The sequence below is a fragment of the Citrus sinensis genome, chromosome 1, assembly GCF_022201045.2.
Source record: "Citrus sinensis cultivar Valencia sweet orange chromosome 1, DVS_A1.0, whole genome shotgun sequence".
Taxonomy (NCBI): Eukaryota; Viridiplantae; Streptophyta; class Magnoliopsida; order Sapindales; family Rutaceae; genus Citrus; species Citrus sinensis.
The window spans coordinates 1,600,928-1,737,238 of NC_068556.1; the positions used below are offsets into that span (position 1 = coordinate 1,600,928).

At 35.4% G+C, this 136,311-nt stretch overlaps 22 protein-coding genes and 2 non-coding genes across 41 annotated transcripts in view; 13 read left to right on the forward strand and 11 right to left on the reverse strand.

The window, feature by feature from the left end:
* The first annotated feature begins 567 nt into the window (after positions 1-567).
* On the forward strand, positions 568-3,889 carry LOC102622683 (probable glycosyltransferase At5g25310). The gene is made up of 4 exons (XM_006483649.4): positions 568-1,047; positions 1,157-1,332; positions 2,274-2,625; positions 3,217-3,889. The coding sequence occupies exons 1-4, from the start codon at positions 802-804 to the stop codon at positions 3,880-3,882; spliced, it is 1,440 nt and encodes a 479-aa protein (XP_006483712.1). The 5' UTR covers positions 568-801; the 3' UTR covers positions 3,883-3,889.
* A 347-nt stretch (positions 3,890-4,236) lies between these two features.
* On the reverse strand, positions 4,237-7,657 carry LOC102630166 (hypothetical protein). Its single transcript, XM_006483332.4, has 7 exons — positions 7,546-7,657; positions 6,707-6,778; positions 6,357-6,523; positions 6,132-6,199; positions 5,239-5,934; positions 4,927-5,031; positions 4,237-4,635 (listed from the first exon to the last, which is right to left on the reverse strand). Exons 2-7 carry the CDS (start codon positions 6,775-6,777, stop codon positions 4,288-4,290), a joined length of 1,455 nt encoding a protein of 484 aa, XP_006483395.1. The 5' UTR covers position 6,778; positions 7,546-7,657; the 3' UTR covers positions 4,237-4,287.
* Positions 7,658-8,807: 1,150 nt separating this feature from the next.
* LOC102629875 (uncharacterized) lies at positions 8,808-16,849 on the reverse strand. Its single transcript, XM_006483331.4, has 10 exons — positions 15,268-16,849; positions 14,171-14,644; positions 13,777-14,078; positions 12,251-12,973; positions 11,891-12,169; positions 11,495-11,656; positions 10,467-11,396; positions 10,154-10,369; positions 9,591-9,851; positions 8,808-9,414 (listed from the first exon to the last, which is right to left on the reverse strand). The coding sequence occupies exons 1-10, from the start codon at positions 16,670-16,672 to the stop codon at positions 9,070-9,072; spliced, it is 5,097 nt and encodes a 1,698-aa protein (XP_006483394.1). The 5' UTR covers positions 16,673-16,849; the 3' UTR covers positions 8,808-9,069.
* A 6,821-nt stretch (positions 16,850-23,670) lies between these two features.
* On the forward strand, positions 23,671-27,020 carry LOC102629194 (protein FAR1-RELATED SEQUENCE 6-like). 2 transcript variants are annotated; one of them, XM_006483329.4, is made up of 4 exons: positions 23,671-23,847; positions 24,060-24,173; positions 24,720-24,749; positions 24,879-27,020. In XM_006483329.4, the coding sequence occupies exons 3-4, from the start codon at positions 24,723-24,725 to the stop codon at positions 26,874-26,876; spliced, it is 2,025 nt and encodes a 674-aa protein (XP_006483392.1). In that variant the 5' UTR covers positions 23,671-23,847; positions 24,060-24,173; positions 24,720-24,722; the 3' UTR covers positions 26,877-27,020. The 2 variants fall into 2 exon arrangements, with proteins under 2 accessions (XP_006483392.1, XP_006483393.1); XM_006483330.4 differs by lacking the exon at positions 24,720-24,749 and having other exon boundaries at positions 23,672-23,847.
* A 773-nt stretch (positions 27,021-27,793) lies between these two features.
* LOC102628925 (vesicle-associated membrane protein 711) lies at positions 27,794-30,096 on the reverse strand. Its single transcript, XM_006483327.4, has 4 exons — positions 29,562-30,096; positions 28,813-29,003; positions 28,335-28,498; positions 27,794-28,116 (listed from the first exon to the last, which is right to left on the reverse strand). The coding sequence occupies exons 1-4, from the start codon at positions 29,776-29,778 to the stop codon at positions 28,026-28,028; spliced, it is 663 nt and encodes a 220-aa protein (XP_006483390.1). The 5' UTR covers positions 29,779-30,096; the 3' UTR covers positions 27,794-28,025.
* A 2,001-nt stretch (positions 30,097-32,097) lies between these two features.
* Positions 32,098-32,832, forward strand: LOC102628646 (14 kDa proline-rich protein DC2.15). Its single transcript, XM_006483326.4, has one exon. The coding sequence runs from the start codon at positions 32,220-32,222 to the stop codon at positions 32,607-32,609; it is 390 nt and encodes a 129-aa protein (XP_006483389.1). The 5' UTR covers positions 32,098-32,219; the 3' UTR covers positions 32,610-32,832.
* Positions 32,833-33,281: 449 nt separating this feature from the next.
* On the forward strand, positions 33,282-33,434 carry MIR396A (microRNA MIR396a). Its single transcript, NR_129313.1, has one exon. It is a non-coding gene; the product is annotated as a microRNA MIR396a (primary transcript).
* A 4,013-nt stretch (positions 33,435-37,447) lies between these two features.
* Positions 37,448-44,547, forward strand: LOC102628153 (PX domain-containing protein EREL1). 3 transcript variants are annotated; one of them, XM_006483324.4, is made up of 10 exons: positions 37,455-38,079; positions 38,653-38,763; positions 39,220-39,318; positions 39,483-39,569; positions 40,093-40,201; positions 40,395-41,203; positions 41,873-42,037; positions 42,580-42,819; positions 43,175-43,393; positions 44,072-44,547. In XM_006483324.4, the coding sequence occupies exons 1-10, from the start codon at positions 37,987-37,989 to the stop codon at positions 44,312-44,314; spliced, it is 2,175 nt and encodes a 724-aa protein (XP_006483387.1). In that variant the 5' UTR covers positions 37,455-37,986; the 3' UTR covers positions 44,315-44,547. The 3 variants fall into 3 exon arrangements, 2 of the variants coding, with proteins under 2 accessions (XP_006483387.1, XP_052293141.1); XR_008053151.1 differs by lacking the exon at positions 44,072-44,547 and having other exon boundaries at positions 37,448-38,079; positions 42,572-42,819; positions 43,175-43,321; XM_052437181.1 differs by lacking the exon at positions 37,455-38,079 and having other exon boundaries at positions 39,228-39,318.
* A 251-nt stretch (positions 44,548-44,798) lies between these two features.
* Positions 44,799-47,129, reverse strand: LOC102627676 (adenine phosphoribosyltransferase 5). 2 transcript variants are annotated; one of them, XM_006483322.4, is made up of 7 exons: positions 46,861-47,129; positions 46,663-46,773; positions 45,722-45,814; positions 45,472-45,621; positions 45,295-45,353; positions 45,119-45,191; positions 44,799-45,020 (listed from the first exon to the last, which is right to left on the reverse strand). In XM_006483322.4, exons 1-6 carry the CDS (start codon positions 46,949-46,951, stop codon positions 45,123-45,125), a joined length of 573 nt encoding a protein of 190 aa, XP_006483385.1. In that variant the 5' UTR covers positions 46,952-47,129; the 3' UTR covers positions 44,799-45,020; positions 45,119-45,122. The 2 variants fall into 2 exon arrangements, with proteins under 2 accessions (XP_006483385.1, XP_006483386.1); XM_006483323.4 differs by having other exon boundaries at positions 45,301-45,353; positions 46,861-47,128.
* A 6,775-nt stretch (positions 47,130-53,904) lies between these two features.
* On the forward strand, positions 53,905-57,139 carry LOC102627377 (uncharacterized). Its single transcript, XM_006483321.4, has 2 exons — positions 53,905-54,399; positions 54,721-57,139. The coding sequence occupies exons 1-2, from the start codon at positions 54,343-54,345 to the stop codon at positions 56,977-56,979; spliced, it is 2,316 nt and encodes a 771-aa protein (XP_006483384.1). The 5' UTR covers positions 53,905-54,342; the 3' UTR covers positions 56,980-57,139.
* A 3,122-nt stretch (positions 57,140-60,261) lies between these two features.
* Positions 60,262-64,009, reverse strand: LOC102626713 (uncharacterized). Of its 3 annotated transcripts, XM_006483319.4 has the most exons (6): positions 63,964-64,009; positions 63,759-63,858; positions 62,383-62,744; positions 62,202-62,293; positions 61,631-62,104; positions 60,262-61,471 (listed from the first exon to the last, which is right to left on the reverse strand). In XM_006483319.4, the coding sequence occupies exons 3-6, from the start codon at positions 62,740-62,742 to the stop codon at positions 60,514-60,516; spliced, it is 1,884 nt and encodes a 627-aa protein (XP_006483382.1). In that variant the 5' UTR covers positions 62,743-62,744; positions 63,759-63,858; positions 63,964-64,009; the 3' UTR covers positions 60,262-60,513. The 3 variants fall into 3 exon arrangements, with proteins under 3 accessions (XP_006483382.1, XP_006483383.1, XP_006483381.1); XM_006483320.4 differs by lacking the exon at positions 63,964-64,009 and having other exon boundaries at positions 60,262-61,450; positions 63,759-63,947; XM_006483318.4 differs by lacking the exon at positions 63,964-64,009 and having other exon boundaries at positions 63,759-63,946.
* Positions 64,010-65,913: 1,904 nt separating this feature from the next.
* LOC102626417 (ATP synthase subunit b', chloroplastic) lies at positions 65,914-66,821 on the reverse strand. Its single transcript, XM_006483317.4, has one exon. The coding sequence runs from the start codon at positions 66,675-66,677 to the stop codon at positions 66,036-66,038; it is 642 nt and encodes a 213-aa protein (XP_006483380.1). The 5' UTR covers positions 66,678-66,821; the 3' UTR covers positions 65,914-66,035.
* Positions 66,822-67,068: 247 nt separating this feature from the next.
* LOC102626118 (U11/U12 small nuclear ribonucleoprotein 25 kDa protein) lies at positions 67,069-69,840 on the reverse strand. Of its 2 annotated transcripts, none has more exons than XM_025101555.2 (5): positions 69,327-69,840; positions 69,135-69,234; positions 68,880-68,979; positions 68,226-68,311; positions 67,069-67,932 (listed from the first exon to the last, which is right to left on the reverse strand). In XM_025101555.2, the coding sequence occupies exons 1-5, from the start codon at positions 69,499-69,501 to the stop codon at positions 67,911-67,913; spliced, it is 483 nt and encodes a 160-aa protein (XP_024957323.1). In that variant the 5' UTR covers positions 69,502-69,840; the 3' UTR covers positions 67,069-67,910. The 2 variants fall into 2 exon arrangements, with proteins under 2 accessions (XP_024957323.1, XP_006483379.1); XM_006483316.4 differs by having other exon boundaries at positions 67,069-67,879; positions 69,327-69,835.
* A 772-nt stretch (positions 69,841-70,612) lies between these two features.
* Positions 70,613-74,595, reverse strand: LOC102625745 (UDP-N-acetylglucosamine transporter UGNT1). Of its 2 annotated transcripts, XR_003066538.2 has the most exons (11): positions 74,306-74,595; positions 73,530-73,606; positions 72,715-72,876; positions 72,470-72,603; positions 72,140-72,270; positions 71,986-72,030; positions 71,771-71,868; positions 71,491-71,598; positions 71,147-71,203; positions 70,884-71,034; positions 70,613-70,677 (listed from the first exon to the last, which is right to left on the reverse strand). XR_003066538.2 is itself a non-coding variant. In XM_006483315.4 (10 exons), the coding sequence occupies exons 1-10, from the start codon at positions 74,469-74,471 to the stop codon at positions 70,960-70,962; spliced, it is 1,053 nt and encodes a 350-aa protein (XP_006483378.1). In that variant the 5' UTR covers positions 74,472-74,594; the 3' UTR covers positions 70,613-70,959. The 2 variants fall into 2 exon arrangements, 1 of the variants encoding a protein (XP_006483378.1); XM_006483315.4 differs by having other exon boundaries at positions 70,613-71,034; positions 74,306-74,594.
* Positions 74,596-79,609: 5,014 nt separating this feature from the next.
* Positions 79,610-80,897, forward strand: LOC102625468 (auxin-responsive protein IAA29). Its single transcript, XM_006483314.4, has 4 exons — positions 79,610-79,937; positions 80,021-80,250; positions 80,353-80,443; positions 80,577-80,897. The coding sequence occupies exons 1-4, from the start codon at positions 79,696-79,698 to the stop codon at positions 80,641-80,643; spliced, it is 630 nt and encodes a 209-aa protein (XP_006483377.1). The 5' UTR covers positions 79,610-79,695; the 3' UTR covers positions 80,644-80,897.
* Positions 80,898-83,538: 2,641 nt separating this feature from the next.
* LOC102624793 (topless-related protein 1) lies at positions 83,539-90,802 on the forward strand. 4 transcript variants are annotated; one of them, XM_006483311.4, is made up of 17 exons: positions 83,541-83,985; positions 84,085-84,264; positions 85,548-85,661; positions 85,744-85,930; positions 86,066-86,130; positions 86,211-86,390; positions 87,026-87,172; positions 87,255-87,423; positions 87,513-87,548; positions 87,663-87,809; positions 88,481-88,588; positions 88,663-88,833; positions 88,933-89,055; positions 89,218-89,313; positions 89,754-89,945; positions 90,022-90,191; positions 90,267-90,802. In XM_006483311.4, exons 1-17 carry the CDS (start codon positions 83,882-83,884, stop codon positions 90,448-90,450), a joined length of 2,373 nt encoding a protein of 790 aa, XP_006483374.1. In that variant the 5' UTR covers positions 83,541-83,881; the 3' UTR covers positions 90,451-90,802. The 4 variants fall into 4 exon arrangements, with proteins under 4 accessions (XP_024956352.1, XP_006483374.1, XP_006483375.1 ...); XM_006483313.4 differs by having other exon boundaries at positions 83,543-83,990; XM_025100584.2 differs by lacking the exon at positions 86,211-86,390 and having other exon boundaries at positions 83,539-83,985.
* Positions 90,803-92,020: 1,218 nt separating this feature from the next.
* On the forward strand, positions 92,021-96,782 carry LOC102624516 (probable LRR receptor-like serine/threonine-protein kinase At1g56140). The gene is made up of 19 exons (XM_006483310.4): positions 92,021-92,329; positions 92,415-92,574; positions 92,665-92,736; positions 92,826-92,897; positions 93,035-93,106; positions 93,212-93,283; positions 93,387-93,458; positions 93,566-93,637; positions 93,734-93,805; positions 93,902-93,973; positions 94,077-94,148; positions 94,250-94,321; positions 94,586-94,654; positions 94,747-94,812; positions 94,922-94,966; positions 95,378-95,442; positions 95,548-95,924; positions 96,008-96,203; positions 96,325-96,782. The coding sequence occupies exons 1-19, from the start codon at positions 92,239-92,241 to the stop codon at positions 96,507-96,509; spliced, it is 1,974 nt and encodes a 657-aa protein (XP_006483373.1). The 5' UTR covers positions 92,021-92,238; the 3' UTR covers positions 96,510-96,782.
* Positions 96,783-97,574: 792 nt separating this feature from the next.
* Positions 97,575-97,647, reverse strand: TRNAR-CCG (transfer RNA arginine (anticodon CCG)). Its single transcript has one exon. It is a non-coding gene; the product is annotated as a tRNA-Arg (tRNA).
* A 1,253-nt stretch (positions 97,648-98,900) lies between these two features.
* On the forward strand, positions 98,901-101,623 carry LOC102624234 (probable clathrin assembly protein At4g32285). The gene has a single exon (XM_006483309.4). It carries the CDS (start codon positions 99,363-99,365, stop codon positions 101,298-101,300), a length of 1,938 nt encoding a protein of 645 aa, XP_006483372.1. The 5' UTR covers positions 98,901-99,362; the 3' UTR covers positions 101,301-101,623.
* A 3,462-nt stretch (positions 101,624-105,085) lies between these two features.
* LOC102622386 (glycosyltransferase BC10) lies at positions 105,086-107,305 on the reverse strand. The gene has a single exon (XM_006483648.3). It carries the CDS (start codon positions 106,856-106,858, stop codon positions 105,719-105,721), a length of 1,140 nt encoding a protein of 379 aa, XP_006483711.1. The 5' UTR covers positions 106,859-107,305; the 3' UTR covers positions 105,086-105,718.
* An 8,614-nt stretch (positions 107,306-115,919) lies between these two features.
* Positions 115,920-118,625, forward strand: LOC102623950 (uncharacterized). Its single transcript, XM_006483308.4, has 4 exons — positions 115,920-116,776; positions 116,883-116,997; positions 117,222-117,336; positions 117,586-118,625. The coding sequence occupies exons 1-4, from the start codon at positions 116,676-116,678 to the stop codon at positions 118,386-118,388; spliced, it is 1,134 nt and encodes a 377-aa protein (XP_006483371.1). The 5' UTR covers positions 115,920-116,675; the 3' UTR covers positions 118,389-118,625.
* Positions 118,626-119,406: 781 nt separating this feature from the next.
* On the reverse strand, positions 119,407-122,473 carry LOC102623657 (uncharacterized). Its single transcript, XM_006483307.4, has 4 exons — positions 122,041-122,473; positions 121,803-121,961; positions 121,203-121,706; positions 119,407-120,729 (listed from the first exon to the last, which is right to left on the reverse strand). The coding sequence occupies exons 1-4, from the start codon at positions 122,368-122,370 to the stop codon at positions 119,548-119,550; spliced, it is 2,175 nt and encodes a 724-aa protein (XP_006483370.1). The 5' UTR covers positions 122,371-122,473; the 3' UTR covers positions 119,407-119,547.
* Positions 122,474-130,422: 7,949 nt separating this feature from the next.
* Positions 130,423-134,071, forward strand: LOC102623355 (G-type lectin S-receptor-like serine/threonine-protein kinase SD2-5). Of its 7 annotated transcripts, none has more exons than XM_025101349.2 (2): positions 130,423-131,905; positions 131,990-134,071. In XM_025101349.2, the coding sequence occupies exons 1-2, from the start codon at positions 131,398-131,400 to the stop codon at positions 133,849-133,851; spliced, it is 2,370 nt and encodes a 789-aa protein (XP_024957117.1). In that variant the 5' UTR covers positions 130,423-131,397; the 3' UTR covers positions 133,852-134,071. The 7 variants fall into 7 exon arrangements, with proteins under 7 accessions (XP_024957117.1, XP_024957116.1, XP_024957119.1 ...); XM_025101348.2 differs by having other exon boundaries at positions 130,423-130,735; positions 131,396-134,071; XM_025101351.2 differs by having other exon boundaries at positions 130,424-130,735; positions 131,641-134,071.
* A 699-nt stretch (positions 134,072-134,770) lies between these two features.
* The window catches only part of LOC102623082 (putative L-ascorbate peroxidase 6), a 3,304-nt gene continuing 1,763 nt past the window's right edge, over positions 134,771-136,311 (forward strand). The window contains exons 1-4 of the mRNA XM_006483305.4: positions 134,771-134,985; positions 135,072-135,186; positions 135,892-136,019; positions 136,096-136,166. Of these exons, the coding sequence (XP_006483368.1) occupies positions 134,808-134,985; positions 135,072-135,186; positions 135,892-136,019; positions 136,096-136,166 (492 nt within the window). The 5' untranslated portion in view covers positions 134,771-134,807. The remainder of the gene's footprint in view (positions 134,986-135,071; positions 135,187-135,891; positions 136,020-136,095; positions 136,167-136,311) is intronic.

Here is a 136,311-nt window from a genome sequence, read left to right on the forward strand (position 1 = left end):
AAGTAGGGAATGGTTTTAACCAGTCAATTAAAATATAACGTGTAGAACTTAGTTTACTAGGTAAATCCCCTCTAACTGAATGAGGGTGGTTTTGTAATTTTGGAACACATGGGTGGTTTGATTTGAATTCTAAACAATTTATTTTTAAGAGACGGGACTTTACCATCTCAATTAAATGATCCCCAAAATATTTTTGAAATGATAAATGAATAATTATATAAAACTCCGGTGTATGTTACGTTAATTTTAATTTTTTTGAATAATAGTACTCTGCTAATATTGCAGAGACTTAAATCTTCTAACGAAATAATTATTGACTGCTTAAATTTTATTATTTAAGTCAAATTAATTGTCATATTCTACAACACGTAAATTGATATATCTTAGATGATATTAGGATATCATTTATCAATGATATATCTTAGCTCATCTAAAGCACATTTTCCACAATTTGAGGCGCATTGATTAATATTTACAATCGAGGAGTGACCCGCAAGCAAGTATGTTGCTGGTACTACTCTTTAACCAACAAAAAAAAAAAACCGGTTTATTTCAACAAACAATAAAACAAAAACCAAATAGAATCACCGAAGTTACAAAATCACCCTTAGTCAATCGGTTTTATAGGGGGTTAAATAGGTCATTACACATTCCTCCTCTCACTTGGCTTGAAATTGAAATAAATAGAAACTCCGCCTCTCCCTCAAGTCCCATCCTCAGTCCCCGCCTTTTCAATCTCTCTCCAAAATCAAACAATTTTCCCGAGAAACCAAAATCTCGCCAACCAAACACCTGCATTAAATGGAAAATTTCCGCGGATACCTCCTGCCAGCTGTGTCCTTGCTCTTTGCTACGTCCGTCCTCTTCATATTGATCCTTTCGTCATCCGACTACTTCAGCTCCTTCAGCATGATCAGCTTCAACTCAACCGCTTCAAATTTTGAATTTAAATCATCTGTACCAACCGCTGATTTGCTCAGAACCGTTTCAGTTTCCGATCATGAAATCCAAGCCGTTCGTTTCACTGGATCTAACAACGTTTTAAAGGTGAAATGACGACGACGATCATTCACTCATTCTCAATTTAAGTGTTTTTTTTTCCTTAAAAGAAATGACAATAATAATTAATCTCATCTATTGTTAATTAATTATTCAGCGAGAATCATCAGCACGAGTGTTGAGTAAATACGAACAGCTGAAACAAGGACTGGCTAGAGCGCGTGCTTCAATTCGCAAGGCAGCTTCAACTCGAAACGTAACATCAATCATCAAAAACGGTGTCGATTTCGTTCCTAGTGCGGCCATTTACCGTAACCCCGGCGCATTTTATCAGTAAGTAGTTTACTTTGATTATGTTTTAATTAATTAATTAATTAAAGCTTATAATGAAGGTTTTGGAACTGCTTTGCTTCTAAGCTACCGCCGGCCAAGGCAAAGAGAGCATAAGTGTATCGCAGCGTTAGTTTTTCTTGTAACTGACGCATGCATGCATGGTGATGGTGTGAGTATATACATATAGTGCGCACTACGCACTCACTCATTGCTCTGGATCAGTTTTACAATTGATTACTTGTTTTGTGCATCATAGCTACTGCAAAAACGCGGCGCTGCTACTACACATCTTTATTTTCACACACACATATGTATGTATGCATTCATGCATGCATGTATATTACACAATATCATGATACATGATATATTATTAATTTATTAAGAAGACGGTGAGATGATGTAACAGGTTCAATTAAAATTTGTGAAAATTTATCATCCATCATAAATGGCACATCATATATCACAAATAGTATTAATTCATTATGGATATTAATGATATCACAATTACGTACGGACTCTTGTTGTCGTTACAATCATATAATGTTTTAGGATCCTTAGACTCTAATTCTGATGCAATCAGTGAGTGGTTGATTGTTCACAAAGAAAAGCCATTTCTAAGGTACTTTATGGATGTACTTTAGCAAAAGAGTGTTTTTACACTTGTAAGTAATCTTTTTTATAAACTCATTCATGATAAATGGCTTGGCATCATGATACGAGTAATTAAAATATATATATATATATATTTCTTTGTTTTTCACTCTTTCAAGCATTGTATGCCCCGTTCAAATAATTTCGGATGAATTTGCAAAAATAATTTGTAATCAGTGTTGCTGTTGGTAATTGAGTGCCTGTATATACGTATATATATATATGCAAATTCTTCTTCTACATATATTATATAATATAATAAAGTCATAATATATATTTTTAAAATGTAGGAGTTATGTGGAGATGGAGAAGAGATTCAAGGTGTATGTGTACAGAGAAGGAGAGCTACCCATAACACACTACGGGCCATGCAAGGACATCTACACAATAGAAGGAAGGTTCATGTCGGAGATAGAGCATGGAGCCAAGAGGTTCAGGACGAGTGATCCACATCGAGCCCATGTCTACTATTTGCCATTCAGTGTGGCGTGGATGGTCAAATACCTATACAAACCTCTTACTTATGACCTCACTCCACTGAAGCAGTTTGTAGCTGATTATGTTAAAGTAGTCTCTTCCAAATACCCCTTCTGGAATAGAACTTGTGGGGCTGATCACTTCATGCTTGCCTGTCATGATTGGGTACGTTTCTTTACCTCTTCCCAATTCATATATCTCAAGTACTCTCTTTTTTCGGTTTCGGTTTGTCTTACGCTAGAAGACTTTGCGTACATGATTTTGTCTGCCTTTTTCTGAGCTATTATAGCGCTCAAATGTTTAGCTTTCTCTGAAGGTTTTTTCGCCGAGTGGAAGTCACTTTTCTGGAGAATATATCTTTAGATTGAAATCTGAAGTAAATCATTTAGATCTAGCTATTTGATTATTAGATAGATATCAAATGGAATTTCGATGATGGATTGAATAACGAAGACATATATGTGTGTGTGTCTTTGTTCTTTCTGCTTATAGTAAAATTAATTAATTTATGTCTCTTTATGTTCCGCTATGATTTCAATATTGAAACTTTAATTAAAATCAGACATAAATCTGATTTTTAATAAATATAACATTATGTAATTTGTGATGAGATATCAAATTAGACTATGGTTTTTCGTTATTTTTTTAAGTCAAAGATATAACTAAAAGAAAAGTGAATAAATACTTTTTTAAAATTTATGAAATTTGTTACACAATTTTTTTAACATCTGAAAATGAACTTCAATTTTCTTGCAGGGTCCCCATGTATCAAAGGGCAACTCCCACCTTTACAACAACTCAATCCGAGTCCTCTGCAATGCCAACACCTCCGAAGGCTTCAACCCCCAAAAAGATGTGACCCTCCCAGAAATCCACCTCTACGGTGGCTATGTGTCCCCAAAACTCCTCTCTCCGCCGCCATTCAACGCGCCACGGCCTTATCTCGCCTTCTTCGCCGGCGGACTCCACGGCACCATCCGTAGCATCCTCCTCCAGCACTGGAAAGGCCACGACAAAGATCTCATAGTTTTCGAATACCTCCCAAAAGACCAAGACTATTACTCATTCATGCTCAAGTCCAAGTTCTGTCTTTGCCCTAGCGGATACGAAGTGGCTAGCCCTAGAATTGTTGAGTCTATTTATGCCCAGTGTGTCCCCGTTATCTTGTCACAGAATTATGTACTGCCGTTCAGTGATGTGCTGAGATGGGAAGCGTTTTCGATTCAAGTTGATGTGTCCGAAATTCCAAGGCTAAAGGAGGTGTTGATGGCTGTTCCTGAGGAGAAGTACAAAAGGCTTAAGGAGAATTTAAAAGCTGTGAGGAGACATTTTGAGTTGAATCACCCGGCTAAGAGATTTGATGTGTTTCATATGATACTGCATTCCATATGGCTTCGGAGGCTAAATATGAGACTTGGGTAGCTTTATAGATTACATATTTAGAGACCTAAAAGACTTTTCTAATCTCAGTACAATTTTGATTGACTCTACATGTGCTTATAGGAGAAAATTGACACCTCACTGCCACATTTTAAAATAATGACTTAATTTACAACCAAAGCAATATCCAACAACACACAATTTCTCCATTATTTGGGCCAGCTTTTCAATTCATGAGGCTTGAATTGATTCTCCAAGCAATTGGGCATGCAGTCTTGTACTAATCGCTTCTGCTCATTTACAAATTATATACAATCCTGGCTAGTAAAATAAACGCACCTATCTGGCTAAATAAGCACGACCTGTCATTATTTTTGTACAATTGATGCTATTTACATGGATCAATAATCGGAAATCATAACATCAAATTACAAGCAATCGATGATATCAATTGATGGGAACAAAGTTGTGAGAGAGACGTTCAAGTTGGGAACGAAGCAAGTCTCCTAAAGAGAAACGAGTAGGGGACCTATCAGGAGGGCTTGGCGAAGTGCTTCTGCTATCATTTTTTACTGCAAGATCAATTGGACCCAATATCTCTTTCTTCATCGACTCTACAAAATCCATGTCCACTTCATTCCCCGAAATGTCCCTCAAATAAAATGCGTTCACCGACTTCTCTCCCTTCGTTGCCACGTGTGCTCGGACGACGGCGAGGCCGTTCTCTCTCAGAACTCGAGTTATATCGGAGAGCAACCCGACCCTATTGGCTGCACATAACTCTAGCCTCACCCCCTGCGCAAAAATTATTGTGAAATGTAAAGAATTATAATCCTCTCCTCCTGATACGAGTGTTTTTTTTTAATTTAATTTTTTTTGTGCTTTTAAAATCTTCTATCCTATGTCCATCACTAATCATGCATAGATTTAACTGTTATTATATTCTTATTTATTAATCACCGTCGCCCATCAGTATTTAATTTATTCAAAAAAATATATGTCCACATCATAAGAGAATCCTGGTGTGTAATTAATGGTGAAATTGGAGATAATCAAAATTGATTATACTTAATCGATAATGATTACCTCGCAAACCCGGCGTTCAATGGCAGCTTCTAAGCATTTTATTACTCGTTCTTTTTCACCTTCTGTGTTCAACGCATAGCCGTCTATGTGTCGTATAAAATACTCCTGTGTTATTCATAAACAATGTAAATTGAAAATTCTAATTCGATTTAAATTATATGTAATGAACGTGCTTATATAATACTTCATGATATAACAAAAAAAAAATGGAGGCTATATTATTTCAGTTGAGGAATTAATTATTTACAAAAAAAAAAAAAAAAAAATTATATGGATGTATATCGGCTGGTTATTAATTTAAGTAATACGTACCTGAAATGCATAATCTCCATGACAACCAATGGAAGCATGAAATACAACGTATTGCATGTCAGTGAGCGTGCACACCGTATCAAACATAAGCCTCGGCCTATCCTTACAATCAACGCTTACTATCGAATACCCCTTTTCCTCACAGCTTTCTATATACACAGCCGTCCTTCTCATCCCCTCTTCATCACCGAATCCTACGGCCGACGACGGTGTGGACCGACTCATATTGGGCCCACACTGCCCGTCAAAGTCCCTGACAGAAAGCATGAGCTGGTGCAACCTCCTCTCAACGTTGGTCTTAATGCAATCTCCACAAGGGAATCCATTAGCCTTTACTTGTAGTGGATTAATGTGAGTCTCGCTGGGGCTCCGCTCTGCTGTGGCGCGGAGCACGGTGGTGATGTATTCCTCGATGGTCGCGAGGCGGCCGGGGTCGTCTATTGGAGTGTCCGTGGATTGATCGGACACGTAGGCCACGCAAGCCAAGCGATCATTGTGGCTCCATGCGTGTGCTTCTACAATGTTGCAATGTAGGTCAGCTAGGGCAGCTGATATCTCGGAAAATAGTCCCGGCCGGTCGGTTCCAGTCATTTCGATTGCCGTGTGCTCGCTTGGGTATTCGGATCCAAACACGGCTTTGTTGGTGTAGGTCTTTGCCACAGCCGAGCTGGGTATCTCTCCAGTTGTACCGATGGCCTGCATACAAACGTTGGCACTTCACTAAAATTTGAATTTATGAACCTTGACATTAAGATTTATTAAAAATAGTATCAATTCGGAACTTCAATGCATTAATTGTGCCCTTCTCTGTAAACAAGATTTTGTATTTTAGCAACCCAAATATCAACAACACAGAAAAATTTGTGTAGTTTAACTTGAAATTATTTAAGTACCTGTTGTATGTAGTTGATGACTTTTTGGTCTGTAAGTTTGTTTCCGTGCTCATCTTTAACATGAAAAACTGCAGGAATAAGCAAAAAGCGCAATCAATTGGGTTTATAAGACTTGTGAGGTCGGTATTTGGATTGATCAGGCTTTACAAAGCCTAACACAAGACATTAGGCTTTTCAATGAAGTCATGAACACATATATTAACATTAGCAACACGGATTAATTACCATCCATAAACCAGCCAGCGTCAGAGGAAATGTAGCTTTTTGAGATGGTGAGATTCATGTCCGTCAAAACTTGAACCATTTCCAAGAGGAGGCCTTGTTTGCTAACGCTGTCCACCTTTACTACCGTACAATCTTCCATGCTTTCGTTGTCAATGCAAACTCTGCACCTGCAAAACCAAAAACGACGAGTCTCGTTTAATCAGACGATTAATTATCGGTCTAATGACCAAGCGAAAGAATCTTGATCACTCCTGTGCATTATTGAATCTCCTCTCTTAAATTCTTACAATGTCTGCACCAAAAGCTGCCAAGATTTTTTTTTTATGAAGCGCAATTATTGAATCACTTACGTGGGGCCATATATCCTCTCGGGGAGGGTGTCAAATTCAGGATCAAAATAAGGCCAACAGACTTTGTTCATGCTGCAAATTATTCAAATGAAGAGTTTAGTTGTTGATTAATAAAAATCAAAACAAAGCAAGAAATTAATTTTGAAAATAAAATTTTTGTGAAGCAAATTTATCCATCCATCAAATGCTTACGAGGGTCGAGAAAGTCAAAACTCAAAATAGATGCTTTCAAATTTCAAACACGTCAAAAACACGCAGCAAAAGTACTAGAAAACGGGACCTAAAATCGAGGGAGATGTGGCCAATTTTTGACAGCTAAAATGTCTCTCAAATTTTCGAAAGCCAAAAAGAAAACAAACAGCAAAAACGAAAATGAAGAAAACAAAACTTCCCCTGTGATTTGTAGGGAGAAATGATGGTAAGAAAACCCTATCAAGGCTCATTGCACGGCTGCAGTTCAGGAAAAAATACCTGTGATTGTGAAGCAATGCAATGTAGTCTGTTTATGATTAAATATATATCGTATGAATGGGCGTGCATCGTCGAAACAACCTAATAGTGGCGGCGAAACTGTGTTAAGGTCTGGGGCCCTTGACCCCACTAAGCCAAAATAGAAAAATCAAGAAAAACAATGGAGTTCAATTATTGATTACAATTGTTGATTAAGTGTACGTTTTGCCCAATTTTAGAGTTTTAGTTTTCACTTAGCCTCTCAAATTTTTAGTTTCTTTATTAGTGTTGGGGGCTGGGCGTACGATTTTTAAGTATTCTGAAATTGCCACTCAATGTGCGGAAATATGAAATGGAAAAAGAAGATTAAAAAGCATGATGAGGCTTACGCAAATTTGTAAAAAGAAATGAGCTAGGGTTACACAGGTGTGTAGTGGGACAAGCCCAGCACATAACCGAACGAGCGATCTGTAGTGCCAAAATTTGAGCAGAAGAGAGAGCGTGATCAAAGAAGAAGAAGAAGAAGAAGATGATGATGATGATCAAAAGGGATGAGTCGTAATTTTTTTTTTTTTTTATTTCCTCTCAATATAAGTGGAGGAGAGAAAAAGAGAGCAAAATTAGTAATTAGTAATAACTATTTTAAGATTTGTGATAAGGAGTGTGATTAGCTTATAAATAGACGTTACAAAACGTGTGGTGGAGTTTAATTATTTACAAGAAAGTCATCGAAGTAACGGACGCATGCATGCGTACATACTACATACATATCGAATGTCAAAATAATACTTACGGGCACAACTTGTATTTGATTTTTTCCATTTCTTTCCTTTTTCTTTTCCTTTTTTATTTTTCAGTCACTTCTTCCTAGTTTTTGGCTTCCTTTGTATAGTGAATGGAAATTAAGCTCATGCACGTATGAATGTTCAGAAGAGTCTTTTCTTTTGCAATTGCAACTTAATATGTTGCGTTATCATCATGATTCATGCAAATATGAGTTATCTTTAATTTTTAATATTAAAATGAAAGAGAAAGTTGAACATATTTGACTTTTTATATGAATCTATTTTGACAGGAAAGAACCACACCATTCACTCTCAGCCGCTCAAGTGAGAAGTGTCTTGCTATCTGCACAGACACAATCAGGAATGTCAATAAGCTTGATCTCTTCAATCTCTAGCTGTGTATATACAAGAAACGTGTGAGCTTTTCGATCCGAATCATCCGATGATAATTAGATGGCGACAAAATAATCCACCATATCATGCCGCCACATTTACATTTAAATTGGGGTGCTGCTAAGTTACAGATTCTGCAACTCACAGTTCACCCAAAACAAATTTTCCACCACCCCTGAATTGTTTGAATAACAACACTTAGAGGTGTAAAGAAACTAGTTTTTGGGTGGTTGTTTGTTACAGATTCTGTAACATAGAAAGGTCCTTTAAATTGACATGAACCCTTTAAGACTAAAAGTTTAGGCGATGAAAATTTTAGTCAATCAAATGATTAAGCTCGTGGCAAGACATCCTGCTCCCAACTACATCAAAGATTTACCTACTGTGATAATGTGCCCAGAAAGAACAAGAAAAGTTTGAAAGAAATAACGAGCGAAAATGACCGCCTATAATCAGAAAGAGGATAAAAAGGATAACAAAACTTTTGAAAGACCTATAATTAACTTTATGAACGAAATAAGCAATTACGGCATTTTGTGACTGTTAGTTCCATTGGACACATTTCCACATTTTCAATTAATAGAATGTTACCATCCCAGACATCTATTATTATGCATTTCCCAGCATCGTGCGCCAGCAGTCCTACCAGTCAAAAATGCCGTGTAATTCATAAAGCACATCCCTTTATATCGAGATGCAACTCTGCTCAATTACGAGGACCAATACTTTGCCAATTTAAGTATGATTGAACCAGGGTCCAACACCACCATTTACATGTCCATTACCATGGATCCCTACGCCGTTTGGGACGAGTGAATGGGGTAATCCCACAGCCAATGGGGGAGGTGCAGTTGGGTATAGCCCGTGATTATGGGGAAGAGTGTGAGGGCTCACAAGAGGACTAGCAGCAGGACTACCTTTACACTGTTGGAGAGTGTGGATTTGCCTAAGACCTTCCTCGTGAATACGTGCCAATGTCTCCAACTCCTTCATCGATAGAGCTTCCAATCCAGCACCATATAGCGGGGCATGACGAGACATTTCTTCTTGAAGTTGAGCCTCAAGTGTGTGAATATATTGCTGCAAATGACAAAAAGGGGGAAGAAAACACAAAATATCGCTAAAAAATCAGTGTGAACAATGAAGAAAGATAAAGTACAGAAGATGATGGGATTATTTCCTAGTTTCTTATTGCAGAAATGTAAAATGATGACGATAGACATGAAAAAAGGCATAAGCTATGTAGCGGCACAAACCTGGCAGGCCTGCAATTTTGATTCCATGCCATCAATATATGCTTCACATCGAGCAACCTGCTCTTCCTTCTCCCGTTTTTCTCCTTCAGTTTGCCCAACAGTTTGCGTCAATCTTCGAACTTCATCTTGAAGTGACTGACAAATTTCTTCCCGAGTCACATTCTCTGTCGCATACCGTTTCAGTTCTTCATCAAATCGTTTCCTGGCAGCTTCGGCACTCTTTAATCTTTCAGCAAGAGCATTTTTCTCCTTCACTACTCTCTGTTGAATTCAAGACAGGAAAATTTTTAGTCTGGAAAAAGCAACAAATCAGCTATCCCTATTTTCAAGACATAACAGACCAAAGCTAGTTTATCAATAGATGAATACCACCTATCCTTTTCATTTCTTCAGAGAAAATAGAAAAGTGAAAATACAATCATCATTGTCAAATAGATGGAAAATAGAACAACAATTGTTTTTACTGGTAAAGAGAAGAATCAACTAATTTTAACAAGTAACACTCCGTGCTTTTTAGAAAGCAGGGGGCCAGCTGAAGAAATCAAAATGAAGTAATGCACTACCTTCAATTCATCACGTTTCCGGGATTTCAACTGGGAGAGTTGTGTCTCTGCATCATGAAGACGATCCTGAAGAACTTTTTTCTCAGTCGTGAGTTTTGCAATTTCATCATCCCGCTCTGAACGAAGCCACTCAAGCTGACTTTCAACTTCTCGCATTTGTTCAGAAAGCTCCTTCTTTTCCCGAGCAAAGCGATCCATCTCAGCCCTCATTTCAGACTGTCAAATTATAGATGATGTCAATTCAAGTAATCCCAGATAATTAAGATATAATAGTGACTCTCCAGATGTTATCATCCATCAATTATACGAGTACCTTGAGACGATTGCCAGCAGCCTCAGATTCCGCCAATTTTTGTGAGAAAACAGCTTTTTCTCTAACCATATTTGAAATTTCAGCCTTCCTCTCATCACGGATACGAATAATTTCATCTTCACTAGCACATAATTGGTGCCAAAGAGCTGCCCGATCAACATTTGCAAGCTCAGCAACCTCCCGCAGCATGCTCAGAACAGGTCTAATGATTTCTTGCTCCTCACATACCAGAATGACCAAAATTTCCAAGTCTAAATCTACTCCACGGCTACTTTCTGTAGTGCTGGTAGCACGGTCGACCAATCTCTTCAGCATCCTACCTCGATAGGACTCGTCAGGATACCATTTCAATAATATTGTGTACAGTATCTTCACAAATTCCCTCACGCGAATGTCTCTAGATAGGGCCAATGTCTCGGCAAGACCAAGGACACAAGTAAAGTCATCACGTTGAACTATTAGCTGCTCCCCCTCTACCACAACATCTGTGTGCTGAAAATTTTCTGCAACAAATCCAGGATTAAAGTTCAGCCTTTGAGCAAGGCGCCTTTCCAAGACCAAGGCTATAGATTGAGCTACAATGGTTCCTCGAGCTACAGCTCTCTCGAAGGTTTGAGCAGCTTCAACAGCAATACAAGGTATAGATAACATCTCAATCAGGATGTAAATATCAGAAAAATGACGAGTGGCACGAAAAGCCTGCTCATCCATCACATGCAACGAATCCGAAGTAGGCCCATTCTCACCAAACAAGAAGAGCCCACTAGGCATCGTTGAACAATTGTCACCAAAATCATCATCGCAATCAATATCTCTAAGTATAGTTTCAGCAACATCTCCCCAACTGTTTACAGTTTTACTTAAGAAATCAAGGACACAAGGAGACACTTCTGCACCCAAATTTTTAAGCCTAACACGAACTGATCTGACCTGCAGATGAGGAAAAACATGGTTAAATGTGTTCAAGGGAAACAAAAAAGGAAAACGAGAGAAACTATCATGATAATTATGATTTGAAAGACGCGTACTGCTTCAGGAAGATGTTGACACTGAGATGCAGCTTTAAATATGAAATCTATGGTTACTGCCAATGGTTCATCATTTGAGTCCGTCAAAAGCTCCAAGGATTTTAATAAAATACGTTCCCACACTTCACTGCCAAAGTCCAGTTGACTAAGAGCAACAAAAACCTGCAAGATAAAAGTATCATAGTTAAGCAATGGAATTGAAAAAAACAGAATTCCCTGACAAATTCCCACTCCCCCCTCCCCCCCAAAAAAAATAAAAAGAAAAAAGAATCTCAAACTAGAGTCCATTCAAAGCAGACATAAATGTTCCAGCTATTCTGTGTCTATAGCACCTAAAAATGCCCAATCAATCCTACCAAAATGAAAAGAATGAAGATCCCTTCAAAACTATCTTACAGGCATCCGTAAAGCAGGTTCAGCATCTGACTTTTGAAGTCGTTCAATAAGCGCATCCGCAGCCAGTGGGTGCTCTGAATGTTCCACCAATTTGGGTACCAAAGCAACGAGGTCCGGTTGCAGATGCTTAGGAGCTTTATCCAGTACAAGAGAAATCTTTTGTGCAGACTGCGGGCGTCGTCTTGGTTCAGGACAGCCTTGTGGAACAGCTCCGTCTAGAGCTCTCAGTGAGTTAACAATCAATCCCAAAAGCTCCGCAGATTGCTCCGGCCACTTAGTCTGAAAATTATTTTGATCAAGAAGTTAAAACACATGGAGAAAGCCAGAGAAGATTATCATTTCTGCAACCCAAACCCATACCTTAGAGCGAAAGGAAGCACTTTCCAAAGAACCTCCAGCTGATGTTTCTGGTGGAAAAATAGGCTGCCCTGGAAGAGCTTTTTCAGCTATATCAATTCCACTCAAATCAGAACTCTGTACAGCAGATGTAGTGCTATTATCATCTGCACCAGAATCCAATCTCTCAAACAGAGGAAATTGAGCAGACTCTGATGCTCCATTTTCCCTGTCAGCTTCTAATGGTCTGGCACCTCCATTGGCATCAAGAGGAGGTTTTGAATTTGCATCAGAAGAATCACCATAATAATTTCCATCGGAAGGTTGGCAGCATTCAACCATTATATCCAAAAGTAGATCAATGATTGCCTGCTGCAAAACTTTAACTCCCATTAACAAATTCATGACACTGGGGGAGGATTCATCAGTCTTTGCAACCTTCTTTCCGTCACTACCGGAGAGCTTTGTTGGTAGAAGCAAGCGCTTTGCTTTAGCTGGGTCGTCAAGATAAACACGAAGTCCTGTTAGAAAACCAGCAATTGCACCAGCATCCATCAGAAGCTTTTCTCTTAGAGTGACCTGTGGCTGTGAAGGATTATCTCCATATGTGAGGTGAAATCCAGCTCTCGAAAGAAGATTTCTGACGATGTCTTCTTCATCTCCACTTATTCCTTCACTGTCATCAGAATCAATGAGTTCATCAGGATCTGTTGTCAAAGCATCCTGATCATCCTCAGAAGCCAAAACCTGATAGAAGGAAAACCACAGATGATCATTGTCATATGTAACCTTGACATAAAAAGAAAAGACAAGATCAAAAACCACATCCAATGGGCATATAGATCTGTTGAGGAGCATAAGCCATGATGATAAGGATTATATAGGAAGAATATGTTTCCAGTTTCACACCCATGTACATCTGCAATAGAAACTCAAAAGAATCTAAGCCCTATGATAAAGGCTTCACTCTAGCAAAATTGAACACGTACTAGCCAATTCCAGTGATACAAACAAGGTCATTGAATTTCATAAGTGGGTTACTTTGCCCTGGCCACGAAGCCGTATGTATTCGTTTAAATATTGAAACCACGGGCAGACAGAACAACAAATAGGCAGCAGACTGGTTAAACAACTAAGTAAACCCAATATGGAAAAACAAGCAATATGCTAAAGTTTGATGGTAGTGAAACCACTAATCCAAGCTACAGGGTAGACCCAGAAATGCTCCAGAAAAACTCTACTATTGCCGTCTTCCACAACAAAGAATTAAGCTTATTGGCATACAATTGAAATTATTGACGACATGATCATAATTTGGACCCTTTCAATTCCTTTTGGCACACATCCAAGTCCATTGCAGATGGACGGAATATGGAAAAGTTAAAAGTTGTGTGCTGAAAATTGTTACGCCCATCTCTAGTCCATATTGCACCAGCTTCTAGAATGAGTAGTTATTTCAAGTATCCAATGAAGAACCTACTGATAGCTTCTAATACACCAAGTGGACATAATAACTGCAGATAACAATTAGACTGATGAGAAATACTAACCTCTAGGTCTGAAAACTCAAACCAAGGGCAGCAATCCAATATCTCACAAACAAAAACAACAGTATCACGCATGAGAAATCCTGCATCTGCTTCCAACATATCAGACACCTTCATGAATTGTAAGACAGAATTATTCCATGTCTTTGTACATATAGAAGACTCCTTCCACACAGTCTTGGTCGGGTTCTTTTGATTCACCACAGCCATTCTGTATCTGACCCAAAAATTTTTATCCAGATCACTACCGACTGATTGATCACTCTCTAAATATATACAGATTGTGTCAAAGGATTCATACACACCTGCATAATTAAGCAGTCATTTGTCAGACAAATAAAAGAAAACAACTAAAACTGCATTTTGATTGAACAGAAGTCATGAGGCAAGCACTCACCAATACGAAGCTCACATCCACCAGCCTGAAAGAATTTGCTAAAAATTTTTCGTGTTTCCATTATTTCTTTGAAGGACAAGAAGTTCTCCACCTTCCAAGTAAACGAACTTCTTTTCCCAATCTTGTCCATTTGGGAACCTGCATTGGTTGACTCAGTGTCCTGATCCGTAAAATCCTGCATAATTGACGTCTCTTTCAAGATGAGAACCTCTGCCGAGAACACGACCGTGTCTTGGACAAGAAACCCAGAATCTTGATCAAATAGGCTGGTAAGAGTCACAAATTCTCGCCAACCCCAATCCTTTGCAGCTTTAGAATAGCGATTTTGAGATTCCTTTGTGACAGATTTCTCCTCCATTTTTTGGTTCACAACTGACAACCGATGACTCACAAAACAGCTCCAATCACTAGAAGTATTTCGTGAATCCATAACTTCAAGAAACACCGAAAGGTGACATGGTGGCTGAGACTGCCCTGATACCATCAATTATGAGGGAAACTTACATCAGTTCGGTCTTGCAAGCTCAAATTAGGAAAATTCATACAATATCAAGTTGAACAATCCAAGTGTCAATGAAAACCCAGATTTCATTGTAGCTATATCACTCCCTCTGGAGAACCTAAGCAACAAATTTAATTAATTTAAAAGCCATGAAGATTCAGTACTGGTAAGACCCAAATGGTCAGATACTATTTTAGCACACTAATAAAGGCATCACTTACACTTTGATAGGAACGACGTAAGCAAGATTCATCCAAGCTCAAATAATTTCAAAGCGCATAAATCAGAGTACTAATGATGAGCCAAATGCATGTTACACTGCTCCAACACCATGAATCATAAGAAAAAAATTCACCCAACCACTATCCTAAGCAGCTATGAACCTGGCTCAGAAAAGTTAAAGAGAAAGGGTCATCCTTTGTCAATAAAAATAAAGCAGGAACATCCGCTCCTCATTTATCCACTCCACATATTAAAATATGCCACGAAACATAGAATAAATCCATCATTCTAGCCAATTGCAACTCTTAAACAACACAGCAAGAGTAATATTAACAATAACAACCAATAAACTATGAATATAGTCCTTTCATACCTCTGGGATATACAATAAGACGACAATCCCGATTCCCAATCTGAAACCTCCTGCTCTTGATGCAAAGCCCCGTAATCTTCCTCTTTTTCAACAGATCCTTCAACCTCGTGAAATTCTCAATCCTCCAAGTAAACTTCCCCATATGCCCATCAGACTTCCTAGCCCCATTCCCACTCCTCCATCCAATTAACCCACCATTCTTGGAGAAGCTACTGATCTCCTTGATCACATGAAATGACGTGCTAAACACAGCAGTGTCGTCCACCAAAAACCCTGAATCGTGCCCAACAAAATCCGCCATCTTCATATAATCATTCCACCCCAAACTCGTATTGTCCCCACTCTTATTATCCGCTGCAAACCTTCCATATGAGTCCCTATGCATATGATTAGACCCTGGGCTTTGATTCAAAACCGACATTCTAAACAAACACCAACAACTTCTATCCGACACCACCGTCTTCTCCATATCCTTACTCTCCAAACACATTGACAAATACTCCTGCCCATTAACTGAGCTTTGGTAAACACTAATCCTCAAATTACACTCTCCAGCCGGAAAAACCGGGCTCATTATCTTCTGTGTCTTAATCATTTCCTTAAACAAACTAAAATTATGCACTTTCCACGTAAATTTCCCACTCAATACATCAGATACCGGTCCCGCAACCACCGAAGACGACACCATTGACGGTGATTGTAACTCATTATTATCACGCATAAAACTAACAGATTCATTTAGAATTAAAATATCGGCAGTTATTAAAACGGCATCGTTATTGAACAAATAACCTAATTTGGAATCAAAAACAGTAGAGGAAGGTGTGAAATCGCACCAGCCGTGTGATTTCTTTTTGCTAGAGAACCGGTGCCAAGAATCACGATGTATCGTTTTCGACTCGTCCGATAAATTGACGATAGCTAAACGATAACTCGCGAAACAGTCCCATTTAGAAGAAGACGTGCCGCGAGGGTCCATGATTTGCAAATAAATGGAGATGTATCCTGGCAAAGCTTGTGAGTCTCCTTTGGGATATACTAATAACCGGCAATCGTAACCGCCTACCTCGAAGTACTTGCTCCATAGTGCCCTAGCTCTGATTCGCGGAAAATTATGGACCGTCCACCGGCATACGGCGGAGTGCTCTCCGCGCCGATCGACGGCTACACTTTCTTGGGCCCCGCCGCTGCCGTCTCTAGTGCCCAAAGATAAGTCCTCGACTCCGCCAGTAGCGGCAGCCGGAAATGATGATGATTGAGGTTTTTCGGATGAGGTGACGGGCTGTGATTGGTCGGATAAAGATGCTGGTGAGGTTGATGATGCTCCTGTTGTTGTTGTTGTTGTTGTTGTTGTTGATGATGTTGCCGCTGAAGATGATGAGACTGCATCGGACGAACTCTTCATTTCTGTATTTTTTTCAATTTCTTTTGTATTAGGGTTTAGTTTCGTGTTTGCTCTCTGGTTTATTTCTGGTTTCTTTTTTATGAAAAAAATAAAATAAAATTAAAGAGAGAGAAACAAGAAGAGAGCTCTCTAGAGAGAGAAAACAAGAAAGGGTGATGTTATATGGGTGAGAGGGTTAGAGAAGGCTTGGACAATGAGGTGCGCATGTTAGTTAAGTTGCGCAGCTCATCTCAATAATAACATCAGAGTCCCTCCTTTCTATAATATCTACAGATAAAGACATCTTAATTCGTCTTTACATATATTCTTACCACTTATAATTAAGCGTGTGTTTGATATGATTTATCTAATAGTGATAAGCACTTGTTTAGTCTTATAAGTTCCTATCAAAATTTTTATTGTTGTTTCATTATTGTTTTAGTAGAGTTTTTGAGGATTAAATAAATTATTTTGTCTCTATTAACAAAAATTTAAATATTATTATTTTGAATTTTTAAGAGTAGGGGTTAAAAAATCTTTTTTAAAATATTAAAATATCTACAATATTGTTTACTTATTTAAAAATATTTTTTTAATTTTTTAATAATGTAACTTTAAAAAAATAATAATTTTATTTTTTAATAACATAACTTTTAAAAAATACCTTCTAAAGTAATTTTATTATTTTTAATAAAAAAATTCATCGACAATCAAACAACTGAAATTTTTTGGGTAAAATCTCTACTAGCATAATTTCTATTTAAATAAGTTATACTTGAAAAATTACATCAAATGGAGCCTAAGTAATGTTAGGAATCTTAACTATAACACAATTATTTAAGTCTCAACTGAAGATAGAGATCTCAATCATCATTTGAGTTTCAATTAATGTAGGAGTTTATATGTAATTTCCTCAATAAATTTTTAATATTTTATCTTAGAATGATGAAATTATAATTCATAAAAAAATTAATAAATATTAATAACTAGTATGACTGGCAATTATAGATAAATTGTTACATCAGTTGAGACATAAAACGATGAATGGGAATGGTTATGGTGGAGCATCTTCACCATAAAGTATTGATGTTGACCTTCAGATCATAACAGTAAGTGTAGATTTAATATCTATATGTATAATCGTACGGTTATTAATAGTGTTCTACCGTGAAATGACTCCAATATAACTAAGCCCATGATGAATTTATAATTAGAATTCTTAGCATTATTGTCTGTATAATTTTTTTTTTAAAAAAAAGTCATATTTTACCCTTTAATTCTTAGTAACCATTAGCAAAATATATCCATAACGATTGTAGGGATGACATTGCTCTGAATTAACATCTTTATGCTAAATAAGTGTATAAAAATATTATATCATCATATTTATGGATATGATTTATTCTTAATTATGTGAAAATCTTAAATATTAACTTGACACTTTAGTAGATCACTATCACATTATTTTTGAAATATCTATAGTACTGCAACTCAATTAATTGTAGTCTAAATATAACTAAGTATATTTTGTTTTTAAAAAATTACTTTCCATCCGATAAAAAAAAAAATGATTTGGTTGTTTAAATAGAAATCGTATTAGCATGCCGAGAACTTGTACGATTGAATATAGTAAATAGTTGTGTCATCTTAAATAAATTCTAACGAATTTTCTATTATTTCTAATGTCAAATTGACGGGACCTGTATCCGGATGCCCACTTAAGCACTTAACACTTGGGGATCGTCTTGAAAAACCTAAATGCTATATCATTATTTGTAATTTCATTAAATATTACAGATCCAGATGTTATTAGCCTTTCCCTGAGACCTGAGTTGCCTCTCTCTCAGCGTTGGGGGGGCTGAAGGTTCTCTCACACAGTTTACGCCGTTGGTTTGTTGAAATACCTTGCACGTGCGTTTGGGCCCGCAATGCATGGGGCCTGGTTACATTTGCACGTGTCGGAGTCTCTGTGACCCGATTACTCCTCGGGAGGTGGCCCTTTTAAGTTGGTGTGTGTCGTACTGTATTTTATTTGTGTCGTTCAAATATAAATCAATTCGATACAGCATAATTGTAATATGTTTATCCAATTTTTTTTTTAATTTAACTAAAAGATGAATGAATAAATTATGAAAAGAATAAAAATATTGTTTTTAATAAAAAATAAGTCAATATAATATAATTAATTAAATAGTTGTCATAAGCAGTTTATCAAACTTTAAATCCAGACATGATTATTAAACAAATAATTCGAGTCCCATTTATTTATAATTGTATTAAATTTGATCAACCCAAACTTATGCATTTGTGTTTGATGTTCATGTCAAATTAATAAATCATGAAAAAAATTACCTCCTTTTTCTTCATTATTTTCCTCTCCTCGACTTTTATAATATCACACCAGTATTTTCCACTAGATATCTATTGGGACTCCTGATATAATATTTGTCTTATCATATGACAATAATAAATCGGTTTGTTTGGAAGTTTAAAGTGCGGGAACGTCAGAAAAACGTTTAAACCGTCAAGTTTTAAGTTTTTAAAATCCTGCGGTTTTCAAATTTTTTCGGACTTTTCTATTATATATATAAAGTGAGAATGTCATTAAAATATAAAAAAATACAAATTTCAATACAATAATAATTGTATTTTTTTGTCTGTTTATATATTGAAATGTGTATTCTTTTATCTGTTAATGACATCATTATTTTAATAAAGTAGGAATGTCTTCACACACAGGGGGGGAGAGAGAGAGAATGAGAGCTATTAAGCCAGACTTCAAAAAATTAATGAACATCAAACGTTTCTTATAATACTTCAATCAACTAATGAGGCAAGCACAAAGAATATAATTATCATTTATAAAAAAATTAATTTTCTTTTTTATCTACATTACAATCTAATCATATTTCTAATTAAAAATCTGTGGAAATCTCTTATATCATCTATATGATGATAAAGTCTAGATCTACATCTCTTAGCACAAAACCTAAAATGATAATTACTTATGAATAAATATAATTGGAAAGATTTGTTGTCCTTTGATGGTTTATCTTCACAAAGTTTCTATATGAAGTGGTGAAATCAATTAGTTGCTAGTTTTATCCCATCATTCATTTATTTGTTTCTTCTTCCGAATGTGACATATTATTACTTTTATCCATTTAAGCCAAATGTCAAGATTTGGGACCAACGTATTAGTCCATTATTTTTGTTTGAAGAAAATTTGTAGCAAGAGTATTATTGAATGGTTAAAGATCCAGATTTAACATTATACACACTTTTCTTTCCGTAACTCATATTGTGAGAGAAAGTAAGATAAAATTACAAATTATTGTATAAATTTGAGCTTATCATTCATTTCATTCTCCTAACATATCTTCACGTAATGAGCTCAAAATTAATAATAAGAGAAAAAATTATCGATAACATGATAATTATCAATCATGTCATGTCATTTTATATTAATAAATTTATATAGATATTTTAGTACACAAAATTATAGTAGAACACAAATTTCCATTAAAAGTTAAAACACTTGTCCACAACACATTTTGGTTCTCCTTTCTAATTTTTATAATAATTCATAACTATAAGCTATTTTGTTATGGGTGAGGACATTTTTACTCCACAATTCATGTATATCCATCCAATTTGGAAAAGAATATTTTAAAAAACTCACATTATTTTTTAAAAATTTGAGGTAAATAAAAAGTTTCAAACAATTAATCAATTATACACTTTTGTTTCCATAACTCTTTTGACCATTATTGACTATTGATGTAGTTTTAACATAATGTAATTTGATTATTTTACGTTTATAACATAAAATAATTTACTTTATAATATAAAATAACTTAATTATTTAGATAGTGTGCTTTTGTGCTATAAGTTTAAAAAATGAATGAAGATTTAATTGGTCAATGGTTCAATTTTCTTTTTTATTTTGAAATTGTTAAAATTTATATGAATCTTTTACAATTTTTTTTTAAGTGAGATGGGTTTATAAACTTCGTTGGGGGGGGGGGGGGGAATATCATTTTGTAATTTGATTCTGTATGGGGATATTATCATTTAGGTCCCTATTTTTTATATTTATTCAAATAATGATACTTTTTTTTAAAATCCATCAAGTTATTTTTACCATGTCTAGATTTTTTTAAAATTTTTAATATTACAATTTCTTCAAACCAATCCTCAAATTTTAATCCAGCTGCACACATAAAAAAAAAACAAATCTAATCCAACTTGATCCCGTACGTTCCATATGATAATAGAAAATATTTTTCATGTAAATTAAATTCAAATTAATTAAGAATGTAAGATGACCCAACACAATCATAATATTATTATTATAGTTGGTTTTGGTTCAAATAAATTATTAGTGCTGCAGTCAAACCATTGTTAAACTTTCACACCCTTATGGACCTATTAACTACAGGTAAACAAATTATGTCCTTATTTCAATAAATATAAAACTTTAGAAGCTAAAACAGAAAATCTTTCTTTTTAATTTTTTAAAGGTTATTATCATTTAACCACTTCAAGAATTATAAAATATCAAATGTTTAGAAGAAGTCTTATTTCTATCATTTTACTACTATAAATTTTCAAAAATTTTCATTTACTATTTTTCTATTAGGACAGTTAGTTTATGGGTTAATTGGCTAGTATAATATTAAATTCACTCTTTCTGGTCAAATATATAAATAAAAATGTTAAATAATAGACAGAAAACTATTGTTATGCCCTTCAAATATTAATTAATAATCTTAACTATAAATTTATGAATAAACTTGAATTTATTATAACTATAAAAATAGTGAATTACCAAAAATACTTCGGGATATTTTTGTTAAAAAATGCACAATTTATTCTCAAAAATATGAAAGTACTGATTTGATGGATAAGCTTTAGATTTTTTTTAATAGAATGTGCACTTTTTTAACAAAAATATCTTGGGGTACCTTTGTAATTTGTTAGTTTTTATAGTTATAATAAATTTAGAATTATTCATAAATTTATGGTTAAACCTAGTATTTAACAATTTAAGGACATAACATATTTTTTGTCTATTATTTGATACTTTTATTTATGTATTTTACTATAAATGATAAAATTAGTATTTTATCAGTCAACTAACTGGTTAATTAACGATTTTAACAGAAAATAATAAATAAAAGATTTTACAAAGTTATAATAGTACAATAATAAAAACAATAATATTTCTTGAAATTATTTAATATTTTATAATTATTGAAGTAATGAAATAATTTAAAAATAATAATTGCATCATAATAGGCAAATGAACCAATAGAAAACACAAGATTCTCATGTTACTCACACAGACCATATGTGTCAACACGTCAAGTCGAAAACTTTAAAAAAACATCAACAAATTATCTCCTTACTTCAAAAAAACATAAAACTTTAGCAGTTAAAACATAAAATATCTTTTTTTTTTAAGGATTATCGTCATTTAACTACTTCAAAAATTATAAAATATTAAATGTGTACATGAAGTATTGTTTCTTATTATGTTTATACTACAAATTTACAAAAGATTTTACTTCTTTTTTGCTAGGATTGTTAGTTGATTGGTAAAATACTAATTTTACTCTTTATGATAAAATAGACAAACAGAGGTGTAAAATAATAAACATAAAATTATTAGTACGCCCTTCAATTGTTAATTAATTGTTTTAGCCATAAAATTGTGAATAACCCTGAATTTGTTACAATTATAAAAATAGTGAATTGACAAAAGTACCTCTGGATATTTTTGTTAAAAAACACACAATCTATTATAAAGTGTTGATTTTGTAGATAAGCTTTAGGGTTTTTTTTTTTAATAGAATTTTGGTTTTTTAAATAAAAATATCTAGGGGTATTCTTGTAATGTGTTGTTTTTATAGTTATAATAAAGGTGGCGCTTTGAACCCACCAAATTCTTCTCCACACTTGTTTTAAAAAATAAATAAATTATTAAAATTTTTTAAAAATCTTAAAATTATCTTTCACTAATCTTCTACTTTATCATCTTAAGATTGTATATTTCCTCTCTACTCTCGTTTTCTGCAAACTTAATGCTCAAATTCACTCTCTTTTGAATTCAATTTTTTTTTTTTGCCTTTCTTAACAAATCTAAATTATATTTCCTGCTTTCTATATGTTATAATTTTTTTTCTTCATATTAGCTTTTTTGTTTGATAAAAAATAATTTCTTGATATTCATTAACTTTCATGACTAAAAATTTTTTTGATGTTCTTTTTTAAATAGTGAGTTTTATTTCTTTGTTTGTTATATCAATTATTTGTAGTTAAAAGAAAATATATGAATGAAAATTGATGGAATTTGTTAAGTTGAGAAGAAAAAGGAGAAGAAATGGTTAATTAAATAATTTTAAAAAATTATTTGAATAATAAAATTCTTAATTAAAAAAAAGGTGTGAAGAGAAAATTAGTGGGTCCAAAAAATCTCAATATATAATAAATTCAGGTCGCTTATAATTCTATCCTTTAAATGATTATTTAACAATTTAAGGGTGTAATATAATTTTTTTACTATTATTTAATACCTCTATTTATATATTTTATTATAAAAATAAATAAATATTTTATTAGTCAATCAACTGGTCAGTTAATAGTTTTAACTAAAAAATAATAAATAAAATTTTTATAAAGTTATAATAATAAACTAATAAACAATAATTCTTATAATCATTTAATATTTTATATAATTATTGAAGTAGTAAAACAATCATTTTTTTAAGTTTTTGTTATGTTACATGATTATATAGCAGTCGTTGGATTTCATCCAACGGTTGTGAAAATATAAGATAAAAAAAATCATATTATTTTCACAACTATTAGATGAAAATCAAATGACTGCTGTATAATTATGTATATTACATGATTATATAATATAACAACCTCATTTTTTTAATAATTGCATGTAATAACACACCAATAGAAAGCACAGGACTCTCATGTTACTCACACAAACCACACGTGTCAATACGTCAAGTCGAAAACTCTGAAAAAACATTCGTAAATCGTAATCCCCGGTGTGACTCGCACTTTCCTCCTCCAAAGACGACTCGGAGAACTGACTCAGTCTCAGACTGAGACTCAGACTCACTTCCTCTCAATTTTTATCTCACCTCCGATTCCTACCCTCGGCTCAGTAAATCGCTGTAAGATCCTTGAAAAATTTTAACTTTCATTACTGTCAAATTTCAAAATTTGCTAATTTAATTTCATCTTAGGGTTTCCATTATTAAAAGCCTCTAAATTAAATTCAATTATTAGCAATAACTTTGGAAATGAGTTTTGAATTTTGTTTCTTATTTTACGGTGATGAACTACATGAATGCATTAATGATTTTGGCTTTGCTTTCTGGAGTAGGTTTTTAGCGTTAGTGTGGTTGAAATGACTTGCCAAGTGTTTAACCTGATGAGGAAGCTAGCTATGTGAATTTGTTCAATATGATCAACGGTGGTGATCGAGTTTGATGTGAAGGTACCGTTGTTAATTACATTTATGACGCTTGATTAGTCGCTGAATTGTTAGTTTTATTGAGTGCAATGCTGGAAACATGAAAAGACATTTTATAAGCTTAATTGTATCATGACATTTGTTGCCGTGGGTAATGTTGTCTTATATTTGAAACTGAAGTCGTAAGCCGGTGAATTGAGATAATGATTGGGGAATAGCGAATCCTAGTTGAACAATAACCATCAAAGAGTGCTACAACTTTCTCATGCAATAATTGCATATGGCACCAAAATATGAAGCAAAAAGCACGTGGAATATGATCAACGATAATGTACGGTCACTGGACGTGCTTGCAGAATTTACTGATTTGGATGTGTTTAGTTTTGTTAGATTAAGTTGCCAACTTTCAGATTTTTGTTAAGTGTCATCAAGTTGTTAGCAAAATTGTTGCTCACACACTCAGTGCTATACACGTGCTACAATTTCATGTCAGAGCTTTAGAGCATGTGCAGTCTGATTTGAAAAAAAAATTATATTTTTAGTCAATGAACTTGTTTTTGGTTTTTGCAGCTGATGTATTCTGTTATCTACAATGAAAATGTAAGAATTTGTCTTTGTCTTGTCAACCTTAATTCGTCTTAATTTTTGGCATAATAGTAAGTGTTTACAGAGAAATTATCTACTTATATCTTGCAATTTGATTTTTTTTTTTTCCATTCTGTGTTTCAGATGGAAGAAGTTTGTCTCAATAGTGAGCCAGTGTTTGATGAAGGCGATGAATATGAGGGTGATGGAGACTGTCAAGAGGAACGTGGTCATGGAGCTGGTGAAACTCATTTAAAGAGGGATCCCCCTCAACCTACTGTGGGTTTGGAATTTGATTCTTTTGATGAAGCTTACGATTTTTATAATGCGTATGGAAAGGAACGAGGTTTTGGCATCAGAGTAAGCAATTCCTGGTTTAGATCAAAAAGAAAAGAGCGGTACAGAGCAAAACTTAGCTGCAGCAGTGCAGGTTTCAAGAAAAAGAGTGAAGCAAACAATCCAAGACCCGAGACCAGAACTGGTTGTCCTGCCATGATAGTCATTAGACTCATGGACTCTAAAAGGTGGAGAATAGTTGAAGTTGAGCTTGAACACAACCATGCTGTGAGTCCGCAAATCAAACGGTTTTATAAGTCCCATAAAAAAATGATTCTTGCAGCAAGAAGAGCACAACCGCCACCAGAGCCTGTCACTGAAGTGCATACCATTAGGTTGTATCAGACTGCTGTGTGTAATGGATTCACAAATGTTGATGAAAGAGAGGTTTTGATTCCTGTTGATCACTCTAAACATTTGGAACTTAAAGAAGGAGATACGCAAGCAGTATATAACTATTTTTGTCGAATGAAGTTGACAAATCCCAACTTCTTTTACTTGATGGACATTGATGATGATAGCTGCTTGAGAAATGTGTTTTGGGCTGATGCCAGGTCTAGGGCTGCATGCGGCCTTTTTAATGACACTGTTGCAATTGACACAACATGCCTTACTAACAAATATGACATCCCACTGATTTCATTCATTGGTGTGAACCACCATGGACAACAGGTATTGTTAGGCTGTGCCTTCCTTGGACTTGATTCAGTAGAGTATTATGTTTGGATCCTCAGGGCGTGGCTTAATTGCATTTTAGGCCGGCCTCCTGAAGTTATTATCACTGACCAGAGTAAACCCTTGCAAAGTGCTGTCTGCGAGGTTTTCCCAAAAGCTCGTCATTGCTATGGCTTGTGGTATATAATGCAAAGAGTGCCAGAGAAGTTGGGAGGATTGAAGGGATATGAAGCAATCAAAAGGCAATTGAACAAAGCTGTCTACAATTCTTTGAAGATAGTTGAGTTTGAAACTGCCTGGGCTGATATGATAAATCGGCATGGACTTGGGGACAATAGATGGCTTCAAACACTTCATGAAGATAGGCGACGATGGGTTCCAGTTTACTTGAAAGACACATTTTTTGCAGGGATGATCCCTGTCCAAGAAAATGAGAGCTTCAATGCATTTTTTGATGGCTACGTACATAAACATACGTCTTTTAAGGAATTTGTTGACAAATACGATCTAGCTCTACACAGGAAGCATACAAAAGAAGCCGTGGCTGATCTGGAGTCCAGAAATTCATGTTTTGAATTGAAAACAAGATGTAGTTTCGAGGTGCAGCTCTCAAAAGTATATACGAAAGAAATTTTTAGGAGGTTTCAATCTGAAGTTGAGGGAATGTACTCTTGTTTTAATACAAGACGGGTCACTGCTAATGGGCCGATAACAACGTACATTGTAAAAGAACGAGTTGAAGTAGAGGGGAACGAGAAGGAGGTAAAGAACTACGAGGTTCTGTACGAGACAAGTCAGGTTGATATCCGATGCATTTGCAGTTTGTTCAATTACAAAGGTTATTTGTGCAGGCATGCTTTAAATGTACTTAATTATAATGGCATTGAAGAAATCCCATCGCACTACATTCTCGCACGCTGGAGTAAGGATTTTAAGCCCAGGGGTCTTTTTGATCATGACTTCAATGATGTTGACATGTATAACCCTCTTTCCCGGTACCATCATCTATATAAGCTCGCCATTCCTGTTTTGGAAGAAGGGGCCCAATCTCAAGATCATTATGAGGTTGCAGTGCATGAATTGGAGGAATTGTTGAATAGATTAAATCTTGTAGAGGAGAACATAGTTTAAGAAAGATTTAAAGATGTTCCAATGTTTTAACAGGCAAGTTAAAGTCACATGCTTTCTTCCTTTGTAGATTTGATGTACATATCCTCTCTTTTATAGACGCTGGATAAAGAGAATATACATAGAAGAAGCCTCTGAATAAGTCTATGACCTGTGTTCCAACTTCTCAGGAAAATAGCTAAAGTGATATGGCTTGTTAGGTTAATATAGATCAGATTGTGAAGTTTACAAATTCATTGTGAAGTTTGCAAATTCAATCATTATGGTGCCTTACTGGAACAAGAATTTCTGGGATTATGGTGCGACATTAAACTGCTTATAATAGGTAATGAGATGCTGAAGAATAAAAAGATAATTTGTTCAATCTTTGTATCCAGTGAATAAATCTCCTCGTATTCAAATTCGATAAAATTGGGACCTGTGGGAATTTTTGTGGGCACTTATTAAGCATGCAGATTTAGCAGCAACTATGCCGTTGGAAATTGCAAGCGTCTGCAAATTGCTGATGTAAACACTAAACATAACCGATTGGGAAATATGCACGACTGATAAAGCAATCACCTTAATATAAATTTTGCACATCAAATTTTGAAGGCTTTTCCATTTCATCATTAAGTTTCTCTCATTAAGCTTTGTTATTCATCATGATAAATTTTTTCTAAGTCCACGTTCGGCATGTGATTATCATCTTGATCTCAAGGTTCCATACTACTTTCCCTAGTTGATCATCGTAATCTCTTCCCATACTTGATTATCTCAAATTAAATTACAGCCAAATTATCGAAAGCGAATGGGGATCAATTCTGATTCTTTATTCAGCCTTTTGAATAGCTTTCCATCATCATAAGACGTGATGATATATAATAAGAAGACCACAATTAGCCTTGGGGAAATATTAATGGAGACATCGGGGTTTAAGATTTTACACCAAAAAATTAGTCTTTCATGAATTTAAACTCACCAAGTCATACAATATGAACTAGTTTGTATCTCCATGCGAGACATTAACACAAGCATGCACACAAAGATTGCTTCTCAATTCTCATTGCAGCAGCGGAGAAAGCTGAGACTGCAAAATCCCACATACCCATATAGAAGGGGGAAACAAACTAAGAAAAAGAACACAATTTAGATCCCACTCCACTTTAGCCCTCACTGCAGGCAGGTAGGTAGAGTAAGTCCATGGCAAACAAAAGCCAGGACAACATAAACAATCACGAGGATGAGGATAATCAGCGCAACCCTGCAAAAGGAAAGTAAGTTAGTAGGCACCAGTCTCAATGATCTTCTTATCTCTCTTTCAGTCTCAATTAAGTGATCTAATTTTATATGGACATGGATATGTATCATATGTTCCACAGGACAGCTCAAGGAAACATCCCCATGCATGCCTAGTATGCTTAAATGCTTCCAAATGCAAATAGTCATAAATATAAACAAGTATCAGCTAAGAGAACATACGTGAGCTTGACGTTTCTCCACCATACTGTGCTTCTGAAACGCCTAGCCTGCTTTCTGAAGCGGAACGTGTTTCCTTGCATATTAGCAGTTTTATCAACCAACAGTTCCAAGCGGTCACCTCTTTCTAAAACTTTGTCAATGTTCTCTATCATGACATTTCTTACCTATCAAAGGACATTATTGACATGTATGAATCATGAGCACAAGCAAAAATAAAAGATTCGAGCGGAACAACAACAGTTCTAAATTTGTTAAACAACTTTGAAGGCAAAATAAATTTTACGCTCTACAAGCTGTTTATATGTGCATGGGTAATTTATCTTCCATATATGAGAAGGGCATAGGTAAATTAAAATTCAACATCAAGCAAAGAATTTCTGTCAATTGATCACAAAGTTTCAATTAACCACAAAGGCGGCTAGCAGCCATGGAATGTCAGAACGGGCTTTACAAGTAAAGATAAAGCAGTAAAACCTACCTGGCTCATTTCACCTTTAATTCTATTTATCCTATCAGCATTTGGGTCATCTGAATAATACTCCATTTGCTGGCTCAAGACCCTTGAAAATTCATCATTCATGCCATAAGCTTGGGCTGAAAGAACTGCACGGCCGTAAGTCTTCACAAATCTCTGATGAATGTCTTCCAGAAATGCAAAAGGAATTCGCCCTGGACATAACACACAAAAACAGACGAAATGCTAAAATGAAGCAGCAGTAGGATAAAGAATTCTTTTAATGCCATAAATTCCGAGAACATTCGTAGACAACTTGACTAAGGGAATATTTTGCAACTCTGAAAGCACATCAGCTAAACGCACACTTTTTCACTGGGCAGCTAATGTTGCAAACCAAACATAACCTTAACGCCATTCAAAAATATCTACAACACTTCTTCCTCCAACTTATCTACAGAGAGAAGTTAAAAAAATGCCGTTCACTTTTTAAATTACAATATTAAATTCACAGGACTTAGAAAAGATTTTTATGTCCACGCATTCACACAGCTAAGATCTTCAAAGCTGATTGCATTTAATTAGTGTAATAACAGACGGACAGCTGACTCTCATATTAAAAACTAAACCTTCAAAACGAAAATCAAATCACCAAAATTAAGCAAAGCAATCAACGAACAATCTCAAAAAAGGAAAAAAAAATGAAGAAGTGTCAATCAAATTAAAAAAAAAAAAAGAAAAACAAAAAAGGAGATCGAAGAATAGGGGCATACTTCCGGCGGTATCATCCGCCATGCAGAGAACGGTGAGGCCATCGGTGCGCTTGACGTGGAAGATATAACGATCTTGAGAATACGACACGTGGCTGTCATTATTCCCCGGAATCTTATCCAGTATTTGTCTGGCGATGGCGCTGGCGTTGGTGGCCGTGGCGCTGCACTCCGCCAGCACCACCGATCCTCGAGCCACTAAAGAGAAAAGTATCGCCATCTCTCTTTCTCTCTATGCGATTAATTGCTTAATCGCCGATCAATTAGCTACAACACTTCCTCGAGTTGATTAACAATTAATTGACCTAGATCCGCGTTAATTCTCTTTCCTTTTAGTTGTTTCGGCGATCAGAGGCTTGGCTGATATTGTAAATAAATGAAAAATGACTCCGTTTTTTTGGCGGAAAGGCCGGTTATAAATTATTCAGACCAGTAAAGAGGGGCTGTTTCCTGTTTATTTGTGTCTGTGCGTGTTTCGAAGCGGATTTGAACTGTGTAAGAGAGACGCACCGCACGTAGCTACGTGTCTACGTTTTTGTTTTTTGGTTTGTTTGTTTTTTCTTCTCGAGTTTTATTAATTATTATTGGTTTTCTTCTCCTTGTTTCGATAATTATTATTACTGTTTATTTTTGTTAGGAGGCAAATAATATTATCTCAACTCAGGACGTGCCATGTGTTTGATCATTTCAAACTTCAAACATAATAATAATGGTAACGAGTGATTTCCGTTAAAAAAGGTAATTGGTACGACTAGTGTCAGCCCATGTCTCTCGACGCAAATTTTGAAAACTGAATCTCTCTCTCTCTCTCTCTCTCAGAGTTGAAATATTTTAGAGTTGTTTTATAGTGGGCCAAGCCCAACTTCAATGACCCTGGCCCAATTATTTCATATGCGACGCTAGAGCTCTCTGATTTGTGAGTTGTGTGACACCAGAGCGAGTTGCTCAATTCTCTATTCCATCTTTCTATCCATTACTTTTTAAAAGTAACATGTCGTTTTAGTTGTCATAACTTCTCTGGTACCATTTCCAGTTTATATTACTGATAAAGTTGTTTTTCTTTTTTCTTTTTAAATGTTTATACTTCTAATCAATTATCTGGACACAAGGCAACTTCACCAAATATGTATATACATTTACATGCACGTATGTATGTATGTATGTATGTATTTATGTATCTTAAGTGCATACACTCACATTTTTTTAATCTAGATACGTTTTTAGACCGTACAATTTTAAAAAAAGTTAAATAACATATGTATTTTATAAAATATTAGTTAATGTAGACAATAAAAAATCTCATGTCCACATTTTCTCACATGGCAATTTTTATGTTAATTTATCAATCTCATCATGGGTGAGTGCATCTTGAAACATATCCTGATCCGAAATTATAGAACTAGCACTCTTTGGTCACCGAATGTATTTTCCTTCATCAACATTAACAAGCCCCCACCGTTTGGGACCATTAAAGAATACATCCGAAGCATGGACTTGCAGCTTGGTTTCTCTTTCATCAAATTGACCAATCAATGTTGAAAATGGTGATGTTATTGGCAGTAAGAGCACCATGATATTTAAAACTAAACAGAGTATATCTGGAATGAGATATTTTTTTACCACAGCGCCTTCACTCTGCTGAGAATCCTCTAGCTTTTAAAAAAAAAATTGTGATCAAAAGCCATGGCATGTGATTTTGAAAATCGCTTTCAATTGTTCATACAATTAACCTGTGAATGAAAAATGGACATGATACAAGACAAAGGAGTCCCCATACAAGGTTTCACATAGCTGTCCCAATTCTAAAAGTTGGAAGAATCCATTTGTAAACTCTGGTAAGTTATACTAAAATGAATAAAAATTTTGCTGACCAAATAATATTTCTGGTATCATCGTCTTCGTACTAATTTAGACATTTTTGTGTAACGTTTAGATAAAAATGATTAACTTGACAAACTCACCCAAAAGCTCGTTTCAAAATCCAAAATGGTAATTAAGGGGTAAATAAAATCTCCTGTTGGACTTTTCAAAGCCAAAATGATCCGTAATCAGAATTAATTAATACAAGCGAGTACATGGGAGTTTGAACACACGACATTATCTCTGGGAACAAGATTCTCTCCTGATCTGAGCACTACTGAGCTTTTAAGGATCTTTTGTCACATGTCTTTTAGTAGTAATGTATATATAAGATTTAACTTATTTTATTTTTTTATTTATTAACAATCAATTAGTGATTGAGTTATTTACTTAGGACATGATCAGGTAAGGAAAGAATTACTGAATTAGCATTTAAAACATTAGCATTTAAAACAAGATTCAATAGAATTAATAAATATTAATCACTTTACAGGAATGAATTACTGAATTACTGTACCCATAAATGTTCTGTGGATGTAAATCCACCTGGATCGCACTTCAGCTTGCATGCGCACATGCATGAACGCTTATTTGTAGAAATTTCTTAACAGCAAAGAAAAGAGAGCAGCCGACAAAGCTCTAATAAGAAGCAAACAAAAAATCCAAGCAAGTACATTATCGCAATTCTTCACTCTCTTCCACTCAATCAAACTCCCAACATCCACCTCAGAATTCTCCTCTAAATAGGGGCACCCTTCACAGGAGCAAGCCACACAACACAACACGTACGACACGTAGGCAATGGCTTCCAACAACAAGCTTGCTGCTGCCATTTTTGTGCTCTCTGTTCTTTTATCCACAACAATGTCCAGTGCTTGTGGCTCGTGCAACCCTTCACCACACAGGCCGCCGGCCGCTACGCCTCCGCCGGCTACGGCATATTGCCCCACGAACACGTTGAAGCTTGGAGCTTGTGCAGGAGTTCTTGGAACTAATGTTGCTGTAGGAAGCCCACCTTACAGCCAGTGCTGTGCTATACTTGGCGGCTTGGGTGAAGTCGAAGCTGCGCTGTGTCTTTGCCTTGCTATAAAAGCCAATGTTCTTGCGATTGAATTGAACTGGCCAACTAATATTGGGCTCATCCTTAGTCTTTGCAACAGGCCAATTCCCGCAGGCTTCAAATGTGCATAAGAAGCTGAAATGCATATTTCTAGTAAATTAATGCTCCAATTAACTAGGAAGAGATTTTTTTTTTTTTTTTTTTTTGTTGGGTCTATTTCTAGTACCGTGTACGTTCATTGTTTTAATTTGCTAATAACTAGGCAAGACTGTTTGCCTATGCTAGTTGTGATGTGTGTACGCATTAATGTTGTGACTTAATTAATAATTAAAATCATTCTTCTTTATTTCGCAATCAGATGGATTTGATATGACTCCATATGTTACTCTGAATACGTTAATTGCATGCCCGTATATATCACTTAATTACACTCCCATGCGTGAGTACAATCATTTCATAAAATTACAAGATGGTTGTACAGATACAAGACTCTATCGATCAAAAGAGAATATTTACAATGTAAGGTAAAAACTAAAAAGTTATTAGCTAATGGGACAATTCTCCACTTATCCTGACAATTACGTGGTGGAGGACGTACAATTCTTTTTATTGGACATCACAATTTACTAGTGGGTTTGTGGACTTTTCGCATAAATAATGCAACTTCATTTCATCATCAACATATCTAATTTCTTTCCCTTTTGTTGTGTTTGTCTATAGTGTCTATCCAAAACGTAGACAAAGATCAAAAGAATGCAATTAGGGTTTTTGGGATAATGAACTCTGCACGTATGGGTTTGAATCGAAGGTCCTCTTTGTGATCTTCCACAGCTTTCTTGAACTGTCTTGAATTTTCCGATCGATACCGGTGCATGATTAATTCCCAACACAATTCAAGAAAGCTGTGGAAAACTACTAAGAGGATTTGGTCATCAATCTCTCTTTTGATAGAGATCGACGAGAAGCTAGCTTATAATTCACAGATAATTTCTTCTTCCTCTCATTTGCTGCTTATTCTTTTTAATTTAATTTATAATTTAAGCGAGGCTTCAAGATTTTTATGGCTTCTTTTCAAGAGGGATTTGTCATTTGTTACATATTGATATTTTGTATCGTTTTAGATTGAAACAATTTTCTGATTCATTAATCTCGTATCTTTGATCCGTTAATTTGGTTTTGCTTGTAGCAGAGATCGATCATATGCGTCGATCCAGGAATGCTAACACAATCCTGTTGTTTTTATCTTTTATCTTCTTACAGCCAGCAAATCAAACAAATATTTTTTTTTTTGTTTGGCTCGTGCAAAGAAAAATTATTAGCAGAGAGCCTAAGTTAATTCGGAAAGGAAAGAAATTTAGCTGATTCTTAAAATGATGCTTGTATAATTAACACTATACTAATGTTTCAAAAATGTGGAAATTGCATTTGCTTTTTATTCAATTGTGTCTATTTTTAGTTTGGAAATATCAGATTAGTATCATCTCTTGATTTGAGCTATTTGGAGTTTTCAAAGATTTTCTACCACTTATCTTTTAGTATTAGTACTTAATCAGAATTTAGCAACTTTTATTTTTTTATTTATTAACCACCATTCAAATGAATGAATTTTATTTATGAGCAGATAAGAATAAGATAGGGAAGATCCTGATCCGGGAACATAATGCTCATAAGTTTATCATCACCTTAACCAATCAAGTTATTCGCATGGAAAGTATTAATCTCATTTCTTTTTAATTTAAAACGCATCTAAACATAATAACCAACAGTGTGAGTAGTAGCAAACATCAAAATCTCATCTCAAATTATGTGGATTATTGTAGGTGTCATTCACAAGATAAATTATAAAATTCGTAAGATTTAATAGTGAATTTTTGTTATACTATCTCATGAATAACGCATCACTTATCACATCATTTAAGATGAGATTTGGGACTGATACACAATTTGATATGTCTGTCGTTACTCTAAAATTAAGCATTAAATACATTTCTCATATAATTAATTTGGGGTGAGACACGGTTCAAGTCTTCAACTCTTGAACGTGGATTAAAGGAAAAAAAAATTCTTAGAAAAATTAAAAATAGACCCTGCTCAAATATCAATTTGCATCGTATATAACAGTGCTGGTATGGTTAAATTTCTAATTGCAAATAACAATAGATTTGTAAGGTATCAAAAAGAAAACACCAATCTGGGATGGGAGAGACAAGTGAGCGGTAAAATAAGGATCGAAGTTCTTTCGGCACAAATTTGGGAGACAACAAGGTTTTGTCTCGTTAAAACTATAAGATGGCTCCTCTTTAGAGACCAAATAAAGCAAACTATAGATTACATGTTTTGGCCAACTTTACTAGTGGAGGAAGAGAGATTGAATTACAGTGGCCATGGTGAAGATAAGCGAAATTGCTGTTCTCGCCTCCCTCTAGTTTTTAGTTTTCGGAGCAATATTTCTTGTCATATAATAAAAGATAATTTCTTGAACTGCCGTTATATTTATTTTTTGAAAAATAAAAGCAAGCTGGAGAAAAGGAAAATTATGTCTTGGTTGATGTTGGCTAGTGGGACGACAAGATAAGTAGGTGGACATATGACAATAACACACACACTTTTTTCAGGTGTAGGTATCCTTATTTTTTTTTTAAATGCGGACACACTGTTATAATACACTATAAAATCATATGGTTTAATAGCATTAAAATATAACCCTATATTCCGTAGTTTAAATTGTATCTGCATGAAAAAAATGAAGGTGTCCACACTAGAGAAAGACATCCTCTCTTTAATAATATATAGAAAAATATAAATTTCAATACATTAACAGACCAAAAAAGAATAAAAATAAAATAAAGTAAGGATGTCCTTATTAAAGGAGAAAGACTCCTCTCTCTCTCTCTCTCTCTCTGTATATATAACCTTACTTCATGATATTGTTGCCTCAATTATCAACAGTAGAGGCTCACGTTAATTTATCAGCTAGCCAAATTAGCCAACTCGGAATAACATATGCAGTTTGATTTTGGCTTTTGAGTCAATCATGCATCCTTTACTGGAATTACCAAACTAGCTACTTGTGCTTTCGTGTGTTTATATATATATATGTATAGTTGAAATTTGAACAATGTTCTACTTTGAAATGGAAATGCAACCTAATTGTTTAACTCACTGGATACAAAGTAGGGATGGCAAAAATCCCCACGGGGACGGGTACCCTCGGGGATTTTCCCCATTCGGGGAGGGTATGGGGATAATTTTATACCCAATTTTTTATTCGGGGAGGGGACGGGGAAAATTTTTTACCCAATTTTTTATTCGGGGAGGGGACGGGGATGAGGTGGAATCCCCATCCCCTACCCATTTCCCCATTTTAATTTTTAATTTTATTTTTATTTTTAAAATTACTAATAAATAAATAACAAAATTATAAATATTGTTAAAAATAATAAATATCAAAATATTTATATTATTAAATGCTAATAGGTATCCTACATTAGCTCGAATTGCTAGAGATATTTTGGCAATTCCAATTACAACAGTTGCTTCTGAATCAGCTTTTAGCACCGGTGGTAGAGTTGTGAGCCCACACCGTAATAAACTTCATCCAAGCACATTGGAGGCCTTAATGTGCTGTCAAAGTTGGTTACGAGCTTACAATAACAATATGAGTTTATTTTACATTGTGATTATATTATACAGTTATTAATATTTGCACTTATAAGTTACTTTACTTATATTATTTTCATTGTTTTATAATTATTTTAATAATTTATATTTTGAATGTGACTTTGTAATGGATCAATATTAATGTAAGATATATTTTGAACTTTATTTTTATCTGAATTTTTTATTTTAATATGATTAATTTAAAATCGAAAATAAAAATAATGTATTAGACTATTAGTTATTCGGGGACCGGGGACCCTCGGGGATCCCCTGTTATTATTCGGGGAGGGGATGGGGATTCTCTCAAGTAATTCTGACGGGGACGGGGAGGGGACGGGGACATATGCAAAATATCGGGGATGGGTATGGGGAGATTAGTCCCCTCCCCTCCCCTCCCCATTGCCATCCCTAATACAAAGCTCTTTCCAGTCTCAATGCAATTACGCTTCAGAAATATTTTGGTTCCTCCACTACTCGTGTATAAATTAAAGACCTTTTAGTGTAGCACTTGCATATGATTCTAATTCGGTTATCTATTGGATTTTTGTTGTGATTTCTATAAATTACAAGAACAACAGATTTAAAAATGGTAGTAATCTAACAAATATATTTTAAAAGAACACGAAATTATGTATCCCAACAAATTTTATTGGGATATCAACATAAATTCACCATTTGAATGAGAAGTGATAAAGTTTAAGAGTGACGCTTACCGTGTCATTCATTCAATAGTTCTTTGAAATTATCTTATTATGATAGTTGTTGTTTAGTAACATGTCATTTTGGATGCATAGTTTTTATCTTAATTTTGTAAAGATGTCATTACTCAAAGTTTAATGACTTATCACACCAGTTTATGAAAGAATGCATGTCATATTATTTAGGATCTATTTTTTTATATGAACTATCGTGAATTTTTAAAGATTTAGTATCATCTTTTCTTAGTATTAATATATGATTAGGATTATGATTCAATTATTTTTTATTTTTTAATTTATTAACCATTAATTACTTAACTAAATTTTACTCTCGGGAGAACTCATGATCTCAAAATTTTGGTGTATCGCGAATCCTATTGATTGAATTGATTAGGGTCACTTAATCCTTTGTGAGATTCAATTGGTTGCTCGTAAAGGATACTCTAAATGCACCCTACGTCATTCCGATTATACTTTTTAAACAAAAGTGGTGCAAGAACTTAGAAAGAGGATATATTTAAGAACTGACTACATGTAGCCCATTACCGAAGGCCCATTTGGAAGCCTTTTGCAAAAGACAAAGCAGAAAGGGTCCAAATTACTCTCCCTTCTCCTGCCGGGAACTTCAAGGCAAAATTGCAAATTCCTGAAGCAGACAGTTTGGTAAAAAGCTTATTTTTATTTATTTATTTAGATTTTAATTCCGGCCAGGCAATAGGCAAAATAAGCTAAATTAAAATTGGAAAAAAGGTGGGAATTAATTGATTTTTGGCCCGACTCTATTTCTCTGAACAAAGAGTGGAACGAAGAAAACGCGAAAGAGGAGATCAAAGGGACAAAAGCGACGCAAAGCGGGTGGTGACGTCATCGTCTCACAGGGGGCTCCATCTCGCCACACGTTTAGTTAAAATTCCCTTGTTCAAGAATCAGGAGCCGCGGTGTCCTTTAAGCAATTAGCAGCACCGACTTCTCTGACTTGTCTCGGAAATGAAACTAAATGAATTGAAAATTCAGACCTCTGTAGTGTTAGCTCGTCCGATCCGATTACAAGATCCCTAATCAATAGTTTTAGGGATTAAATTGAGCTGGTTAGCCAAAACAAAAAATAAAAAAATTGAAGTGACAGTGACAGTCTAGAACAGAGACGGCGATGAATCAGAGACGGAGTCCACCGAAGCACAGACACGACGGCACTTCGCCGCTTCCTTTGGGGATGGATTGGAGCCCTGCGCCTCGTAAATGGGTGAGTTTTCTCTAATTTTTTCGTTTACTTCTCAATTTTTTTTAATTAATTTCAGTTTGTTCTTTTGACTTTTGACCTGGCATTTTTTTTTCCATTTTGGTGATAGTGAGAATTTAATGAAATGTGACATTTTTTTTTTTTTACGATTAACGATTGATCAATAATTTGGAGCTTTTGGCGATTGTTTATGCGTGTTTAATTAACGCTGCGTTGGTTATTTTCGTAATCATGATCGATCAAGTGCAAATCTCGGATTGAGTTTAATTGGCAAAATGTGTAAATTCTTCTCCAAATCAGTTTTGATTTGGAAAGAGACGAGATTTAGGATTATAGAACGTTTATTATTGAAGCTAAGGGGTTTTCTTTTCATAAATGCAACATGAAATGTAATGCCGTAATAAGCGGAAATAGTTTGACATTCACTTTGCTAGCATGCTTTATATGCTTTTTATGGTATCTCACACAATAGCAGTATTCTCGATCGATATAATATCGTCACAATGATTTATTTATTTATAAACGGGAAGGATAAAAATGTCCTGGGATCCTTAATAAATTTGTTTCTTTATGCAGAATGGACGGGACACTGTTTGGCCTCATGATCCTCGCACAGGATGGAGTTACTGTGTCACAATACCTTCCTGGGTTGTCTTACCAAAATCTAGAGATTCAGATCCTGTAGTGGTAATCAAATTTAATGACTTCTGTTTTTGTCCATACTGATTACTGAGTGTTAGATATTGTTTTTTATTTATCTTTTGTGGTTGAATGATGTATTCTGATTTTGATTTCGTATGGTCAAATTTATTTTTCTTATCGGCTTGTGCAAGATCTAAAACTTTCTATAGCATAAATAGGGAATCTAATAAATTACCATTTAATATCTACACCCAAGCTTCGCATGGTAGAAACTTTATTTAAAATTTAGTATAATGCTGTTAAAATCACACTCGCCTAGATCTGTTTCTCTACATATTTTCCCGTGATTTGTTTTTCTGCTTATCTTCTGTAAATATATTTGGTGGAGATAACATATGTTATGCATCATCATTTTTTTTTTTTTTAACTGTTAGGCAGATGCTCTTAACTTTTTTATGACACCTTCCCAGCATTGCACATTTTAACATTCTTAAGGGGCAGTTTTACAGGGTTCAGGTTGGTTTACAATCACCAGAAGGGATCACAACTACACGAGGAGTGTTGAGAAGATTTAATAATTTTCTGAAGTTATTTACTGATGTAAGTCTTTCTAATTTTTTCACTTTTGGAAATCGGGGACTTCTGTTTTTATCAGAATGTAACTACTTGTGTGTTTAATTATTTTATTGAAATTTATCTTGTTTACACATTAAAATGCACTCATTTTAAGGTCATCACTCTTATTGTTATTCTCTTTCTTGCAGCTTAAAAAGGCATTTCCCAAAAAAAATATTCCCCCAGCTCCACCCAAGGGATTGTTGCGTATGAAAAGCAGGGCACTGTTGGAAGAGGTAGGAAATTTGTTGCATACTCTTTTTCGGTTTACATACTTTGGTGCCAGGACTCTATACAACCATTTTTTCTATTGAAAAGTAGGTGTCAGATTCTTGAGAACACGGTAGGCGTGCCATCCATTCCTAGTACTTGCATATACAATTACGGAGGTGACTTCCATGTAACCTGTAAAAAATATATAGGGACGAGGGTACCTTGCATTATTTGTGGCTAAGAAACTTGTAGATTCATAGTCATTTAACACATTCATCAGGGAAACGAATAACGGTTTTTATGTTTGTGTAAGAATATGACACTTGTGTTCATGTCTGCTAACCATAGCTGTTGTATAGTCCACTGAGGTATCTATTCTCCTTTTCCTTTTCTTTGTTTATTTTTGGTGTATGTGTTGTCTTCATCGAGATACATAAAACAGTTTTTTTTTTCTTTTTCTTCTCATTCACTCAGAAATACATTGTCAGAGACTTACCTTCTTCTATATTATGGCAAATATTCTCAAAAGGCTTCATTCTGTTGCAGAGAAGGTGCTCCTTGGAGGAGTGGATGACAAAGCTACTCTCTGACATTGACTTATCTAGAAGCGTCTCTGTGGCATCCTTTCTTGAATTGGAAGCTGCTGCGAGGTCGTGTATGTGCCATTTTAATGCATTAAGTGTTTGAGAAATTTGTTTTGTGCCATGAATGTTTTTCCTAATGTTTGAAAGCGGATTTGTAATTGATTTATTGTAATCTTTGTGCATATATACTATTTTTTTCTCCTGGATGATGAAATTGTCTGTATCATTATTTTGGAGTTTTGACATTTATATATTTCTTATCAGCATTTCAAGATGTAAACCAGAACGCATCAGAAGCAAATCCTTCTAGCAATAGCACTATTTCTTCACTTCAAATGCCTTCCGACTCAGGCTTCACTCTTATTGGCAGTTCCTCAGTCACTTCTGATTATGGTAGTGATACAGCTTATGAGACATCTGAACTTGGAACCCCAAAATTAGGAAGGGATAACGGTTCTGAAATTGGCGTGGAGGATCTGACGCTGGATGAAGATTTGACAAGCCCTATAGAAAATCTCGTAAAGTATGGAATGTCCAACATTGATGAAGGATTGTTCATGGGACAGACTATATTGGAGCAACTTGAAGGTTTTCCTAGGCATAAAGCACATGCCCAACAACATCCCAACAATGCTACAGGGAAGAATGTGAACAATGGAAATGTTTCTAAAGCTTTATTCCTTTCTGGCAATGGGATGGACCTTTTCTCTGAGCCAGAGCCTGGTAAGGTAATTGGTCATGCACGAAAGCTATCAGCTGATAGTGTTAGAAGCGATGCAAGTTCCATAAGAGGTAGCGAAATTTCAAACTTTGGCATTCCAAATTCATCTGCTGATGGCTCTCCTGGCCTTCATAGATGTGCTGAGGTTTCAAGTAGCAGGGAAATTCTTGGCAACTCAGACTTGCAGTTTTCAGGAGATGCAGAACTAGTTATTCCATTGGATCAGCGCCATAAATTGAGTAGGGTTCTTTTAACAATGGAGCGGAGATTAGTGACTGCAAAAACAGACATGGAGGATCTTATAACAAGATTAAATCAAGAAATGACAGTGAAAGATTATCTAATGACAAAGGTATAAAACAATATGCTTTCTAGTTATCAATGCTGGGTTTTGTTGATTGACTGTGATTGTTTGAGTAGATGTACATTTTGCTTCTATCCTGATTATATAGATATTGTACGTTTTGCTTCTATCCTGATTATATACCTATTGTTAATGTATTTGAGCAAAACTATCAGTTCTGTAGCCTTATATATTCCTTATCTGCATTTTTGCGCTCCAAATGATGAAATCGGCCTTTCAGAAGAAATTTCCAAACTCAATTGCTCTCCCTCATACTAATTTACCACACAAAGATTCAGATAACCCTTTTCTTTTTCCACTGGATACTTGCATAACTGCTTTTGTGGCTTGGTTTGAGATAGGGAGTTATAGCTGATTCTAGCCTTAGAGGTGACTGGGTATACTTTTGTAAATCACAAACAGTCCTAGTTTTGGTTTTCTCAGTGGATAGCTGGTCCACTATCTGTTTTAAATTTTCTGCATTAATACATTTTTGAGTTTCTTGTCAAAAATAAATAAATAAATTATGCATTGTATGTTAATTGAACTTTTCTTCATGTAAAGGTAAAATTGCTTTTGCTCTTACAAAGGTCCAGGATTTGACATATTTTTATTGATACAACAGCCTACTGATGATATAACTGATTGGTGTGGATATAACTGATTGTATCTCTTCAGGTTAAGGATTTGGAAGTGGAACTTGAAACTACTAAACAAAAAAGTAAAGAAACCTTACAGCAAGCTATTTTGAGCGAGAGGGAAAGGCTAACACAAATGCAATGGGACATGGAGGAACTTCGGCAGAAATCCTTGGAAATGGAATGGAAGTTGAAGTCAAAACAGGTAATTTATTTACCAATTATTTGTCTAGTTTTTCGCCTCTAGCCTTTTTCTTCTGAAAATTGTACTTATGGAGGATGTTTTCTAACAAAGAATGAGAGACAGGGAGATGAGAGAGACATTACTTGAATCTTCAGGCACCCCTTAAATTCCATTCATTTATGAAAGAAATATCCAAAGGAGAACACAAAATTTTTAGTTTTGTGCATATGAGACGCATTTTATTTCTCAACATTGTCAAACAGAAACATGAGAATTTCATACAGTTACTCTTGTGCTACTCTGATATCATCCGTTTTAATGTTTTTCAAGGTTACATATTCCTTTATCTTGGATGTCAATTTTTATTCCATAAACTGTTGTGTTACCTGCAAATAAAATTAGTTGCATGACAGTTTCATTTGTTTGTTGGCAGAAACACATGTAACTAACTCAGTAATGCTCTTGATTCTCCCATTAATTATTTTTTTTAAAAGTAAAAACTGAATGGATGTCTTTATCATAAAGAATTGAAATTTAAATAATGATGTACGAAAGTGCTGCAGGATGGAAACCCACATGCAGAGTCAATGGAAGAATCCACTGTCAAGGATAAAAATGTGTTGCAGGAGTTGGATGCTACTAAAGAGCAACTTGAGAATTTGTCAAAGCGATATGAAGAGCTAGAGGCAAAGTCTAAAGCAGATATCAAAGTTCTTGTTAAAGAGGTTAAATTTCTCAGAAGCTCACAAATAGGACTGAAACAGGAGCTTAGTCAAATGCTGAATGAGAAATCCAAGACCGAGGTAATTTGCTACTCTGCTAGCTCATTTGTTTTATGTCAGGTTTCTGTCTTTAAGAAGTATTATGCTTGCCATGAGAACCTATATCCTTAAGCATTTTACTTCTGTTAAAATAAATTACCGGCTTGAGGCGTTTTTAAGTTTTTGTTTTAAGTTAAGGTATTTGTTAGCTGCCATGTTTTTGGGGACCTTTTTTATCCTAAAATTACATAGAACTCTTGATTGTTGTCTGAATGTAGTACCCTATTGCAATTCTCCAAATGTTATTTTATGGTTTCATTTTAATTTTGTATCAAATTAGTAGATAGAGAATAAGAGAAATTACATTAAGATTCTGAAATGTGGTAAATTTGTTCAGGAACTTCTTCAACAAGAAAGACAAACTCATAACCACATGAAAACAGTTAGAGAAAAGCTGCTACATGAATGCAGGATTCTTCTGAACCGGTTTCAAGCATGCAATGCTAATTTGTACGCTGAAGAAGAGGATAATGTTATATTGGAATCTTCCTCAGCAGCTGATGCTCTAGCTTTGCTGACTTCATCAGATGACCAAATTTCTCTTCTTATAACCGAGGTACTTAGTACAATTTTCCATCGGTACACTGTTTGCAACCTTTTAAACTTGTTTGGTTTTCTCAATATCAACACTTGGTTGAGTCCCTTTTTCTCCCTCTGTTTGGAGGCTTGTACAGCCTCATAGGAGATAAGGCAATTAAGAGTCAGAAATGGCAGCTGTCTCAGCATGTCTAGGCTTATGGATCTTATGAATACTAGGTTTCATACTCTCCAACATCTTTGTTTGAACATACCTCCCAAAAGTGTAAACTGGGGTGAAGCCTATGTTCATGGTTGATCGTGGGATAAGATAAAAATGGAAAGAACAAGAAAAATTAGGTTTGTTCACATTTGGTGCAAATTAGAGAGATGGAATCACAAGGCTATAAAGGATATGATTAAAGTAATGCTTAATCACTTAGTAGACACAGCATGCTCATAACTTATTTAAGTTGTCATTGCATTAATTCTGTCCAAGTTTGAGAGTTCCAGGCTTTTGCAAGCCTCAATGAATATTGCAGCTGCTCGTGTTTTCCATTGCATTAATACTGTCCAAGTTTGAGAACTCCAGGCTTTTGCAAGCCTCAATGAATATTGCAACTACTCATGTTTTCCATTCTGACCGTTGCACTATCGGCCTTATTAGCCGTCCATTACTTGTTTCACATTAAATTTATTTTTCCAAAAAATTGATCAGGCACAACTATTAGCTGAAGATAGTAAAGCTGCTGCTTCCGCTGATGTTGAAAAAGCTCATGATAATGACGTCTGTACAAGAACGGATAATGAGTTAAGGGAAGTAATAGCAGATATCTTAGTTGATAATGCAAAATTGAGAAAACAGGTGAATTCTGTTTTACGCCGAGCTCTCCTTTTTAGGAACAATGAGTCACCTCCTCCTTCAAGTGATAATTTGCTGGATGATTCATCAGAAAGATGAAATGGAATTAATATTTGTATCCTTTTTTATCTCGGAACATGATGATGCTGTCCCGTCTAGTACATAACATCCTTCATCTACTGTCCTTACACTTGGAATTTTGTGGTTCCATGAAAGTTCTCAGAGAAAAAGGGTTTGCTTTCTTCTACTCTAATGTTGTATTCTTATGTTCATAGACTTGAATAAATAATCAGTCAAAAGATGAGAAAAAGAAAATCATGAAAATGCGTACACATCTGGCCCTTTTATTTTATTTTTTTTAAAATTTTGTTGGGGTTACATATAGGTTAGTTTGTACTGCTTTTTTCCATGGCAAACTTGTTTTAAAGAATACTGACACTTTTGTTCCTGGTAATCTTACTTAGTGTAATGAGACAATAGTGTCATTCTCTTAAATTATAATGCACGAATTTGATAATGGATACCAATGGGGTTGAGGTTATACGCCATACAACAGATGGTCCTTGGCAGGATATTGCAAATATTGTTAAATGCAATTTTTTTTTTATCCTTTTCATTGGGGTTTTGATTAAATCCGTTAAACGGGTACTTGACAGAGCCTAAAATAAGTAAAGACACAGATTTCACAAGAAATATAATTACAGAAAATTAGGCTTGCGCTTGATAAATAAAGGGACCCATTGCTTGGTAGTGATTCATCAAACGCTCAAGCATATCATCATTTGCTCCCAAGTCACATGAAAATCTGCAGGAGGAGTTTTATAGATGCTAAGTTTGATTAACTACAACACAATAGCATAAGCGTAATTTTATCAATCAAACTATATATTTGTACAGTAATACCTTATCAATAGTTGACTGATAGACGCGGCTCCACAAGAATGTAAAGAGGCTTTCCATCAAGTCTGCGTTGTCCCTGTGATGTGAAATTGTGAACTCTTATCAAGTAGCAGCAGCAGTTTTAAACCTAAAGCCATTTTGCATAGATGTAACAGAGAGGACGCAACTACTAGCCTTACCCTCACCTCAGGCAATCCGACAACACAAGCGCATTCAACAACTTCTGCCCCCATGCGCTCTGAATAAAAACAGAAATTTCAAGGTTAAAAAAAAAAAAAAAATCAAGTTGTTTCAACGGAGCAAAGAAGGGAACATTATTGATGATGAATAAGAGAAATGGATTCACTCAGACCTACCCAAAAGTCTCACAGCTGCGGAGAGAGTGCCACCGGTAGCCACCAAATCATCAATCACCAAAGCCCGTTCCCCTGGCTCAATGGCACCAACATGCATCTCCAAACGATCAGTTCCGTACTCCAGCACATAGGCTTCCGAAATTACTTCACCTACATATTGATTCAATACAAGTTCTTTTCTTAGTTTATAATCATGAAGCGTGCAGAGGGATGGGAAAGCTCTTTGGTGTTGCGGATATGAAAAATGTACCTGGCAACTTGTTGGGTTTTCGTAAAGGCACAAACTTTGCACCAATTGCCAATGCAATTGATGGACCAAAAACGAATCCTCTAGCTTCAATTCCTACATTCACGTTTGCTAAGATAAGATACAACGATGATATTCAAACAACATAAATGATCTAGTGAACAACACAACTGGACATAAGGTGCAATTTTTTTTAGAAGGACCAGTTGACCAGATTGTGTTTTGTTACAATGGTACGCTGGTACTTACATCGCCCAGTACATTGTGACTCGTTCGAACAATACCCATTAATTTTATTTCAAATACAAGTATATATGAAGCCATGAAAGTAACACTCACATGCATGATGCATGTCATATTTTCTTCTTTTTTTTTTTTTCATTTTTAGATTGTCAAGAGGAAGGCCTGGCCACGTTTTGATATGATCATACATGAACAACAATAACGCTGACACATGCATGCTTTGTATGTTATTGAAGACAAAAAAAAGGGAAAATTTGTCATTCTTTCTAAAACGAGCAAGAAACAGAAATTTTTAGGAATTAAAAAAAGGTAAATTTTTTAAAACGTCAATATATAGTTTTCAAGTAAAAGTGAAAAAAAATCCCAAAAAAACAAAAGTGATTGACAAGATCAAAGCACAGAATGAGAAAAGGTAAATAAGACCAAAAACTGTCCTTTTATACATATATAGATATTTATCCTGCTAGTAATTCCTCTGATTTCTTCATTCTTCTTTATCTACTACAACAGATGAAACAAGACAAAAGAAATGCTTCTCAAACTTTGAGTTAAAAAATAAAAAATAAAGAGAGAGAGAGAGAGAGAGAGGGAGACAGAGAGAGATGAAACAAATAAAAATGGGGGGGGGGGGGGAAATAAAAATTTTAAAAAGAAAATGAGTGAGAAACAAAACAATAAAAAATAACAATACTAAAGAGTACCAGCAACAACAGAAATGCCCATGTCTCTGTAGCGATCGACAAATATGTCCACGGTGTCTTTAAACGCCTTGTGATCCAACAGCAACGTCGTTATATCTTGAAACATTATCCCTGCAGCCCACCAAATTTGAAAAAAGAAAAATGACCATGAAGAAAACACAAAACAGAAAAACAAAAAAAAAAAAAAGAAAAGGAAACCTGGTATTGGGAAGTCAGGCACCACACGGATTGCTTTAGAAATGCCCTGTAGCCTCGGGTCTCCTCTGAGTCCATTCTCTGCTGCAAACATATTTCGTTTCTCCAAGACACTTTGATTGATCTACCTATCTATTTCTCTATTTCTTTAACTGGGTTTGTGTCTCTTTTAACATTTGCTTTCTAAGTTCTGTTCTTTCCCTCCTAAATCACACCAAAGGATCATAATATATCCGTCTCTCTGTTTCTTTCTGAATGCAATGGGAGAAGGTGAGCGTATTAAATACCCAATATTTTGTCTATTTATGTTGGCCCCCAGCCAAAGCAATGCTTGTGAGAGTGACAATGTTTTCCCTCACTTGTTCTTCGGGCGCGTGCGTTCAACCTATTCTTACAACTCAGTCCTTATCCTCACCAAGCCCTTTTAAGAGGGGCTATTGTTTAATTACTTAGTATTTTTCATCTAGGAACAAGGTTGTATCTTTCCAATCCAAATCCTTATCACCATGATCATGACATTTTAGTCATCGTTTAATTATCATTATTATGACTAGGATACAAAATTTCAACATACCTTAACAATAGGGTTGTGTTAAATGTATTGATGTTGATTTTACAATAGAATATTATTCACATGACAACGATATTTAGTTTGTTAAAATGATGTTAGGGTGTGTTCATAAACATAATAAGAACAATACTCAAGTCTCAATTATGGTGTGGACGGAGTAATCAACCGGAGAACTTTACCACTAAACTTAAATAATTAACCAATTGATTGACATGACATATCATATATATATATATATATATATTGCAATATTAACACATATATAATAGATAAAAATGTCAACTAACCTCTAACAAGTGACCATTAATTATACGTGACACATCAGTTAAAATGTTATAACTATATAAGTGTAACAAATGTAAACGTAAATAGATTATCTTCGTTATGTTTTACAAAACTAGTTCAACCACTGTGTGATTTTTTTTTTTTTTAAGTACTTGATATTGAAAAAGAAAAGTCAAAAATTGCACATGAAATTCATAAATCCATGCTATGACCCCATGAATGGCTATTTCATTTAGGATACATACAGTTATTGGATAATTTATATAATGTAACATCAATTTTTATATATATATATATATATATATCACTATTTGGTTCGTTAGTAATAATGTACGAATAATATTTGACTGGTTTTTGTATTCTTATATACAAATTATCAGTCATCCACGTGCATTTAACAGAAGAAAAACCTTGGAAGAATACTTTTTTCCATTCTCTTCCCAAATCATCAGTGGCTGTAGCAGAAATAGGATTATCGTAACCATCATTAATACATATGTACGATCCCAGTCCACAGAAGGAAATGACAAACTATGGTTACTAAAACTGGGTCAACCCCAAGTACACGCGCCAAAGGAGTGAGAGTACGACAATCACGCAGCTTCGCTCTGTGAAGTGTATCTAGCCTGTGAAACCTACGTTTCCACAATCTATAAAGGAAGATTCTATGTTGCAGAACCCCATCGTCGTATTAAAAGCAGCAGTTTCATTTTGTTTTCCCCTCATTAAACAAAACTTGAACACACAAAACGGTAATCAATGCAGATCGAACGGCTCTGATCCAACAGCTGGTTCCCATTTCCCGTAATCCTGTGGCTTTACCCACTGTTACTTTACTCTTTTGTCGAACCCGAGGCGAGCCCCGGAGGGTAACTTCGTCCGTTCACATTAAATTGACGGCTGCTGATTGGCAGAGAATCATGTTAGCAGAAGATTTTAAGATTTTGTTGGTGGTCCCAAGGATTTAGTGTGGTCCAATCCAACATCACTACAAGCAGGCGACCTTCCGGTTTTTTTTTTTTTTTTTTTAATTTAAAAAAAAAAACCAAACCGAATCTGATCAAACTTAAAAGCTTATCTTGATCGTGTGGCACGATCGACGGCCGGCTTTAAAAAACCGGAGGCTTTGGTGTGGGTCTCCAGAAAACGACATCCATCAACTGCGCTATTACGCTGCCACGTGCATTGATTGGTGATCTGTTCATTTGTCTTTTACTGCATAAACCATATATTATTTCTTTATTGTTGTGGACCCCGACGTGGATACGCTTACGTCATCATATAAAGCCAATCGATGCTTTCCTTCTTCTCAACCACTGGCGTTGGGACCATTCTCCTCCTCCTGCTCTTTGTTTAGAAACCTTATTCGTGTCTGTCTATTTATAAATCTAAGATCTTAATACAATATCTTACGCAAAATCACCACCAATAATCATAAATTCTCATATGGCTAACAAATATCTGACTTTTAGTATACATAAATTAAAAAATCTATATATATATATTTTTTTTAAATTGGCTTATCTTCTAGTTTCGTTCATATCGATGTCATAACACTGAGATTATGATGTAATTATTAACTTCGCCCCAAAAAAAAAAAAAAAAACCTTTGAGGTTGAGGGCTTTGCGTTAAAATGAAAATCGACGGGGAAAATGTGTGTTAGACGCGCGGTCTTAGCACGTGGAGCCGCACTTTTCATACGGGGCCCCACAAAAATAAAGATGGACGTACGCGATCACTGTTCATGCGCACGCGTGTGTCCTCCGATAAACATTATAACATGATCATTAAGACTTAGATAGACCACCTCTCACATCTGAGAGATTACAATATATCCCATGTCCCATCCTTTTTAAGTTTCGTACGGGGCGCTCGACGGCCCAGATCAGTACCCGTACACCAGCGTTGAATCTCGACCGCCCGCTCTAATGTAATCACAAGATCATGCGTGATCTTCACTTTTATTGGGCAATCAAAGTCAAAGGCATGTTTTCAAGAGTTGTGATCATATGTGCTCCAGCGCATCACGCAATGCAAGGGGACCCCACCGCAAGAAGAGCGTGATTTGTTGTTATTTATTGTTAGATGGGCCAATACCAAATGACTCCCCTACATTTTTGTTTTCTCAATTTATTACCCATTCATGTCGTCTGGTTATATCAAATTGAGGACAAATGTTAAATTACAACCGGCTGTAATTTAGGGGGCTCCCAAATTAAAATAGGTTCTTATTTAGTAACCAATTCATTATGGCATCTCAAATGAGCGTCTTATGTAGCATTGAAAATTAAATATCACAATATAAGGAGTATATAATCTAAACGATAAAGGAATGATTGCTACGACAAGTGTTCAAATTAAATTTAATTTTTTATAGTGACGTTGAAATATACAAAGGTAAACTGTTATGAAATTTGACATTAGAAAAAATTTTTTATTAAGTTGTATGATAGATATAATGTACGAGCCAAGACACAGATGACTTTAGGATTAGCTATATACATACATAATTTGCTTATATGAAATGATAGCTCATAAATTTAATAAAGTTGCTGTTAGTAATTCAAGTTGTAACTTGGTTGGAAGAAATTCAACTAGATGTTAGAACTTCACTAGTTGATTAATGAACCTACAAATTTACATTTCCTTAAAAAAGAAAGAAACATTGTTTAACAAGAGGAGAGGTAAAAAAAATAGAATAGGGAAAGAAAGAAATTAAGTTGTTTTGTAGGCTAAAGGATCTATTTGATACAAAATGGAAAAAAAGTATGTTCTTTCGTGAAATTCAATTATAAAATTTAAATGGAATCGGATGTTAGTATCTCATTACATTAAATTTCATTAGGTATGACCTCATACGATCCAAGTTATGACGAGCTAGGCTTATTTCAGTCGTACCTAATCTCAACAGCTCAACTAAATCTTTATCTAAAAACTTCACTAATCATACTAACCATTGCAAAGCTACTTCGCCTGTTATTTTCACTAATTATATCAATTTTATCCATTGAATATTATAATCGATTCATTAATGATTTAAGTGGGCTTAGCCTATAAGATTGTGTATACTTTTTAAATTGTTTTTTTGTGGTTTCATATGTACATAGAAGACCAAGTGATCTGTTGTTTAGTCTGCCTTTTGATGCTTAAAAAATCATGTGGGGCAATGTGAATACACTTTTTTTGGGAGATTAATTGTGTGAATGTTGGATGATTGCATCAATATATTTTATGAAAAGTGAAATAAGAGAACATCAGATTCACATGATTTGACATCAATGCCCGTTGTTTAGTGAACTTCGTTCATCTATTTATCTAATTTTGAATTCCGAACTAGTTTATTTAGATGAGATGCAGCTGTATATATTCAATCCAATAGAAATCTATTGTATGAAAAGATTTATTTTATTTATAAGTCTACGCGACTCTCCTTTATTAGTTAATAAAAGATGCGAGTTAAATAACTCAATGATCCTCTCTTTTAGACGAAATCACTCTGCCTAAAGAGTAACATTGAAGAACCCCACTCTTTTGTCCAATACACCAGAATTTTACTGTCATTATGTTTTTTAGTTACAAGGAATTTATTATGTACCATTATTGTTGAGTTTAAGAAATATTTAACTGAAAAACTAACCTGTTAGGTAAATAAACCTATCCTACTAGCTTAAGAAATTTTCTGCCTTTCTTTCGTTTAAAGACACCCTTTTGAACAAAGATTTTGTGGAATATTTTATTGTGTTCGGATTTGGCCGTTTGGCGATCCAACTTGGACTTTCCTGTGTGCTGTCGGATAAATTAGATGCCGAGTTTTTGGAAGAGCATGAGCTAAAAGCGCACGCCCATTGCACTTTAAAGAAATAGCGTATACAATGTTTTTGTTTCCATTTTCAGTAGCTTTATTAGGCCATTTATATAAAGCTGGTAGCTAAGAGAAAGAGATAAGAGGTCATTTTCTTTCTTTTTTTTTCAGGAGCTATGGTCTAATTATGTCATTGAGCAATAAAGTAAATAATGCTACACATTGATGGCTAATCAAAATGAGTCTTGATGGATTGATTGAACATTTTGATTTGGGATTTTGTAAAAGGAGAGGCTCCATTGTGATGGGCTTTCTTAATTTGTTTATTATAATAGACTGGGCCTCTATGATAGATCCAAATCAACTTGCCTACTTGATTTTTTAATTTTTTCCCCCCATAATTAGGCTTGCCGCTAGCAAACTATGCATGTGAGTTGCGACTTCTTGTGAGACGGAGAGAAGTTTGATAGTCACTTCACCATCCTAAAAAGTAAAAAGAGGAAAAAAAAAAAAGGTGAGTTACATTATTTTGCAGTTGTAGAAAGTCGCCTAATGAGGAAAAAAAAGTGATAAAATCATCATTCAAAAGATATGAATGGATGAGATATGCCATGCCCACAGTTCTTTTTCTTTATCAATCTTCATGCGGACGTAACTGTCAGTCTGTCACCCACTAGATAAGTCTAATCATATGTTGTTCTATTAATTCGCAATCAACTCTTTAAATTTTTCGAGGTTATAATGGGAATTTTATTTTACGTTCTAATTTTTGTTTAATTATGTTCTAATTTTTATAAATATATATACGGGTTGACAGATTGGGTTGGGTTGGGTTGATAAAATAAACGGGTTGAGTTGGGTTAAAAATTTTTAACCCAACCCAACCTGTCAACCCGTATATATATTTATAAATTATTCTATAAATTTTGATATTTAATATAAAAAATAAAAAATATAAATATAAAAACTTTGAAATGTTGGATTTTTTCTAAGGATCTTAATATTTGTATTTTTTTAGTTTATTTATTTTTGTTCACTATTTAATTAGACTATAACAATAGATTTTTTCAAAAGCTCAATTCAATCAACCCAACCCAACCGGTCAACCCGCATATATATATAAATTATTATATACATTTTGATATTTCATATAAAAATTAAAAAATATAAATATAAAAACTGTGAAATGTTGGATTTGTTCTAAAGATTTTAACATTTGCATTTTTTAGTTTTTTAATTAATTTATTTATTTTTGTTTACTATTTAATTAAAATATAAAAATGAATTTTTTCAAAAGTCCAACCCAATCAACTCAATCAACCTAACCCAACCCGACCCAACTCGCAAACCTACAGATTGGGTTGAGATATGCAATGGGTTGGGTCAGGTTGAAAATTTTCAACCCGGGTTGGGTCGGGTTGATATTCAACCCGACCCGTGCCCACCCCTAAGTCAAAGACAGTGAAACCTTACTTTGTGGAGTCGTGGTGTAAGTTATAGAGCATGATGTATGCACCGTGTTTAGTATTTGCTATTTTTTTTTATTTGTAATCCCAAGATTAGTTATATTTAAAATCTAATGTCATTCAATAAAAAAGGTCATGAGTATTATTAATTTGGCAACTTGTAAGTTGTATTATATTTTTGAGTAACTAATATTTATTTTGAAGGCCCGAGTGTCTTGAAATTAACCCCATTTATAATTTATTTTCATATTTTATTTGATTTCTTATTACAAATATTTATGTTTGATCACGCTTAGAATGACAACGGGTTAAAACATATCGAATTCTTAAAATTAAATTACAAAAGTGAATTTTTTTGAATATTATCTAATTGATCTTTTGAGTTATGTAAATAATCTCGACCTCAACCTAAATGAAACCAGTCATGCGGAAAATTCTTCTATCTATACTTAGAAGAGCCTATCATGTCATCCTATATTCATTCCCATCTCATTTGCTCAATTTAAGCATTTATACTTTTTTTTAATATTATTTTTCTTAAAACAAACAGTTAAAAAAATTAGATATATAAAGACCCGATCTAATGCGTCTTGCTGGCATAAGACGATACACGTGGTGAATTTTGATGGGCAGAACCATGCATGCCCGCAACATAATTCCACTAATAATGCCTCAACTCACCTATTATTATTACACAACATAACATCCACGATGGGGCGCACTTGATTGAGATTTCAATTATACCCGTGTCTGAATTATCAACATTGGCATCGCCACGGACCCGCCAATTTGGGGGCATTTTCTTATCCAAACATTATCCGCGGCGCAACAACTACACGTGTCAGGCCACTAGTTACTAGTACTCATCGACGACGTTTCAATCAAAATAGCCTTTAAAACAAAACGATCGTATCACCGGGTCAGGCAATCTGTATCTACGGACTACATTCCCGTGTCCGTGACTCCACTGTATGAACGAACACCTAGCCAGTAAATCCTCAAATTCAGTTCTAGGACAGGCGGCGCAATCCCATTCGTCAGTAAATCTCCCTGCAGTGTTATCAAAAGTAGCAGATCATCTATAATCCTGATACCCACTGCTTAGTCCTTGGAGATTTTAAGTCTATCCGTAGTGTAAACATCAAATCGCCAAAGAAATGACAGGTGCGAGGCGCACGTTAGCCTTCCTTTTCTCCCTCCATTACGATGATTCCCTTCTGGTTGCTCGTTCTCTGCGAAAGACACCAAAGCTGCCATCGTGGAATCAGAAGGATAGAAAGTTGAAACGTGATTAGTAAGTTAACTAACAAGGGATTGATTAATGACTATTGAGAGCTGGAATGCGATCAAGGTATAAAGCATGGCATTTTCGGCCCGTTTTTCCTCCAATCATCTTCATCTCAACCCTAACCCTAAGGTTTGCAATTTCAATTATCTTCCTATTTAATTTTATTTATTTTCTGATAAAAAAATTTGGGGTTTGGTCTCAATTGATGCAATTGATATAAAGAAATGATTTTTTTTGGAATTGGGAACCTTTTTTTTTTGGTTTTATTTTGGTACTCAAATTAATTTACATGTGTATTACAGTTTACGAGCATGATGTTGGTTCTTGAAATATTTGATGAATGATTGATGATTGGATTTGGTGGCATAAAATTAGTTTTTTTTTTTTTTAAAAAAAAAAAAATCAGTCTTGTTATTGAGATAACGTTTGGAGCAATTGTGCTTGGTGAAGGTCCATTGGAAGCACAAACTACCGGGGCGTTACGTGACAAGTGGAAAAAGACGAGTACGGTCTTTGGGGCTTGTTAGAGCAGTGTTGCCCGATGGGAAGAAATCGAGTGTTAATGGCTATGGGTTGGGAGAACCTGCGAGGATTCTTCTTGAGAGATTGTTTGCACAGACGCAGAAATTGGAAGAACGAATGAGCAGAGATTCTGGCGTGGGTAAAGATGTTCAGTTTGGGTTAAATCTCGAGATTTTGGAATCTGATCTTCAGGCTGTGCTGGCTGCCTTGAAGAAGAAGGAAGAGGATTTAGAAGATGCGGAAAGGAGGGTTTGTTTGGAGCATAGTGAATTGAACCGTGCGAAGGAGGAGTTGCTGCGGCGAGAGAGAGAAATTGATGTTGCTTGTTCTAGGCATGAAAAGCTAGAGGAGGAGCTAGGTCAGTCTAATCTCAAGTTAGTTTCTCAAGCCAGGCACATAGAAGATTTGAAACTTCGGCTCAAGGAGAGAGATCAGGAGATTGCTGCTATGCAGTCTGCACTGTCTTTGAAAGAACTAGAACTTGAGAAAATGAGAAGTGAATTGTTGAAGAAGAGTGAGGAAGCTGCCAAAATTGATTCTGAACTCAAATCTAAAGCTCAGATGCTCAATGAAGCTAATGAAGTTGTTAAGAAACAGGAAACTGAGATTCAAAGTCTCCGGAAAGTCATTCAAGAGAAAGAAGAAGAGCTAGAAGCTTCTGTGGCTTTGAGGAAAGTTGAAGAAGAGAAGCTTAAGGTTGTAGAGGCCAATTTGGAAAAGAGGACTATGGAGTGGTTATTGTCTCAGGATGCACTGAAGAAATTGGCAGAGGAAGCGTCTAGACGCATGGAGGAAACTAATGATACTTTGGAAGATTTTAGAAGAGTGAAGAAGCTTCTTTCTGATGTAAGGTCCGAGCTGGTTTCTTCTCAGAAGTCTCTGGCTTCGTCCAGAAAGCAAATGGAAGAACAAGAGCACTTGTTAGGGAAGCAACTTGTGGAACTAGAAGAGCAGAAGAAAAGTCTGACATCTTACATGACTAGTCTGAAAGATGCTCAAGTGGAAGTTGAGAGTGAGAGAGTGAAGCTAAGAGTTACAGAAGCTCGAAACAAGGAGCTTGAACGGGACTTGTCCATGGAGAAGGAGCTGGTGGAAGAGTTACAGAATGAGCTGAACAAAGAAAAATATTCTCTGCAGCAAGCAATCGATGAAGTGTCTTCACTCCAAGAGGAGCTGGGGAGGAAGAATACCGAATTTGGAGAAACAGAGAATCTTCTTAGGGTCAAAGAGTCTGATTTGGTGGAGGCTAAGCTAGAAATCCAAAATTTGAAATCCAAGCAAGCTTCTCTTCAGCTTATCTTGGAAGAAAAAGATTTTGAACTTTCAAATGCAAGGCAGATGTTAGAGGAACTAAACAACGAGGTTAGAGAGTTAAAGATGATCATGAGCAGCAGAGAAGAACAGCTTGTTCAAGCTATGGATACGCTGCAGGAGAAAGATGAACATGTCTTAATATTACAAAACGAGTTGGATGGCACAAAACTAAAAGTCTCTGAAGCTGAAACTGTAGTTGAACAAATTGTTGATCTCACGCACAAACTGGTTATCTCCAATAAGAATGATGAGTCTAGTACATCAATGCCAACTGATGACATGGGCCTTGAATTAATGCAGCAGGGATTGGATAAAGGAAATGATAATTTTAGGTTGCAAACAAAACAGCTTGAAATAGAGCTCAAGTTTGCCAGGGAAAATTTAAGAATGAAAGAAATGGAGGTTCTAGCTGCGAAGAGAGCCCTCACAGTCAAAGATGAGGAGCTCAAAACTGTTCTTGGTAGATTAGATGCCAAGGAGAAAGAACTAAAAAAATTGGAGGAAACGGTTGAAGATGCTAATGATTTGAGGAAGCTCTATGCTTTAGCACAAGAGAGATTTGGGGAGAAAAGTGTTGGAGACTTGGCCATTGAACGGCTACAACTTGAGGCTGCTCAACTAGAAGTTGAAGCTGCTACTAGTGCTCTCCAGAAACTCACTGAAATGAGTGGAGAACTTCTGAATAAAGCTAGCCTGAGTATTGAGACTGATACCGATAACACTATCTTCCCAGAAAGCAGATTTGATCCTAGGATAAGCGTGATTGAAAACAATGAATGCTTGACAGAAGTGGGATCGGAAGTTGCACGGCTTTCAGTTCTGACGGAACAACTGGTTAAAGAGGCTGGGATTGTTGATGGTCAGATTAGTTAGTCAATAGATTTTGTATATACTTATATCTGACTGAGTTGTTTACTAAATCAGCCGATTGTTGTAGTTCAAACTATATTGGCATACGATACCAAATGTTCTTTGTTGCATGTGTTTTACTATAGGGAAATTAACACTATAATGCCTTTGTTTTGGCACATGATCATGCAACCACCGCAAAATTTTAATATATTCTCTGCATCGTCTTTTTTTTTTTTTGTTATAATTTGTATCAATCAATTATTTGGCACTAATGTCGTTAAAGAATTTAAACAAAATGATAATTTTATCTTTAAATGTATTAAAAAATAAAAAATTTATAATTACAAAAATATACTTAAATATAATAAAACGAATAAAATTATTCCAACATATTTCATATTCTAATAAAGCAAACAAAGCATTCTATAACATAGATCAAATAAACAGCATTTGTAATGCAAAAAATCATTCAAAAGTAATAACTTTTTTATGCATTTTACCTGGAACCGAATAACCCCAAAATATTCCACGACTTCCTCACATCAAACTAATACTCCATTAGTACTTCATTTCGAATTGTTTGCATAAAATGCTTCTTGACAATAGGAAAAATGATAGATTATTCGGTACAAAACAGTAGGTTGAAGGTGCGTTAGGGAGAACTGCAAAGGCGGGTGCATGAAGGATTTGTTTAGTGGCTACTGTTGATACGGAATTTAATGACTAGTACCACCTCGATGGGGCTTAGAGTCTCCAAATGGGAAAAGTTGGATCCCTCGAAGACAAGGATGAAGGTTGTCAGGTGAGAAGTCAGGAACACTTAAAGATGGGAAATAAGGGGATCTCGATCTAAGTCTTGAACAAGTCAATAAATGCTAAGCCAAGAAAGCTGAAATATCGGGACAATGCTTATCACCAAAAAAGAATCACCGGAGCACCATGAAAATGGGTAAGAAAGTTAGCAACCAGGCCACTATATGACCCAAGAATAGGGAAATGACACCCACTCCATGGATCATGCCCCATTTTATTTCTATGAAAGTATTTTTCAAGAAGAAAGGAAAAAAAAAAACAAGATATGGACACTTGAGTGAATTAAAAACTCTTTGAATTCAACTCCAAAAAGCATTCTACTGACTTAATGACACGACTGTCTCAACCTATATGGCTATATGTTGGTCTGAGACGAATCACGTAATCATTCTAATATCTAGAAACTCATGACATAAACTGAAATTCATGAATAATAGAACTGCCCTTAGTCCTCTAACATAATCATGTAATAACATATATGCCTCGTTCGAAAATATATTCAAAAGTTTCACAGTTCATGTCTCATTATACATACTTATACTACAAATATATACATAAAAACATAAGGAACATAAACGAGCTCGAACTGTAAGTCATTTAGCAATGCATCTTGTGGCCCAACCTCAATTGATTAGAAACTGATCTGCATGAAATCTTGCGTAAACCTAAGAGAAATGAGATAAATAGAAAAATTGTGAGCTTGCAGCTCAGTGAATAAATATAAGTATACATATAAAAATATAATAAAGTAATGCACTAGTGCTTATAAATAATCATGCAACATAACTCCGCACTAAATATAATATATCAGCAAACATGGAAAATCATACATACATACGTGATAAAATTGCACCAAATAGTACTTAGGAGAAATAACTCTCAATATTCACTGAGATCATAATCGCATGAGCAAAGTGGAGGAAAACCTCTTAATACCCAGCAGAATTTAACTACATCACGCGGGTAGAGTAACTAACTCTCAAATACGCATGCGCAAAGCTTAGAGAGAAGGGTACACATATGATAACTAGCAATCACAACTCATGACTCAATCAAACATATAATTATAACATGATATTAAATCACACTATTAAACATAACTGCTTCACATAATACATAATAGTAATAATAATATTCATTCATGGATCCTATTTTACTTGGATTTGTTTGGGCTCTTGCGGATTTTTGAATTCTCAAATTTCTCATAAAATACATGGTTCAAAATTTAATTATTAGAACTGATAAAAAAAACTTATACATGCAATAGAAATTAAATAATAACTGCTTAAATTTCATAAATCTATTAGCTAATAACTAACTTAATATAGATATAACTTCCCAAATTTATTTTCTGTAATATTTCCCTGAATTAAACTTCTTTTTCACTCTCAGCTTTTTTATTTTCTTTTTCTCTTTTTCCTCACTCTCGGCTTCCCTCTTTTCTTTTATTTTATTTTCTTCTTTTATTTCTCTTCTCTTTTCTCCTCCACTTTCCTACTTCTCTTCCATTTTCCTTTGTTTGCTCTTAGTCCTCCTATTGATCAATGAAGCAGCTATCAAAATTTTGCATTTTATATAGCCATCGAATAATCACTGAATCCAAGCAAGCAGCCCTCAATTTTTAAATATATATATACACCGCTTGAAGGAAGAAAGTGAAGCATGCAGCTGGCTGCTTCCAATTACATGGCAGGTGTGCTACACTTAAGCATCAGAGTGGGAAGGCCGGAAATGGTGATTTCCGACCCCATTTAACCTTTTTCTTTACTTGTTGCACTTGATTTGACCCCAGACAGGTAAAAATCAGGCATTAACAGCTACTGTGATATGTAGACCACTTCAATGATACATGCTTACTTTATTCTCCATTAAAATCACTGTTTTAATTTGTCAAACCTTTTTGGTCAATAGACTATGCCTTCTAAAATGACAAACTTACCCTTTGATGTTCGTAAATTTTTAACGATATTAGTGTGAAATTGGTTAACTAATATAAATAAATTAATAAAAAATCACGAGAAATAACATGTTAAAATTTTATGATAATTAGATGAATTTATGAGAAAACAGAGGTGATATAGAGATAATTTTTCTTTACTACACGTTTGCTTTAACTTGATGAGGAAATTTATTATTAAGAAATTCATTACTTAATAATGGATATTGCTGTTTGCAGTAAGCTAAAGATCATTTTTGTTTTGAAATCAATCATCATGGTGCAATGGTGCTATCTCTTGAAATTACGGTAACGCTCTCTGCTGTTCTGTCTCTGTGCTTTAGTATAAATGCAGGCAGATTCATTTTGATAAATTTCTGCAACGATGGCACAAAAGGAACAAAGAGACTTGGCCGTTGGTCAATTCTTCCATAATTTGAATCTGCACTGACTCAACGTTTCCGCATCAAGCACTGCTCAAATGCAGCGACATGCTACCAAGGTTGTTTTGTCTTCATAATGACCTCATCTGTCCATATAACATATTCATGAGCTAAGATCCAAACTTCGCCTTGGAAATTCATTGCAGAGAGCATATATGTACAGCTTTAAGAGATTCCTCAACACACCCCCATCTGTTTGTTTGAAATGTGTAAACAAACCATTTTGCAGTAGTACCAATTCGTACTGCAACTTTAACAGATACAATTACTAAAGCCCTATGCAAGCACAAATTTGCCAAGAGTTAATATGTACATATTTCAGCAAACTTGATCTAGCTTTGTGCAGATGAACATAGTCTAAATCTACCGACCAGCAGCGGCACTAGTGCCTTTGGAAAGCATATTTGCCATAGATGGAGGAAGCCATGCAGGGTTGCCAGCAACCTGGCCATCAACATGTTGACCATCCTTTTGAATTACACTGCTCTGTAGCTTCTTCGCCTTTGCTCCCCTCAATTTCCTTCCGACAGAAAAACCCATTTGCATGGCCGTGAAAAGACCCAATGCAATGAAAAGTGGTCTGACAGCCCAATGAAGATCCTCAAGATGTTGATATTTTTTCACCATGCCTGGACAAGTATTAAAAGTAACCACTTCCACTTCAGCTGGGTCAGCCAAGAAACTGCTGCATTGCTCTCCAAAAGTCAGTCTTCCTGGAAACCTGACAATGAGGCATCCATTTGGCACGACCATGCAAATCCTCCCAGTAGCCCAAACCCCTTCCCTTTTACGAGGCCATTCAAATTGAGGGCTAACAACATTAGCTTTCAGCCTCACGAACTGGCCAACACAGTAAGATTCAGCCATCTGTAGCTCTGAAAAATGTCCCTTCCAGAGGGTCTCCAAACCTAAGAATCCAACAGCCACACTTCCATCACGCTGAATGGAATGAAGAATACCCACAGGTGAATGCCTTCTGTCTTCCTCCTTTAAGCGTACCCAATCCCCAGCTGCTAAGCCAAATGTGACACGCTCCAGTGCTGAAACATGTACTCTCAAGGGGTCATGGATACCATGAACCCTCACCAAAACAAAACTTTCTCCTTCTGTATTGTGTTCTACACCCACCACCCTTCCTTCTGGGACATCCATATTTTCAGGTTTGAAAGAGTTAGGTGGCTTTCTGGAACGTACCACGTCATCAACTTTCAAGTCCTCCTTTGAAAGGAACCATTCCGTATAACCACTGCTAGATTTGTCAGGCAGGATTCTGCTCCCATGACCTGTCCAGCCTCCATCACTGTGAACAGAATTCTGTGAGCTGCAAGAGTGTTTTGGAATAAATGACAAAAGAAAGATGAGTAAAGAACATAAAACCTTCTAGTCCACAAACTGAAATAAATAACAAGCAGTTAAAGGTATAACTATTTTAAGAATAAATATGTTGTGTTATCTATGAAAAAATGTTCTTATCATCTACCTCTTAAAGACACGAAGTATGTCAGTCATTAAAGGGCGACTCCTTAAGTCATATTCAAAGCAACCAAGAAGAACGTTCTCAACCGCAGGAGGAAGGCCACTTGGAATAGGTGGTATTTCTTGTCTTCTAACAACTGCATCATAAATTTCATCAACCGACCTACCACACCGAGGCTGAACACCAGTCAACATCTCAATAATGCTGCATGCAAATCCCCACGAATCAGTTTCAAAAGAAATTGGACCTCTGACTTCTGGTTGCCACTGTTCTGGGGCCATGTAATTAGGTGTTCCAAGCCTACGAGGCAAATCTGAGCTTGGCAATGGAATTCCAAGCAATAAATGAGGAATGCCAACATCTCCCAGAACTGCTCGGTCTGCTTCATTGAGAATAAAGTTAAAAGGCTTAAGGTTTAGAACTAGAATTCCTTTTGAGTGCAGCTGCAAAATTCCCTGAGCCAAATCGATTGCATACCTGTAAACATTAAAACACACTCAAAACCAAATTCTATTTGCTGTGTTATATACTTAGAAACAAAAGAACATCTCGTCCAAATTCAGAATCAGAGAACCTGAAAACGTTTGACAGAGAGAGCTTCCCTCCTTTAAGTTGGGCCATTCTATCACCAACTGATCCCTCATAGAATTTCATAATGATGGATATCTGCAAGACAGAACAAAAAGTGTACCTCAGCAATGTAAAGGTCAGATGAGCAAACCTTGTACTAAATCAAATAAATAAAAATCACTAACTTTTCCATTGATAACTGAAATCCCCTGCAGCCAGCAAATACCTTCTACTCCTTGACACTTCAAAAATAAATCATTCAACCTTTCCAACAGAACCCTCATGCGATCCTCTTTAACGGGATGCAATATCTTGACAGCCACTTCATGATACTCATCACAATCCTCAGTTGACAGATAATGGGTAGCTAACCAAACTTCACCAAAGGGGCCCCTCCCTATTCTGTGTCTGAGTTTCAGTGCTGACGGTTTAATCCATGCATTAGTATCATTTGATGTGGCAACAGCAGTCCTAAGGTGATCCGAATCATCAAAAACCTCATACTCAAAATCAGCAGGTTGCCCAGCAGCAACTTTTCCAGCCATTCCTTCCAGAGAAAAGTGAAAAAAAAAAAAACCAATAACAAAATAGATAAGTCTAGCAGTAGAGGTCATTTCTAACAAACCCAACATCATAAATTACTAAAAGCAAACAAACACCATTGAGCGGCAAAGACCATAGCTCTTCTTGATTAAAAAACTGTAATACTAATCTTAGACAAAGCTTGTAAACTATACCATCAAAGAATCCAAAAAGACCATAGCTCTTCTTGATTAAAAAACTGTAATACTAACCTTAGACAAAGCTTGTAAACTATACCATCAAAGAATCCAAAAAGAGAATAGTGTTTTGACACAGAGCTCTTGCCATGTACTGTTCTTTTAATTATGAGTGATGATACAACCACAAACTCTTGTATAAACTTATCTTGTACAAGAGTTTGTGGCTATATCATTACTCTTTAATTATTAGATAAAAGTAAACCACTGATCACAGACAAGCGAAATTTGATCCTCAAATGCATAAGAGGTTTTACTAGTTAGAACCAACTAGCACCCGAGTTTCCAATACGTTTCTATTCTTCAGTTTTAGAGGAAAACTAGGCTCGGTTTCTCATTCTCTCTAAGTCTAAAACTCAATTTTCAAGAATCCAATATATCCACAATCAAACTATTTGATCTCTTCGTATTTGCACGACGACAAGAATTAAACATGAAGCACCAACGCATATCACATAATCAAAGATTCAAAATCATAAATCTTAGTAACCAAATAACATAGAATAGTTTGAAAAAAAAAAAAAAACAGTAGCAAAGCCCCGTAAATAGTTCAATTCTTGAAGATAACATATAGGAAAAGAAAAAAAAAAGAATCTGAATATTCCAATTCTCTTCGCGATCGCATTATAACAATAAATTAATTAAAACAAGCTCAAGTGGGGCCGGCCTACAGTTTATTCCTGAACAAATTCAACATCATCAATCATCGTCGAATTTCGTTTCTATTTTTCACAAATAACAAATAAATAACCAAGAACGTGAGAGAGAAAGAAAACACGTACTAAAATTGAGAGTGAATCAATAGACACGAAGAGAGTATATACAGAAATCAGAATCCAGAGTGAACTATAAGAACTAAAAAGCTTTGAAGTTCATGAGCGCCTGCGAAAACAGAAAATGATCGGAATCAGAAACAGAGTATTTTTATTTTATAATTGGTTTGAGGAAAATGAAATGACACGAGACAGCGAGACGCTTTCCACTTACAAATTACATGGAAATTTCAAACGAAGAATGAGTGTGACTGGGAGAGAGTGATTATTAGTTTTTTTCTGTACGGCGGTGTTTGAAAGTCCTAAATGGGCTGCACAGGATTTAATATCTAGGCCATGGGCTTTTCTGTAGGCCCGTTTAGAATTTTGTATGTTGCCACTTATCATTCATGGTCGCTAAATAACATGTAAAGGTTAAGAAAAGGAATAAATAAATACAGTCAATTTTTATTAAGTTGGGAGCTACTGGCTGGTTGGAGCGGAAAACTCCTTTTTTTTTTTAAATAGTTTGAGGGTGTGTTTGGGAGTGATGTGCTATAACTTTTAAACTGCAGCTGCTGTGAACTAAAAGTTACAGTTTTAGAATAGAAGTTGAGAAAAAAAATTGACTAAGCTACCAAAGCCCAGCTACAAGTGTTACCAAACACTTTAGTAGCCACACTCCCAAACGAGCTATGAGTCCACTATGTGTAATATATATACATAATTTCTATTTGATGAATTCTTGTCATGCATGCATTTACTCTTATACAATTATATGAACAAAACATGAATGTATTTGATGGATTACTGTGGCACATTTTTTACTTTTACTCAATTAATGAGTAAAACACGAGTGTCTCAATATCTGAGTCCCAATTTGAGTTTCAAGTGGCATAACATTTATTCATTGAATGATGGTTAAATAATTTTACAAGTTACAAAATTTATCACCCAATAAATGAGTGACACATAATATTAGGACTCAAATATCGAAATCCCTATTATTATTATTATTATTATTATTGATTCATAAAAGAATGAAAGCAATAATATTTGGTCCATAATTATGACCTAATACCTTTGAGAAATGTTATCATGTGGCTTCAAAGTTCAGAAAACAATCGCCGAGTTTCGGCTTCCTAATACAACATTATTTTGGGCTGACAGCAGCCAATCATGGGCTAAATTATCACATTGCGTGATCTACTGGCGGGTGGCGACTGCTAGCAAAAATTGAATTGCTTGAAAGCACATCAAGTTATTGATTTGTGTCTTGCGTCGTTACTTCGGTGAAAGTTGCACCAAATCTCTATCCACATGAATCCATAATATGTTCTTGTATGTTAGCCCATGAATTTAATTGATTGGTTTTGAAAAAAAAACTAGATGAAAACCGATTAACTTCTTTTATAAAAATGATCATTCAAAGCTACCAAATCAAAAACTTCATCTCATTGCAATCAGTATCATCATTAAACTTTGATTTGAAGGATGAAGAAGGATTACTTGAATGGCCAGACCTGCTTTCACAAGGACTAGATAGAATTCGAGCCCTCACAACTTCACAAGGGCAATTCTCACATGCAAGTTGCACTGAATATAGATTAATAGATAACTTAGGAAACAAAATTACAAAACATTTGATTAGAACCACCAGCACTCACACTGTTAGTCCACTTGCTTCTTTCTGTCTTATTTTCCAAAACAACAATTACATCATTTTTTGTTCAGGAAACCAATCAACATTGCACATAATAAGGACTGGAGTAGTTTAAGGTCATAATTGATTTCAAGCTCAGATTCAACTGATACGCATTTACATATTCAGTTAACACTCCTCTCTCCTGCAGATTCAATGAAGAAACAGCCCCCATTCCTCAGGACCCATAGATACAACTTCAGCCACAAAATCTTCACGCATACATGTTGTGATTCTACTTAATTTTGAAAAGTCTAAAGCAAGCAGCTAATATTAAGCAGGCACCAATCCACTAATACTAGATAGTTAGTGCTTCCATTCTATACCAATTGCGAATTAGGGCAAGATAATCCCAGCACCAAAAATACATAGTAAGTATTCTCATCCAGAATGATTGTAACTGTTGTGATTCTACTTAATTGTAAAAGCACACAACAAAATCAAAATGCAAAGGAGCTAATGTTTTGCATTTGCAAAGACCCATATTCAATTTCACAATTTTAAATTAGGTCACAAAAATATATATAAGTGAAGGAGGTATTACAATTACATTCTGTCATTTCATAAACACAAAATCAACAACACAATTTTTTTTTTAAAAAAAGTTATTGAACAGGAAGGACCTTCCTGACAATCTCTTCACTGAGAGCAGCAATCTGAGAGTCAAGAGACTTAATGGTATCCTCCTTTTGCCTCTCCAAATTAGCCAAAGCTTCCTGAAGCTCAGCCTCAATTTTCTTCCTCCCCACAGCAAGCTTCTGCTCAACTTCCAACTGAGTCTCCTTCTTCATCTTAGTCAAGGCCGCCGATATCTCCGCTCTGGCAGCCCTCATGACGGCAGCAGCTTGCTCTTCTAGCTGCTTCACTTCCTCGGAAGTGTCCTTGACGCTGTTGAGCTTTTCCTTGATAGCATTGTCCCTCTCGTCCATGAAGTTCCCGAGGGGAGAGTAGTAAATCTTGTCCAACGCGAACATCAGAACCAAGAACTCAACCATGATAATGGGCAAGGTTAGGTTGAAATCGAAGAGTGCTGCCTTTTCGATTTCAGCTGCCAGAGACGGAGGGGAAAATGCTAGCGACGTGACGGCCACAGCGGAGAGTGATTTGAGAGCGGAGGAGGAGAGTTTAAGCAACTTTTGTGGGATTTTGATTTGGGGGATTTGGATTCTGGGTTTTGGTGATTGAGAAGTAATGGGCAGTGGAGAGAGTGGCTTGGCATTGGAGGATGCCACGATCATGCTAGCCATGGCAGATTGAAATTTTACTAGTTTTGCGTTTGCGTTTGCTGAAAATGCTTTTGTTTTTGAGTGAAATGGTGAAGGAGAGAAATTTTTTGTGAAGAAGAGGATTTATCTTCTCATCTCATTCTTTGCCACACAAAATGATGAGGCTGAGATGGACGGATCATAGAAGGAGAGGAACAGTCTGAGCGCAAGTGTTAGTGTTTCGCACGTGTGAAGCGTGTGATATTTCTCATATTGGGCCAGTTCCGGAATCCTGAGAGCCCAAATAATTTTCAAACAGAGAGTAATCAAGTGAAATCTCAACTCCACTTCCTTAATTAATTTACTTGCAATTAAAAAAACACGAGATATCCGAGTCTTTATCATTTTTCGGAAATTTCAGTCGCTTACTTCATTTGGACAAAGCAGCATTTGTCAAAACTATTTTTGACAATTGCAAAACTTTATTGTCCCTTCAATGAATACAAACATCGTGTAAGGACTTATTTGAGCTAAACATTTTTGGATGGGTAACATTATTCTTACAAGAGAGAAAAATTGAATCCTAAACTCGGATAAAAAAGTGAGCAGTATGAAACTGTAAAACCAGTAGGCATTGCAGGGATGAAGCATTGGAAAATCAATTGATCACCCCATTGTAGCCTCCTTGAACCTGGGCTACTAACTAATTCTGATCTGTAATCAAGGTCTTTACGCTGGCGCAGCTTGTAGTGCAGCAAGTATTCTGAGCTATTGTATTTCCCCTTGGGTGTAACAGAAATCCTTCGCACCTACATGCGAAGATTATGCTGTCTAGCCATCACTAATCATCTCCATGTGTATAAGCTTGGGGAGCAGTGCGTTATGGAAGCAACGATGACGCAATTTTATCACACCTCTAATCCTCTCTACAGTTTGAATTTCTTCGGTAGTAATTCTTACTCCCATAAAGTTGTAAAATGTTTCTAAAACCGCCCAAGAAATCACAGGTTCTTGACGGATAAGTTTTGACTTTGCTTTTTGTTCTTCTCACAGGCATCAGTCTGGAATATGAGAACCACCCTCTCAAGAAAGGAACAAAATTGGAGTCATTTTGGTCATCGATTCTCTCGTATTTATCGATGTAGCCCTGGCACCGTCCACTCTCCACATCATCACAATCACAGTCTTCCTCGCTGCTCAGCTCTTGATATTGCTCATTCCAGATATTTGATTGAGATGAGAACCTATCACACATCCAATAGATCATCTTCAGTTTCAGTAGGTAATCAAATAATAACTGCAATGGCAGAAAGAGGAACAGCCTGTTAACTCCATTTGCATTCAGAACTTGGCACGTAGCCACCTTTGGAATTGTTAATACATGCTATCACCATTTAGAATTTGATTTAACCTACTAATGTCCAAAGTTAATTAAAGAAACAAGCAATATGGCGATATCAATGCAATGTGGCTTCCCAGGCAATGTTGGTTTTGTCTATGTAAACTATTGCACAGATTTGCGTGCTATTGTGTGTTTTAACATGATATTGCATACGACAGAGGAGATTAAGGTCATGTGGAGAGCCTTACATATGGTGTTCTTTTGCAGCTTCTTGTTTCTTAGTTTCCTTCTCGGTTATCATGTAGTTGATTGATTGATGCCGGATAAATTCAAGCTGCACGGTCCAAAACACAAAGAATTAACTTAATGGAAGAAGTTCAAGGCAATGGTGCAATGATAATGGGCACAGCTTCCTCATTATAACAAAGAAAACAAATTTGGTCATGGATGCTTAAAACAAATTGCAATTAAGTCAGAGGTTAAACCATGTCTTCATAAACTCTATTACAAATGTAGTTCTCTGCATACACATGCCCTTAGTGTATGCGGATGGGTGAGAGAGTGATCTTATAGAATTTAGACATAGCGTGTTGGTGTTCAAAATCTTATTTCCTCTATTATGTGCTTAAGTACAAAGAAATGAAGATACCATCAATGGGATTGTTCTGATATTACTACTCATCCAAAAAGTGGCTCACATTATCGCATACAACAAAAGAACCACTTCACCAGGATCCCAATTAAGCAATGAAACATCATCTTCTGAACACAGGCCAAAAGGAATGAGAGATTCAATCCAACGTACAAGCAATTAAATTGTGAACGTGAAATCCAACACGAATCGTTTGTCAATGAACAATTCAAGAAGCTGAAATGATTTCCCAAGAAGGGTGGATACAAACCTGATCACCATCCCTGATGCCATAATATTTGATATTGTCGTTTTCACAAATTAACTTCTGCCCATTATAACATAAGCAGAAATGCCCCCAGACATGAGGCCTACAAGCAAAGAAAATTAAATGTCAGATATACATTAACAATGTCATTGAGAAAACAATGCATACAGATGCAGACACAGCAGGTAACTCATCTTCCTCAGTCATCACATTCTAAATAGTTGAATTAATAAGTAATCAAATAATGAAGCAACATACCATGAAATCTTGCCGGGTCCCGTCTTCGGCATGTGACTAAATGCAGCCTCTACTGCTTGTCTCAATTCCGCAATTGTAGCCGTCTTCATGACTTCAATGTCTGTTAAATTATATGATTGTTTGTTTTGATTAATGAAATTCCATTTACCTTCTAATGAAAGGGAAAAAAGAAAAAAAAATTAAAAAAATTACCAAAACACGAGCCGTCTAATTTACGAACTGAGAGCTTGAGGGGTTGTTCAGGCAGCTTATTATACAAAAAATTTTTCCGAGAAAATCCACCGATCATCAACGACAATGCACCAGAATGACGCGGCGAATCAACCGATATCCGTGGAGAAAATTCTTCCATTGCAATCCTCAACATTTTTGAACTTTTTTATTATTATGTATTAATCTTCACTCTGTTTCATGGATCATTAATCCTTTCAATTGTTTCACCGCGGCATATGAACGGAACAAAAATGAATTTAAAAGAGAAAAAGAAAAAGAAATTCGGAGGGAAGGATCACGCTTGGAATCGTTTAAAGTGAAGAAATAATTAATTAGGGTTACGTCTTGCTTTAGATTTTCCTTGTGTCGGTGGAGATTCTTGTGTTCTGTGAAGAAAAGGGAATTGAAATTTTGAATTGAAGGAACCGGTAGGTGTTTCTTCGGTTCGTGACTTATGAGTTTTACGGGCGATTGACAGTTGGGATCTTATGTATGTTACGCGCGCTTTCCAACTGTCTGAACCAAATATAATTTTATTACAGCCAAATTTAAAAAAAAAAAAAAAAAGAGAGAAACGAGTTGGTTTTTTTAATTTAATTTAATTTTTATTAATTTGACTACTGAAATTTGGTTTCTTTTTTGGACGATTAAGCAAAACTATTTATTAAGTTCAAATTTAATTAAAATTTTAAATTGACTAAGAGAGTTGAGAGGGTTGGTTTGGAAATTAGTTTCCGTAAACACCTCATATCAATATCCGACGTATTACTCAAACTTACTATTATTGTTGATGTAAATGAAATATGAGTTGTTTTTTCTTGGATTCTATTTGCGTCATTTTTTGTTTTAAAGTTTTTGAAATTAATTCTAATTTAGTAAGAAATTGACGGTTTAGTTTTGTTTTAGCCAAAGACTCTTTTCAACGCTCAATTTATTTATTTAGTTCCCTCTGCTCCGCACGCATCCGCAGCTTTTATTTGATGTTGGGTAAAAAATATAGAGAAAATAAACACGTTGATGCCATTTCAGTATGCGTGTCCCTTAATTCAAACCTCAAGAGTGTATTATTATTACGGGAGCGATTTTCTTTCAATAATTCAAATTTCTATTGTAATACATGGTCGTATTCAGTGAGAGAGAGAAAAAAATAAACCTCATCCCTAAGGCTTCTTTGAAACTGAAGCACAACGGCTTTTATTATCAGTAAGTATTATTATCTAAAAATGGGGAAAGAATCTGAAACCATCTCCAAAAACAAAAAATGATAAACTGAACAAATATATGATCATTAGAAGTCGCTTCAACTGATGTAGTCTGTCTTCAAAAATTTCTGCACATTTGTTGTTAAAGAAAGTAGATTAAGAGGGATGATAAAGCAACATCATTTACAAATACATCGATATATCAGGGTGGTTGCTGCAAATTTGCCGAAAGGCCAACCGGTTTTTGATTCTCTCAAGAAATTTGGAATTCCCTTCTCACTTTGCAAGAATATCCTATACAGAAATCGTATTTCTATAATGATCCAACACTAACCAGGCTAGGGGGCAGCCGAAAGAATGGAAGCTACTCATAACCTTCAATAAGTACCAGCTGTCTCAAGCTTGTGCAGTCACTTCCCTACAAGTTTATAGTAGGCATACAAACCAGAGCCAAGAAAACCAAGCAATTGCCCAAAAACATTCAGCTGCAAGCCAAAAAATATCAAGACTATTACAAAGTGGGAGTAAAAACAAGAGAGGAAATACTAGCGACAAACATACTATCTAGATTGAAAGCAGTAAGATTCAGCCACTTACAAAATCAAACGGAAGCCCACCAAATAGTATCCAGCCGAGTCCAATGGTAAAAAGATCCTACAATGACATAATACTAGAAAATGTAAAAGCAAGTATAAAGAGGATGTTCCAGAAATTGATTTGGGAGTTAAATTAGTGTTTGATGAACATCATGAAAGTGCAAGCAGCAAATTCAAACAAAGACTATATATTACGTTATTTGAAAACATGTTATGCCATATGAGACCCCCACACCCCCATCACCACCACCACCCGGCCAACCCTAGGTTTCAGCTCTATAGACAATACGTGTGCAAACCAAAATTGGTGGCAATTGCTATATGAAGAGTAGTTGGAAAACAAACCTTCAGATTACCGCAAATTGTCTGTGTGACTGCCGAATTAAGAGTTGTATTCAGGAATATACTGTAATTCAAGAAGAAGGCCAGTATACAGGAAAAACACAGCACAACCTGCCCAAGGATGATAAAACAACAAATTGTGTCAGTCAAATCACCTTATGCCAGCTGTTTTCAAGAACAACGTCAACAAGCTCTGCATATTTAACAGAGGCCACAAACTGTCAAAGCGCAAAGTTACTGTCTATATTGAAGAAACTAATTTCCATTGGTGAGCTGGAAGTACCAAGAAGCCAGGGGAAAGCAGGTATGGAAAGTTGATGGTTGTCTCCAAGTCACCTCGAAGAAATGTCCAAAGCAGCAAAAGCGGTCCACATATAACACCTAATATAGAAACAAATAGATCGTCATGTCAGATCTTGAACTCAGGATATGAACTTGTGGGGGAAATATTTTAGGAGCATCCTAAGGCATGCTTCAAATTAGGATCTGTTAGATTACCATTGCACCACATAAGGCCAAAGCTATTAAGGCCACTAGACTTCCCTGAGAAAAAATGAATAAAAGTATCAGAATACATAAGAATGATGCTAAGCTAGTGAAGTGGAAAAGAGATTAAAAGATTTCTCAATAATAAAATTAGTACGAGCACTACCAATGCGAGCTATGGTTGCAAGATATATTGCTGTGGTGATGTTGGCTAAGAAAACAACGGCATATCCAAAGAAGTCAAATGACAAATCCCGAGCTCCAGCAACAAATGCACCAAGAATTATCAACCCAACACTGATAAAACCTTAAAATTTTTCAGTCGAGCGAAGGAATCAGAAACATGGCAGTTCAAAGAAAGGACCTCACAACTTTTCCAGTTATAAAAATCATTCATTTATCATATTCTGAATCACAATGTAGTCAAACACCCAGAACGAGACACTTATACTGTCACAGGACCAAAATAGTTGTAATGCAAATAGGGATCATTTACCTTCCTACAACAGGAGGTGTATACTTTTGCCCAGCCAGAAAATACTCCATAATCATAGTAAATGCCACTGTGGTACGCCTAAGGGTAGTGTACATGGGAACATTTACTCCGCGGACAGACTCCACACTGACCACCTTACAAGAAGAAGAGGAGTGATTACATATTAGTTACAACCAAAAAGCTGATACTAAAAAGGTTGCACCTAAGCTGTTCAATATTACATAATGAACATTATCAAGACAAACCATGTAAAGCAAATAGGCCACTGCCAGAGGAAGGGTATGCATCAATGTCTTCAAGGGTACAAAGGTAGAGCTGCTATCAGATGTCATTAAAGAATCACCCATGGTGAAATTAATAATCTTCCAGCGCCTCAAGAAATAGAGAAAAGAACAAGAACTTATCATCTGCAGGGAAAAAAAAAACTTAAACATAGATATAAAATTATGAAGAGATTGTAATGCATCTGAATATTATTCTGCTGACAGTTATGCTACAGAGTGAAAGATATGGATAATATCCAGAAGCAGGAAAAGTAGTGTAAAAGGTACATAAGCGCCAATTAAATTAGGTGTTTTTTTAACTTGGGATTGGAACATGAGGTTTTTTTTTTAACTTCGGACTGTAACATCGGATTAGGAAGAAAGATCTGTAGATCGTCACATCAAGACAAGATTACCAGGTAGACCAGATACTTGTGACTGAGGGTAGTTTGATCCTGACCTATCGAACAAGCTCAAGATATTTTAAGCTTTTCTAAGTCTAAGCTTGCTATGGACCGTAGGGAAAGTTCTGCCAAAGTTTATGATATAGAGAGGTATAAGGTCCAAATATCTGATAACCAATAGGACTATACTTTCATCCTTTTCATTGTATCTAAGTTCATTTATTTCAAATGGAGAACAATCATGCTAGATATTTACTTCTGCAACAAGTACATGGTCTATATTGCTTTCACACATCAATATTACTTAGCAATGAAAGAGTAAGTTTACAAAAAACATTAATAAAAGAGAACATAAAGATAAAATGATAAATGAGGAATTGGGGAAGTATCCACCTGAAGAAGTGTTATGACATTTGCACACGGGAAATTATAAGAAGAAAGAGCTGCCTTATTGAACATTACGAGAAGCACTGCAAAAATAGACAGAAAACACCTAATCAATTGAACACATTATTGGAGAAACAAAGAAACATCAAACGTCTAGCTCCAAAAAAGGCATACTAAGAAACATGATTCAGCTACAAATAGTACAAACTAAGTTCTGTTCTTGTACTAGTATCTTCTTACTACAATAACTAAAAATTGGAACCGAGCATTTGACGAGTGCGATATATAATATAAATTATGACTAATATTAATAGAGACAAAAGTTCTCAACTTAGGTCTTGTTTGGGATGAAGGTATTGTAATTTTTAAGTTATAACTGGTGTGAAAAAAAATCTGTAACTATAAATATAAATTAATAATATGCAGTAAATATAAATTTTAAATAATATTTTGACAGAATTATTAAAGATATAATAAAATTTTCATTATACAAGAGAAAAATCATATCAATATAGCTTTTAAGCTACATCAACTAGTGTTTAACAAACACTTTAGTACTATAACTTTTAAGCTACAGCTGTTTAACCTCAATACCAAACGCACCCTTAGTCACATAAACAGTTCAATTCAACCAAAAGTTTAGGAAATTTACAGGCTGCCAAATTAAAAATTTCTTCAGTTAAACCTAAGTTCAGCAAATAAAATCCAAGATGCATAATTTCAAAATCGAAACAGTAATAGAGAAAGAAATTGAATAATAAAAAATGAAATGAAATTAATACCAGCACAGGCCATGTAAGAGATAGCGGCATTGGCGCCACGCCTGGTCATGGCGGATCCTCTGAAGAGTTTCTCGTCGCCTTTGAGGAGTCGTTCTTTCTCTCCTTCATCGCCTCTTGCAGGTTCCGACACGGGGAGCATCGGACTTTTCGATGAATTAGACGCCATCTGCCTCCGCCTCTGCTTCGGAGAATTGTAAATTTATTTATTTAATTAATTAGCGATACACTGACCTGGACTGGAGGTGAGGCGGGCGATGGATTCAACATTTCATTATTCAGAATGGATCGGTCAATGCTTTAGAATCAAAGCCCAACAAAAGCTCAGTCAACGCTCTTTTTACAATTTTGTTTCCGTAAAGCACCTAAACGCAGCGTTTCGCGTGCTTACCTACGAAGTTACATTATGTAGCTTAGTGCAACATCGTTCTTTCGGATTTTTTTTCTGCATAAAAAATTATAAAAGGTGAAAGCAAGTTGCACTGGAGACTGGACCGCGTTAATTTTTTTTAAAATGAGATATTAATGTTTAATTTTGTAGCTTCAAATGAATAATTATGAAGCAGCTCAAGTTGAAAAGAAAATTAATATGAATAATTAAAGAATTTTTTGCCATCCCTACTCGCACCTCGCAGCAATTTTAGTCCATATAAATTGCCAAATTTTTATCAAATAAGCGATGTATTGGAATGTCGTATATTAGAAATATGTAAATTTTAATTGAAAGTTAAATAATATTCCTCTCACTAGTTACTAAAAAATCAAGCCTCGTAAGATTCCCTTTAACTGAATATGCAACTAACTCTTGATAACTAAATCCACCAAAACATTTTGTTTCATAATTTTCTCGAAAACCCTTCTCTGTTTAACATTTCGGAAACGAAAATATATTTAAATGAACATTACAAATGGTGAAGATTTTTTTGATTAAACGAGACGAGGAAAATTACTAGAAAAGAATGAGAAACCAATCAATCGAATATTGGTTAATATGTAATCGATCAAGTACTACTGGAAAATGGCTCTTCTGCTCAGAAATAAAATGTTCAAATGCTCCTGAAAATCCTTGTACTGTTTATATCTATATGTATTAGGATTCCTATTTATGAATCCCTCGGTTCTCTTGGTAGCGCTCAAGAGAATAAATTAACCTTGGAAAAAAGATCAATCTTTCGTAGGTTGGCCAACCACAACCAGTATCTAATTGTTGATTAATTTCTTGGTGTTTTCATTTTTACATTTGGGTTGTTTCGTAGCAATAAAACAATTAGGTTTCCAGGTTTTATATATAGAGATTTCTTTCTAGCTAGATCAGCTTTTAGAATATTTTGTTCTTTCTGTTTCTCCTGTTAATTTTCTTGGCTCATTGCTAAATCAAGTTACAAGATCATATTCATCGTGATCCATTATTCTCTCGAATTTATGTGTCGGAATTAATGCATCATTCAAAGATTCATTTATATAATACAAACGGAGAAAAATGTAATTTATTTTATTGCAAGTTGTTTGTAATTATCTAGATATCTTAATAAACATTCTTTATCATATATTAACACGTGATTTTAAATAATAATTTTTACAGAAATGATCGTGGAAAAAAATCATGTTAGCTTTGAATCAAAGCTTGCAAGCATTTACTGAACTCTCTATGGTTATGGCTTTAAACCACTACTCCCAAGTCTCACTAGAGTACCAAATCAAGCCTACAAAACACTTTACAGTTATGGCTTTAAATTAACCAAAACTTTTTGACAAATGAAGCCTACACCTGTGTTATTGGACCCTTGTATATCAACTTAAGCTAATTTTGAGGTCAGTGGTTTCTCTAACAAGCTGAAGATTTACGTTAATTATTCGACAGATTTGTATATAGCATTTAGTGAAGGTCCAAAGCAGCCTTCTGTCCTCCTTCCCACGTGTGACATTGGAGATATATGAACCCAGACCAGGTTATGAGATTTTAGGGAACATTTAACATCAATGTCGAGGACACACAAGTAATGATAGAGAGATGGCTGTGTTTCTGACGGTGCCACCTCTGAATTTACCAAGTACTTTGAATGAATGTGATATATGTATATATATATATATATATATATATATATATATATATATATATATATATATATATATATATATATATATATATATATATCTATCTGTATATAAGAGTATAAATGCATGCATGGGTCTCAATCTTTGAAAGAGTTTCTTATCCTGAAAGCCAAGTGAAATTAAATTAAAACCTTTCCTTTCTCTAAAGAGCTCTATTATTGCTTGGGATGCTTTGATCCCTTTGATGGGGGACCTCAAGAAGATAAGAAGAACACAAATGAATGTTTTTCCGGTACAAAACCACCCACTTGCTATAAGATTAAACGCGTGGGACCTCCGCATTAATTCTTTATGGTAATTAATTGATAGCTTAGGTTTTGGTTAATTCATTATTATGCTTTTTTTTTTTTCTGGTTCATATTCAAAGCCGTCAAAACTTTGATCGGTTCAATATAGGATAGTGGGTTTACTTAGTTAATAAACTCCAATGTAATGATTCATTTCGCGTGTTTAAGCAGGTTTAATTGACTACTTTTTGTTTAAATACACCATATTTTCTTCCATTATTTGATTAAAAACTTTTCTCTGGTTGATATCGATCGATAAAAGCAAGTTAAATTTTGCTAGTTTTATGCAGATCTAATTATTAATTTGACTATTTTTTTGTTCAGGAAAAAAAATATATGGGCTGCCGAAGGAAAGTTTTTCATATTGAAACTTTATTCAATTTAACTCAACTAATCAATATTGATAGTTGGAGTAGATTTTTGAATTAGTTTCAGTGAATTTCTAAACGATACTTATGAATGTATGGTTCCAATAAATCACATATTGTACCATATCGGCAGATTAGAACTATTATTAAAAAAAATGGGGAAAAAAAACTCAAACTTAATTCTCATTTTCGCATTCACATTCGCAAAAGGCACATATATACTTTGGGTACTTTTAGATAAGGGCGTTTGGATTCATGACCACCGCTGCTGCTGCATGCCAGCTAAAGAGACAGTGAATTATGTGCACAATCTGATCATTTAGCCTACTTGGTTGCTGGGTTCCACCACACGAGCTGATTAATGGGACTGGTCATGCATGAAGATAATTCCATTATGCTGTTGCTGGTTTGAATTTGTGTCGAACTACGTAGATACGCCATAGCCGGCCGCGCGGGGTTCTTCACGCTGCTCATCACGTGAACTTCACAAGGATTCCTCTTCCAATGTTCCAAAACAAGAATAATATCGAAACCCTACCACTCTTCTAAAATTCTAAAGGAAATGATACTTAGCAAAAGAAAAGAGAAAAAGAAAATTACAAATATTAAAATTTGAAAAAAATCTCCCTATTTATTTTTTAGCCAAACAAAAAAAAATTAGAAAAAAATAATCATTTGATTATGATCGATAAGCACAGTGACCTCATTTAAAAAGTTAGGTTAAAGGTTGTAATTAAACTTTCCTTAACTTGCACTTATAAATTGACTACCAACCCTTTTCATAAATGTACTATATATGATTACTCCAAATCTCTTCTTGACACATTAAGTCTCGAGTTGAAGTTGAAGAATCGAGACAACCTATATCTCACCAGCTCCTTAGGAAGATTATTGTCTGAAATGATTTTTTGCCACAAAAGCAAAAAATTTTAAGTTAAAGATTATTTTTGTAATTGAGCTTAATTTTAGCCCCTTTTTTCATTTTTTTTTCAAAAAAGGGGAGAAAATTGAAGAGAAAATTAAACACTTACCAAACTTATGATATTTATGTTGGTCTTTCTCCCCCATTATTGATTTCAATCAGTGGTAGAACTAAACTCCGACCAAAAGAATCTCTATTATTTTAATACAGAAGTTTAGCCAAAGTGTTTAGTTTCAGTGTCAATTCGTTATGATAACCAAAGAAGATCAAGAGAATGCTCTAGTACCAACAATTATGGAGCTGCTTGAATGGTTGAGTTCATGCATCATAAGATATTTGACAAGCGTTTGCCGACATACTGAATACTTTTAGAAATGAACTCATGCGCCCTACTTAACTATTATTATGTTGAAGTTGAACGAACTGCTTCTGGTAAAGATATAATTATTAAATGACTTATCTTCTAATGCGAAAGCAAAAGATAAAAGATTAAACAACACACATTCTCGAAAAGACATTTGATTAATAATGACGAAATTAATACAATCATATTTAGGCTACTCCTTTTATTTTATATAAATAACCCGAATTTATTAAGATAAACATACTCAAATTATTTGCAATTAGGTAATAAACTCATGACAGACATTAAAATTAAAAAAAAAGGACACTTAAAACCAACATTCCACTTTAAACGGCCTTTAGAGGTCCTAAAATATCAAAGATAATAATGAGAAAAGAGTGACGGGTAGGATCAAATCGAAAGTGAGAATAAATTTTGGGCAAATTAAAACCGGTTTTCCAAGGCTTATATATTTAAAAATAGTTCTAAAACATGTTTTCATAAACCCATTTTAAAGATTTCTAACTCACGCTTTAAAATTCATTTTTTTTTTTTTATCATCAAAATATGCAGGCATCAGGCCAAGGGAACCATGTTTAAAAGAAACTTCTAACGTGTTTAAAAATAATTAATAAATATATGAAGTAATCCGAGGGACATGACAACACATCATAACTCTTTCGATAGCTCATGAATTTTGCCAAACTCTACCTACTTAGAAGATCATGTCCTACATTTATTAGCCAGCTAGCGCATTGCAAATATATAATAATAAATGAAATTGTTGCGTTAGGAACTTGGATTTCGAATAATGCTTTTACACGCAAATGACACATAGTAAAAACTGTGATGATTGTAGTTTCCTTGTAATTTCCAAAAAGGAAATGATTACCCATGATTAAACCAAGCCTTCAGAACTCGGTTTCTTCATACAATCAGATTGCGTACTAAACTAACAGTCAATTTGATTGAGACGGTTTAGTGAGTTTGGCAAGTAAGGGTTGGTGAGAGTGGACAGACATAGAGACAAACAAAAGCAAGAGGCCAGGCATTTAATTAATTAAGGAACTCGAACATACATGACTCCGGGGCTAAGCTGTCCTGCTGGCACACGTTGGTTCATTCTTTTCTTGCCTGTCCGTGTCACTGCTACCCTTTTTCCCGACCCAGTTTCCATGTTGTCTCGAAATATCTCGCTTTAATTCGACACTTAACAAGGACAACGTAACTCATCGATCTATTATATATATATATATAAAGATTCTTTACAATTCCACATTAACACAAACTCCGTTCACTTTATAATTAGCTTCAAGCACATACATATCAAAATTTATTATTGCTTGGTCGATCTGTGCATGGAGCTTCAGCTAGGACTTGCTCTTCCGAACCACAATAACCCTAGTGCTGGTAATGGCGTAGGTTTCAAGTCTAGGAAAGATGCTGCTAACAAACGTAGTTTCCAAGAGGCCTTTGGGAATTATAAGATCAGAGATGAACTGCAAATGATGCCTTTGCTTCTCTGGAGTGGCCCGCCTGATGAGGAAGATGATGATCGGAAGGGACAAAAGAAGAGAAATTCATGCAACAACATTAACAAGTGAGCTAATTAATTATTTAATGTTCTGCATCTAAAGTTCAAAGTATGCATGAAACTGAAATATTTTCAACTAATTATTTCAGAAATGAAGAAGAAGGAGAAGAACTTGTTGTGGGGTGGCCGCCAATTCAGTCTTGGAGAAAGAAGTCATTGTTGCACGGCCAGCACCCACAGCAGGGCCAAGTGGGCAGGAGGGTCTCCAAGTTTGTGAAAGTTAAAATGGAAGGAGTGGGGATTGCAAGGAAAATTAATCTCAGCCTTTACAACTCCTTTGAGACACTAGCAAACTCCTTGATCCACATGTTCGCTACATGTAAGTGCATATATTCAAGTTTAATTTTCTCGCAAAATGGTCCATGGTGTACGATTCATGTCTTAGTACTGGTTTTAATTTTCTGTCTGAACCACTGAACAGACCAGAAAAGTGAGAAACGAGGTGTAAGATATACGCTGACTTATCAGGACAAAGAAGGAGATTGGTTGATTGCCGGAGATGTTCCATGGCAGTACGTATTCTGTTTCTCACTTTTTTTTTTGGTTTTTAATTTAAATTTGGCCCTACAATAGATTATGATGTATACTATGCAATTCCCAGGACTTAATTAGGATTAATTTGGAGATGGTGCAATTGATTTTCAGGACTTTTATTGAGTCTGTTCAGCGACTGGAGATACTAAGGTGCGGTGCGGTTGAATCGAGACCCTGAAGATAATTGGCTTGATTTGCAATCCCAGTTAGCTTTGGCTAGCTTACATGGATTTTGCAGAATTACTGAATTGTGAATCTGCTCGAATTAGTAGTTACTTGTATCGAGCAGCATAGCCTAGCCTATAGTCAGAAAGGAGAACACGATATTCTAAATAATTTGCTCGTTAAATTCTTCCTTCTATAATATTGAATGTATTTCTTAAGTGATTAAACTTTACGCAACTTTCTAAATAATTTGCTCGTTAAATTCTATCTATGCTTCAAATGTATTATTACAATCTACAAGACATCAATAGAATGATGAGAACATACATCTTTGCAATTAAAGATGGAACTAATCGTTTTTCTTTAAACAAAGAAAATGGAAAAAAGAATGGAACTAATTGATGCAAATTATTATCATTAGACTAATGTTTATATTGGTAATGTCTTCTTTGTCAATACTAAGAGAGATATCAACTTCTCAAATTATATATGTTGTCAAAAATCAAAATATAAGCGCAAAGGAAAAATATCATTGCACTCTTAAGGCTTGATATAATAGCCTATCTCATCTTTATTATTTAAATAATAACTCATTTCATCCCTATTTTTTAAACAATTAGTCAAAATGTCCTTTTGTTAATTTACCGTTAGTATATTGTATAATTCATTGAGGGTAAAATAAGATTTTCAAAAAATGATATACAAATTATTTTTAAATAAACTCTCAAACACAATTAAAAACATCTACCTTTTTGCATAAATTAAAATCTACAAATATTTAATAAATAAAAAATAATAACACTAAATAATGTGTAAAATATATATTTAAGACAAAATAAAAAAATAGATTTCACAAGCACTAGAATTTTTTTTTAATTCTTTAGCTTGTCCTTGACTTTAATATAGTAAAGACAAATAATTAAATAATCAATATGTACTGTTATTCTACTAAAAGTAAAACACAAACTCCTCCATTCACTGAAAAAAATACACGCTAAAGACATGAAAACACATATTTAAAAATAATACACGATAAAATACACCACATTACAGTGTATTTTTTTTTAAATCTTTTAGCTTATCCTTCATCCTAATATGTTAAGATTTTGAAAAATTATTATTATTATCATTACATATTCACAATTTTAGTTGACTTCATTAAAAAGTTTAATGAATTTACATACGCGCTTGTATGATTATTTGGTGTTGTTTTTGTTTTATTAAGTTATCCTTAAATTTTAAATTTATGTAGAAAGTCAGATATTATTTATTTTTTTTGAGATATTTTTTAAAAAATGATTTACATTTATTTAATTGAAAAACTTATTTTGCGCTCAATAAATTATAAAGTAAACTAATTATAAATTCATGGAAAAGTATTTTGAACTATTGTTTAAATAATAAGGATGAAATAAGTTATTGTTTAAAAAGTAAGGGCGAAATGTGCTATTATATCAAATCGCAAGGATGAAAATAGATTTTTTGCCTAAATAGAAATTATGTGTCTATCACTTTCCTTCATTTTGAATCCTCATCAAATAGTCACTGTTTTCTAGCGAAAGAAAATGTGGACATATTTGGAAGTAGCATAAATTTACGGTACAATTCCATTGTATACTTTCTCATTCATTAAAATTTTGTTTTGTGCATTTATTTTTACATAATTAGCTAAGTTGTACACATCCAACAAATGAAAAATTATCTACTAAAAAGTATTCAAAACTACACATGACATAATTTTATTTTATATGAAATTTTTTATCAATACAATAGATATGCGTAGTGGTGGTCATAATTGAAGCAATTCTAAAAAAATCGGTTTGATTCAGTTTTTTCAGTTCTGATTTGATATTTTTCCTTGTAAAACTATGAAATAAATTCGAAACCAAATTAGAAATTTTGGTTCGGTTCTCAGTTTAAATTCTCAGAATCGGAATTTTAAAAAAAAAGTCAATATTTTTTATATTGCATGATTTAAGAGGACATAAAATAATAAAAAAATAAATTTTGTGAGAAAATTAAAAAAAATTGTAAATACGTGAAGAATCGAATTGAACCGAACATTTCGATTTCGGTTTAGTTCCTTCCAAATACGATTCTTAGTAATTTAATACGGAACTAAAATTCTTAGGAATTTAATACTAAGCCAAACCGATAATGTTTTGAAACTTTTATGTACGTGGCCCCTCTCAAGATACGTGACAAGCGTCAAATTGGGGTAAAAGCCTATTTAGTCCCTGTATTTTAAGATTACTGTCCATTTAGTCATCGTATTTTTAAAAATACCTTGAAACATCCCTACCGTTAAAGTATTAATACCTATACCGTTACTTTTTATTTCTTTTGGCCTACTTTTACAATATTACTCTTTTATAATAATTTTTTTTGTTTGGACATTAATAAAAATAAATAAATTACCAATTTAACCCTAAAAAAGTATATTAATTTTTTTGCAAGCACTATTTGCACACTTGATAGTTTGCATACAATTTTTGACAATTTAATTTTTGACAATTAAAAATTAATATAATTTTTTTTTATTTTTAAGGTTAAATTAGTAATTTAATTATTTTATTTTTATTAATGTCCAAAAAAATATTATAAAAAGTAATGGTAGGGTATCAATACTTTAACGGCAGGAATATTTCGAGGTATTTTTAAAAATACAAAAGTTAAATAAATACTAATTTTAAAATATAGGGAATAAATTTACCCATCGAATTGCAAGCAAAATAACAATACAATGTTTTTTTACTTTTTTTATACACAGTTTGTAAAGCTTTTAAAATGTTTTGTAGACGACACGTCATTTCCTCGTATTCCGACTGTAATTACTCATCGGTTTTATTGACAGTTAACCGCAAATACCGGTAAAATATGTAAAACCGTTGGTAGAGCTGACGCCTGACGGCATGCTGAGGAGATATCTCGCTAATATAAGTACTTGTATTTATGATAGGCCAACGCACTTATCACCAACAGTTGAAAACTGATTGCGGACCTTCAAAGTCACTGATTTGCTACAGTCAACCGCGCGGAGACTTGAGAACAACTCATCGCCATTCGTTTTCTTCTCTTCCTTCCTTCCGTTTTCATCGCTTTTAGGAATCATTGAAATCGTGATATTCGATTCAATTATCCGTTTCCTATTTCTCAATTCTCAATTTTGATTTTCCCTCTCTTTGTTTTCCAAAACAACCACTCCATTTGTAAGCTCCAATTCTAAACCCTAAAATATTGAGGCGTAGTTAATGCATGGTTCCAAAATGTGCATTGACAAGGATACGTACACGCATCTCATAACCCTGATAATGAAGTTTCTTGAAGAAGAAAATTTCAAAGAAAGTCTCCAAGCGTACGGTGACGTTTCAATTTTGGTTCTTTATATTTTTCGAATTCCTATTTGTAGAAATTGTTCTGTTGTGTGGTTTATTGATTGAAGTTTTTGATGTAGATTGGAGCAAGAGTCGAAGATTTTCTTCAACGTGCATCGTTTTGGGGAAATTGTTATGAATGGTGAATGGGAAAAGGCGGAGAAGTATCTTTCAGCATTTACGAAACTGGATGATAGTAATCATTCAAAGAAAATGTTCTTCGAGCTGCGCAAGCATAAGTACTGTGAAGCTTTATGCAGGTATAAGCTTTAAAAATGTTGGTTTAAGACTTGCCTACAGTCATTATGTGATGTGAGCGTTCGCATTTTCTTAAAATTCATACCGTCAAACTTTTGTGTAAATGAGTGTTATGGTCATGGGCTGTTCTCAATCCTATAGCATGTTTGGTTTCAAGGAATGGGAGGAGAGAAAAGGAGAAAGAAATGAAGGAAAAAGGAGAAATTTTATGTTCAATCAAATAATAAAAATGAGATTAATTCTCTTTTTTATTCAATTTTTTTTCCTCATTTTTTTGTGTTTCCATTCCTCTCATCTCCCACTATTTTTCCAACTAAACGTGGACTATAAGTTAGCTGCCTTCTTTTTTTTTTTCATTCCTCTCCTCTCTTATTATTTTTTCCAACTAAATATGAGTTAAAAGTTAGCCGCCTTGGGTCATGACCCTTTTTTTCATTGATTTTCTCTTCTTTTCTTTACTTTCTATCCCTCTCCTCTCCTACTATTTTTTCCAACCAAACATGAGCTAAAAGTTAGCTGCCTTCTTTTTCCTTATTCCTCTCCTACCATTTCTTCCAACCAAATATGGACTAAAAGTAAACACCGGTTCTACCTGTGTTAAGTGGTCATGGCTTCTCTCAACTTCAAAAGTTAGCTCAAGGGATGAGGCTTTTCCTCACACTCAGAAACTCATTATTAGTCATTTCCACAACCGATGTGGGATAACCCTAATAAAAGAGTTTCTAAAAGACAAAAATGTATTCAATTCTTGACATAAATAGTTTCAGCGATAATCCTTGGAGTTCATGATCATTTTGTCTTTTAGCAATATTTTACGTCAAGAATTGTTGGTTTGCATTTTCAGAACGTGCAGATGTTTGCGCATGAGAATTCTTATATGTAGGAAGATGATAATGGGTATTTGATAAACATAACTGGTTTTTAGTTAAAAGTTATTCATTATCATATCTAGAGATTATTTCCAGTAAACAGTTGTGAGACATAATCAGTTTGCTGCCGAACAAACAGAGCCATAAATTAGGTAGTTTCAGATCTAGACAGGGTCTGTGTGGTAACAAAGAAGAAGAAAAGATGATTGAATGCAATCTTATTTTAATATTCTCCTGCCTTAATATTGAAATTATCAGTGCAGTGAGGATTTGAATGTTTATCCAGTGTCATCATCAACGCATTGTAATGAGAACTAAAAGAAAATACAGAAAATGAGATTCCAAAGTGTATTTCCTATGCTGTTAGAGCAGCCTAGCCATGGTGTTTTGTTTTTGTTTCCGTATTGTGTTTGCAGGCATGAACGTACAGAGGCTGATAGCATCTTCAGGAAGGATCTGAAAGTGTTCTCTGTTTCTCAAAATAGAATCGATTGTGAATTAGCTGAGCTTTTGGCATTAAAGGATTTAAGGCATGGCTAAAGATTCTTGGAAATTGTTACATATGAAACACATATTTCAATTTCTCAAACTTTAAGGAAACTACATGCGCAGGGAAAATGAACAATTATCCGGGTATACAAATGCCACATCTTCAAGGGCCAAATTGATTGATAGTCTCAAATTATTGGTCAAGGAAAATCGAATATTGCAAGATAAACTCATCTTTCCCTGTGTAAATAATTCAGCTCTCTCTTCACTCATCAAACTCATTTGCCCTAGTTTTGAAAAGGAAACAAAGGTAAATGGATATTGCTCCATTCATTTTCTTCTGTTCTGCTTTAGTTTGATTTCATTGTTCCCAAAATGTGTTCCATCCATGTCTTTCTCTTGTACTTAATTTTGAAGTATCTGATATACAAAGGTTTATTTGCAGGAAGAACTAATTTACTTGATACATCAGTTTCTTAATGAAGAAGAATTCAAGGAGACCCTTCATAAGTACATTTTGCTATCCGATTCTTTGATTTTTTTGGTCTCTTCAATCATTCTTCAATTAATTTTAGCTTCTCTTGGTGAAGATTGGAGCAAGAAACTAGGGTCTTCTTCGACATAAATTATTTTAGGGAGTATATAACTAGTGGAGAATGGGATAATGCAGAGAAATACCTCTCAGCATTCACCAACATGAACGATAATACGTACTCTGCAAAAATGTTTTCCCAGATTCAAAGGCAGAAGTATCTTGAAGCTGTAGACAGGTAGGCTTTAAACTTGTTAAGACGTGTTTAATACAATTGTTGGGCCTCTCCCTATCAGCTTAAGCCTTAAGCTGTTGGGTCAAGTGGTTCACTAACAAGACTTAAATAATTAAGCTTCCTGTTTCACTGAATTGCTGAGAGAGATTTTTTTCATTTCCCTTGTTTTCTCCAAAAATTTTAAGGTAGGTTTTTATTCCAAGTTCATGTTCATTAGAGGGAATAATATTTTCCTCCCTGAGAAAAACATCCCTAATTTAGCTAGCCTTGTACAGTTAATTAAAGATGCTGATTGTGGAGAATTTGTTTGCCACAGCCACTACAAAATTGAGATGATATATTTCTTTCCTTTTCTTTCTTTTTTCTTTAATTATACTTCATTTGGTACCAATAAAGATTTATAATGTAAGATCATGTCTGGGGCGGCATAGCTGAGGGAATGACTGTGTTGAACATCTAAACAGTTCTTGGAAGGATCTTTTGAAGGTCTTCTTGGCTTTTGATGTTTAGATTTTCAAAGAATCAGCTTAGGTTTTTGCTTTGAAGAACTTTAGACATGAACAAATATCTGGCAGTCTCTTTTTCAATTATATGGTATTTTCTGAATTACCTAGATTCTAATAAAGTTTTACCTATAGGCAACAGAAGCTTCCATCTGATTTTGCTGAAAGGGCTCATTTGTTTGATGATTTTAAAGTGCTAGTGGAGAGAAATCCTATGTTGCAAGACAAACTCAAATTTCCCAGTATGGATAAATCAAGACTCTTGAGCTTAATTAAGCAGATGTGAGTCAAGCAATTTTCTTATCTGTTAATGCTAACGGTGAGCTTGGATATTTGATCAATTGCTCTGCTCTTTGTGCCACAGTATGGATTGGTGGGTTCCTTATTGCATCAATGTGATGCCTAATGCAAATAATGAGACCATCTCACTGAAAGATTTTCCCACGGTATCAAACCTTAGATATGCTTCATCAATTCTTACTGATAAACCCAATCAAGAAGGCAGGCCCTTGGACGCATCTAGTGGTGATGATGTAAGTGCATATCCTTGCATGAACCTGAATTCACGTAATAATTTTCTTTGTTAATAAATCCTTATTTTATATTTCAATTATTTTTCCAGTCTAATGATAGCAGCTGCTTCAATGACAATAACCAGGTAAGTGTTGCAGAACTTGTTTCACTCACAAGGATCGCTATTATGTAAACCAAAGCTGAATAAGATTTGCGGAAGAGTTGCTTAATGAGTGATTTCTCTTCTTTTTCTTTTCAGTCTAGAGAGAGCACTAGCTTGCCTGATGCAGATTCTGCAGTTTGTGCAAAATCGTTGGAAAAATCTGTTAATTTGAAGCTGCAACTGATCAATGAACCATCTGAATGCCGAACATTGTTGCTCCCTGATAATTCTTTTGGGGGAAGGGTATGGTTGTCTACTTTGTCGCTTTTCACTGTGTCCCTTAATTTAGTTGCTATCTTTTTTTTTTTCTTTTTTGCCCATTTTCTGTCTTGTGTCTCTTAAATCTGGTGCGTGACAACATGCATGCAGTTAATTACACATTCTTTGATTCCCTCGCCATTTCATTGCAGTTAGTATTTTTCACTTTTGTTGTGTTGAGTCTTTCTATTTCTCTGAGGGGAACAATATACTATTTTTATTTTTCATGGCCTCCTTCTCTAATGTTTCTCTTCCATCTGATATGAAGAAGCTCCATTTATTATAGAAAAGAAAATATCACTTTTAGAACAGTTAGATTCATTTGTCCAATTCATGCAGCACTTTTGCATCTTTCTTCATATAACAAATTCTCTTAGGCTGATTGATTTAATTTTAATGAAAGGTAAATGGGCTTGAACCACTTGGATATGACGATCCCACTTTTTAAGTTCATTTTAAATATATTACATAACAGAAATGGTTCTGAAACTTGGTATCGCCTAACATAGAAATTATCCTTCAGAACTATTGAACTAACAATTCCTATGATGATCTATCTTTCATTTATTTGTTTCCTGATGCATGTTAGGTACTTGTATGGATATGGTTAATGCTTTTACTTTTTAGACTATAAGTACTTCATTGTATCAATTTAGGTTGTCCGGTTGATCTATTCACATTCTGGGGATTTCTTGGTGGCATTAACACAAACTGCTACACACAAACTCTGGAAATGGCAGAGTAATAAACAGTCTCTGGAGGAGGTTTGGCTTGCTAAACGAAAGTTCTTCATTTTAGTTTCTATGAATATTTCCTTGAAAGCTTGTTCATTTGGCAGGAGAATGTTAACATGGAACCGCAGTTATATCAACCTTCAAGCAAATTAGTAATGACCAATGATATAGCTGCAGATCCCAAAGATTCTATTTCATGCTTTGCATTGAGAGGTTCTCATCTTTTCTCAGCATCAGGAGGGAAAATCTCCATATTCAGTCTGGAGACATTTCAGGTAAATGAAAAATAAACCATGTATGTCTGCCCTTAACTGTGCAAAATTCACCACTTTTGTGGCACTATCTCTTATGTCTTTTGCTTTGTTTTGATGCAGACATTGGCAACATTCGCCAACCCACCACCCATAGCTACATATTTCATCTTACTTCCCCAAGATTTGTTTGCTTTTGGCTTTGATGACTCTTCAATCCTAGTTCATTGTCCCTGCACCAAAAAGGTCGTTATTTACCTGCACCAAAGTTTAGATTTTTAGATTTAAGAAACCAACCACTTTCCTTTTTACGCCCCCAGGTCCCTCCTATGTGGTGACATAGGGGTGTAAAAGGGGGATTCCATCAATTTGAGATTGAGGTCATTGCTATGCTTCGTGTGTCCAAAGACAAAAGCCAAGCTCAAGGGCCATCAAAATCGAATAACATGCCTAGCATATTCTCTCAGTTTGAACGTGCTTGTATCCTCCGGAGCTGATGCCCAGGTAACTAATGCATATTAGTATGTACATGTGTATCAATTGAAGCTGTTAAAAGGCACTATGTGAGGCAAATTTTTATTAGGCTTCAATAGGCATTTCAGCTGGTGGGTATTTATATATATTCATCTTGATATCTGAAAAGAAACTTAAATATTTGAGATTTTTTTTCTTTTAGATCAATTTACTTGAAGCTAATTTTTGCATGGCTGTCAAAAAATTTGATCAAGTGCTTGGAAGGTTTTCACCATACAAGATCTGTGATGGTCTTTTTTTAAACTCATATTAGAAAATGTTGTAGCCCTAATTTCAGGCCAATGGAAGATGCTTCAAATGTCCTTCCATTGCAATTCTCATTGATTCTGAACTTAATTTCGTTTTAGCAATCTTACAATTATCTGTGTTTATTTACAAGTGAGTGACATGGCAAGTTTATTGTCTTTCAGCTGTGTGTATGGGATGCAGTTGGATGGAAGAAACTATGCAGTAAGTTTTTGCATAGTTTTCAGACTGGTTTGGTGCCAGAAACCACTATTGTGAATCACATTCAGTTTCATCCAGATCAGATTCACCTACTTTCAATCCACGAAGGACAGATAGATGTGTATGAAGCACCCACACTAAATCACACTTCCCAGGTGCTATTAATATCTCACATTATGTTTGTACAAATAGTTGTGAAGTTTCACAGTTTTAAGTTTTTTTATGTTGCAGTTGGTGCCTGACAAAATGGATCTTCCAATCACATACGCCACATATTCTTGCGATGGTAAGTGTATATATGTTAGCTGCAAAAGCGGACACGTAAAAGTTTTTGATACTTCAACACTCGAGCTAAGGTGTCAGATTAATCTCACTGCCTATGCACAACCTGGAACTATCAGGTGAATAATCTTATAACAGATTGATATTATTTTCTCCACTGCTTTCACGTGTTGATTACTGAATCTTTTGCACAGTTTGGAGCTCTATCCTCTTGTCATTGCTGCTCATCCGTTGGAACCCAATCGAATAGCGTTAGGGCTTACTAATGGTAGAGTCCATGTTATTGAGCCCCTAGAATCTGAAGTAGAATGGGGAAAACTACCTTTCACAGATAGCAGGGAGTTTAGTACTACTTTTGGTTCCACTGCTCTTGAATAGCTGTAATACCAGGTTTTGTTGCAGTTGACTGCTTGCATAGCCTTATGAACCGATCTTTTTGCATAGGAATTTGTGGACTTTAGAGATACAAGTATAAGTCTGGTGGGCTGGGGCCACTGAAATCTTATTGATTTTTTGGCAAACCTATTAAGAGCCATGCTATCTTCTACTGGGGGTATACATCATCTTATTTTTGTTGTTTGGTTATAGATCATTCAATGGCGCGCAAAGGAAAGGATGGGAACTTTCATTTTTTGGGATAGGGGGTCCATTGAATTTAAAAATTGTTTCAACTCAAAAAGCAAACTGGTGTTGTATAAGTACAGCATGCAAGTGTCTTCTGCTTCTTTCACTATGATGTTATTTGCCCTATATCACTTTTACATGTTATGCAATTCTTTTTTTTTTTTGGGGGGGGGAGCTGAACTGTTTGTTAATGGATCCCGTCTCTCTGTTTCCTCAGTTCCTCGTCCCTTTTCTCTTTGCTTTATGGGCTATGTCGATGTTTTATTGGGATTTCTACCTAGAGCATTGAACTAACAGGTTGATGGACAATTTGCAAATTGTAGAGGTATTTGTACACAAAACGTCAGTTTCAAGCAACTAGCAAGCGTTTGATATGACTCTGGCTTGGGTGATTTCCATTGTCTATTTTCATATTGTCATAAACTGATTAACTGAAGAAGAGTAATGGTAAAATTTTAACCACAATTGATTTGGTCTTATTGCAGAGCCAGTACTACTTTGAATTTGAAATTCAGTTGGGGTAGTCAGTACTCAGTACTAGGGTGGGTATCTTTGTCTCATTTTCTAGCAATATTTATGGTTAGTATTGAATTGGTCCAGAGAAATAATAATTATTTACTGAATCCCAAAAATAAAAGGAAACGATCGTATATGGGTTGCAAATAGAATCTTTTTGAAGATCTAGATCAAATTGGCTTGAATTTTGACGTTCATGTTTGTCAGCCATCCAGGTAACGTATGACCAAGTAAGCATACTTTAATCAACTGTTAAAGGATTATAGATGCTTTAGATGGGTCAACCTGATTCAACTGGATCTCTTTCTCTGTGGCTGTATGTGGGTAAGAGATAGCCAGATGGGACAAAACGTCGTTATTTCGAGCCGTTGACCCTCAAAGTTTGGTCTATTATGCTAGTGGACCTCCAACCTTCTAAAACTAAACACACATACCCTTACAGTTGCGATTGATGAAGTCAATGCTGCGTATCTTGCTGATTCTGAAAAACCGATCTCATCATCAATAGTTAAACTATTGACAGAACGTTCACCGTCCTTGAATAAACGAAAAATGCAAATGTATCATGTATGGGACTTGTGTGTCCATTTGTAAAACTTTGGGGATCAAACGTGAATTAGGGAAAACGTTATGGGTACGAGACTATTATGAGTAATTTTTTTTTTCGGAGAACAAATAAAAATGTAAACGGCTAAAATAGCATGATTGGTTTTTGGCGCGCAATGGAACGGTCAACAAACGAAAAGTCGTTGGCATGGCTCTATTTTGTCTTTATTAGATTGGACTCACTCATCGCTTTCAATTTTAGATATTATTTTGAAGATCAGAGCCAAGAAAGACCTAAAGGGAATTGATATTTTTATCGGCGAAAATTTTATCTTATGGATTTGTTTTCTTGTTGTTCTTACGTTAGCCAAGAATCTTTATATTTGGGTTTAATCTTATTATTCTAAATATTTTAGCCCGCCTATTTCTTCCCTCTTACTCGTGTCTGATCAATTGTCTTTTGCAGCCGCATGCACAACAATGGAACTCTTAAGGCCCTCTTTGCTGCTAACTGTATCACTATCTCTGCTTCAGCTTGTTTCTGCACAAACAAGCACTGACTCAGCTGAAGGTTTCTCTTTATGTCATATTTGTTCTGATAATAGTATTCTGAATCCTATTTGTTTCCTAATTCTTATGAACTTTTAATTGTTCAGTGGATGCCCTTAACAAGCTGATCGATTACTGGAACTTAAGAAGCAAAATCAATCTTACTACAATTGACCCTTGTACACGGAATGCCTCATGGGCATCTGAAAATGCGAATCCTCGTGTTGCTTGTGACTGCACCAGCAATTCCTGCCACATCACTCACTTGTTAGTTCATCATCGTAGTGTTTTTCATTTCTTACTTTGGAGTAACTTGGTGCCTGTGCTGGTCTAATTTTATATTTACACATGGTTCAGAAAGATTTATGCTTTGGACATCATGGGCGAGTTACCAAGCGAGCTTTTTATGCTAAGGAAGCTAATGGACTTGTAAGAGATCGAATTGTCTAATTCTTTTCTTTTAATTCTAGTTTCCTTTGTTTTTTAATTTTGATTGACGATCATGAATTGCGATGCAGGAATCTGGGTCAAAACGTACTAAATGGAAGCATTCCAGCTGAAATTGGGCAGCTATCAAATATGCAATATCTGTAATGCCAACAAACTTGCACGATGCTTTGATTATAGAGATTTCAAATTCTTGAATTAATGCATTTAAAATTTTTTCCATGTTGAGTTATTCACAATAACTTTTTTTTTTCTTCTCTATATTTGAGCAATTGAACAGTAGCCTGGGCATAAACAATTTCACTGGTCGAGTGCCTACAGAACTCGGAAATCTAACCAAGTTGATTAGCCTGTTAAGTGCATATCTTCAAGTTTTTTATGTACTTCTGTTCATAAAGTCGTGAACTTCGTTTTTTGTAACAAATACTAATTTTCTTTAGCTTCCTCTGTGTTACAGAAGCTTTAGCTCAAACAATTTCTTTGGACCATTGCCCAAGGAGCTTGGAAAGTTAACATCCTTGCAGCAGCTGTAAGTTGTGTCATCCGAAATGAAAATTGGGTTTCCTTAATTTTCCTGGAAACTACGCTAGGAAATCCTTAAAATCTGATCAGTTATTGGATTCTTCTTTCAGGTATATCGATAGCAGTGGAGTGACAGGATCTATTCCCCAGGAATTTGCAAATCTGAAATCCCTACGAATTCTGTAATTCTGTAGAGATTTTTGAACAATATTTCCGGAACTCATATTTTTTGATGTTATAAGTTAGTAAATGGCAAACTTACTATTGGGTTCTTTATTTTTAATTTCAGCTGGGCATCGGATAATCTCTTCACTGGCAAGATTCCAGAATTTTTTGGAACGCTTACAGAACTTGCTGATCTGTAAGTTATAAATCTATATTTTTAACCTGGATGATTCAAGCAGTTATGCAATGTAATTCTTCTCTGCGTATGACTAGTATCCTGTGTAATTCACAGGCGACTTCAAGGAACGTTGCTTGAAGGTCCAATTCCAAGAAGTTTTCGTGCCCTTAATAAACTGGAAGACCTGTAAGATCATTAATTTACAGTGATGGTTATTCCAAGTTCTCATTCAGGGAATTTGTTTATGTTTTCTTTTTCTTTTCTTTTTTTTAATTTTAATAGGAGGATCGGTGATCTCAGTGCTGAGGATTCTACTCTTGATTTCCTAGAAAGCCAAAAAAGTTTGTCCATATTGTAAGCTTTTGGATATCTACTTAGTCTATTCAGACTCTTTTTTTTCTTTCGTTTCATGTTGGTTTCATTTTTGTTATGAAGGCATACCCATATTTCTTTTCAGATCTTTGAGAAACTGTCGAGTGTCAGGAAAAATTCCAGATCAACTTGGCACTTTTGCTAAGTTACAGCTATTGTAAGTCATCTTGAACACAAGATCACTGCAAACTAGTATGTATATTTTCAGATCTTTCAGCAATATCTATTTTATTCATTTGTATATAATCTTTGTGACAGAGACTTGAGCTTCAACAAGTTGACAGGTCAAATACCAACCTCATTGCAAGATCTTTCTACGTTACAATATTTGTACGTAATATTATTTTAGCTCTTCACTTCTACTATCACTATGCCATAATTGGATTTCTAAAACTAATTGGGAATACAAGATTTAACAGCCCAATCAGGCAGAACACAATCAGAACATATTTACTCACACTGAGTAAACACCTCTCAGTTTCATATTTTCCTAATCCTTGATGAACCCTTCTTGTATTAGCTGAAACCTTTTGAGCTTTGAGCATGTGCTCACCATCTGATTTGCTTAACGGACATGCTGAACATATATCTCAGGTATCTTGGAAACAACAACTTGTCTGGAGAGTTGCCGGTGAATATCATAGCTCCAAATCTCATTGCATTGTGAGTGCTACCTTGTATTTGGAGTTCTATATGTTGCCTTCTTTTGGGGACAGTTGTTATTCAAGAAATTTGCCTCATTTATTGTATTTCAGAGACGTCTCATACAATCCCCTATCTGGAAATTTGCCTCGTAATTTTGCCAAAGGAGGATTATCAATGTAAGTCAAACATAGCTGTGATAACTCTATCTACTGATGATCTGCAGACTCGGAAACATTTAATTGCCTCCCTTTTGAGCAAGAAATGACTTTTTCCCTTTCTATTCAGGAATGTTATCGGAAGTTCTATCAATGCAAATAATTTGCAGGATGGGTAAGGATATGGAATTACTAGTTCTTATGAAGAAGATCTTCTCACTCTTTATTTCCGATTACCGGGCATGCTTCAAAGTTCAACCTTAGTATTATCAGTCCTTTTGGTCCTGTGTATCTAAATCGGATATATATAATTCTTAATCTTTGGAACTTGTTACTCTTATTTGACTTCTTGGTTATTTAAAGGATCAAGATCATCTCCGGATCTGATCTTCATCTGACTAAATTCTGTTAATATGATTGGTAGTTAATAAATTAAAATGAAAAGTAGTTAAATCTTAATCATCAACTAACACTAAAATACAGGTGGCACAAAATTTGTAAAAGATTAAGAGTGCTCAAATCAGGAGAGAATCCTAATCCTTATTTAAACTATATTTTTTCACCACATCGATATTGATGTTTTCAGGAAGGCTTTAGGAATGATGCAGTGTCTCCACAGCAATACCAAGTGCAGCAACAAAGTTCCATCCTGTAAGTACAGCTTTCTAATTTTCTGCATTTTTACAATAAATTGATGTTCTCAATTTAATTCGTTGAGATCATTAGCCGTGTAAGTTATCTATGTTTCCATTGTAGCTTCATTTTCTATCAAGTGCGGAGGCACACAAATAGCATCAGCATCTGGCATTGAATTTGATGACGACTCAAAAACTCTGGAAGCTGCCTCATTTTACACGAGCTCTGGTAACCGATGGGCAGTAAGCAACACGGGGAATTTCATCTCAAACCCAAATGGACCCCTATATATAGCACAAACAGATTCTCAAATCACAGGGACATTAGATTCTGAGCTGTACAAGACAGCAAGGATCTCTCCGAGCTCACTGAGGTACTATGGCCTCGGTTTAGAGAATGGGAAATACAGGATTGATCTTCACTTTGCAGAGATAACAATGGAGGACTCGCTGTCCTGGAAAGGTCTAGGAAGGCGTGTATTCGATGTTTACATTCAGGTATATATGATAAAAAAAAATGATTGGTCAATTTTTTCTTTTTACTTGCCTTTTTAGTCGTCTCATAATTTGATTGGCTTAAGGGTGAGAGAGTTCTGCGAGACTTAAACATTAAAAAGGAAGCCGGCGGATCCAAAAGAGCCTTAGTGAAAACATTTGAGGCAAACGTGACAAACACAATCATTGAAATACATTTTTTCTGGGCTGGCAAAGGAACCTGTTGCATCCCATTCCAAGGCACATATGGACCTTTAGTATCAGCAATCCATGCTTCTCAAGGTTCATAAATTAATTAATCTGACTCATTTGTTTTCATTACCTTCTTTATCCACCAAATGTATGTATATATATATATATAATACTGTTTCTTATTCCTAATTTCTTTAACACTCCTCATTAGTTTCCACTGGCAATGGCTCTTCAAAAGGCGACAAGAAACACGTAGGAAAGATTGTTGGAATCACAGTTGGATGTGCAGCCGCGCTCGTAATAATCTCCTCTGTGTTCTACTTATGGTGGACAAAGGATTCTTCTAGCCACATTAGAATTTTCACAGACTCGCCAAAGCAGAATTTGGTAAGATAAATAAATCCCCAGCCCACATCTGCATATCTGTAACAAAAGGAAAAAAAAAAAAAAAAAAGGCTTCATGCATACCGAATGCTTTAATTTAAATCGTTTCTCTTGTTTGCTTTCCAACGCAATGTGATAGTTGGGATCCTCCTGCTTGGCCTTATGTTGATGTGGGTCTTGGTATATCAATTGATGGGAATATGAAGTAGGCCTTGGCCTTCTTGGCTTGTAAGTTTTATATTGTGTGCATAATAATAATAATAATAATTGTGTATTAATCATGAATTTGGTATTTTAGTGGTCCTGGTCGTATTGTTCTTTGTTTCTAGCATTCGCTTTTTTCTTGATACATATGTGGTGGGGGCATTGCTTCTGAACGTTTGCAGAAGACTATCAGTTCCTTTTACCATGATAACTGCTTACTGCTTAAGAGAATCTCACTACTCAAAGTTCAAAATTTGTCGGCAGAGAGAAAAAAACTTTCATATTTTACCATGCAACCAAACGTGAGTGTCGTTTTTGTTTTTGTTTTTTTTTCTTTTGTTTTTTTTTGTTGTTGGTTATTATTATTATTATTATTATTTCCAAGGAAAAGGACGCCCATAATAAACTCAATAATTCGAGAATAGGGAGAATTGTAAAAACTAACCTCACCATCACTAGTTAATCTCGAAAGGCAGAATTGGAGAGTGTTGATTTTAACATGTTTTTTGGCATATGGGTTAATTAAGCAGCATATGGAGAATATGGGATTACTTGAGGGGTTTGATTAAATACTATTCGAGCTTTAGATTCTAAATTTCTAATCACGTTTGTTTTATTTTTTTAAAAAAAGCAAGAAAAGTGAAAGTGCATTATTGTACGTGGAAGCGGTTTCGTTCATCTTTTGTGAATAATTAACAACGTACCCTTTCTTCATCACGAAGCACTGCTTTCATGCAAGATTTCTGATTTTAAGTTTATTCCTTCTTAAGTTTCTTTTTTTGGGAAGAATGCAGACTTGATTCACGAGAAATGCCGACACGTAAAATGAAAATAAAATATAACAATATATGCGCACGCAGCATCTGCGTTCGCCGATCACGATGGGACTCAAACCCACCATCTCCCGCTCCGGAGGCGAGCGCCTTATCCATTAGGCCACGCGATCAGCTGTGGCCGTGTCGGTGGCAAATTTCTTTATTTCCTATAAATTCATCATTTTGATCACACTAAGTGCCTGTTTGGTATGGCTTATTTAAGAGCCATAAGTGCTTATTTAGTCGTATAAGCACTTTTTAAAATTTTTTATAGTGTTTGGCTATTTTTTTAATAGAGTTTTTTTAGCTTAAATAAACTAATTTACCTCTACTAGTAAAAGCCTAAAATTTGAGCTTTTGGGAGTAGAGACTATAGAGCTTTTCTAAAAATATATAATATAAAAAATATCACACAGTTTAATGGTTCAAAAATATTTTTTTTATTGACAACCAAACACCCAATGATTTTTTGTCCAAAAGCTCTATTGGTATAAACTCTACTGCTATAAACTCTACTGTTATAAGCTCTATTTAATAAGTTGTACCAAACGGAGCCTAAAGCATCTTATAGTTTAATAATAAAGTCAGGCTGGCATTAGTAACACAGTCCTTAATCAATGTCAAATCGAGGGAAAAAAAAATTGGGAAGCATGGCATTATCATATTTAACGCCTTGTGAATTCTTAAATGGATAACATTATTTTTTATTACTTTTTTTTGACGATGAGGATTTTGCATTACTTCTTTTGTTATCTTATTAAAAAGAAATTAGAATACATCATTGTTCGGTTTACCGACCGCCTTCACTTTTAGTTGAAAATTTTTATTTTTTAAAATTAATTAACTTTTAACTTTGTAATTTTTTTTTGCGTATGACTCTCTCAACTTATTATATATTATGAATTGTACAATAAAAAAAAAATGTACAGTCAAAATAAAAGATCAAAGTATTGTAAAAACCTAAAAAAAAAAAAAATTCATTTAAAAGTGACATGCATTATGTACCAAACATGTTACTTCGGGGGTACACCTGGTCAATTATATCATACTTTTATATGCATTTGGTTATCGCCTGTAATATTTAACGGAGGCCTTTGACTTCCCAATATGGGTTAAAATATTAACCGCCCTGCCGATACCGTACCCAACACGGGACCCATCTCTTGACAACCGGATCAACGGCTGAATGAAACTCCTCCGCGGCGCATAACTATCACCGTAAACCGTACGCACAGCACTGATGCTATTGTACAAAATAGAGCTCGCACACCAGCGCACGCGCGCGCCCAATGAAAACTCACAACTCGCTGGCATTAATAGCTTAATTGTCTTCTTATCTAAAGTTTCAGACAAGCAAGGAAAGCACGAAAACTCAGCACCCCCCGACACTTTCGGTAAAATAGCTGCCCCTTACCAAATCGCAAGTCCCATCAACGCTCCAGATCGTTCCACGTCAATAGGTACCCAATCCCCGGTATTTAAATCCACCATCCCATTTTTTTTTTAAATAAACCCCAACACCCACCCACGCCCACCTTCTCTCTGACCTCTTTCTGTCCTCCACACTAAAACGAAAGAAAAAGAATCTAGAAGCCTAAACTCACCTCAGCTTTGAGTCAAAACGACGCCGGTTAACTCACCGGCGTGTCTCTCTTCTCCACAGATCTAAACGGTATATTCAAAAGCTTCTCAGTTCTAGCGACCACCTAGTTAATGCTAATTAAGCACTCTTGAGCTTAATTAATCACTCAATCTCAACTGTTTAAACGAACCAAACCATAACCGTTTTGATCTTTACTCAGTTGAAAAAAGAACTTGTTCAAGTTTCAAAGAATCAACGGTAGAGATGTCGACGAGCACTATTCGAAAAGCGATCGGGGCCGTTAAGGACCAGACGAGCATAGGCTTAGCGAAAGTGGCGAGCAACCTGGCGCCGGAGCTGGAAGTCGCGATAGTCAAAGCCACGAGCCACGACGACGATCCGGCTGACGAGAAATACATTCGCGAGATCTTGAGCTTGACCTCGTATTCTCGCGGCTACGTGCACGCATGCATGACGGCTGTGTCGAAGCGTCTGGGGAAGACGCGCGACTGGCTCGTGGCTATCAAGACGCTCATGCTGATTCACCGGCTCCTGAACGACGGCGATCCGGTGTTTCAAGAGGAGATCTTGTACGCGACGAGGAGAGGAACGCGGCTTTTGAACATGTCCGATTTCAGAGACGAGGCTCACTCGAGCTCGTGGGACCACTCTGCTTTTGTAAGAACTTATGCTATGTATTTAGATCAGAGACTTGAATTGATTTTGTTTGATAAAAAGAGTGGCTCTAAGTCTGGTTCTAGTCATAATAATGGATTTGGATCTAGAGATAGGGATGATTTTCGATCACCGCCACCTAGACCTTCTGAGTATAATTATGGGGACTCTAGAATTGATACTGGTTACGGGAATTATGGGATGACGAGGAGATCTAGATCTTATGGTGATGTGAGTGAGGCTGCAGGTGGGCGGGAGGAGAAAAGAGTGGTGACTCCGTTGAGGGAAATGAAGCCGGAGAGGATATTTGGGAAAATGGGGCATTTGCAGAGACTCTTGGATCGGTTCTTGTCGTGTAGACCTACTGGTTTGGCTAAGAATAATAGGATTGTGTTGATTGCGCTGTATCCGATGGTTAAGGAGAGTTTTCAGATTTATGCTGATATTTGTGAGGTTTTAGCTGTGTTACTTGATAAATTTTTTGATATGGAGTATACGGATTGTGTTAAGGCCTTTGATGCATATACGAGTTCTGCGAAGCAAATTGACGAGCTGATTGCATTTTATAATTGGTGTAAGGATACTGGTGTGATGAGATCCTCTGAGTATCCTGATGTTCAGAGGATTACAAGCAAGTTGTTAGAGACTTTGGAGGAGTTTGTGAGGGATAGAGCCAAGAGGCCCAAGAGTCCGGAGAGGAAAGAAATTGAGGCCCCTCCTGTTCAGGAGCCGGTACAAGATATGAATGAGATAAAGGCATTGCCTCCTCCAGAGGATCACACTCCTCCCCCTCCACCAGAACCTGAGCCTGAGCCTGAGCCTCAGAAGCCGCAAGTGACTGAAGATTTGGTGAACTTGAGGGATGATGGGATTACAGCAGATGATCAAGGGAACAAGTTTGCCTTGGCTTTGTTTAATGGCCCCGCAGCTAATAATGGCAATGGATCATGGGAAGCATTCCCATCAAATGGGGAGCCTCAGGTGACTTCAGCCTGGCAGAACCCGGCCGCTGAGCCTGGTAAGGAAGATTGGGAATTGGCATTGGTTGAGACAGCCAGTCATTTGTCACATCAGAAAGCAGCATTGGGCGGCGGCCTTGATCCTTTGCTGTTGACTGGCATGTACGAACAGGGAATGGTGAGGCAACATGTGAGCACTACCCAATTGAGCGGTGGAAGTGCAAGTAGTGTTGCACTGCCGGGGACAGGGAAAACACCGGTTTTAGCTCTCCCGGCTCCAGATGGGACAGTCCAGGCAGTGAATCAGGACCCATTTGCAGCATCGTTGAGCATTCCACCTCCTTCGTATGTGCAAATGGCTGAAATGGAGAAGAAACAGGTTTTGCTAGTGCACGAACAGCAAGTATGGCAGCAATACTCTAGAGAAGGAATGCAAGGCCAAGCTAGTTTGGCCAAGATCACTGGCACTGGATACTACAATGCAGGTCCTATGCCCATGATGCCATATGGAATGCCACCAGTCAATGGGATGGGACCACCGGCAGGGTATCACTACACTCCCTACTGATTTTTCTCTTTGTTTATCTTTGTATTTTGAGTTAATGATTTCTTTTATTATATGATATGACGTTTAACTTGCAATTTGTGCATGATTCATGAAAATGGGGGTAAGAGAGAAGGGGAGTCTGCTCATGAGATTAATGACTGGGGATTTTGATTCTGGGAGATTTGTAATCCACTTGTGATGTCTCTTGTGCTTTGTAATATTAGATTTTTTTTTTTTGTTTGGGACTTCTCTACATTTATCTGATTATTGTTTTAAAACGGGAAACTAGTTTGAATTTTGATAGTAACATCAATTCCATAGCATTGATGAGGATGTGTTTCATATTTTCTTTAGTGGTATTCATTTTGCACCATAGCCGGTGATGGCTTCTGCAACATTGCCTGCCTTTAAAGTTTGATTTTTGCCGTTTCTTGTCATGTCCCATTGCTTCTAGAAAGAAAGAGTAATCCTTCTAATATTGTAAATTATGGTCAAAGGTTGTATCTTTTATTAGGTTGTTATATATATATATATATATATATATATATATATATATACACGTGCACACACACACCCACACCCACGATGAACCAATAATCTATTGATTTAGGTGACGCGCTTGACCTGGCACGATGGATTAGTTGGACTCGTGAAAAATTGTGTCTGACTAGGTGCGCTACTAATCCATTTTAAATCCAAATTTGGATAGAAAACTGAAAATAGTCTTTTGTGTAGGAGATAATTTGACATTAGAGGGGAAAAACAGACCTGGTTAGTTAAAACCACAAGGCAACGAAGACAAAATATTTTAATTGATGATATAAAGAGTCTTCTTGAGTTGGATGACTTAAATCTTAAATATCCATTAATGCCAACGCCGAAAAAAAGTAGAAATTTATTCTAATTTAGATACAAAACTCCAAATGAACAGGAGAAATGACCGAAAATGACTTTATATCTCTTATAATCATTGGATTATATATCCTAATTAAACCAAAATCCAAATTAGAAGTCTTAGCTTGTGGATCCCAGCTGAATATATAAATATAAAGACAATAACTTTTAGCCAAAACTTCAGGATTAGCCACTCAAGAACAACAAGAAGAACAAACTCTGAAGTGACTGCAAGTTGTTTTTCTCAAAGTGGGCAGCAGATGCCTCTTTTTATTCAGAGTAATTTATCATGGAATTGGAGACACCTTGGGTCGATTATTATTATTTTTTTTTTAAAAAAAGAAAAAGGCACCGCTGAGATGCTTTCTGTTGCCACGGTGTTTTCATGGTGGCCGTTTATTATTACTGTTTTAGTTAAGTCCTCTACAGGTCTACTCTACTTTTGATTCTTCATATAATTTGCTGCTCTTATTTATCACTGAAAATGAAAATACGTGAGTATTTTCATTTGACGTGGAAAAAATTAGTGGTCTTGATCAGCTCAAGTTTCACGATTGGCAATGAATCAATTTTATGATCCAGCTGTTTTCAGCTCGGATGAAAAGAAATTTATTGTCTTGTTTTGGTGACGGTTGAAAGCAACCATCCATAGAACAAGGTCCACGTGATCTCTCGGTCAACCCCATCAAAGCATTTTCAGTCGTCAATCGGTTCCATCCATCAGGGACAAGCACAAGCTTCCTCCTTGCATCGGCTCTAAAAACATACGCGGCTTGCAAGTTTTTTCTTGTTGAATATGGGGACTGGAGCTGATGGTAAATTCCCCACGGGCCTACAAGATTTCTTTGAGAAATTAGAAAGCGGAAACATATGCTATTCTGTGGCCACATTCGAAAATAAAGGCATCACCATCATCACCATTCAGTGGCCATTTGTTTTTTTTTTTTTTTTTTTCATTTGTGCCTTTTACTTTAATGGTCTCATTATGTTGAATCATTTCATTGCCACTCAGCATACATTCGTTCGCCTTTTCAACGGAATCTGAGGCTGTCTCAATTATTTGGATAATGAAACTTCTGGGAATCTGAGTGGTGTTTTTTTTTTTTAAATAGATATAAAGTTTGCTCGTTTGTGAACTGTATAATGCAAAATACCAGCCTGGAAATGTATATTTTAATTTTATTACGGGCCACCGACGCTTCTCCCTCCCCATCTTGTAAATTGGTCAATATTTTAATTATCACATCACCTTTGCCATTTGGTAATGTCACAGTCGATATATTTATACCCCAAAAACTTTGCTTCTTAGGACCAAAAAGAAATATTACTTTTTACACTATTTCCACGAGTGCACATAAATGATATTTGAACTTCTTCTCACGTGTATGCGGGGGGGGGGGGGGGGGGGGGGGGAAGCGGGTTTCAGGTGCTTCCCATTTTTTATTCGTATGTGCTTAAGGTGAAAACTCTGAATCACATGATTCTAATGTATGCTTTCAACTGAAGAAACATTAATAAAGCTAGTCGACGAAGACTTGTACCAAAGACAATGGTTGAGAACTAGGGGAATTAAATGCAAATTAATGGTAATAAATGTCAGTCGAACTCATTTGAGAGGTCAACTTGATATCGTGGGGGGCCGAGGGCAGGTCACCTGTCGCACCAATCCTCGTGCAGTTGGCGACTCGTTTTCAATCAAACTTTCAAATTGCTTTCATTTACTCCGAGGCCCAAAATCAAAATTGTATAGATGCGGTCCAATTTTGCACGCAAACCGTTTAATACTTGGGCCCAGATTGATCGACAAATCGCAGCAGATTGACCCACAAGTTCAGAAGCTCGCTTAGCAAATTACAATTTACGACAAGCGACCCATAACAATACTTGGGCCTACTTAATAATCAAAGGTTTTGTAGCCCATATTTACGCGGCCCGTGATGCACGAATATTTTAACCCGTCGGGGTCTCCATCTATGTATAAAATAATCAGAGCTTTTAAATGATAAGAAGAGAAAAGATGTGCGGGGGAAATAAAAATGGACATGGATGATTAAAGCAGGACCAACTTGGCCAATTATTAAATGAGAAAATTCAAGACTCTTTGCTAAAAAGGCTAAGCCACCACCTACTCTGACCAGCAAAAATATTACGTGTTTCGAATTTTAGTATTCACTTTTTATATAATTAATGGAATTGATGGGTAGGTAGACACTAGATATTGCTGGCTCGGACGGGCTCACCACTCACGAGTCACCGGTCGGTAGTCAACTGACCAGACCAAATCAGCAATGAACACCTTTACTCTGACAACAGAACTGAACTGATATTAAAAAATTAAAATCAGACTCGTCAATTGGTGTTTTGACCTTTTCAGTTTGACCACGCCTTGATTTAATTAATATTCAGAATTCATAAAGTCAAGTCTGGTGATGTATTATTGTATAGATTACTAACGCACCCAATGCATGCACCACACCTGTCCTGCGTATGGAGAAAAAGCATGCAATTGTTTTTGTTTGGTAGCTAGCTAACCAATCAGGAGCTGGCTAAGTTGGATCTGTATGTTACAGAATCTGTAACTTAGCCAGCTCCTATTGGTACAGAGCATACGATGATAATTTAAAATGCACAGTTTTCAAATATGAGAAGTCGAAGTCAAACTCAAGCGAACCTCCAGCTCCGTGCATGTGGCTTTTACTGATGTAAAATTGACAGTGATATTGAATATACAAACAAATATGTGATGTGTGTGTAATCCGACAAATAATAAAAAAAAGAAGCACACCCTCGGCTATGTTTGATTGATACCCACCAGTGGCTTCAATAGAATTCCCAGGCTTGTTCGGTTTCAGTCACGAACCCCTTATGATTGATCGTCGATCAGGTAACCTGCACATGTATGTGCACACGTGGACGTCAATAAATGGATCATAATTTGATGCGACGTGTGATGGATACCACACAATGCAGCAATAAAACTGGGCTCTGACTTTGATGAGTGGTCGCTCTTTCCAATTCGAGTCATTTTCAATCCTTCAATATATCCCCTTCATTTCTCTATTTCCTCTCCTTTTCTTTTCTTTCTTTTTTTTTTTTTTTTCCAAGTCTTAAAATGTGAAAAACAAACGGGACTTAATCTTGATGGTCTGCATACTTTATCATCTAAATTGATTGAGAAATGCATCATAAGAAGCACCGCAAAAACTGGAGCCTAGTCTTGATTTGTTAAAGTTAAAGCCAAATCTAAAAATTCACTTCAAAAGAAATGAAAAAATAATAAGTACTCCCACACGTAGAGAAAAACTTAAATCCTCGACTCCAAAATAAAGATAGGAGGTATTCAATAATTTCATATTTACTAATATGGGTTCATAACCTATTTAATAATTTTAAAAAAAAACTATATCACTTGCTGAGAAAATATAAAAAATACAGGGACCTCAACGATAATCCCCTTTCAACAATTAACAGAATGAGATACGACAAAGCCACTGGGTTTTGTATCCCAGCACTTCCATTTAACTTTCCCTTAAAAGAAGGTAAATTTACAACAATGCCATCCTTGAACCCTCATCCTGATCCTTGAAAATGAAATCATTTGCTATACTCAACAACCGTTGAATCGAGCCCCTAGAAAACTTCCTGGCAAACAAAAATGGGTGATGCCGCTCCCTCAAGGTCGAATCAGAGCCGTTGGTTCCATCATCACCGTACCTCGGCCTACCATTCCTCAGCCTCATTATCAACTCCGGCCCCACATCGGACTCCTGGTACTCGCGCGGGTGACCGTCTATGTTCACACTCCAGTCCACGTGGGTGAGCGTGGCGGGCACACACCCTCTGGGGTCTCGCATGTGCAGAAGGGTAGGAAAGTAATTCTCCTCCGGGTAACAACTGCCCCTGCGCTCGTACTCGCACGGTTTATCGAACTTGTCCCAAATCCTCCTGTCGCTAACGACAAGCCTCGCGTGCTTACGTGTCAAGACCCAGAACTGGGACCCAATCCTAAAATCCTCCAACTTCACTTCCGGTAACATGGCGTTGTCCCCACGCGCTGCCCATCTGTCGTACTGTCCAGGCTCGTCCTTGAGAACCTCAACGAAACTCTTCTCGGAATTTACCAGCGTTCTGTACGTGAAGTCGAACGGATGAATGGGGATGCAAGACGGAGATAGAAGGGCAAACATGTAATTACCGGGATCGCGGAGGAGAGCGTGGGCGAGAAGCCGACGCGCGGCGGAACTGAGAGTCGGGGTGAAACGGAGGGTTGGTTTAGAGGGAATGACGCGGCGGGAAAACACGCCTGAAAACGGCGGGTCGTATTTGAAAGTGGGGTCCGCATGGACGTAAATGTTGTAAAGATTCGTATTACTTCGGTTGAAGTAAAGCTGCCAAAGTGGCGCCAAAGGAAGAGGGGTAGTGGTAAGGAACAAGAATGCCACTTTCTTAGTCCCCGTGGGGGTATTCTTCGTACGCGCTGCTGCGAGTGGAAGCAATGACCCATCGTCCTTCGGAATTCGTATCGGCGGTGGGGGTTTCGGTTTCCGGGATAAAAGGGTTTCACCGGCGGCGCGAGTGGTGGTCTTAGCGGTGGTGGCGGCGGGGCTGTTAATTGTGAAGATGATGGCAAAAGGTAAGCAAAGAAGTAAAGCACAAAACAAAGAGAGCGGGGATGGCGACAGCATTTTCTTTTGCTTTTTTTTTATATTAAATTTTATCTGTTGAGTACGGCGAGAAAGTGCTAGAGATAGAATCTAAGATATGAATTTTATTGATTTACAGCGAGAGAAAGCAAGTGGGATTTGGTGATTTTTGGTTTCCATCTTGTGTAATAGAATTTTGATTTACAAATTTAAAATGTTACTATATATATAGAGAGAGAGAGAGAGAGAGAGAGAGATATATATAATTAATTATAGAAATAATGTACAGGCATGAGAGTTGTCACTTAGTAATATACTAATATCGTAAGGTTTTGAGATAGAGATGAACCACAGCCGTTGGATTGAGGCTTGATGGTCTGTGTGTAATTGAGATCATCAAAAAAGAGATTGCTGTTGTGGGATAGATATGAGAGTTACAAGTGTAATGCATTCAAACAGTAGGGCTTTAGAGAATTAGCACTTTATACTGTTTTGTTATGAGTTTTAGGATTTACAATGTGAAGGGCTCACATGTACTTTCGTGTACATGCAAACTCAACGATACTTAACTGAACAATATATGTTTTTCTTGCCACCATGTATTTGCTAATCACGTTGCGTATTTTAAAACGTGAATTATTTTAGGTTAAATGATGTTCTTTAAGCATAGTTATTATTATTATTATTATTCTAAACAATTATGTGTCATCTCTAATTTCTAACTATATTTTCACATTGTCTTATAACATCTTACTGTAACAACAGTGTCCGAAATGATCAGATTGTATTGTACACCTATTTCACGGTTCTGTTAGCTAGTGGCAACGGCAGTACTCATAAATCCAAACGCCCTTACCGTCCTCAACGAATCCAATTATGCATGCGACTTTTTGCAAATGTGAATATGTGAATGAGAATAGGGATGGCGAAATCTGAATTTGGATTCGGATTCGGATGTAAATAATATCTACATCTGTACTATGGTTTTAGGATCTGGATGCGGGTGATATCTATACGAATTATGGATATTTTAAGTATGTGGATTTGCACAATTAAAATATTTATTTATAAATTTACAATATTTTACCTATTTAAAAGATTTTAAAAAAATCATCCAATACTAAACAAATCTAAAATAATTATTAATAACATTCTCAGTTAATAAAACCACAAATGAAAAATCTAAAAAAATATAAAATATTGAACAAATCTAAAATAATGCTTATGGGTACTTGAGTGTATTCTAACGCTTATCGCAATGTATTTTTAGTTTAGGGTTTGTGTTGTTTTATATATATTCTATTTTTTTTATTTAAAAAAATGTGTGGATCTAGATATCCAATTTTCTCGACAAAAGTGCATCCAATTTTGTGAGGATACTTAATTTGTACTTTCGGATCCACATTTTTTGGTTTGTGGATTCTCTTGCCCTCCCTAAATAAGAATGCATGACAGTAGGAATAATTAAGTTAGAGTCCTTTTTTTTATATAATGGTTATAATCTATAAATATATTCTAATACGAGATCAGCTAGAGCTATACATTTATGTTATACCTTAAAGTTTACCAAGACCAGTTTAGAAATCTACTCCTACTAATGATATTAAGCTGTGTTAAATTGATTGAACCTTATTCAAAGTACACATCTTCGACATATGTATTTTGAATGTTTCAATTATTAATAAGGAGTTCAATTTTCTCTATATGTAGATAGTTTTTAGTGTGAGAGAATGGTATGTTTATTGAGAAATTGAGTTTTATTGCAGTTTAAATGTGAGGAAAATGCTAGTGATTGTAATAAATATTTACATTGTGGATTCTTTAGAGTCATTGCTAAAAGCAAGGGATGATATATGTTGATCCAATCCATGTTACACAAGGAAAGAAAGGGTGATATTGATAATGTCAGCTAATGGAAAATCTTGAAGGTGCTGGACGACCAAACCACTATAAAGAAGATTGTCGGAATGGAGCAAGTCAACAAGTAGCTCTAAATCACTAAATGGAGACGTTGATAGTGTCAGCTAACAATATGCCTCTTTTCTTCATGAGAGATTGGTTTATCCTTTTGATTGTGCAACATAAAGGGATATGTTGCTACTAATAAGTCCACAAGATTTGCACACAAGACATGTTTTAATATTTATGCAAAGTGTGTGGTAGAATTTTTATGTTGATAGTTGAGGACTCTCATGGAAGCCAAACACGATTTGTAACATATTCAGTAATGTGATTTATATGTACCAAATATGTGTACTCTGGATAAGGATTCTTGATGTAGAGAATTATAGCTACTATATAGAGGATAAGATTTTAACCACAGTATAGTGTTTCTCATAAGTCTTATGTGAGTGTGGTTTTGGTGGACATGACATGATTATTTAGATATACGATGGATCATATTTCATCACCTAATTTAAAAACTCACCTAGGTGGAGATTATTAGAAAACATATCTCATTTTGTCAATAAGTATTTGTATCCTAATTGTTAGGAGATTTCCTATGATATTTTTTAATTCAGGAAGATTATCATTTAAGGAATAAGTAATTTTCTTTTAGGATTTAGATTATTGAATAAGGAATACAATTTGTATAAGGAAACAAATACTTCCCTTACAAGAAATGATAACTATATATAAGAAGGTTAGGTTCACTTATTAATAAGGAGTTAAGTTTTCCTTATGAGTAGACAACTTTTAGTGTGAGAGAAGTGGTAGATCCATTGAGAAATTGAGTGTTATTGACATTTTAGGTATGAGAAAGATATTAGAGTGATTGTAATTATTTTTTTACAAAGTATATCTTTTTTTCTCATCATCTTTGGCTGTCGTAATTTTTCTACGGCGTAAGAATCTCTAATATAAATTATTGTGTTGTATGATTGACTTCATTTTTCATCTATATTTTTAGTTTATTATTTATCAAATCTTTTTATTTACAAGATCTTGGGTGGGATTAAAAATCCCTAACAATTTTCTATACGAAGAACCTTCCATCAGCGCCCATAACTTTTTTATCAAACAAAAAATACAGCCAAATTAATAATTAGACCTGCCTAAAGCAAGCCAAATTCAACTTGTTTCTATCGATAATAACCAGCATATTATTTGCTCCATGAAAATCTTATGACCAAATAATGGGAGAAAATTTGGTGATTTTTTAAACTAAAAGTGGTCAATTAATCCAAATTGAAGATTAGTTAGAGTATATGCTTTTTATTTATGATTTTATCCTACAAGTAGATTAGAGTTTATATGATTTTTCTCTATAACTTCAACAGTTTGACACTTTCACTCTGGATTTTCATCCTATATTTAGTCTATAGCTCCTATGTTCACAACTTCACATTTATAATTTTTGGTCAATTTTGCCTTAGCCTAGTTACAATAAGATGTTACACCGAGTCATTTTCTTGTTCGAATGCTCACATGCAAATTGGGAACAGATCTTGTACGTGATGGTGTGTGTCAGTGTGTGGCAGTTTTCATTGGTGGCCGTTGAACCTTACAGTAAAACTGCACTCGTAACATCGAGTTCCTTCACATATTCTCAAAATATAAATCTGAGAATGATATTTATTGATAAGACAATGTGAAATAATCGTTAGAAATTAGCCATAATGATTCATCAGTCACTAATTTTATTTATTTTTTACTTCACAAGTTCACTTTTTGAATCGTAGGCTATTAAAGAAAGTTCGAATGAAATTCAATTTTTAAAGTGCTTTTGGATTAATTTAAAAATAACCTGAATTTGGTTGTACTATAATTTAAAAAAAAAAATTTGGAACATTTCCCCCCTGTGACTTAATTAAGTTACCGTTTATATCAATACAATATTACAATATACAATTTGTAAGTCTAAACTTAAGGGCTTTTTGAGGAAGTAATGATGCTGATTTATAAATTCTTCTGAGGGAGTAATATAATATTTTCATAACACAAAAGGATGTAAGTATAAACTAATTTATCATTTAGGATTATTGTTGGAAAGTTCAAAAGTAATTTTAAAAAATTAAAAATTAATTTTAATATTTTGGTATTTTTTTTCAAAGTCACCCAATCATTGATACAATTCCACATACACCCTCACATGTAACATATAAAACCAAAATTATCCATACTCAATTAAGAAATAAAATTAGTAAATTTATGGAGAATTTATATAGTTGTTATTATCAATCATTTTGAGATAAAAAATAATTATTATTTTTTTTTGTTGCTAGTTGTGTGTGGGTGTGTGTGGGTGGTCAACATTATATCTATCTTAATCATCTTCATTATTGTAGAAATTTGACAATAAAAATTACTAAACATATATAACTGCTTTTAAAATTCACAACATTTTTAAAAATAAAATTTATTAAACACTAAACTAATTCTTTTGTTATAGCTGATTATTTTTTTAGTATGGCTCCTCAAAAATTATTTTAAATGTTATATAAGTTTTATGCTCTTACATAATATAGTTGCTTAGAAAAAAATTGTTCTTTTTACAAACTTGATGATGATAAATACTTGGAATCTCACACGATTGTACCTTCTCAAACTATTTCTTTTTAAGAACCCAAAAAAAAAAAAAAACAAAATGAAACAAAAGGCTTTAGACACTTGATAGATCTTAAAGTACTTTTTCTACATTTGCCTAACCAGACCCCCCAGGATGACTTGATTGATCCTAAGATAAACACCAAATTTTCTACAGTCTTTTCGTCCAAAAAACTCTCAGCTTTGCCTATAAACCAACTTTCCTTTTTGGCTCTTTCTCTTGAAACTAAGGGAGCTCTGTCCTCGACAACCTTTTTTTTTGTTTTGAAATATTTTTATCATTTCATTACATGCAAATGTCTAAAATCTTCTTATATGGGGTTTTTTTTATAGAATTATTTTCTTAAATTCGAAGCTTTTTAGGTTTAACATCTAGAAAATCCAATTATGAAATTTGATCTCTACGATTTAGTTACTATATCAATTAAAAATAAATAAATTGGTGATGTGGTGCTTAATAGGTTTCTCGGATGGTGCTCTAATTGACCATCGTCGAGGATTTTCAAGTGCTTGTTCTCTACCTCACTAAACTCTAGTAAGGTTTCTATGTTTAATCACAAGTTTGTGACAACAAATTATTGCATATCGGTTTTGTTTAATTTATGACGTATAATTATAGTCAAACAACTAAGAGAAGAGGAGAGGTGAATTGCGATAAAAGTTTCTCCAATAATAATCACAATCCAAAACTCTAGGCACCAAATTCAACAATAATAACTATAAGCTTGTCAAGAAATAATAATAATAATTATAACTATAACAATTAATATAAAGAGATTAGGGTAGAGAAAACAAACATAATGAGTTTTCCGTGGTTTAGTAAACCCACCCACCCACTAGCACAAGCACATAGAGAGTATATATATGCCTTCGAGTGATTTAAGTTTGAGTATTTCACTAACTAAGCCTTATATATCAAGGTTTCAAAATGAGTACAATTGACTTCAAATGTATCAATAAATCTTTACAATCTTGAGACAATCTCACTTCTTTTTATCCAAATGTTTCCCACACTTACAGCCTCTCGTTTTTAAAGATAGAAATGATTCATGCAAGATCAAACTCCTCACAAGAGCATATAAGTAAATTATAACTCAACAATGAATTTTAATATACATAAATAAGCAAATAAAAGATCAACGATGCTTAGAACGATCAAGTTTAAGCTCAATAATAATTGTGAAATGGTTAAAGTCGGCTTTTTATTGATGGATCAAGAAATTAGCTGTTACTTTTTTCAAAATAAGACATTCAGTACACAAATAGATCATCAATAATTATGAAGGGAATAACCATTTGTTGATGTGGGCATGTTGTTGTGGAAAATTTTTTGAAAATTTAAGCTCAGAACAGATCACCGTTAAAAATAAGTGGATTATTATTTCAAAACCAACACTAGTGGAATGTCTGCTAATTCGGAGGCGGAAGACCGCTTGGCTAATTTAACAATTTTTGAAATTTTATATTTTTGCACCAAAGCTTTCAAAAATTATATATTATTTTAAGATGTTATAAAACCTTTCAAATAGGTCCTGTTCTAAAATTTCAACGATATTTATATAATTTCAAGATTTTTAAAACTCTTCAAATTAGTCCATATACTGGATAAGTAATCACTTTGATAAAAACAATTAATTTCTTCTTTTTTTTCTAGTGTAAAAACTTTACAATATGAAAACAAAGAGAGATGTTCTTAATGCTCAATAATGCACAAATTTAATTATGGTAGTTTTACAAGAAATGTCATAAGAAATATTTGTTGTCCTCTTAATCTTCATAACATCCATATTAAATTACTGAGAAATACGAAAGCGGAAGCGTACCTGAATCCATGGTGATTCGTAGTGGTTCTTGAGTGTAGGAGATGGACTTCCAATCTTTTCTTTTTCTTGAGTTTAGAATTCTCTTTGAGAGGATTAGAGAATTACAAAAGATTATTCGAGAGATTGGGGACCATAACCCCTTTTTATATAAATATCGTGACTATTAGTTTTCTTTTAGAAAAGCCAACAGTCACGTATTTATGATAATAATCACTTCAGCCCCTCATTAAAGTGATGATTAAATTCTGGTATCTATGCATTTAATCCACAATAATTATACCCTTAACTATTTAATGAACTTCAATTAGATCACTTAATTCTTGGCTTATTAAATAATAGCACACACATTTTATTTATTTCATGTGTGGCCCCAAATATATTAGATTAATATAAAATTAATCTAACAATATTACCTAAGATAATATTTTTTATACTTGTCCTTAACTTGATGAGATTTATTCGTAAATGGTTGAACTTAATCTCACATAGACAATATTTGTCCTTCAAGAGCCAGAGAGATTGAAATAATATGTTTTCTATTTTATCCTTAATATATAGTTTGTTATCATCAAATCAAGATTTATAAAACCCTCCTTAAAACAGTAGCTCAAGCGTTGCCCATCTACGCGATGAATGTTTACCTTCTGCCTATGGAGCTTTGTAAAGAGTTAGAGCGGATGATGAACTCCTTCTGGTGGGGCAGAAAAGGACCGGGCAGTGGAGGTATCATATGGATGAAATGGGAGAGAATGTGTAAACCAAAGACTCATGGGGGCATAGGATTTAAAAGATTGCATGCGTTCAATGTTGCAATGCTTGGTAAACAAGGCTGGCGCCTCCTAACCAACCCCAATACTCTGGTTGCTCGCCTTTTCAAGGCTAGATACTACCCCCACACATCGTTTGTGGAGGCTCGTCTGGGTTGCAACCCTAGTTATGTCTGGCGCTCTATTTTGACCGCCCATCCAGCCATTATTCAAGGAAGTCGTATTCAGATCGGAGGGGGCCGGCAAACTGTTATCGGAAATGATCCTTGGCTGCCAGACAAGGACAATGGTCTCATCTCCTCGACTATTCCAGCAAATATCACCTCTGCAACAGTTGATAGTCTCATGGTGCCTAACCAGCGCAAATGGGACTATGATGTGGTGACCGACATTTTCAACCGTAGGGATCGTGACCTTATTTTCCGAATCCCTCTCGGCTCAAGGCGGGATGTTGACACCTGGTATTGGTTGCCTGACTCCAAAGGTCTGTACACATTTAGAAGCTACTATAGAATGCTAGATACAAAGCTCTCTCCCCCCTGCAGCAATGCTTGGCGTAAACTATGGCAGCTCCCCGTTCCTGCAAAAGTAAAGAACTTCCTTTGGAGAGCTATGGCCAATGTCACCCCAACTTCAGATAACCTGCTGCAGCGTCGAGTTGAGGTACAATCGCTATGCCCTATTTGTCACTCTTCCTCGGAATCTATTTTTCATATCCTGGTGACTTGCCATTTTGCTAAATCTTGCTGGATTTCCTCTGTAATTGGCTTCAATGGGACTTGTTTGAACTTTGCTCAATGGCTGGAGGAGTTGTTTGGTCGCTGTAATCTTGATGATTGTAGTTTGGCTGCTATGATTTGTTGGGGCTTGTGGTTAAATAGGAATAACAAGGTTTGGAAAGGTGTTAATGGGAGGATCCAGTCGGTGTTGAATGTGGCTGGTCAAAGTTTATTCTTTTGGCAGCAAGCTCGTAAGAGTGATTTTTATCCCCCTCCAGTGCCTGTTTCTTTAGGCCATGGTTCTGTTTGCTGGGAAAAGCCTAGTTCTGGGTGGCACAAATGCAATGTTGATGCTGCTCTAGTTAGATCAAGAGGATTGATCAGCTTTGGGGCTGTAATTCGTTCAGCAGGAGGTGCTTTCATAGCAGCAAAAAGCGGCATCCTCCCTGGTAGTTTTGACCCTCGTGAAGCTGAAGCTTTAGGAGTTAAGGAGGCTCTCAACTAGCTTAAGGATTTCCCTTTTAAATCTGTTGTGCTAGAAATGGATAGCTTGCTAGTTTTTAATGCTTTACATGATAAGCTTGATTATCCAAACGGGTTTGGCTCTATTATTGCTGATTGTAGAGCCTTGGTTCAGTCCTTAGGAGAAGTGGCGTTCTCTTTTGTTCGTAGATCTGCGAACTCCGCTGCCCACACTGTTGCTCGGGTGGGGAGTTCTATGTCAGGTTCGAGAGAGTGGAGTTTTGTTCCTCCTCCCTGGTTATGTGATTCCTTGGCTGTTTAAATGAATTTGCTTCCTTTCAAAAAAAAAACATTGTATAGCTGTGCTATAAATTTGAATCAAATTTGATTTATATTTGTCACATGTGTATGGTATTACTAAAGACATTTTATTATTATTAATAATAATACTGAGTTTAATATTTAGTTTTTTCAAACCTCATATTCACCTGAAATTCGAACGGTAATGAGCAAGGGCAATTGGGAAACCACCCGGCTTAATCCCTGGTAGCAAGTGGGCATAAAAGCCAAGATCGACACCCGTTTCCTCCCAATAATGCATCATTGAGTCATCGCATGGTACACAGGAACTCAAATCAATCTTATCACCATGCGTTTTTCACACACACACCAAAAAAAAAAAAAAAAAAAAAATTCTTATCTTTATGCAATGATGTGATGTTGCAGACCACTACCACATTATTCATCAAATGAAACAAATTTTTCAAACCCAGTAGACTTTTTCAACATTCACCTTCGCTCTTAGGCAAAGAATTAACATTACAACTATAAATCAATCACTCAGATGAACGCTGCGTGAATATTTGGGATATATGTATATATAAAATATGTTTTTTTATCCAAAAAAAGATGTAAGGATGTTGATGTTTTAACTCTTCTCACCATCTCTGCTGCTTCTGTTGTCCCTTCACTTTTGTTTAAATATTTGTGCCATAAATTTGTGAAACAGTGAGAGCATTGAGTAGAGGTTGGGGTTTGCTTAGATCCACCGACAGTGACAACATTATCAATTCTTTTCCCCATAACCACAACATCTATGTATGGCCGGGAGTAAAGTTATAAAAATATAAAAAGGAAGAGCCAAAAGCAAATGTTAAAAAGGAGGGGAAAAAAAAAAAAAAGTGAAGAGAGAGAGACTCCTAGGGCTAGGGGAAGAGGGCATGTGGATGAGTGGGGGACACACCAAACTCTGAAATTATTGAGCTTGTGACTGAGAAGAAAAGAAAAAAAAAATAGAAAAAGCAAAGAAGCAAGACCCTAGACCCTAGCGCTAACATTATTATTATTATTATTTTATTTATTTTTTCTTTGGCTTTTTACTAGAAGTACTGTATGCTCTGCTCTTACAGTGAGAGGTCACAGCTTCACAAGCAGGTTAAAAGGAAAGCCAAAAGCAGTAGACAGAGGGCACCACGGTGTTTTCTTTTCTTCAACTTCGCTTTCTCTTTTAAGAAACAGAGTTCTCTTTGAAATCTTGAAGATGCCTAGACCAGGGCCAAGACCTTACGAATGTGTAAGAAGAGCATGGCATAGTGAAAGGCACCAGCCCATGAGGGGTTCTCTCATCCAAGAAATTTTCAGGTCACCATTTATTTATTTGCTAATTTTGATTTTGATTTTTTTTTAAATGGGTGTATGTTTGTTATGCATTTTGTCACTAATTTTTTTCCCCTTTTTTTTGATTAAGAGTCGTGAATGAGATACATAGCGAAGCTACCAAGAAGAACAAGGAATGGCAAGAGAAGCTTCCTGTTGTTGTCTTGAAATCAGAAGAAATTATGTACTCCAAAGCCAACTCCGAGGTTTGTATTTCCCTTTAGCATCTGTAAATCAAAATTTGACTGCTCACCCTTGATTTATTTAATGATATTTTGGAGGAGAAAACCAGAAAGGCAACATTTTGATGTATTTTAGATGCAAAAGTTTGTTTTATTTTTCTTTCAACAAGCAGAGGATTATGAAATGTTCTTGGATTTGGTTCTGTTAATTTCTCAAGCTCATATATTGCATTTTTATTCTGTAATAGGCTGAATATATGGACCTTAAAACACTTTTGGACCGAACAAACGATGCCATTAACACGATTATTCGACTTGATGAGAGTACTGAAACTGGAGAGCTACTTCCTCCTTGTATTGAAGGTACCCATATTTTATTTTTTATTTTTTTGTGGGGGGGGGGGGGTCGTCTAAACTTCTGCTCTGCATATCTCCACGCTTTTTATTTGTACTTTGTAATGATCTTCTTGGCTTAAGTTTGGTCGGTTTCTGTCAATTACAGGCTTAGTTTTTGTATGTGATATAAATCTTTGTTGTGTCGCAAATAGTACTCTTCTGAAATGTGAGTACTACGTATGTGATCCTTCTTTTATGATATTTGTCATTTGTTAGCTGCTCTCAATTTGGGTTGTATGCCAAGAAGAACATCGAGGAGCCAGAGAAATAATAATCCAAGGTGTTACCTTAACACTGGCATTCAAGAGCCCAGCAATGTAGAGAATGTTCCTCAAGGAAATCACTTGGTTCAGTCACAGGGCATGGCTCCTTATTGCTCATTTATGAAACAAACAATGAGTGCAACTCAAAACCTTGTTTTCCAGAACATCAATGGTTGTGCTAACAAACTTCCCTTTGCATCTCAGAATGTCCCTCCATCTGGTAACAAACAATGCTTTTCTCTGGAAAATTATCCTGCTGCACCTTCTGCTTACCCTTTATATTATGGAACTTGCTTCAAATTTGAAGAAATCCCTCCTGGGCTTGAAAATTTTCCCAACCCAACTTCTAAAAATACTCAAAGATATATCAAGGATACTCCTGATAACCCACAAGACATTGGCTGTGATCTGTCACTTCGGCTGGGTCCTTTCTCAGTTCCCTGCCCAAGTTTTGAACATAATCAGCAAGAACAGGTTAAAGAGGTGGGTTCTCGTTCTCAAGAGGTGAACAAGATCGGTGATTTGGTACCGCAATTGAATAAACAATTACTCTTTGTTTCTAAAACCAATGATAATTACCCATTAGAGGCATGTTCAAGTCAGTGGAGTGTTGAGGGTGATGTAGATACAAATATGAGAAAGCGAAAGGTAGTTTCTGCTCAATCTTTGGAAGATGAGTATTTTGGTTGGCAGCCAAAGCTTCCAGGTAGCCGGTTAACTGGCCGAAGGAAAAGTATGAAAAGTGCCGGTTCATAGACTGACTTTTGCTGCAGTATGTTGATTCAAATTCCTGACATTACTTGTTGAAGATTCATTACTGAAGCTCATTGGATCTTGTTATACTTACTGGTTATGTATGCTTGAGTTGCTTGTTTCTGTTTGAACAATATCTGATGTAAATATTAACTGAGCTTGAACTAGGCAATGTAAGTTATGTGGAAGTAACTGAAGAAATTTATGATCTGAATGTATAGAGATATGTTGTGTCTTGCGTATTGCTGCTTGTAGAACTTATCATGTTTGTAGCGCTATGATGGCTCTTAGTTTAGCAAAGCAAACACTTTGCATGAGGATATTCCTAAAGGCTGAGTTTATTGGAAAACAGTTAGGCTTGGGATGCAGAAAGTAATGCCAAGATTGTCTCTTAACCAAACCTCAAATATTGCCATTAGAAGGAAAAAGAATAACCATAACGAGTCATTTGACCTGGGGTCCGCAGATCCCGGATCACATTAACAAGTGGAGAAAGATGATTAATGAAAAACTGGATAGTCTTTGTATATGTTAGTGGGGGACAATGAGGTGGTTATTCCTCACCAAAATCTTACATTATCTCAAGTCAATATGCTTGAGGGGGCCACGTTGTGTGGACCTTTTTCTACTTGGTCTGATTAGGAAGGAAGAAAAGTGATTAATGGATGGCTGGGCTTTTTGTTTGTTTAATGTCGCTGATGACTGCGTACTTGTTTCGCTAAATTATCAGCGGATTGTGGGGTCAGATTCTGATCTTTCTTGGTTTCAATCTGTTTCCGGTTGCAAAATATGGACCATCTTTGTTTTTATACCAAGTAGATTTGGCATAAAGGGTGTAAGAGCGATGGAGAAAAAAATACGGATGGATAAGATTCAAAAGCACTCAAAAGAGTTTAAGCAAGTTCCTTTTTAATTGTTTTACCATGTCACTTGGGATCGCGGGACCCTCAGGAAGACAAAGCACCAAAAACGTATTGTGCTGAACCGGAGGAATATTTGTGCGAAGCAAAGACTATTGATCAGATCTTTTGAATGTGTAGATCGTTTTTCACTTCCTTTCAAGAAATTTGAATCTTTTACATACTACAAATCTTTGTTCGTGTTAATAGTTAAGACATAAACAACATGTACACAATTTATATATACAACTAATCTACAGAAGTCAGTTTGATTCTTCACTGGAGAAGAGGGCGAAATTTGAAGAAATTGCAGGAGAAGAAAACGATGATGTTGTAGCAGATGAAGAACAAGAGCTATAATGGAAATCAATTTGTAATCTCTTGTGAAGACAAATAGTCGAAACTTTACCTTTTTTCTCTTCAACCTCGAGTTCCCCAAGTGGTATGGCAGCGAGAAATCTTTTAATGTACTCTTTACAACACTCCTTCCCACTGCAAATCAACTCTTCACTTCCCACCTCTTTGCAGCTAGCAGCCTTCTCTTCCTCAGCCTTAGCGGATTCCTTGGAACCAGTCTCTTCTTTCAGATCTTTCCCACTGCTAATCAACTCTTCACTTTCCACCTCTTTGCAGCTAGCAGCCTTCCCTTCCTCATCCTTGGCCGATTCCTTGGAACCAGCATCTTCTTTCGGAACTTTCCCAGTGCAAATCGTCTCTTCACTTTCCACCTCTTTGCAGCTAGCAGCTTTCTCTTCCTCAGCCTTGGCTGATTCCTCAGAACCAGCCTCTTCTTTCGGAAGTTTCCCATACATCATACTTGAATCATCAAATTTCAATATGTATGCCTGATTGCATCCCTCAAAGAGCCTTTCACCTAATGAGTCAATAATGTAGCACGCATTTGCCTCAACCTTCAGCACAAAAAAATGATCATTCCAACTCACTATATAAACCCCAGCAGCTGGTTGCTGGCAATCTCTAGAATGGTTGTTGATTTCATTCCATATCTCATCGAAAGACATGGCTCCCTTCAAAGATTCAAACTTTTCCGGGCTAAAAAATCCAGTAAAAGACTTGTCCGGAAAGACAGTTATAGGGTGAATGCCAGCTTCTAGAACAGTTTCAAGATCAAAATGCCTATCGGGGAAGAAATTGGTGTATGTTTCGTTGTTACAAAGCATTCGCCAGTCGGAGGAACCTTGTGCTATGAGTTTATCGTACTCTTGTTTCGTTGGCATGAAGTCTTGGTTTGAATGAAGCCAGTGAGCAACGACCGCAACCAGGGCTGTGCAGGCGCTCTCACCGGCCGCCTTCTCGCTCCGTTGATCAAACGAAGCTAAGAAGACGTTAGCTTTCAGCTTTGTTTGCCCATCTCTGCTGATTAGTTCTTTCATTTCCCATTTACCACAATCATTTTCCGAAGAAGTTTCTGTGGCCTCTGTATTCTGCAATATCCAAAAATGAATATTGTTCTTCTTCACTAATTGATGTTCCAATATTTGTATTCAGCTTAGGCTAATGATTCTGGAAGGGTCAGGGACTAATTCGAAACAAGGGATCAATCTTTCAACTACAACTATTCCGTTTCTTTTATAAAATAAAACTATAGGGATAAATTGATAATTTTCGGAAACAACCCAAAAATTACTTATTTAGGGCCAATTCTAAAATAATCCAGATAACTTTTCTTGTTTTAGCCACAAAAAAAAAGACATTTTTAACAATAAAACCCCTAAATAAGCTAGCTTTTATTTTTCATTATCTTTCAAAACACTCTCTCTCTCTTTTTTTTTTTTTTAACCCCTAATAAAGTATAAGTTATTCTAATAAAGCGAATCTAGCTAAATTTGAGTCATTTTCGTAAATTTCCCTATCCCTATTATTATTAAAAGAGAAGAATACACAAGAGCACACGTACTTGTAAGGCGCCGGATATGATAGAGTCAGCGGTGGGGGAGATGTTGAGTTGGCGATCAACATCAGCCTCCACGTCATCATTGACCTGATTATCACTGCTTTTTTTAATCAACGGCTCTCCTTTCTTCTTTGACTGCCTGAAACTCAAACGCCTTCTCTTCCAGGAAAGTAACCCGTCCTTTCTGACCGGGTCAGCCTGAGTCTCCGACCCAGAAGACGACGAACCCAAGTCGGTCCCCGAACTCACCTCTACATGGCCATTGTCATTTGTAATGCCAGACGAGCCATCTGAGTCAGCTGCCGCTAACTCGTCCGACTCACAAGAACTCGCTTGCTGGTCGCTTTTAGTTTTCTTCTTTTTCTTCTTGTAGCCCGTGAACCCCATTACCTTTCTAAAGAACGCGTCACTTCTCTCCGACTCAACAACGGCCGTGTTTTGAACAGGTCCTGGTGATGGTGATGATAACTCATTAAAATTCCTCGCCTCCGCAAACCTCACGCTTATCTGAGTAACACACAACAATGTAGGTCCCACCAAAATTAATTAACAAATTAATTACCAATTAAAGAAAGATTAATTAAATGAGAAATTGAATATTACCAGAAGTGTGGCATCGGCAGGTGCCGCGCCGGCCACTTTTGAAGTGACAGGAAGCTTTCTTTCGACCTCCGATTCCATGTTCGCAGCCATTTCTGCTAAATTTATCGAAGCTTTTCCCCAGATCGCCATTTTATTAGTCTTTGATTCAGCGCTTTCTCTCTGTACATTAATTAACTAATCAAAATAAAGTAATATCTTCAGTTATTATGAATCAGAAATTAAAAAAAAAAAAACTTACGTATAGGACAGAAAATGAAACGTGCCACGGACAAAGGGAACCGTCTTTGGACACGACTGAGAAGTCACAAATGCTCTCAAATTCATCGTCCCATTCGACTGATACGTCGCCGTTTTTAAAAATTCTTTCACTGGTAGAGTTTCTAATCTGCTTCGATCGATAAAACGGAACAAATGAAGACTTGGGTCCGTTCCATTTCATTTGAACAATCATTGACTTTTCAATTTCATCATCGTCTTTGCAAAATCCTTCGAGCTTCAATGGCTTCACCTTCACGTGGAACCTCTTTGTTCCCACAGCTGGCGGCCTTTGTGACCAATACTTCCTCATGATCTTTCGATCTCTAATTTCTTCTCAAAAATGTAACAGAGAGCGAGAGAGTATATGCTATATTTGAGAAATTTTATTTGATTCTTAAATAAAAAAAAATAAAAAAAAAAACGTGTTGGTAATAAAAGACTTTTTTCTAAATGTGGGAAGTGACAGCGAAAGGAGGTGACAGCCAGGCCAGGCCGTGTTTCTCCGTGTGATCAGCCAACTGAACTACTGAAGCTTCAAAAACATGAAAAACCTCACGTGACTTCGACGCGAGTTCTTGTCTTTGTCTTACGTGGCGATTGGTTATTGGCTTGATGACTCTGAAACTGCGGGATGGTGTGCGATGTTAACGTCACCAAAGGTTTTGAGGAAGTGACATGTGGATGCGCGTAAGTTAAGGTGCTGGGACAACACAAACTTGAAGGATTCGGTTTTTAATCTGACTTGGCTTGAGTATTGCCTCGTTTACGTGATTCAATAAATTTAACACGTGCACGTGCCTAAATGCCCTCGATATTTGCTGGTCGGAGATTGGGACATTTAACATGTTTTTTTCGCTAATATTGCTGTACTTGCGTTTTCTAGAACTTTTTTTTTCTCTTTATTTTTTTTTCCATCTAATTCAGTAATGTTTAAGGAAAAAGCTACTTCTCCTGACTCGCGCCCCGATTCAAGTCCCGAATTGAAACTCACCGTTTTGATTAAAATGAAAATGCACCGTTTTGAATGAAGCCATTCACCATTTTGAATGAAGCTTAAACTCACTATTTTCATTCAATTCACAACTACAATTGTAAATCTACAATCTCAAACCCTCAAGTTCTCCAGCCATAATTGTGAGCGGTCTTCGGCCACTACCTACCACCACCATCGCTCACAACTCATAGCCATCACATGAGCCACAGATCACAAACCAACTCAAGATTCAAGTAAAATAAACGTTAAAGAACCAATACGTTATTTTATGCCAAAACCTATGTACAAATTAAAACTAACTTTGAAGAATCAGTTGAGAGTTTTACAATTTATGAGTTATATACTTAGAGTTTTATAATTGGAGTGTTGTGGTTGAAAGGAAATCGAAGGACAAAGCATATACTTGCACTCGTTTGCTTGAAACATATTGAAGGAGAACGACGTCGTGAGCTTTAAGAATGACTGAAAGAGAACGACGTCGTTTGAATTGAAACAGATTGCTCGACACAGTGATGGCGCTGAAATTAAAAAAAAATTCAAGATAAAAAAGAAACGACGTCGTTTTTGTGGGACTTTCGGGTTTTGACTCGGGGGAAATAGCAATGTTGTAAGGGAAGTTTGAAATCAAAAGGCATGGACTTGTACAAACAGATTAACAAACTGTAAAGATAAAGTTACAAAATTTTGTATAAATTGAGGCAGTCTAAACGTATTTATTGAATTCAAAATAAAAATACATATATATAGGTGAAAAGATATTTAATTCAATTAATTTATTATGTCATTTTTTTTTGCACAAGAATTTATAGATCTATGATTACTTTTAACCAGGTAACAAAAGATTTGAACAAATAAGAATGCCCATAGTCTTTTTTTTTAATGCAATAATTACACGTTTTAAATTGTGGTTGTAAATTAATTTTTAATAAGAGGTTCAAGATTAAATCTTATTAACATAAAATAGAGAAGGCAGTTAGTTTTTAGTTATTATGTGCATACAAAAAAATGAGAATTTAGTTTATTCATGTTTATAAAATAAAAAAATGCGGATTCAGTTTAGTCAAAACATACTGCTAAATTATAGTTAGATGGTGCTATACAGTTTGAAATTTGTATTTTGTAATTGTGCGAATATACTCGTTGAAATATTATAAAGTAAATATTGATGGAGCCGGGTTTGAAACTTTGAATTCGTTTTCTTGTACGGAAGCTACAAGAAACAAACAACGCGTGTGCAATAAGAATTAAACAGTTATCTAATTGCAGATATAATTTCATTTTTTGATGAAAGGCAGAGTTCTAATTGATGGGAGCCTCTAAGTTACAATAATTGTAACATACATCCCTCATGTGAACCACACAAAATTGTAGGACCCATAATTTATGTGGTTCACATGAAAAATATATGTTACAATTATTATAACTTAGCATTTGCCTTGATAGAATTTTGTGGAGAGATACAGAGAAGAAGAGAGAGAGGCGGCTTGGTGGGTGCACAAATCTTGGACCTTAACTTAGTTAATTATGGGCTCATTAAGTCATTGGGCTGATATTTCTATTTGCTTTTGGGAATTGACAGGCTTCTAGATCTAAGTTTGTTCTCCTCGAGTTTCATATCATATAATAAACTACCGAAAGCAGAAGAAAATGGCACAAAAAACATGCACAACGAGTAATCGCCTTTACAATACACGACGTGGGAGAATTAAAGGGCATGTTTGGCATGCTGTACATATTCTGCTATGAACTGTATTGAAAGTGCAGCTCAGCGTTTGGGAAGCTGCCAAACCAGCCTGGGCCGGTCGTTTTTGACCTCCCACGCCCGTGTAACCCAGATCCGCCACCCACCCTTGGGTTTATTTGAGCCTAGTTACTTTTGTTTAATAATATTATTTTATTATTATGATCGTTTAATTAGATTTTACAATTTAATTATTTATTCTTTAATAAAAATAGTACTCAACAATGGCAACCCGACGTCACTGCTGACACTTGCACTTCACCGTCAACAGCCATCATCAGCACTTGTTTATTATCGACCGCCGCAGGTATCGATAGCTTTTGATATTAAAATTGGGGATCAGGCTACGGTGCAACTGTGGCACCGTGCCACAGTTGCACCTAAGGTTCCCCCTAAAATTGGTATCATTAGAATTCACGTCGCAGTCTCTACACAGCAAAATAGATTTTTCAAAAAACGGAGAATCTTAAATATTGCTGTGTAGAGCCCGTAATGAGTATTTCAACGGTACTAGTTGTGATATCAATGAATGACATCGACAAATTACCGACGGTGGTTAGTGGTGATTATCGGTGAATCTTTTATTTTTTAATTAATAAATCAAATTTATATTATTTTAATATAAATTACAATATAAAATATTAATATGTGTAATATAGTACATAGAGCATACAACACATATAGTTCTGTATTAAATTTATCAACCTTTAAAATAATATATTAAAGTTCAATCAAATACAACACCATACACTAAACACGTTCGAAAACTCATCTTAAGAATAGCTTTTAATTAGGAGTGTTTATATATGTGTGTGTGTGCGCGCGTGCAGTGAACCAAATTTGATCTTAATTTCTTTGTTGAAACTCGTAAGTTATTATGATTACCTAATACACTTATATTTTAAGTAAAAGTTGATGTGAATCTGCTTCAATTTCAAACTCTCTCCACTCTCCAAAAGAGTGTTGAGAAAGTAAAATTTAAGCCAATTAATTATTTTTCGAATCAGATGAGAATTAATCAAGAAAAACGAAGAAGAAAAAGAGGAAATCAACCAACTCTCACTCTCTCTCATTGTTTAATATATCACGGTACCTTTTTCTTAGTCTTAGATGTCTAATTAAACGAGCAAGTTAGTGCATTTTAGTGCTTTACTTCATATCCATTTGTTAACTTTTTGGGTTCAAAACTCAAATGTATTGGTTCCTCATGTCCTAAAACTTAGACTTTTGGTATCATTTTGACGCGATTGTGATTATAGTCGGTATAATTTGTTAATTAATTAACGCTGCCTTAATGGGCGAAGGTAAGGAATTTTTGTAGTTCTGAAGTCAAAAGCAATTACACAAAGATACTGGGAATATGGTATCCGATACAAGATATTATATTTTCGTTAATTATTTATTCTATGACTGAAAGATCTTTCGGTCAACTGCATATCAGCAGGGTTCCATTTGCATTTTCCATTGCATTATGGAATTATTAAAATAATAAACAATTCAATAAAGAAGCAAAGTTGGTGAGCAATACTATAATTCTAGAAGAATTTAATTATAGTAAAGAAATATTAGGTCCCATGTTCACATCTCAAATCTCGGAAACTTTGAATTGTAAAATTGTAATGAGTCAGACATGGAGAAGTAGTTGTTGCATGAAGATTTTGCTTGTCGATTTGTGCCTATATTAAAGTGATTTTTTTTTTTTTTTTTTGGGAATTATCAAGAAACGGTACAATGTTTATTCAATCATTAATTACTAAAAACTAAAAAGTAATTGAAATATAATTGCACATATTATGATGGAAAAATTCTGCAACTATGAGTCCGCAAGATCATGTTTTGATTATAGCCATTCACATGCAGTTGTAACAACTTAATCATCATGAACCCATTTACACAAATCTTAGCTGATCAGCATCAAAATTTAAAGGGTGTCATGGATCTCAAGAAAATTTCCACAAATGACCCATTTGATTTTAATGATGTAGAAGGGAAGAGCTATAGAAAAAATTAAATAATAAAATAGTTAAGAACTATATATGGGTAGGTAGTGAATTTGAAAACCCCTCTTGTATATGTGGAGAGAATTATTATTATTACTCAAAACATTTAGGGGGGACATCCAACCTAACATGGGTTTAAAAACTTCAGTGCGTGTGCGTCATAAGAAAGTTTTTTCAGTAGATTTATGAGTGTAAATATAAATATATAATAAATATTAATACAATGAATAATTGTACTATCCAAATTGAAGAACCCATTACTATTTAAAATAAATACAAAGACACTGCATTTTTTTTCAATGAAAAAATCATTACATTAATTTTTTTTTTTTAAATTTCATCCACACCAAAAAATAAAGATGGGGGTGGGTATAATTCGGTTTAGTTTTTGTTAAATCAAGTTGAATCAAATTAACCTCTTAAAAAGTATAAATCGAACCTATTAAAAAAGATGAAATCAAACCGGTTCTTTTTTTAATCTTTAAAACTTTTGTATTTTTTAGTTTTTTAACTTTCATTTAAAAAAAAAATTGAACCAATCAATGTTTTTTAATTTAAAAAAATCGAAAAAAATGTTGGAAATCCTTCATACGTGTCGAATCAGAAAATTATATATTCGTGCCAATAAAAATTTAAAAAGCGGATATTCATATTATTACATAATAATTAGGTTACCTGTTCTTCCATTGACAAATATTAAAACACTGGATGATGATATGAGAATCCCCTGCACGTGAAGAAACCCCGAAAAAGTGTCTCGTGTATTTTGTTTTGCAGACCAGACCAAATTAACAGCTAGCTTGATGCATTTTATGTAAGAAGACGACAATTATTTATTTTTATTTACTGCTCTTAATTTACTGATTCCACAACAATTTAAAGAGAGATCCGAGAATAATTAGCTGCTTTTGCCCTTCAGCAGCGCCGCTAGCTAATAATAATATGCAGCCTCGATTGAATTCTAATGAGTTTTCAAGAACATTTCCCCCCCTTTTTATGCTTCGATATTATAAATTTTCAGGTGTTGCTAAGTTACACAACTTACATCAATCTAAATTCAGTTTTTTTTTTTTAAATATGAATCAATTACCAGTTGTCAAATAATTCAAAAGGTTACGGAGACTAATCTTAAGTCAGTTGTAAGTAACAAAGATTGTAATTTAATTAACAGTTATTGATAATTGATCACCTTATAAACGATACGTCATATGTCACGTCATTTAAAATATAATTTGTGATAAAATTTTAAAATACATATCATTAGATATAAAAATTCTCTTTAAAAAGTTTCTAGATCATCTTCTAGAAATCAGTCAGGTGCTTAATAGTATAAGTACAATAAATTAACGAAAATATATATTTTCTCTTATTATATAAATGATTTTATAATGAATTCAACTTTTATGTTAAAATAATCTTTTTTTTGGGGGGGGGGGGGGGGTTCTAGTAAATTTTTAGATCTTATCAATTGATTAGTTGCGACTTTTGTGAATAAAACTATATATATAGTGGTCCATTACCATATGCAACAAAGTCCTTTATTTGCTCTTTTGAAATATAAAGCAAATAATAAATTACCATCACTTTCAAGTCTCAATCATTCAAAGTATAAGTCGCTCTGTTTCATTAGCTGTCCGGTAAAAAACAAATGAAAGGAACCAAATCAGAATCTAGACTGACACGAACCCCACGCATACGCATGGGAAAGTTTATATCAAAATTCAACCTCCAATTTGTGAGCAGCAGTTCAAACCCCCACAATACATGTAGGGGTGTTTTCTTCCTCAAATAAAATTGAGTGAAATCAATCTACTACCTTATCCCAATGCGAGGAGTAGACATCCCTCGAATATTTGAGAGGGTTAAAATTTGGGCAGCGCTCCATTAGTTTTGATGTATGTTGGTCCCAGTTATAATCTGATTTGTACATATCAGTTATATTCTCATGTAATATGAGTTGTAATCGGAGCAATAATCTCATGTAATCAAAAAAAAAAAAAAAACCTCCGATTTGTTAAAATTAATCATTTTTCTCACGCACAAAAATTCAATAGAGTTTTCCAGACGTTCCACTTTTTTTTATTTTTATTGGGGTAATAATTTTTTTTATAAAAAAAAAAAAACTGATTTAGAAAAATGATTTATTTCGCCAAACGACAGCGTCACGTTGTTAGTTTTTTTTTTTTGGTATTATAAAAATGGTATGATAGAAACCAACAGGCATAGATTTATATAGTTTTCTAGCAGGTAGCAATCGGGACATGTGATGGGAGAGATGTGATAAAAAATCATAAACGGTGCCTCAGAAGTCAAGAGAACGTGGCTGCCAAATTAATATCAAGAGTGCTAAGAGCATGTTGTATCCATTTTGCCAAATTAAATTTGGAAAATCATTTCAACTCAAAAGTGACAAACCAAAAATAACAATAATCATAGTAAATGAGGATAATTTACTCGTACCGCTTTTTGGTGAACTCTCTTTGAACGTTTTGCAATGGTTTCTTGAATGATTTTTCTCGTTTATTATTAATGAAATAATTTTTTTTTTCCTTCTGTTCAAATATTGTCAATCTTTTCTCGTTTATTTCATTAAAATACATAAAAATTATATATTCAAAATACAAAAAAAAAAATGATTCTTCCTAAATGACAATATAAGAATTGCACTAACGATTCTGAATTTTGTTAATTAAATAATAATAATAAAAAAAAAACAGTGGCTGTCAATATAACGGGCCCGCGGCCCATCTTATCCTAATATTTCCGTTCTTTATTCAACCGTAGTTAATGACCAGGTTGGTTTGACAGATGCATGAGCATGACGTGGCACGAGGGGTAAATGAGGTAAAGAACAAGGGTAAAAGTGGAAGTGAAAAAAAGGGACCCACGGGTACAAGTTGATTAAAACTTTAAACAACGTGAACCGGGGGCATGACTTTTGAATTTGATGCGGAAGCCTGACCCCCCTCTGCCTAAAAAATCAAAATCGTCCGACATTTGCAATATAAAGAATAAGCAAGTAGCCGTTTTTAATTTATTGCTTGATTACCCGTCCAACTGACTAACCGCCTTATTAATTACCCATTCATCTGCCTCTATTCATCCAAAAATTTTAGGGCACGCGAGAGATAATATAATTAACTAATATATATATATATATATATATATATATGTCAATATGTATTATTATTTATATAATAATTATTTTTAATAAATACTCACATGTCTTAACATCATTTATTATTTCATATGTATGGTAAAATACTAAAATATCTTCCACTCACGGTCCATTAAATCTAATATTATCTACTATCCATTAAGTTCAATTTAATTTTAATTGGCTAAAAGATTTTAACGTCCTTAAAATATTATTTTTACATTTATTTATTATTTATTATCAATGTACGTATATTATTTAAAGTTGGTAATTTTTTTTTATAAAAAGTGAATGGGAGAGAATTACCATATGATTTTTTTTTATAAATAAATAATTTTTGGATGTATTAGTAATAATAATTTAAGACACAGTAATTTGAATTTCTATAATTGATGGGTGATATTATAGGATGGTTGACTGAATTGGTACGTCATTCATTAGACAAATAAACTATCACTGGATCTGTCAGCCCCACCACGTACAACTAGACTTCTGAGTTTTGACAGTGTTCCTTTTTCTTCCTTAAATCCGCCAACCACCATCCCCAAAACCACACCACCATTAACAAATCCAAAAATTACCAAAATAAACAAACAAACAAAAACGAGCTTCAAACTTTCAAAGGATAATAACTAAATTGGAAAAAAAAAAAAGTACACAACACAAGGCAGCGCAGATCTCTCCAAACTTGGTGACAAAAGCAGAAACAGATGTAGGAAAAAGCCGGAGACCGTCCCATGTCTGCAAATTCACTTGTTTCTGTAACCTCTGACTCCTAATGAGGTGAGAGCTACCCATTTGTTTAATAACTGTTTCCCTTTCGAATCGGGTTCCTTCTTCACTTAACTCGCCTTCACTTTTACGGCCAAGTGAAGAGTACCCATTTGCTGTCTAATGTTTTGTTGACTTGCGTTCGTAAGGAAGCGTTGCCATCAACGAGTCAACTTGTAGCTGTGGGCTGTGTTCACATTTGTTTTTTTGTAGTTTCTTCCCCCACTTTCTTCAGAGTCTGTTTCGGCGTCGGCACCAATGCTTTAGAGTACAAATTTATTATCTTCTTCTTCGTCTTTTGTTTTTTCCCCCCCTTGTTTTACAATTTTGGTTTTTTCTAGCTTTCTTGTTCTAAGTTTAATAGATAGTCTTTATAGATTTTTCATATCTATTCATATTTGGTCACTTGCAATTGTCAAATACTCTCTCTCTCTCACTCGGTCTTTTTTCATTTTTGGATACCTCATGTTTGCCTAAGTATGGCTGTATAGGAGTTCTTAGGGGAATTGGTTGATTCAATTGCTGAATATAGAGTTTCTGGTTGTCATTTGTCAATTTGCTGTATAAAGCTTGAAAAGGCTCTCTTTTTTTTTTTTTTCTTTCTTTCAATCTTTTTTGGTTAGTGTTGAAGTTTCTTTCTTTATATTCGGTCTGTTGATTTCTTGTGTGTAGTCATGGGAACTGGGAATTTGATTCATCTCATCGGCTTCTTTTTGGTATCGCTTATCCTTATTTCTAAAACTTGTATGGCTAGTATTCAAAGCATAGGGAAGATACTTCCAGGGTTTCAAGGAGCTCAAATGACTTTTATTGATAAGAATGGTTTGTTTCTGTTATCAAACAACTCAGATTTTGCTTTTGGCTTCCGAACTACTGAAAATGATGTCACATTGTTTCTGCTTGTTATCATGCACAAGGCCAGTTCCACAATTATCTGGACTGCAAATAGAGGGTCACCTGTTGCAAATTCTGACAATTTTGTTTTTAAAAAAGATGGTGAAGTGTCTCTACAAAAAGGGGGGAGTGTTGTTTGGTCAGTGAATCCGAGTGGAGCATCAGTTTCTGCAATGGAATTGCGGGACTCAGGGAATCTGGTTTTGCTAGGGAATGATAATAAGGTCCTTTGGCAGAGCTTTAGCCATCCCACAGACACCCTTATTTCGAACCAGGATTTTACTCAAGGTATGAAACTTGTAAGTGCTCCTAGTACCAATAACTTGAGCTACGTTCTGGAAATCAAGTCCGGAGATGTGGTCCTTTCTGCAGGTTTCCCAACTCCACAACCTTATTGGTCCATGGGGAGGGAAGAGCGGAAAACCATTAACAAGGGTGGGGGGGAGGTCACTTCGGCATCACTTAGTGCTAATTCATGGAGATTCTACGATAATAATAAAATCTTTCTGTGGCAATTTATATTCTCAGATAATACTGATGGAAATGCCACTTGGATTGCTGTTCTGGCGAATGATGGATTTATCTCTTTCTACAATCTCCAAGATGGAGAGCCGAGTACTGCTTCAAATACAAAAATTCCGAATAGTCCTTGCAGCACACCAGAACCTTGTGATGCATATTATATTTGTTCTGGTATTAACAAGTGCCAGTGCCCTTCAGTTATCAGTAGCCAAAATTGCAAGACAGGGATTGCCTCTCCCTGTGATCACTCGAAGGGTTCTACAGAGCTTGTCAGTGCTGGAGATGGGCTTAATTATTTTGCACTTGGGTTTGTTCCTCCCTCTTCAAAAGCTGATTTGAATGGTTGCAAGAAAGCTTGCCTTGGTAACTGCTCGTGTCTTGCTATGTTCTTCCAAAATAGTTCCGGGAACTGTTTCTTGTTTGACAGGATAGGTAGCCTCCAAAGCTCTAATCAGGGCTCTGGTTTTGTATCATACATTAAGATACTGAGTAATGGAGGCAGTGACACAAACAATGGAGGGTCTGGAAGTAACAAAAAGCACTTCCCAGTTGTTGTTATCATCGTTCTGTCAACATCAGTTGTCATACTCGGTCTTCTTTATGTGGCAATTAGGTACGTTAGGAAGAAGAGAAAAGCACCAGAATCTCCTCAGGAGACATCAGAAGAAGATAACTTTTTGGAGAATTTATCTGGAATGCCTGTCCGTTTCACTTACAGAGATCTTCAGACTGCAACTAACAACTTCTCTGTGAAACTTGGGCAAGGAGGGTTTGGCTCGGTTTACCAAGGGGTTCTCCCAGACGGGACTCGACTGGCTGTGAAGAAGTTGGAAGGCATAGGTCAGGGCAAAAAGGAATTTAGAGCTGAGGTTAGCATTATTGGCAGTATCCATCATCTTCACTTGGTCAAGCTCAGAGGCTTCTGTGCTGAAGGAACCCACCGGCTTCTTGCTTATGAGTTCATGGCAAATGGATCTTTGGATAAATGGATCTTCAAGAAAAACCAAGAGTTCCTTCTAGATTGGGAAACCAGATTCAATATAGCTTTGGGTACGGCAAAAGGCCTAGCTTACCTCCACGAAGATTGCGATCAAAGAATTATTCACTGTGACATAAAACCCGAAAATGTGCTCCTTGATGACAATTACCATGCGAAAGTCTCAGATTTTGGCCTGGCAAAGCTAATGACTCGGGAGCAAAGCCATGTTTTCACAACTCTAAGGGGAACTAGAGGGTACCTTGCACCAGAATGGATCACAAACTATGCCATATCTGAGAAGAGTGATGTTTACAGCTACGGTATGGTGTTGCTAGAGATCATTGGAGGCAGAAAAAACTTCGACCCAAATGAAACTTCAGACAAAGCCCATTTCCCATCCTATGCATTCAAGATGATGGAAGAAGGGACACTGAGAAACATACTTGATTCAAGGCTAAACATAGATGAGCAAAGTGACAGAGTGTTTACAGCTGTCAAAGTTGCATTGTGGTGTGTACAAGAAGACATGTCTCTAAGGCCATCAATGACCAAAGTAGTGCAAATGCTTGAAGGCATTTGCCCAGTTCCTCAGCCACCAACTTGTTCTCCACTGGGTGCCAGGCTCTACTCAAGTTTCTTTAGATCTATCAGTGAAGAGGGCACTTCCTCAGGTCCTTCTGATTGCAATAGTGATGCTTATCTTTCAGCCGTGAGACTTTCTGGCCCAAGATAGCAGTTGCTGGACAATTCTTACTTTCACGTGTTTGCTATTTTCACGTATACCTAACATATAATATATTTATTACGTTGTATATTTGTTAGAGCCTTCAAATTTTGTAGTACCAGCTATTAGTACAGCTCCATCACTTTGTACTCTTTCTTGTCTTCGCTGTATGTATACCAACCAAGAGCTTATCATGAAATGCAAAATAAATAGATTATTTACCCAGAAACCCTGCAATTCAATATCATTTTTTCAGAGGGCTATTAATCTATTATGGCAACACATTTTAAAATCTAAATTCAAATTAGAGAAACCTAAATAAAAAGCAAATAAATTATGGTTGGGTGTTGGGTGTTGCATTAACTGATGCTTCTTCACAGAAGGGCAATCTATTACCCGAGAGAGCGAAAAGTAAAAGACCAAAAAAAAAAAAAAAATAGAAAAGAAAGGGCTCTTTAGTAATTACGTATAACTAATTCTTTAATCTTCTTTTTAATTTTGAAGCTGAACGATTCATAAATTTCACAAAATCCTCTAAAGAGGAGTAAAATAGTAAAAAAAAAATTGATTAATTTTATATGTTATTTCTTAATGACTTTATGGAAGACATGAAATATGTAATTAAAAATTTAATAAGAATTGTATAAAAAAAAAATAGAAATATAAGAAGTAAATATGATATTTATCAGAGATGAAACAAATGTACATATGTCCATTTCTAGAGTGGTAGGATATCAATCTATTGCCATTAGAGAACTTGGGGTCCCAGAGTTAGTTTCCGATGATTCCCGCGTGGCAGTATCTAATTGCTTACTGGCCAAAGTCAAACTATTTGGTTCTTGAATATTGAAAAGGCCGACCAATCAGCTACCACGACATTCTGGACCCCAACCGCAGGGAACTAAGACTTATCATCGTAAAAATGAAATCCCGCGAGGACGCGCTTTGCCAGCCGTCCGTTGAGGATGAGTTCATCAACTGCCTCCAGCCTCTGCGGCTGCTCCACCGCTTACTACTCTTCCCCTCTCCTCGCTCCCAAATTTAAATTCAAGTTTCCCGCCAAATCACAACGGTCCTCTCTCTCAACGGTCGAATTTCGCGCCAATCCCCTCACAATTTCTTCCTCCTTAGTCAACCACCGAGGTTCCAGTGACTGACCATAAAACTGATTCTTGTGATTAATTCTTAATTTATGTATTTTAACTCTTTACATATGTTTAAATTTACAGGGAAAGATGGATCTTGCAATTCGAATAGGAGGAGGAGAGGACTGTTGCTTACGGCTACACTTCCATTTCTTCTTCCTCTCCACGAATTTGTGCAAGACCTGGGCGCAAAAGCTGAGTAAGTTGATTTTTCTTTTTTTCTTTTTTTCCAAAAGCTGTAATTGTCTGATTTTGGATGCAACTTTCATTTTGTTCATTTAAGATTGTAATTAAATCATCTAATTGGATATAATTGAATAGCATACGTCTCTCCAATATTGTCATGTTTCATACATGAGCTTTGTTTTCATATACGATATTGCCATGCTTCAAAAGTTGGCGCACAACTTTTTTCTTTTTCCTCACCTAATGTCGCGTATGACATGACATTGTTAGTTGTTACAATTTGCTTGGTCTTATGTGATCATTTTATCTTACCATCTCACCGATACATGGTGAATTGTTTGATTTTGATGGCCATATGTATGTGAAATCATTTGAGATACTATATTTGTATGCCAACTTTGTAAGTGTAGCATTACTCACATACAAGCCTTCAATAGTGCCCGTGTCCTAAAGCTTGGATAAAAGGTTTAATCCACATATTTTGCTAAACAGAATTACTAGTTAACAAATATAATACAGAGAGTGTGGGTTGCTAAACATTATCTTCCAAGTAAAAGTTTAGTGGCTTTTGGAGGCCAGTAGTTACAAACATATCCCCATTTGAGTTCTGAGGTAACTGGCCAAGTGTTAATAGTTTCTCTGTGTTGCTTGACTAGATCCTGCAATTTTTTTTTCCGTTTTTCTGATTATTTTTCAATTTCCTTTACTGACACCACAGGTCAGGTATGAGTGACTATCTGCTTATGAAAGAAGAAGTGACTAAGGTAGTTTCAAAAGGCAAGGCTGCTAGTGTACTTCGTCTTGCATTTCATGATGCAGGGACCTTTGAAATGGATGATAATTCGGGTAAGTTTTAGGATATTATGATTGGTCTTCCTCAGTTTCCCATAAAATTTATCATGTCTTCTTGTCATTAGTGCAGGTGGTATGAACGGTTCTATAGTTTATGAACTGGAAAGACCTGAAAATGCAGGCCTGAACAAGCCTTTGAAGGCATGCTCTGTTTCCTTTGTTTTGTTATTGTTTTGATATATGTACTTTGTTTTCTAATTATCCATCCCTTAGATTCCTTGAACATAAGTCCAAACAAATTAACTCTTATGTCGCTCTACCAGCTAACCCTTTACTGGATCCATTG

Bases quoted from the DNA above. Each gene is read 5' to 3' on its own strand.
- LOC102622683 (XM_006483649.4), top strand. From the start codon at position 802: ATGGAAAATTTCCGCGGATACCTCCTGCCAGCTGTGTCCTTGCTCTTT. The intron at 1,048-1,156 runs GTGAAATGACGA...TTAATTATTCAG, and splicing joins GATCTAACAACGTTTTAAAG to CGAGAATCATCAGCACGAGT. The intron at 2,626-3,216 runs GTACGTTTCTTT...ATTTTCTTGCAG, and splicing joins TGCTTGCCTGTCATGATTGG to GGTCCCCATGTATCAAAGGG.
- LOC102630166 (XM_006483332.4), bottom strand. From the start codon at position 6,777: ATGAACAAAGTCTGTTGGCCTTATTTTGATCCTGAATTTGACACCCTC. The intron at 6,524-6,706 runs GTAAGTGATTCA...TTGGTTTTGCAG, and splicing joins GAGAGGATATATGGCCCCAC to GTGCAGAGTTTGCATTGACA. The intron at 4,636-4,926 runs GTAATCATTATC...ATTTTTGCGCAG, and splicing joins TTGAACGCCGGGTTTGCGAG to GGGGTGAGGCTAGAGTTATG.
- LOC102629875 (XM_006483331.4), bottom strand. From the start codon at position 16,672: ATGAAGAGTTCGTCCGATGCAGTCTCATCATCTTCAGCGGCAACATCA. The intron at 12,170-12,250 runs GTATGGGTTTGG...AATAATTTTCAG, and splicing joins GTGCTTCCTTTCGCTCTAAG to ACTAAGTGGCCGGAGCAATC. The intron at 11,657-11,890 runs GTAAGATAGTTT...TTTATCTTGCAG, and splicing joins AACCTGCTTTACGGATGCCT to GTTTTTGTTGCTCTTAGTCA.
- LOC102629194 (XM_006483329.4), top strand. From the start codon at position 24,723: ATGTATTCTGTTATCTACAATGAAAAT. The intron at 24,750-24,878 runs GTAAGAATTTGT...TCTGTGTTTCAG, and splicing joins CTGTTATCTACAATGAAAAT to ATGGAAGAAGTTTGTCTCAA.
- LOC102628925 (XM_006483327.4), bottom strand. From the start codon at position 29,778: ATGGCGATACTTTTCTCTTTAGTGGCTCGAGGATCGGTGGTGCTGGCG. The intron at 28,499-28,812 runs GTAGGTTTTACT...GTCCTTTGATAG, and splicing joins TTAAAGGTGAAATGAGCCAG to GTAAGAAATGTCATGATAGA. The intron at 28,117-28,334 runs GTATGTTCTCTT...TTCCTTTTGCAG, and splicing joins TGGAGAAACGTCAAGCTCAC to GGTTGCGCTGATTATCCTCA.
- LOC102628646 (XM_006483326.4), top strand. From the start codon at position 32,220: ATGGCTTCCAACAACAAGCTTGCTGCTGCCATTTTTGTGCTCTCTGTT.
- LOC102628153 (XM_006483324.4), top strand. From the start codon at position 37,987: ATGAATCAGAGACGGAGTCCACCGAAGCACAGACACGACGGCACTTCG. The intron at 41,204-41,872 runs GTATAAAACAAT...GTATCTCTTCAG, and splicing joins AAGATTATCTAATGACAAAG to GTTAAGGATTTGGAAGTGGA. The intron at 43,394-44,071 runs GTACTTAGTACA...AAAATTGATCAG, and splicing joins TTTCTCTTCTTATAACCGAG to GCACAACTATTAGCTGAAGA.
- LOC102627676 (XM_006483322.4), bottom strand. From the start codon at position 46,951: ATGTTTGCAGCAGAGAATGGACTCAGAGGAGACCCGAGGCTACAGGGC. The intron at 46,774-46,860 runs GTTTCCTTTTCT...GGTGGGCTGCAG, and splicing joins GCCTGACTTCCCAATACCAG to GGATAATGTTTCAAGATATA. The intron at 45,354-45,471 runs GTAGGTCTGAGT...GTTTTTATTCAG, and splicing joins CGCAGCTGTGAGACTTTTGG to AGCGCATGGGGGCAGAAGTT.
- LOC102627377 (XM_006483321.4), top strand. From the start codon at position 54,343: ATGGCATTTTCGGCCCGTTTTTCCTCCAATCATCTTCATCTCAACCCT. The intron at 54,400-54,720 runs GTTTGCAATTTC...TGCTTGGTGAAG, and splicing joins ATCTCAACCCTAACCCTAAG to GTCCATTGGAAGCACAAACT.
- LOC102626713 (XM_006483319.4), bottom strand. From the start codon at position 62,742: ATGGCTGGAAAAGTTGCTGCTGGGCAACCTGCTGATTTTGAGTATGAG. The intron at 62,294-62,382 runs GTTAGTGATTTT...TCTGTCTTGCAG, and splicing joins TTTCAGTTATCAATGGAAAA to ATATCCATCATTATGAAATT. The intron at 62,105-62,201 runs GTTCTCTGATTC...TAATGTTTACAG, and splicing joins TCTCTGTCAAACGTTTTCAG to GTATGCAATCGATTTGGCTC.
- LOC102626417 (XM_006483317.4), bottom strand. From the start codon at position 66,677: ATGGCTAGCATGATCGTGGCATCCTCCAATGCCAAGCCACTCTCTCCA.
- LOC102626118 (XM_006483316.4), bottom strand. From the start codon at position 69,501: ATGTTGAGGATTGCAATGGAAGAATTTTCTCCACGGATATCGGTTGAT. The intron at 69,235-69,326 runs GTAATTTTTTTA...ATAATTTAACAG, and splicing joins ATTAGACGGCTCGTGTTTTG to ACATTGAAGTCATGAAGACG. The intron at 68,980-69,134 runs GTATGTTGCTTC...CTTTGCTTGTAG, and splicing joins GGACCCGGCAAGATTTCATG to GCCTCATGTCTGGGGGCATT.
- LOC102625745 (XM_006483315.4), bottom strand. From the start codon at position 74,471: ATGGCGTCTAATTCATCGAAAAGTCCGATGCTCCCCGTGTCGGAACCT. The intron at 71,599-71,770 runs GTACTTCCAGCT...ATCCTTGGGCAG, and splicing joins TGCTTTCCCCTGGCTTCTTG to GTTGTGCTGTGTTTTTCCTG. The intron at 71,204-71,490 runs GTTTGTTTTCCA...ATGTCATTGTAG, and splicing joins CAATTTGCGGTAATCTGAAG to GATCTTTTTACCATTGGACT.
- LOC102625468 (XM_006483314.4), top strand. From the start codon at position 79,696: ATGGAGCTTCAGCTAGGACTTGCTCTTCCGAACCACAATAACCCTAGT. The intron at 80,251-80,352 runs GTAAGTGCATAT...ACCACTGAACAG, and splicing joins GATCCACATGTTCGCTACAT to ACCAGAAAAGTGAGAAACGA. The intron at 80,444-80,576 runs GTACGTATTCTG...ATTGATTTTCAG, and splicing joins GCCGGAGATGTTCCATGGCA to GACTTTTATTGAGTCTGTTC.
- LOC102624793 (XM_006483311.4), top strand. From the start codon at position 83,882: ATGCATGGTTCCAAAATGTGCATTGACAAGGATACGTACACGCATCTC. The intron at 86,131-86,210 runs GTACATTTTGCT...CTCTTGGTGAAG, and splicing joins TTCAAGGAGACCCTTCATAA to ATTGGAGCAAGAAACTAGGG. The intron at 87,810-88,480 runs GTATGGTTGTCT...GTATCAATTTAG, and splicing joins ATAATTCTTTTGGGGGAAGG to GTTGTCCGGTTGATCTATTC.
- LOC102624516 (XM_006483310.4), top strand. From the start codon at position 92,239: ATGGAACTCTTAAGGCCCTCTTTGCTGCTAACTGTATCACTATCTCTG. The intron at 93,974-94,076 runs GTAAGCTTTTGG...ATTTCTTTTCAG, and splicing joins CAAAAAAGTTTGTCCATATT to ATCTTTGAGAAACTGTCGAG. The intron at 95,443-95,547 runs GTAAGTACAGCT...TTTCCATTGTAG, and splicing joins CAGCAACAAAGTTCCATCCT to CTTCATTTTCTATCAAGTGC.
- LOC102624234 (XM_006483309.4), top strand. From the start codon at position 99,363: ATGTCGACGAGCACTATTCGAAAAGCGATCGGGGCCGTTAAGGACCAG.
- LOC102622386 (XM_006483648.3), bottom strand. From the start codon at position 106,858: ATGCTGTCGCCATCCCCGCTCTCTTTGTTTTGTGCTTTACTTCTTTGC.
- LOC102623950 (XM_006483308.4), top strand. From the start codon at position 116,676: ATGCCTAGACCAGGGCCAAGACCTTACGAATGTGTAAGAAGAGCATGG. The intron at 116,998-117,221 runs GTTTGTATTTCC...ATTCTGTAATAG, and splicing joins ACTCCAAAGCCAACTCCGAG to GCTGAATATATGGACCTTAA. The intron at 117,337-117,585 runs GTACCCATATTT...GTCATTTGTTAG, and splicing joins ACTTCCTCCTTGTATTGAAG to CTGCTCTCAATTTGGGTTGT.
- LOC102623657 (XM_006483307.4), bottom strand. From the start codon at position 122,370: ATGAGGAAGTATTGGTCACAAAGGCCGCCAGCTGTGGGAACAAAGAGG. The intron at 121,707-121,802 runs GTAATATTCAAT...TGTGTTACTCAG, and splicing joins CTGCCGATGCCACACTTCTG to ATAAGCGTGAGGTTTGCGGA. The intron at 120,730-121,202 runs GTACGTGTGCTC...TGGATATTGCAG, and splicing joins TCATATCCGGCGCCTTACAA to AATACAGAGGCCACAGAAAC.
- LOC102623355 (XM_025101348.2), top strand. From the start codon at position 131,398: ATGGGAACTGGGAATTTGATTCATCTCATCGGCTTCTTTTTGGTATCG.